This window comes from Canis lupus, chromosome 31, assembly GCF_011100685.1.
Source record: "Canis lupus familiaris isolate Mischka breed German Shepherd chromosome 31, alternate assembly UU_Cfam_GSD_1.0, whole genome shotgun sequence".
Lineage (NCBI taxonomy): Eukaryota > Metazoa > Chordata > Mammalia > Carnivora > Canidae > Canis > Canis lupus.
The window spans coordinates 24,088,355-24,232,533 of NC_049252.1; positions in this window are offsets into that span (position 1 = coordinate 24,088,355).

The window sequence follows — 144,179 nt, forward strand, 5'->3', positions numbered from 1 at the left end:
ACCCATTCTATGCTATTAATTACCAAGTAAAGGTACATGTAATCATACAATACTCAGTGTGCTGTTGTATGGTTCTACTTTGATAAACATGGATTATGTTTAACAAAATTTCAAAGTTTTACTCATTATTTCATTGCCCTACCTCAATTTTCCCCCATTGAATTGAAAGTTTCTCAAATAAGGTTTGCAGACCTTATATTTGGAGAAGGGACTGCTGTATTATTTTCAGCTAAACTCACCAAGTCCCATTTGGCCGCATACAGAAGATATTACGGGAACAGATAATTTCACTATAAAGGTTTTTCTAAACTACTATTGTTAAAATATGTTGAATCCTCCCCAGAACACAATTAAATCTTCACTTTTATTGAGAATTATGCATTAAGGAAAAGTGATAAAACATGTGTGAGAATACAAAATAATCGACGACATAAGCATAATAGTATAAATTCTTCAAACTCAGAATACATTCTACTTTTGAGCTCCTGGGTTGGAAAAAAAAAAAAAAGAGCCTGTTTCTACAACATGCATTACCTCTTGGACAAATAGAAATTAAAAAATTCTATGTGCCAAAGATTCAAGTTGTCACTCCTGAATCACAATGCCCAGTGCACTTAAAAGAAAGAAGGAACCTAAATTCTGGCATTACACACCCATCGTATCTAAGCCATATACAGTAGTAATCTTCCCAGTGCCAGAAAAGCCCAATGTGACATGAAATCAATCAACACCAAGATGACTTTGTCCACTCAAAACTTCTCATTTATTCCATAGCTGACACTGTAATCTTTTTTTTTAAAGATTTTATTTATTTATTTTTGTGGGGGAAGAGGGAGAGAGAGAAAAAAAAGAGCAGGGGGAGGAGCAGAGGAGGAATGAGACTCTCCACTGAGCCATGCAGGACTTGATCTCCCTGAGATCATGGGCTGAGCCAAAGGCAGACGCTTAACCAACTGAGCCACCTAGGTGCCCTGACACTGTCATCTTTAAAGCAGTTTTTCCTCCTCTGTGTTGCTAGCTGAACAAAATTCTGTACTAAAGTATCTTATTTTTTGACTCTCATTTAGATTGTTGAATGAAGATAAAATGTAGTGATTTATTCCTTCAGTAGTAACAGTAATTAATTAACATTAATATTATTAACAATTTATCATTGTCCATTTCAAAATATGCTTACATGTTCATTGTGTGTCTTCTTCAATGACTAGATCCACTAGACCCCGAGCAAGAAACCATTGGATAGATTGGATAGTTTCAGGTGAGTGGAAAGCTCTTTCCACTCCCAGATCCAAAGGGAGAAGAGTAGAACAAGGTTCCCAGAATCCAGAAAGGGTGATTGTAGAACAAGCTATCTGCCAGGGGACTCCAGTAGAGGGAGAAGCCAGTCTGTGGTGACCAGACTAAACATGGCACCTTCACTTTTCTGTCTCCCTCTGATCTCTGCCTGTGCCCAGCACGCTGTCCCACTGCAACGAAGAAGCAGGAAGACAGGAAACTTTCTGACCCAATTCATGGTGGTCAGCTTCAAGGCTAAAGCGGGGGTTGGGGGGAGTGGTGGGAGGGGTAAAGCATGGATTTGTAGCAGTAAAGGGAAGTTATCTAGTGCAAAACTCCACAAGGAGAGAGACGTGTTTATCTTATTGGCTGTTGATCCTAGAGCTTTGTCAATACCTGGCTGTATTCATTTCCTAGGGATCTGTAACAAATTACCAAAAAGGCCGGGGGGGGCGGGGGGGGCTTAAAACAACTGAAACTTTCTCACACAGTTCTTAAGACTAGGGAGTCTGAAATCAACGTGTTGGCAGGGCCATGTGCTCCCTGAAGCTTCTGAGAAAGAATACTTCCTTGCTTCTTCCTAGCTTGGTGGCTGCTTGTGTTCCTTGGCTTGTGGCAGTGTAACTCCAATCTCTGTCTTTGTCATCACATAGAGTTCTCCTCTTTGTGTGTGTCTGTATCCAAATTTCCCTCTTCTTATAAGGACACCAGACAAAATGGATTAGAGGCCCAGTGTACTCCAATATGACCTCCTATAAACTTAGATAATTATGCCTGCAACAACCTGATTTCCAAATAAGGTCACATTCTGAGGTGCTGGGAGTTAGGACTTTAACACAGCTTTTTTGCGGGGACACAACTCAACCCATGCCACTAGATATCAAAAAGTCTGCTGAATAAATGGCATATTATACCATACAACATACAATAAGCAATTTACTTAGCAGACCTTTATTTTCAAATATTGTGCTGAAATATGAAGGTAGAGGTGTATTTACGTAGCATATTGTCTCCTCTATGGAGCCCAGACTCTAATAGAGGAAATTCATACGTGAGAAATTAAGCAGGCAAAGTACTTCTTGGGGCAGACAGAGACCCAGCAAGGCAGATTTTCAATGCTGGGGAACTCTTGCATCAGAATCAAGTCCTAATTATAGTTATTAGGGCTCATCGGGTTAGATTTTCAGGTTCTGAGAAGACTAGCAAGGGCATAGATCTATTTGTTCTCTCAGAAAATTTTCTGACAGCACATTAGCAGTGGAGAAAAGAAAAATGAGAATAACTCAGTTAGAAGCAGTGAAATAATAATAACAATAATAATTTGATTACCACTACAGAGTTCACAGAGTTATCTCCTTGGGACAAGTCAACAGTGCTGAGGAAGAAACGAGGTGTTAGCCCATTTCACATGCAAGGAAATTTAGGGGAGAAATCTTATGACTTGCTCCAGATTACACAAACAAAGGGGGGAACAATCAAGACTTAAATCCAAGATTTTCCTTCTACACATTTACTGCATCTCCAAGTACAATAGTCCCCCACTTACCTGCAATTTAGTTTTCCGCAGTTTCAGTTACTTATGGTCAACCTCAGTCTAGCAGCAGATGATCCCCCTTCTGCCATCCCATCAAAAGGTCCATAGTAGCCTAAGACTTTGTCACAAATGCTTGTGTCATTCACTTTGTCTCATTACGTGGGCATTTATCATCTCACATCATCACAAGAAGTTTGAGGGAGTGCCTGGATGGTTCAGTCAGTTAAGTGTCTGACTCTTAATTTCAGCTCAGGTTGTAATCTCGGGGTTGTGAGATCAAGCCCTATGTTCAGCTTATGCTCAGCGTGGAGTCAGCTTAGGATTCTCTCTCCCCCTACCTCTGTCCCTCTCCCCATGTTCTTACTCTGTCTCTCTGTAAAATAAATGAGCAAATACTAAAAAAAGAAATACTAAAAAAAGGGCAATAAGGTATTTTGAGTATGCATGAGAGAAGCCACATTCACATAACTTTTATTACAGTATACTGTTTTAATTTTGATATTTCATTATTAATTATTATTGTTAATCCTTAATGAATTAAGTTTTATCATAGGAATTAGGGCATAGGAAAAAACCTAGTGTATACAGAGTTTGGTACTATCCACAGTTTCAGGCATTGACTGGGGGTTTTGAATACATGGACTGTGGATAAGGGGAAACTAAGAAACTTAGATAAAAGGGACAGAAGTAAAAAGGGCCTAGTTTAGGAGCATTGGAAACAAGATCAGAGTAGGACCAAGGGAAACCAGCTAGTCTATGACAAAAAGGTATTTGAATCACAACAAAAAGTTGTGTCTCCAAGGTTAAAGAACTGGCTGAGTCTATAGCAAGAGCTATGTGACGGTAGCCGTAGCAGTAAATGAGAACAGTTGTTTACAAGCATATAGGAGGTCAAGAGAGTAAGCACATCCTGGGCATTGAAAAGGTAGATTTTCTAAAATAAGAGCAAAGTTCCCTTTCCTTGAAAATTTTCCTAGACAGTTGTCAATCCTCCCTTGGCAGTGGGGGTGCAATGAGACAGATTCTGATGGCTCACACTCCACTGAGAAGGCTTCATGGTGTTTATGTTAGGTGAAAGGATTTGGTTTTCCTTTTAGGCAAGAGTACGCAGGACACACTGTCACGCCCAACAGTGAAATGTAAAACGTGCACCAAGTCCACTTCGAGGAAAGCTGTGAGCGAGCAAAGCTTCACAATCTTGTCACTTGGTCTCCAGCGCCTCATCTATGCAACGCAAGCATGGAATTCCATGACTTTCCAGCACCCTAACTTGGCTCCCATTTCCTCTGCTTTTCTTCCCATGACACGCACAAACGCACAAACACTTGCACCACTTGCCCATCAACCATAACTTACATACTAAACGTAGAAATGAAGTTGGATGAGTGTTTAACTCTTTTTCTTTTTCTTTTTACATTATATGAATGTAAACATCTGTGGGCATAAGTCTTAGCTTTCAGGATTTTTCTTCACTGATAGAAAGATCCCAACGTTGGCATAGAAAACTGAGCTTAGGGGATCCCTGGGTGGCTCAGCAGTTTAGCACCTGCCTTCCACACAGGGCATGATCTTGGAGTCCCGGGATCAAGTCCCACACCAGGCTCCCTACATGGAGCCTGCTTCTCTCTCTCTCTCTCTCTCTCTCTCTTTGTCTCTCATGAATAAATGAATAAAATCTTAAAAAAAAAAGAAAATGGAACTTATTACTTGGAAAGCCAAGATAAGAATGAATGATGAATTTTTAAAAATGGGTATTTGCCTCAGCAGCTTGTCATCTAAAGTGTCACACTGAGAAAGGTAGAGAAGAGAATCTGCAAGAGAAGGTGTGGGTCTGTGAAATCTTTGCTTCACCTTTTTGCAACCGAGACATTGTCCTTTCAAACTAACAAAAATAAATAAATATTTGAAGAAAAGAAAAAGTAATGCAAGACCCATTTTAGGGATTACTAACTGAAACAGATTTCTTTACTTTTTTTTTAAATTTATCTTCCTTTCCTCTTGCTGAGGTGCCTCTAAGTAGTCCTTGAAGATACAGTCAAAGGACGTTAATGCTGCAAAGGACCCAGAAATCATCCAGCGGTCCACTGGTTACAAAATATTGTTCCCAAAGAACACGTTGTTTTAAATCAGTAAAAATCTAATAGAAAGCATGGCTTTGTCCTAGTTGAAGTCCACTTGGGTTGCTTTGCTCTCTCAACCCCTATCTGTAGTGGTGCATGAGGGAATTCCAGATACACCCCCAGAGCACTGGCCCGCAACAGTACCTCCCTGTTCCAAATGGAAGGACACAAGGCTGATGGATGAAAGGCTCCACCATTGCTAAGGTGGTACACAGCAGACAAACATTTCTCCCTTGCTTTATCGTCTCCTAAATTTGTCTTCTCATCTTTAACTCATTTTCTAGGTCTGCAGAATGACTTCCCGGAGGCTGAACACTGATTTCCTTTTCTTTCATTTCAAGAAATCAAAACACCTGGTTGTGCAACAAGGCTCTTTTGAAACTGGCATGTAATCACAGAATATCTCATTATGGTCCACGTACTGATAGTATCAGTTTTATGTGAACTGTTACATGGCAATTAAATTTCTCAGATTACTGCTTTTTTTATAAAGTTCTCTCGTGTGCGTCAATGGCAAGGGATCCGTTTTCCGAAACCTGTCTTATTTCCTTAGTGAGTCAGTCTCTCAGAGCTTATATTGCAGTCATTGTTTGTATTATAAATGTAATTAATCCCTAAAGTAGGAAGAACAACTACATATAGCCTCTATGAAATTCCTAGCCTCAAAAGTCATTTGAAATAGCTTGCTTTCCTAAGTATTGCTTAATATTACCTAACTGTGACTCGCACTTTACAAAAATATAGAACACATGGGAGAAGCCTATGGCAACAGTGGAACTTGGGAAAATATGTGTATTGGAAGGAAAAAAATATAATGCTGGTGGGCAACAAAGAGAATAATCTTGGAAGAAAAAAGAAGCATATAAGGGGTTTGGTGCATTGTGCTTTTCCAAACGTATGGCTTCATTTAGCAAACTTGGGATGGTCTTTAATTTTTCCATTATTATTACTTGTGTGTCAGCAGGCGTAGCTTGGCCTTCTCCTTCACAAGCCTGATGCTGAGTCAATGCTTAGTGTCCAAACCACACATAAACTATTTTTCCCTTAGAAAGTACTCATCTGATGACTTAATAAAAGCATTTTAAGGGTTGGAAAGAAAGAAAAGTGTTTGCCTTATTCTTTTAGATTTAAGGCTGATGAAGATTTCTAGAAAATATGTATGTCAGCAAAATTCAAAAGGAAGAGAGTCTGGGGATAAAATATCCCTACCTCTATGTTACTTCTACCAATCCCATTCTGACTGAATACCACCTCTGGCCAGAGTGCTATAGCCCAATGCAGAAAAGAAATCATGACGGGAAGCATGGCACAGGTAACCAATTCTTACAGGGCACTGCCTGCCAACTTCTGGGTGAGTTTCCGCCCCTTCTACTCTGCATTTACCAAATTATCCTGAGGTCAGGATAGTTGATTACTGACTCTAGTCAACTCATCCAATTCTAGTAAAAACACAGCAAGGAAGAGTGAAACTGTAGCTTTGAAGCCATGAGTAATAACACTTACACCGCCAGTAATAATAACAATATTGCTTTGGGGGCATTTACTATATTTCAACCACTAAGCTAAGGACTATGTACATGGTTTCCCTTATTCTTACAACAGCCTTTTTTTTTTTATTTTTGATTTGCGGATGAGGAAAAGGAAGCTTAGGAAAGGTGGGTAATTCACTCAAATTCGCAGAGTTGTCCCACATGGAGCCAATATTAGGAGTCTGTTTTCCCTCCACTTCTGAATTCCAACACTCTTCTCATGATCAGTACACAAAGACACCACCATCTTTGAAGAGAAAAGTTGGACCGAGTGATCCATAAATTCTGGGTGAACTCTCTCAAGTTCTCTCAAGTTCTCTCAATGAACTCTCTTGCATTTCATACCAAAAATTGTCTCCCAGATGTCTACTAGCAGAGAAATAGCACATCATCTCCCACCATCCTTGGGAATCCAGTCATCAACAGCAATTTTCTCAATCTTATTTCTCAATGCACCCTTTTCATAGGTATCCCTTTCTCCAAGTGAACTGAGTCTCTTCTCCAAGTGAGCACTTTATAAGGATTTATCAGCTCCCTGACTTTGTATTCAGTGTTTGGTTTTGCTTGTTCTCGCTATTGTCTTCCTTTGTGCACCTATATCCATCAAACTCCAAGCTAAACTATAATTGCCAGACTATATGCTAATTTCTTTTTTTATATATGCTAATTTCTCCACAAAGCTTTTCCATCAGATGACATCTGCTTTGTGCACAATCTCCAATCGCCAAACATACACATCCATGTTCTAGACTTCTTCTTCCCTATAGACCACATGCAGGGGCCATACATTTAAAAGGATCAAAATTGTTTAACACCTCCATGTGACTACTGGGAGGTGGTTTATTTTCCTCTCAACCCCCATCCCTACCTCCACATTAATTTAAGTCCAATATAGCCAATAAGGTCATAGTGAACTACTCATTTGCAATAGTTTCTAAAAGATTTTTTTAAATGTAACCCATCACTTATGGACAGTATGTAATTGTGAATCTTTAAACAAACGACGAGCAATCAATTTCAGGAAAAAGTACTGTTAGAAAATAATTCTGTTCCCAAATTCTGAAAAAATAACACAACCAAAGATACATGCATATAATTATTTTGGTGGCATGTTACAGCCATAAATCTAGTACTTCTGGTACTTTACACCCTTTGAGATTACATTTCAACAAATTTCTTTAGCAGGAACTTTACAACCAGTAGTCAGAGCTCATCTCAACACCATTGATCTAGATTCAAAAAATATTTATCACAGTAATAATAGCAACAATAATGACGATGTAGAAAAGAGATTTTGTGTTATATAAACTTCAATCAAATATGCATAAAGCCTGTCATATGCCATTAAACATAAAAATGTATCAGGAAACTTCAGATGGCAGGTGCAGAAATTAAAGATTAAGGAGGGATCCCTGGGTGGCGCAGCGGTTTGGCGCCTGCCTTTGGCCCAGGGCGCGATCCTGGAGACCTGGGATCGAATCCCACGTCGGGCTCCCGGTGCATGGAGCCTGCTTCTCCCTCTGCCTGTGTCTCTGCGCCTCTCTCTCTCTCTGATGACTATCATAAATAAATAAAAATTTAAAAAAAAATAAAATAAAAAATAAAGATTAAGGAGATAAGGGTGCTCCAAGATAGATGTACATGTACAAGAGGAAGAAAGCTGTGGAAAGGGATCAGTGAGTCCGGGCCCAAGAATCAGAAAGCATGAATTCCATGTCCTAGAGGTGGGTTCCTTGGGTCTCAGCATTCTCAACGGTTGAACCTCAATGGTCTCAGTCAGGCTGGAAAACTTCAAAATATCACCTAGATTTTCCTTTCCTTTAGAAAAGAATCAAAAATGTAGAGCTGCATTTTCTCTGTAGTGAGACCAATTTGGACAGCTTGCCCTCTCAAGTTTTATGAAGAGTTGTACTTTCTTTTCTTTTAATCTGGATATCTTTATATAAATTACTTTTAGTTTAAGGGATTGGCCAATAGAGATTCTTAGAGTTATCTAAATTATAAAAATGCAACCTCTGCTCTTGTGAGTGTGGCAGCATGGTGACAGGGACAGCTCTGGGGTGAGCTCGGCTACAGCTCCTGGCCACTCCAGGGGCTAAGCTAATGCCATCTCAAGGTACCTCATACTATGAGAAGGTCTGAACAAAAGCCTTGAGTTCATAGTCCAATTCTTCCACCTTTTCTAAAGGTCTCATAGATCCCTAGATAAAATAAAGAGAACATATCAGCTGAGGATTTAAATGGGATAATGTATACAAAGAACTTTGTCATTCAAATCCATTGACTCATTTTCATACTAATGAACTATTATTAGAACTAAATAACTTTTATTAGAAAAATAAAGCTCTTGGAAATGTTAGTGTTTCCATTTTCAATAAATGCATGGGTTAGACTTGTCTTATTTCATTTTATTACATGCCCCCTTGCGGAGCATGTAATATATTTTCAGTGTTTAATATATTTTCAGTATTTAATAAACACATTTAGTTTAGGGTTTTTCTTTATAAGATGGACACATTAAAGTTGAATTTCTTTGAAAGGTTAGTCTACGGTATATTGTTTTGAGGCATAACTTTACCATTTGTTAAATTGTAGTTTTACATGATTTGTTTCTAAACTCTCAAACTCAGATGTACATTTCCCTTAATATGTATAACTATTAACTGTAAAACAGAAAGAATTTGATGTCTAAATTCAGGGATAACTGATGTCTTTAGCCCTGCTGACCACGCTGAGGATGACTAAAAGTCATAGATGACATCACAAAACCCTATCAGAAGACAAAAAGTGACAGGGTGGGAGTGCAAGCTTAGAAAATAAAGAAGAGCAGGTGTTAAGAATGATGGTAAGAAGTCAAGTGAAGAAAGGCAATTTAGGGGACATGGAGATTCCATGTTCAGGAAGACACAGTCATGGGACCATTCTTCATAGAACATATCGTGATTGGATTTACACTTCAAAATGAGAAACATCAATCACAGTATGGCTTTCAAACATTTTAACCTAGAGAGGAAAACACAAACAAAAAAAAATGCAGTATAAGAAATGCATTTTTCAAATGAATGCAATAAACTGAAGACACCTCCAACCTAAGCGTTTACATGGCCTAGGGCCAGGACTAACTGGCTCCTGGCCTTGGTCAGCTGTGTGTGGTTTTGCAGTTGCCTTAAGAATTCTCCATTGGTGAGCCAGGCCACTGGTAACTAATTCCAAAGGTATGATATAGTAATTTGAAAAAAATGCCTGACTCTTCACATTGCTAATCTTTGATTAACCCTGAGCCTAAATTGTAAATCCCACTTACTAGAGCTGGGTTAATAAAAAATATCTTGGCTTATTAGGAAAAATAATAAAGAAGTTTCTCTGTGTCACTCAAACTATAGAATACTTAGTTCTTTGTAAATTTCATGTAAAAGTACCATGAAACAGTCCAAATAAATAAATAAATAAATAAATAAATAAATAAATAAACTTACTCAGATACAAGGAGTAAAACACATTGCAGGAAGATTAGGGGGTAGGCCAATGATTCTCAACATTCGTAACAATTTAGAATCACCCAGGGAGTTTGAAACAAAACTGATCTGTGGGTCTCTACCTTTAATCCAATTATACCAAACATTGGACTAGAGCACCAGTGTTCTTTCAGCTCCTCAAGTGGTGGTAATTTGCAACCTGGGTGGAGAATCACCAGCCTCTCTATCTGCTTATGAGAAGGCAGGAGGCTGATTGAAGAAACTTTTCCATATATGGGCATTCAAGCTTGAATTATACAAGGTGCTACTTGTATGGTTTGAGGCTAGTGAATCAGACTCTCCCTGCTTACTTTTCCTTAACCTTTAAACAAAGAATAAATATCTTTCCTAGGAGATCTCTCTGGGATTGTTTGAGGATCAGAAATCATAAAGGGTTGGCAAGGGATGATCAGGCATTTGGCCTCCCATTCTTGTGAATGCTTCCTTTCTCACTCTGCTCTTCATCTGATAGAAGCCTTCATGATGTAAATTATTTCTTCCCAGCAAATATCGCTCTCTTTATGAAAAGGAAAAAGTGCTTATTAATTTCTAAGGATACTGTGAAATAGGTACTTGCAAATTTCTTCATTCCACAGACAAATTTTAATACATTTATTAGTAATATTCTAAAATATTACTAATATTATTCTAATATTATTTTAGAATTCTAAAATTCTAAAACTATGTCTTGGATTATCCAAGTACTGTATCCATCTTCTATACAGTAGAAGACTTACTCTTAAAATAGTAACCCTCACATGAGAATAAACCTCTCATAACCAAGTTTATTCTTTCATATAAAGCACCACTTGGGAAGTCAGAAAATTTCCTAATAATTTCACACAATTCCCAATCCCTTCAATATTTTTTTCTTTTCTTCATGCATGTCAATTTGACAAAAGATCAACTGGAATGTCAAATATTTTTTAAAATATCTAGAACTGCCAGATAGAAGTATGATGAAGAAAATTCTGCAAACTAGTTAAGAGTGGGCACTGCGGATGTGTAGGCGTGAGCTACGGACCTTGGTGGACATAATAACTGATAACTCCATCTGAGAATAATGCAAACCCAGAGTCGCTGCATCAATTCTATACTGCTTATCAACTCTGCTTCTGACACAACCACCATTCTGCACTATTTGTCTCATTCAGGGTTTGTTTTGGGAGATGATCTTCATGCAGCCAAACCATTCGGAGGCACACACGTGCCATGTGGATCATAATTTCACTACCAATTGCCATTGTTGAAACCAGATGCTAGGCACCCATAGAATCATCTATAGTGAAACTTTTTAATTGTTGAATGTAGTATGCAGTAGTAAGCTTTGTTCTTCCAGTAGAGGCAAGAAAAGTCTTTCCTAGACTGTGACACTTGTTGTGGGGAGAGTATGGCAGAGGAATGGGTAAGGGCTTGCTGATTGCAAATATTTTGCCATTTTAGTTCCCTCCTCTCCTTTTTAAGATACATGAATTTTCAGTTTTTCCAGTATCTGTATCTCTAAAGAGATTAGGTGTGATAGGTATTCTGCTCAACTAACAAACTTAACTTCATACTAACCAGAACACACAAAACCAATTGAGATTTGTAGAGGATCCAAAAATTAAGTGTTTGCTATTCATTCATTCATTCATTCATTCCCTTTGTGCATTTATTTAGTCATTAAATAAGCAATTCTTAAGTTTCTATTATGTACCAGACAATATGTGAGGTACTAGAGGTGAAGAGATAAATAAGACATAATTACTACCTATAAGAATTTACAGTCTAGAACCCCAGCCCTATTGACGTTGGGGACAGATCACAGTTGTAGAGAACTGTCGTGCACAAGGTAAGATCTTGGGTTGTGACTGTCCCCAGGCACTGCCGGTTGTCCTTTGAGGACCAAGTCACTTCCCGTTGAGGACTACTGGTTTAGAAGGAGGAAACAGACATTAAAAAAATGCAAAAAATTATACTGTGCAATGATGGAAAATACATAAGGTAAAATGGAGGCAAAGAGGAAAGGAAGTATTGGGAAATGCTCTGAGCAGAAAAAGGATCAGGAGTGTGATCATGGACCTTCCTTCAGACTAGATATGGTTGCTACTTCTACTGTAAAAGTGCCATAATCTGGGGAGGGAGGTCTTGTGTGAGGTGTTCTCATCTTAGAACCCCAAATGAGGCCTCATTTCACTTCTTATCCTTCCCACCTCCCCTGGATTGAAAGGGAAAGTTTTAAAATATCCATTTCAGCTTGTTTTCTCCTAGATGAACTACTCTAATGTCACACCTTTTCCTTACCTAGAGTCCAGTAAGCTTATCAGACTTTTCAGATTATTTCAAGGATGGTTAAGCAGAAGAAAACCCTGAGATAACACTCTAGAGGTTCCCTCTGCTTCTATGTGGTGGGATGATGGCTCAAAAGTCATTGTGTGCCATGCAGAGGTTTCCAAAAGTAGACAATTAATTAAAACTGTTGATCCTGGAGTGGCAGCCATTATAACATGTGGCTGAAGCTTATGTCTGCAAAGCATGTTAAAAGCCAAGACAATGTTAGGTCCACAGGAACGACCATGAGGGCCAGGAGGCTCATGGAGGAACAGGAAACAGGGAAGAAATCAAATGACAACCAAAAAATTACCTAGAAAAAAGATGAAGTACCGTTAAAAGCATGTGAGAATTCTTTACTGAGTAGGACCTCGTATTCCTTACCCATCTGCATTTTGGTGTGAAGACTTTCTACTCCACTGCACAGTGAGTGCAAGATTGGAAATACGAGGTTCTGCAGAAGCACTTCAAAGTAGTTTAAACAGGTCTGGGTACTCAGGGAAGACTCAGATGAAAACAGGCTTTTGAACAGACTGGAGAACGAATAGGAAACAGCTATTAAAGAGAGGCAGGGTGGTAGGATGCAGGAGAGGGGAGGAATGTTCTGGAGACACACTTGAGAGGCCCCTGATGTGAGGGAGAGTCGAGTGAGTTTGGAAACTGAAATATACACATACAGTGTTTCTAAAATGAGGAAAGACCGTAATCAATATTTATTCAGGATGTATTACATTCCAGGCACTATGCTAAATTATTTACCAACATAATTTTGTTCAATTTTCATAACAAGTGAATAATGTAGGAAGTTACACTTCCTCCCCTCATTTAGCTGTTGTTACCATCATCATCATCACCATCATCATCATCATCATCATTATCAGATTTGTGTTTTAGAAAGTGTACAGGTACAAGGATTGAGCAAATGGATTAAGAAGCAATTATGAAGCTCACTACCAGCACACACTGGGACAAATCAAAGCTCCATACATGTCATTAATACTTAGAATTGAAAGGAAAGGATGATTTGTAAGTCACTTCAATGATAGAATTGAAAAAAACAACTGGCTCAGTGGGTTAAGCATCTGCCTTTGGCTGAGTTCATGATCCCAGGGTCTTGAGATCAAGCCCCACATGGGGCTCCCTGCTTCTCCCTCTCTCTCTCTGCTACTCTCTTTATCTCTCTTTTTCAAATAAATAAAAATCTTTTTTAAAAAAGATTAATACAACCAACTAAAGTTGGTTATTTAAGGTTCAGAGAAAGAAGAGTTGAACATAGAGTCAAAGCTTTCACCATGGAGAACAAGTAGCAAATTGGCACCAAGAGATGGGTCAACAGGATGCGGAAGTGGGGTTGGGGAAGCAAGCATGTGGAAAGGGTACATGGTGAGATAAGGAGCCAAGATTTTTGGGGCCAGCAGGGCCCTGAATTGAGGGACTGGAGTTTTGAAATGAAAGATGTCCAAGCACTCAAATTTTTTTTTTTCAAAATCCAATGTTTTATTTTAAACAGGATAAATAGAAAATTTTGAAATCAATAGGGGTAGGCTGAATTTTCAAATACAAAAGGCACTTAGACAACTGGCAACTTTTTTTTAATAATAAATTTATTTTTTATTGGTGTTCAATTTGCCAACATACAGAATAACACCCAGTGCTCATCCCGTCAAGTGCCCCCCTCAGTGCCTGTCACCCATTCCCCCCCACCCCCCACCCACCTCCCCTTCCACCACCCCTAGTTCGTTTCCCAGAGTTAGAAGTCTTCATGTTGTTTGCCTTTCTGATATTTCCTACCCATTTCTTCTCCCTTCCCTTCTATTCCCTTTCACCCAAATTTAAATGACTTTCAGAAATTGTAGACCACTAGGTGACTGTTGGAATGCCAAGAATGAATACGATGCCAAAGACGGAAGGAAGCAAATTCTAAGAGTTACTGAAGTTGTAGCAGAAAGAAGACCCAAAGCACACATCTGTAAATCCACTCCATCTTGCTTTCTGCTTAAGCATTAACAATTCCAAGACCAAAATCAATATGGCTTTTGCTGATTTTTGCTCCTAAGGGACCGACCGGGAGAGCGACTGGGATCTGAGCACCATGTCTTTTCTATGACCTTCCCTAATATAAGCATTTCTAAGCTTTGCTCTCTCTCTCCTTACCCTTCAGAGACCCCATATGCTCATATTATTCATATTATCCTGTGGTCATGCCCATGGACCCAACTTTCACCTATTTCTCAGAGTAGGTGTCAAGCCAGTTGCAGGCTTGGGGAGGGAGGAGTGTGTGGTTCATTGTTAGAGAAAATGCAATAGTGACTTCCCACTAAAGGAGACTGGGCTTTACAGCTTGATAGCATTAACTGATTTCAACTGGATGTGTTAAAATGTGCCACCCCTACTCAGTCCCAAAAAGAACCTAAATATTTACATGTTGAAAGGAATACAGCAAATGTCTCAAATGTTTTGCCTTTTCATTACCTGTCTTTGGCTCATTAAATTCTGTCCATTTGTAATTACCCCCCTCCCAATCTGCAACTGTCAAAACCCTTTTCAATATGTAGCCCCAGGAACCCCTTTAGGAAGCTGTCCCTGCTCTGTCTTTGAGGGAATGACTTGTCAAGCTCTCTGTGCCTCCTGAACACTTTGTATCTCTGTTAAAGCATGCATTGTGTTCCCCACATTTTAGTGGTGTGTGTGTGTGTGTGTGTGCGTGCGCGTGTGCACACGCGTGAATGAATGTGACTATATTTGGGAGTTAAAGAAACAGACACACGGTCATGTAAGTAACAGCAGTTACAAGATTTCCATGAATCCCTCCTCCCAACCCTACCACTTCATACTGAAAGTAATACTTTCAACAGGAAAATCTCCCCCAACATTTGCAAATAGCAGCTGTGTAATTAGCCTTCAGTTGTATTTCCTCATTGATGATGCCGTTCTCCTTTCCACACAGTGCAAGACATTGTCATAAATGGACATTTGTATAATGGATTGAAGGAGCATATAATCTAAACATCTGGATTCTTCCACATATGGCTCATTAGCTGTTGCTGCAAAAGCCAATATGAACTCCATGTTGATGCAATTAAATGTGACTGGAAAAATACATGCTTCTCACATTTTTAGTTCTACATAGGTATAGAGTTGGCAAACAATTCGATGTAGTCACAGGAATTTTAAAAAGAAAGCTTTCTACAGCCATGTCTGTTAACCATCATTGTGCTGCTTCCTGGAAGCAAGGGGAAAATGAGTAGTCCCGGGCGGCCGGCCACTCCACTACATTGCCATAGTGAGAGAATATCTAATAATAAATAAATACAGTCAAGGATCAGAATTTCTTGTCTGCTGTTCATGATGGTAAAAATATGCTTCAAATTTAAATTGTCCAGAAATGAGTGAAAAGAGGGTTTTTATCCAACATTTCTTAATTTGCAAGAACACAAAACAGGTGATTACTAATAATACATACACTCTCTCTCATCGCTGTCATGTAAAAGTGGCCTGAAAAGTGTGTGGCCCACACTGACTCAGAATGAGAACACAGCTCATTAGCTTCACAGCACTGGATGAGCCAGCTCAGTGTGAAATCTGAGAGAGACGCTTACTCTCTCTTCCAGGCCTGCAGACCCAATTTTGCCCTTCATGTGCTGAAGACAAAGTTATCCATGCCCAAGTCAGAGTGGCCTTTCTCTTTCAGGTTTCTGCAGGCACCAGAGCCTCAAAAAAGGGAGGGCATCTTCTTACTTTTTTTTTTTTCTTTTTTAATTATTACAAAGAGAGAAGGTGCACTTTCCCTTCCCTTTATTTGATCATCTACCACACAAAAAAACTACTGAGTTCTGTAATATCTGTATTCTCTCTTACTTGAAATCTCTCACCCTCATTCCAAAGTAAGTAAATACTAAACCAAAGGTGGTTTCCTAGATGCAGACACTGACGCTCGTGTACGCTTATTGGTACATCCTCTCAGGAATAACACATGTAATGGAGTGGTGGAAGCAGGATTTTGCAGAGGGAAAAGTTGAACTTCGGTTTAATTACACCAAACTTCAGCCTATCCCATAGAGAGCATGGGGAAATCTAAGTCTAGGATGGCCCTTCAGAGATGTCCCGAGCTGAGACAAGGGAAACAAGCATTTGAACTCCTAGATGACCAGGAATTGAATGCTGACTTCGCCAAGCAAGAAAGCATAACCTTAAGTGAAGGAATGTCCTTCCACCATGGGCAATTCCCAGATTAGGTGGTAGCTTGGAGCCATGAGTAGTCAACGTATTCAGGGTTGAAGAAGGAGTGCCTTGGATCTGCAGGGGTCATCTGGATGGAATATAATAGTATCCACTACTGTGCACCCTAATTTAAGATGTTTGTATCTACTTGCTTCTGATAATAAGTTCTCACCATCTAAGAACATCTTCCTTAGGATCCTAAGTGGTCTCATTTTCCAATGAAACCCATACAAAGAAGGTTAGTACACTGAACTACAGTCCTCTCAGTTAAGCACTCTCACTAGTCTCAAGGCTATAATAGACATCAATTCTAAATTTTCCTCACCCTCAGCTTTGTACATCTGTTGTCTGGGTTGCTTACCTGTTGTGAGAAACCCAACTCTCATCTCTGAGGGGATCTAAGCCCCTGTCCACCATGAAATTCTTGGGTCACAGATGCTGCACTTGCCTGTTACCTATCACAACCAAGCATTGAACTCCCAAGAGACACACCAGTGGATCAGTGGTGCCAAACTACCCCCACTGTGAAACAGCAACCCTTCAATCACTTGATAATCAGGGTCAACTACCCTGACACCTTCTCTCCTTACCTGCTTTCCTGTTGACATTGTAAACCCAAAATGACCAGGCAGTGGAAAGAGTTTAAAGTTCAATATCATTTTCACTATGTCCTCTGGTGAAAGCACCATCTTTCTGAGAACGAGGACCTCTAAGCCCATAGAGCCTAAAATCGAAGGGAAAGGAAGCTAAAATTCAAGTGGATCACAGGAGTGATGGTATACTTGGCTTCTCCCTTCCCTGATTTCTAGACCCTTTTTTTCAACCTACTAGAAAAATAACTTCATATTATTGTCACTGATTTAGGTTAAGTAATATATCCTGGTGTGCCATCGCACACCACCCTAGCAGATGTTGACACCAAGTTGACATATAAGTTGCATCAAAAAAACTATCCCACCTCACCTCCAGGCTTAGAACTTCTGGCTAATATAACCATTCCAATTATATATTTGAGGAACCAGGGAAATGACCACTGTATGAAAATGAGGAAGCAGCCCACCTGCTATGAGCCTGACCTGAGCTATCATTCCATTTATTACTTGTTCCCCCCAAACCAGTGGAATACGATTATGCTCTAGTCCCTAAGTATTGGTGTCAGCTCAGATCCCATGTTCACTCATTCTTGAAATGTCTGCATATTCCTCTTTCTCCAGGGTATATTACCCAAATAATATTTATATTTCCCTGCGGTGAAGGACTTGTGAAATCATTACCATATAAACTTAGCAGGTGGTAGTATCTTTCTTCCTGACGGCCATAAGAACTCCAAAAATTACCACAAATGAAATGTAATACAGGTAAAAAACTACTTAAAATGGAAGCAACAATAATAAAATAAATCATGTATACATTTGTCGTGAGATCAGGAGAGTTCAATTACATATCTATGCACCTACACTTATCTCTAACTATATAGCTGGTTACTATAAATATACATATATTGATATATAGCATTTCCTGACAATAGACAGTGCAACTTGGTTTTTTGTGAATGAGATAATAAAATATTCTCCCTATCTGTGCAGGGGTAACATCAGTATGACTATTTTGTGGCAACCAAACACTCCTGTCCCAGACAGCAGGCATATGTCCCATGGCAAGTGCCATACCACACATACTCCCCACACAATTCTTTATTTTTTTTTAAATTTTTTTATTGGAGTTCAATTTGCCAGCATATAGCATAACACCCAGTGCTCATCCCGCCAAGTGCCCCCCTCAGTGCCCATCACCCAGTCACCCCAACCCCCCGCCCACCTCCCTTCCACTTCCCCTTGTTCATTTCCCAGAGTTAGGGTCTCTCATGTTCTGTCTCCCTCACTGATATTTTCATTCATTTTCTCTCCTTTCCCTTTATTCCCTTTCACTAATTTTTATATTCTCCAAATGAATGAGACCATATAATGTTTGTCCTTTTCCAATTGACTTATTTCACTCAGCACAATACCTTACTGGTCCCTCCATGTCGAAGCAAATAGTGGGTATTTGTCATTTCTAATGGCTGAAGAATATTCCATTGTATACATAAACCACATCTTCTTTATCCATTCATCTTTCGATGGACACCGAGGCTCCTTCCACAGTTTGGCTATTGTGGCCATTGCTGCTAGAAACATCGGGGTGCAGGTGTCCGGGCGTTTCACTGCATCTGTATCTTTGGGGTAAATCCCAGGCAGTGCAATTGCTGGGTCGTAGGGCAGGTCTATTTTTAACTCTTTGAGGAACCTCCACACAGTTTTCCCGAGTGGCTGCACCAGTTCACATTCCCACCAACAGTGCAAAAGGGTTCCCCTTCCTCCACATCTTCTCCAACTTTTGTTGTTTCCTGTCTTGCTAATTTTCCCCATTCTCACTGGTGTGAGGTGGGATCTCATTGTGGTTTTTGATCCTGAAAACCTCCCCACACAATTCTTTTGAAAAGCTTCTGGGAGACAGTATTCCACGGTTTTCTAAAATTTCTACATGCCCTGCTCTTTCATCCAAATTGTATTTTCGGGGGATCCTTGGATGGCTCAGCGGTGCCTTCCGCCCAGGGCATGGTCCTGGAGACCCAGGATCGAGTCCCGCATCGGGCTCCTTGTGTGGAGCCTGCTTCTCTCTCTTTCTGCCTGTGTCTCTTCCTCTCTCTCTCTCTCTCTCTCTCTCTCTTTCTGTCTCTCATGAATAAATAAATAAAATATTTTTTAAAAATTGTATTTTCAAGGATGTTTGGGCAGTGGGCAACCTGGGAAGATAGAAATAGTATTTGCCCCTGGAGCCAAGGGTAGGTTTGCCTTAGAAGATAAAGATAATGTTTCCCTCCAAAGTAAAGGACATGTTTGCTTGCTGTCCAGATTAGTAAAGATAACACCTCTCCAGAGCAAAGGGCAGGCATCTTCCCATTATAAAAGGTTGGAGTTCTCTAAGTTCAGAGTTTACTGCCTGTAATGCAGCCCAGTACATAAGTATATATGCACCTGGCCCTATGAATTGGGCCTGAAGAACCAGCATCAAAATGCAGATCTTCTAGCTACTGCTATTGCTGTGAGTGATAAACTGCCCTTCATCTCGGACCCAGGGATCTTGTCTTTTCCACCAGCATCCAAAAATCTGTGGCAGGCTAATATGTTAGTTTGTAAGTAGAGTAAAACTCTCCCCACCTTCACACTTCTAGACATTCTTCAAGTGGCTAACCAAAGGATTTATTCTAAACAAGCAGTGAGAGTGTTATAAATACAACCCTAGGAAGTATTGTGGAGATAGATAGTGACAATCATCCACATACCAGTGTTCCAGTCAGAAAGGGGAGGTAGTGAACTATGAAGGCATTACCTTTCTCAAGTCTTATAACCACTTTTTGATGGGACCAGGAGCTAAATGATAGCGAGCTGCTCCAACAGATGGGGCTCAAACCAACAGGGCTGCAGATAAACCCTATGAAATGCATCTTAGAACTAAGAGAAAACACTGATCTCTTGTCTCTTACCCTTCACTGATTCAAGATGATACCATGGAATTAACTCTCCTGAATGTCCAGGGTGCACACGTGTGAGCACCAAGTGAGTTCCCACAGCAACAACCAGGAATCCTTGCAGCAGGAAGCAAGAGGTGTCCATGCAGACCCAAGGAGAGATGCTATCAGATCCCATCTGCACAAGGCTGGTGAAAACCAAGTGCTCTGGGGCAGTGTCTGTGCCAGTAGATGGGGCTGCAAGATTTTGGAGTGACATCCAAGAGTTATGAAAGATGTGCCTCCTCTGCACACATTTTTTTTTTTTTGTAAAGATGGTAACTTCTCTATTTCTGATCTAAAGCCAGTCACCTTGAATCCTAACCATACTTCTCACCCATTAGAGAGATACTATCACTCTGCTTTTTTGCACAGCCATTTCTGAAATCAGAGAGCCTGTATAATATGAGTGGAGAGGATAGATTCTGGAGTTAGATTTCTTCTGCAGTGAGTAGCTCTGCTGTAACTTGAACAAGTTTCTTAACCTCTCGATGCTTCTGTTTCCTCACCTATGTTAGGAAAATAATAACCGATGTCTACTCAAAGTTGTTTTAAAAATTAAATATAGCAATAGTTGCAACTCGTTCAGAAAAGTGTTTATTTAGCACATAGAGGCCAGGTATGTTGTGTATCACCTATTAAATATAACTTCATCATTTTGATATTTTTAGCTTAAAGTTAAGTTTAATTACAGATTAACAATTTCAATAAAATATATAGTTAAATTTGCTTGCATTGGGATCTAAATTGATGGATGGAGTCTAATGAATCTGGGCCATATGTGGTTCCCAATTTATGTATAAATTTGTAAAAAATAGAAGAGAAAATCAATCCCCCCATATGAACTTATTGGAGGTAGTGGCCTGCATTACTCATCTATAAATTCCTTAGAACTAAGGATGTTTCATTTTCTCCATGCTCACAAAAGTCCACCCCATGCTGCATATGCACCCAGGTTTCAGGGTGTTCCGTGTACGTGTTGGTTTTTTGGTTACTTGATTGCTCCATGATCTCTCTCAATTCTCACATGAATTGAGAGTCACATGACTCTCACACAGTGTGCTAATCTTAAGCAATAGGATGTTCAAATTTGTCTCAACACTATTATTTCAACTCTTTGACCAATAATACCCATCCTTCAGGGCTCATATTCTCCTGCCACTGGAAAGCCTTCCTGGAGTTCCTCAACTCTGAGCAAAGTTCCCTTCCTTTGTGCCCCCATAGTGCTTCATACTTATCTAGCACAGCACCTACCATCCAGTGGTGTAATGACCTGTCATCATCCGTTTCTCTCACTAGAATAAATTCCACAGTTATTATTTTATTTCCATCATTTAGTACAGTGCCTGGCATGTATAAACCTGTAAGAAATGTTAGTAGAATCAACAAAGGAAAGAATGATTGTACGTATAAGTAGATGCATGAATGAACAAAAGACAGTAGCTGAGTTACACACAGCGAATGAGCTCTGAGTGTTCCCTAGATTCATTTCAGAGTCTGATCCAAGGATACAAGCTTGATTGGTGCAGTGAGTGGAATCTCATTTCAGTATCACCAAAGAGAAAAGTCACCAACACATCACTGATGTAAAGTCAACTAACTCTAACCCTTAATTATTTCAACAATCGCTTTTCACTAGAATATGATTAAAATCCCAGATGGTTTCTCATTGTGAATTATGAACACAGATAAGTGGATAATATTTTTAAAGTGAATTAAAAAAATTTAGGTCCTCCAACTTCCTTCTGAGTACTCTGCTCCTTGAGCCCGATGGCCTTCTCCTGAGTGTTCCTTTCTTCAGAAGAATCTCTTTACCAGCTTCTGTGGTTCTGGAGCTGGCTCACAAGCCTACGAGAGATGAAGGATTAGAAGTCTCAAGGCAGTGTCTCCCAAAATATCACCTTTGGACCAGCTACATCGCAATCACCAGGATCTGCAACCACAATTTAGGATATTAAACCAGATTATCTCTGGCTGGGGCTCTGGTAGGTCATCTTAACCACCACCGCTACCCATGAATACTATGAACTCTCAATATTGAGATCCACAAGCTTGACTGCTTTCAGTATTTCCACGTATTGTAAAGAAAATAACCTTCAAACTTCAGTAATGAATATCTCTTTATATATCTGAACTGAAGATCCTTGCCACCCCATAAGAATGAGTGACTCACATCATCATCTATGTAGCACATTTGCACTTTAAGATCAAGCAAGTCCATGGGACCATATGGAATTGAGATCACACCAACTTAGGGGGTTATTGACTCTGGCATCTGACATCAGTTTAAACCTGAAGCCAGAATTTATGAGCTGTTTAGAGATATGTTTTTAACTTCTAGGAACTGAATGTTCTTGTAGTAGCACACTCAGTTGGAAGTCTATAGAACCTTAATAGATTCCCTGGCCTGTGCTGTGGATATGCATGATTACCTAAAATGCTGGAGAACATAAGAGAAATATTAATGATTCTGAAGAACTTGTCAAACTTGAAGGATCTGGCTGTAGGTTGCACTTGAGTAGCATCCAGAATTAATAAATTGGCGAACAATGCCCTATGCACAGAAGTACTAAATAAATATAGTAAACATACAATATTTATTTAATAAGAAAATTTCTAAGTAACCTCAGAACAGTTTTCTTCACAAGCCATTATTTTTCCTATGAAGGCAATTTCTTTACTAGCAAGAGCAGTATTTATTTCTTGATCTGGGTAATTTTCATACTATAGTGAAATTCCTCTCACAGAATACTGGGTATGATAATTGAGAATATTGCCTTGTTCTGAATAGTGTATTAGCTTCTACTGTAACCAAACAAGGTGGTGATATTCTCCAAATATAATCCTTTAACTAGAAGTTGGTTCTCACTTTAGGGAAATGTAAATTCTTTTTTCATGATGAGAACAGACAGCCAATTCCTTCTTTTCTGATAAATAGTGACACTAAGATGCCAGAGAGAAAGAATATCCCACCCAAAAGACATTTGATATCTTCCCATCTCCTGATGCTTCCAAAGGGCTCCATCCCAAGTGAGCTGATGTGACAGTCTGTTAAGACTGAGTAAATGCACTGTTGCCATTACTTATTACACATATTCTCAAAACGACTAAAAGGATGAGAGGTTAATTTAGTCTATCTAGGCACAACCATATGGACATTCTTTCAAAAGAATATGTTATAGTAATTAAAATCAGTATATCTTTAGAAATAATAGAATATCAAGTATCATATATTTCAGAGATCCATGTATTAATACAAAATATACCTCTGTTCTTTCAAGATAGAGTTTAATTAAGCAATAACAAGAAGAAAGAAAACCTAAGTTTAAGTTATATTCTGTTGAAAGAAATGCTGGCCTTTGGGATTTTAGATTCATTCTGTTTTATCCAGTAAAGATTTATTAATTATTTACTTATGCCTAACACCACATTAAATATCATTAATTCAAAGAATAATAACACAATATTGTCTTTGCTCCACATGAATTCAAACTTTACAGGGAGAAATAAACACAATACTTGTAACACAGTGTGTGTTAATTGTTGAAATATAGGAATGACTTTTTACGTAACGACTTGGAGTTCTCAGAAAGATGCAATTTGAGCTTGGTCTGGGAGAATGAGAGTGAAGGGGAAGGAATATTCACATCAGGGAAGTTGCAAGTGCAAAGTCAGGAGCAAGCAAGCAAACGGGATGTATTCAGATGCTGGCTGGAAGGACCATAGCTACAGCTCAGAAGTGATAAAGAAAAGTGTCAGGAAAGAAGGCTGTAAAGGTATTTTATGGTCATCTTGTGAAAGACTAAGGAACCATGAAAAAGTCACCCACGACCCTTCAGAAAATAAAATTATTTTTCAACAGACTATTTTCTAAACCAATTATTTACAATTTCTCAACAAAAGTGGGCAGTATGAAACTTTCCACCAAAATAGGAAATATTTTTTGAAAAATAATACAATCTTATGACCACATATCCACGTGAAGCTTAAAATTCCATTCTACAGAATCATAAACACTGCTTTTTGAAGTTACAGGCAGCTCTAATAGTTCATAATTATAAGGGAACTAAACAGAAAAAACAAAGTAGGTCAGCAATGTAGGGCACTAATCATCCGATGCTATTCAGTCTTTTTGAGGATTCTGGAGACTAATTCTTCCAATATGTGAAATGAGAAGATTGGCTTCTTTCTAATCTTAGGGCAAAAGTAAAATAAAAATAAATTCAAATTTTTGGAGCTAAAAATGGTATCTAATTATTGGACCATTTCAGCAGGCGTGGACAGTCTTTTGTGCTCTGTCCTTCATATCAAAGAGCAATTCAGTCCCGTATTCACAGATATTCTAGAAAGAAAATTAATCTTATAATAAAGTAGATAAACAGGGTATGCTTTGCCCGCATCTTTGCCTGTCCTTTCGTCTATGCTAATTTAAGGCACTATCATACTGCAAAGGATATTCTATAGAAGCTTCTGCCAATTGACTGATGGGCAACATTTTTGCTTTGGAAAAGGAAACTGTCTTGAAGTAAAGATATTGGATTCAAGAAAAGTGAGATTTTGAATCTTCACCTTCCAAAACTGGTTCTCATTGACCCTTTTACTTTTGTGACTACGTGTTCCCAGAATGCCTACCATTTTTAATTATCTTGATTACCACTACCATATGGTGCGCTAGTCTTAAGCAATAGATATTCACATTTTTAGAACATTGTATTCAAATGCAAAAAAAAATTAATTGCAGCATAGCATGAAAAATGAAATGAAGTATATGTTCTTGGATAATTCTTAGAGGATTCAAATCAACTCTCTATATTTTTTTTTCTTGGCTATAAATGGACAGTCATGATCATAGTATGTTATGTGCTAAAGCTGTTATTTTGGTGAGGAAATAAATTACAGAGATCTTTTAAAGGTTTTGCTTTAAATTTCCTAATTGTATTTGTTTTATCCATCTACTTTGTTATGGTACTAGAAAGCCTAAGATCTTATCTGAAATCTGTATTAATGCCCATCTCTGCCTTACTAACCCCATTTTAAGAATCCATCATTGTGAATTAGTTATATCTAAGACTGAAATTATTTTTCCAAGAGTATCACAATATTTAAAACTTTAGCTTATGATTTATGATGTCCTTAAATATCCAGCATTTAACACAAGAATTTTCTGGCTTAATTTACCATTTGGTAATTTTATTAGCTCATATTATACTAACCATTCCACTGAAAATAACTAGAAAAGATGTATAAAGTATTAGAGATATATAGATATATATAAATATATTATAAATATGCATAAATACATACATATATAAATATTTGAAGGTCTATTAAGACAGACAAATTGAGGTTTGAGAATCTAAGAAAAGGGAAGGACAAGAAGTTGAACCCAACACTCTTGTTATTGTACCCTCCAGTACACACACGCCAGATCGTAAGTAAAGCCAAAAGACTAAGAAGCCAAACTTTCTTTTTGCATCCCAGATATAAATGAAATCACACAGCATTTTTCTTTCCCTGTTTGACTTATTGCACTTAGCATAATACTCTAAAGGTCCACCTATGCTGTCACAAGTGGCAAGATTTCCTTCTTTGTATGGTTGAATAATATTCCATTATATATAATTTACATATATATGATATATATAATTTTATATATATGTCGTTTTCTTTATCCATGCATCCATTGATGGATATTTACATTGTCTCCATGTCTTGGCAATTGTAAGTAATGCTACAATGAACATGTGAGTACATACATAGTTTCAGGATAGTGATTTTATCTCCTTTCAGTATAAACCCAAAGTGGGATTGCTGGATTTTATGACAGTTCCATTTTTAATTTCTTGAGGGACCTCCATACTATTTTTCATAGTGGCCGTACCAATCCACATGCTTACCTATAGTGCACAAGGCTTCCCTTTCTCTACATTCTTGCTTAGTGATGTTGAGCATTTTGTCATGTACCTGTTGGTCAGGTATTCTTTGGAAAAATGTCGACTCAAGTTCTTTGCCTACTTTAATCAGATTATTTTTATTAACCAGTGAGTTATATGAGTTCTTTATATATTTCAGATATTAACCCTTACCTGATATTTTCTAAAATATTTTCTCCCATGGAAATAATTGCCTCATTTTATTGTTTTGTTTGATCTGCATAAGCTTTTTAGTTTGATATAGTGCCACCTGATATATTTGTTTCTGTTCCTGATGCTTTTGGTGTCATATTCAAAAATCATCACCAAGACCAATGTCAAGTAGTTTTCCCCTATTTTTCTTTTTTTTTTTTTTTTAAGATTTTATTTATTTATTCATGATAGTCACACAGAGAGAGACAGAGAGGCAGAGACACAGGCAGAGGGAGAAGCAGGCTCCATGCTGGGAGCCCGACGTGGGATTCGATCCCGAGTCTCCAGGACCGCGCCCCGGGCCAAAGGCAGGCGCCAAACCGCTGCGCCACCCAGGGATCCCTCCCCTATTTTTCTTCTAGTAGTTTCACAGTTACAAGTCTTACATTTAAGTCTTTAATCAACTTCAAGTTAATTTTTGTGGGTAGTGAAAGATAGGGGCCAAATTTCATTCTTTTGTATTTGAATACTCAGGTTTCCCATCAGCATTTATTGAAAAGACTTTTTTTCTCCGTTGAGTATTCTTGGCTCCCTTGTCAAAATTAGTTGACCATATTTGTATGGATTTACTTCTGGGATCTTGATTCTATTCTGTTGGTCTATGTGTCTGTATTTATGCCAGTACCATACTGTTTGATTACTATAGTTTACTACTATATACAGTTGGGAATCCGGAAGTGTGAAGCCTCTACTTTTGCTCTTTTTCCCCATGGTTGCTTTGGCTACTCTGGATTTTTTATGATTTCATATAAATTTTAGCATTGTTATTTCTGTTTCTGTGAAAAATGCCATTGGAATTTTGAAAGATATTGCATTGAATCTATAGATGGCCTTGGGTAGTATAGAAGTTTGAATATTAGTTCTTCTGATCAATGAATATGGTTATCTCCCCATTTATTTGCATATTCTTTAATTTCTTTCATCAGTGTCTATGGCTTTAAATGTGTAGGTCTTTTATCTACTTGGTTAAATGTATTCCTAAGTATTTCACTATTGTTGATATTATTGTAAATAAGATTGCTTTATTTATTTCTTTCAGATGTTTCATTGTTAGTATATAGAAATGCAAGCGATTTTTGTATATTGATCTCATATCCTGCAACTTTATTGAATTTATTTACTAAGTCTAACAGTTGTTTGGTGGAGTCTTTGTGTTTTCTATATGTAGTATTATGTCATTTGCAAGCAAAGACAATTTTACTTCTTTTTCCATTTGGATGTCTATTACTTCTTTTTCTTATCTAATTGCTCTGACTAGGACTTCCAACTCAATGTTAAATAGGAGTGGTAAGAGTGGGCATCCTTGGCTTATCCCTGATTTTAGAAGAAAAGCTTTTAGTTTTTCTATGTATGATGTTAGCTGTGGGTTTGTCATTTATGGCCTTTATTATATTGAGGTATGTTTTTCTTTCTATATCCAATTTGTTGAGAGCTTTTGTCATGAAAGGGTGTTGAATTTAGTCAAATGCTTTTTCTGTATCAATCAGGAGGATCATATGATTTTTATTACTTATTCTATTAATGTGGTATATTGTGCTTATTGATTTCCATGTGTTAAGCCATTCTTGTATCACAAGGAAAAAACTTGCTTGATCATGTGTATGATTCTTTTAATATGCTGTTGAATTTGGTTTGCTAGAATTTTGTTGAGAATTTTTGCATCTATCTTCATCAGGGATGTTGAACTGCCATTTTCTTTTCTTGTATTTCCTTTACCTGGCTTTGGTATCAGGGTAATGCTAGTCTTGTAAAATGAGTTTGGAGGTGTTTCCTCCTCTTCAATTTTTTGGAATAGTTTGAGAAATACTGACATGAATTCTTCTTTAAGTTTAGGTTGGAAAAAAAATGCGTAGACATTTCCTAGTTAAAAAATATCAAATAACAGTGTCTTTGATTTTTATGATAAAGTGTTCTAATAACATATGTAAAGAGGAAACTGCTCTCTATCAGTCCTTAAGAAGCCAAGTGAAGATACGAAGACAAGAGAGTTGACAAAATTTCTTGGGAAAGTGAAGGAGTTGTGATCAATAAACTTTCTATCATCCACACTTTAAAGTAAAACTGTGTATTACTGATGCTTTAAGGAATATAGTTCAATGTCTCCAATGCAGTGGTGACCATTAAACTCCTGTTTCATCTGAACTTCTTACCACCTCATATTGTATCTTCTGTTAAATTGCCTCTGTAGTGATCTGAAAAATATTATTTAGTGTTTTAAAATTTTGTATATGTAGTAAAATATCATAGTTTATTTTTTAAAATTTCTGCATATTTATTACCTCATTTCTATGACAAGACTTAACTATAGATCTACTGTAGGGTTCTAGTTATTTGGACTGATGAAAATTAATGTTGAGGTTGGAGAGAAGAGATTTTTTTTAAATAGAGTCCTGCTAAACTGATAAAGCAAAGAGGGAATAGGAAGGGAAGAAAGAGAAGGAATAAATAGAGAAAAGAGAATGTCCATTTCTAAAAATTCAAAAATTGTATGTATCAACAGTCATTGGGGCTTAAATATGGAGCTCTAGAGTAATAATCTTAGAGTGCCATGAACACAGTGAGAAGGCATGACAGAAGAAGAGAGATATACAGGGTGAGGAGATAGGTAAAGGATGCATGGTCTGTAAGTTTCTGTTGCTTGGAAGAAGTCACAGGACAGCAGGAGATAAACTGAGGTGGCAGAAAAAGATCTAATTTTTCCACTCTGAGAGGATGAGTAATAATGAGTTGCCCTCACTTTGCCAAGTCATCAAGGCAAACTCAGATACTAATTTCTTAATCAAGTCTCCCTTGATGTTCAGATTAAGGATTTTTGCTCTTCACTTTCCCTTCAGTACTCTCTTCTCCACCTAGTTTTATAAATATGGTAGCTCTGAATCTCAGTGTACAGACCCAACCCATTTTTAACTTTAATTCTTTTAAACTTTAAACCCAGTATCTTTTTAAACTATAGATCGAATTAAATCTGCTCCAGAGTCCCTAATCCACAGATGATGATAAGAAAGTAAATCCCAAACAGTCCTAGAGCCCCTACTGTGTCAAGGCAGGTCCAGAATCAAGGGTGTTAATTGGATTTCTAAATGGAAAAAGAAGTCTTTCACCATCTGTCCATCATGGCATGATTAACATTTTTTTTATTTCTACCCAGGGGTGATTTAGTGGCTCTCATATTCCAGGTGCTGGTTGAGACGCAGCCTCTAGGGTATGCTACCTAAGGGCAACACCAACCAGAAGGACATGGGTCCGTGCTCTCTCTGGAAACCTCTACTTATTCCCGATTTTCTTTTTGATTCTTAACCATTCTCCCTTTCTTCTACCCCAAAGTGATTCTCAAAGGTCTCTCCACTTCTCTATCCCTCCCTATTCTCCTTCTCTCAGGATAGTCTCTTAGATGGACTTTGGCTTTTACATAATATGCAACTCCTCTTGGCACAAAGAAAACTATCTACCTGAAATGGAAAAAAAATAAAAAAGGAAAAAGCAATTGAGTACTTTAGCTTTTTAAAAGTCTAATATAGGGGTGCCTGGGTGGCTCAATCAGTTAGGCATCTGACTTAGGCTCAGGTCATGATCTCAGGGTCCTGGGGTCAAGCCCCAAGTCAGGCTCTGTGCTGAGCAGGGAGTTTGCTTGTCCCTCTGCTCTTCCCCTACTCATGTTCCCTCGCTCTCTTTTTTCTCTCTCTCTCAAATAAATAAATAAAATCTTTTTAAAATTCTTAAAACTTAAAAAATAAAAGCCTGATCTATTCTCTCATCAAACAACCATTCCTCCTCCCACAAAGAAAATTTACTACCCATCTAGAGTTCATCCAGAACAAGATGGAACCAAGTCTCTATTCTGAGTTAAGAATGTAACCCAGAACTCAAAGTCTGGATAGGTTTTATTTGTCCTAATGTTTCCAAATACTGAGTAGGTAAGTTTGGGTATTAGGCATTAGGGTATTAGGTATTAGGTATTTTCTGCCTCCAAAAAGTATTATCTCCCCTTGGAGAAATTCTTTCCAAACCCACTAGCTACATTCCAACCAGAGGAATTATTTAGTTATTAATTCAATAAATATTTATTGAATGCCTACTATGTGATAGGCACTACTCTAAGCACTGAGAATAAGACAGTGATCAAAAGAAACAAAACTCCCTGCCTTCCTGGAGTTTACATATCACATAAGGATAAGTTCTAAGGAGGAAAATTAATTAAAAAGAGAATGTCCTTAAACTATCATCTGGAAGGGGCTGGGAGTAGAATGGAGAGGAGGGAAGTGAAAAGTTTTTAAATTGTGTGACCATAAAATGTCTCAGTACTATAGGTCAGAAGTATCTGTGATGTTTTGCTTAATTACATAGAACGTAGAAAGTGGAAGATGTGGGTGAACAACCCTATGAGGTTTAAAAGTAGACAGGTATTGAGTCAGTTTGAACAAGGGGTGGGCCATTCCTCTACCTGACTCCAATTTTGGTCATAATTCTTTATCACTAAGTCAAGACTTTTTCTTGTACCAAGAAAATTTTTGTATCAAGAAATGGAAAGGGAATGATGTGCTCACTAGCATAAAAGACATTGGCTGGCTAGCCATACTGATCCCTGCAACACATGTCACTCACCAAGTCAGACACCCAGGGTCTAGCTCCAGTCATCCCATCTTGGCTCTCCAAAGCAAGCAGAGGAAAAGTTACCATCAAGCTGAGGTTCCTCTGGGACCAGAGCAACCCCACTGTCCAATCACCTTCTTGTTTCCTGAGACACTCAATATTTTGTTTCTATGATACTGTCTCTGGTTAGACTTTGTGGCTGCCATCTTCCAGCAAATATAAGTCATAACTTTTTAATACTTTTCCTTTGAAACTAGGCAAGATTCTATCTAAGCACGTTATGGAGTCTGGTCTTTGCTGAGACAACATATCCCCACATGTGCTCCAGACTGTCAAAGACATTGTGATGGTTAACTTCATGTGTCAAGTTGGCTGGGCCATGGTACTCAGATATGTGGCCAAACATCATTATTTTGGTTGTGTTTTGGGGGATGAGATTAACATCAAATTTGTAGACTTTGATTAAAACAGATTGTTCTCCATAATGTGAGTGGGCTTCATCCAATTAGTTGAAGTCATGACTAGAATAATAAGTGACCTCCTCTGAGCAAGAAGGAATTCTGTAACTCTTCCCTGGGTCTCCAGGCTGCCAACCCATTCTGCAGATTTTGGACTGCCCAACCCTCCATAATCATGTGAACCAATTTCTTAAATCTCTCTCTCCCTCTCCCACCTTCTCCCCCACCCTCTCTCCCTCCCTCCTCTTCCTTTCTTTCTCCTTCCCTCCATCCTACTGGTTCTGGTTCTCTGTAGAACCCTGACTAATATACAGAGATGATGCCTATTTCAGGGTGTCTGATCCAGGTAGATTTTGTGATTAGCTATGGAATAATTTTCCCCAAATCCTGCAAAGTAGCAATTTAGGGTTTTCATAACTGTGATAATCCCCATTTGTTACAACACAAAATAATCCCCATTTGTTCTGGGGCAGGGTTGGCGGGGGGAGTCAAAGAAACATCTGTTTCTAGCTCTCTGGCCTAAGGGGGTAAGCAACCAATTCTACTTCTTTCATTCTTTTATCAGCTTCAATAGTACTCAATAAATTATTCTACCACATAAAAACATGTGTTTTTTTCTTTACCACTTAAGTGTAAACTCCTCAAGGGCATGCACCATATGCTGCATATACCATCACTGTAGCACTGACATACCTATGATGATAAATCACACACAGCAGAAGCTCCATAAATAGTTGTTGCAGAAAGGAAAATTGACCAAACTCTGCACTGAGACACTAAATGGGAAAAGCTGACCTAATTTAACCCCAAGAACTAACCCAAGCATGCAGGTGTATGTGGTTTAATTTTGCATACCTTCTCTGAAAAATTACTTACCAAGCAAAACTTCACACATTGCGGTTATAAGGATGAATTTTTTCACTGGCTCCAGTTCACATGGTTTAAATAGCATTTCTTCTTGCTATGAACTTTATTTTTATTTGAAACTCCATGAATGTGAAACCATTTGAATCAAACCAGATGCAAGCACCCAAAACGTCCTGCTAGTTCCTTTCAGCCTCTTTTCCTTATGAAACAGAATTTCACTTCACTTCAAGTAAACCCTCATCTAGGGGTGCCTTTTCTTCTGATAGTCTTTCAAATGCTTCCACCCTTACTAGCTGTTTTTGGGGGAAATCAAATATTCTTTTAAAATGTTTTACCTTTATTTCTTAAAGACAAGATTTTTTTCCTTGGCAATTGTAAAATAATACAAAAATACATGAGTATGCACATTACATGTATGTGTATTGTTTGCATACTTAGCTCACCCACATACACCCAATATCCTCTTAGGTCACTGTAGTTTATATGGACCTATAATAATAGGCCAGTTCAGGAATGATGTCTGCCTTAACATTAACAGAAACGTGAGGACAAAGTTTTCCATTTTCACATACACTGTGTTTGGGTATGTAAGCTTCCAATGTGGTTGGCATATGAGAGGCGCGTAATACTTGTTCCAGATTCAACTTGGAGCCCCGACCTAGCCTAAGCATTAATTGTCTTTTTACTTTTACAGTGTAAGATTCAAATCTAGAAAACAAATGGATTATTTGCAACTCTAGTTTAGCCTTGTTAACTATTCCCATTTTTCTTTCAAACTCTATTTTGGAAATCCTGTTTCTAATGTCGGTGACCTTGCCATGAGTGTCCAGATGCTGGACTAGTGACAAAAAAAAATGTCATTTTTCATCCCAGCACCAAAGGCAATGACCTCTATCAGAGTAAGGCCTGCAAGATTCATTTTAGAAGCACCCACGTTTCAAACATACATCCTTATACAAAAACAACAACTGAAGGATGAAAAGATCTCTGTATCGCATCCACTTAAGGGAAATCCTTTATTTAAAAACGTAAATGTAACATAGAAAATAATGGTATACATCAACATATGGGCACATAGAAGAAAATAGTATTTTTCTTTTAGATCCAGGATGGGAAATCACATAAAAACAATGAAATGCAATCCCTGCGCCCATTTTGCTTTTCTGAGCCACTGTTGCAGCTCAGGGAGGAGGAGAGAGAAGTAGAGGTTGCTGCCAGCTGAGATAGCAGCGCTGCAGGGTCCACAGAGTGACTGGCTAGGTACCACTGACAGTTCTGCTGTAGTATTCAGAATGTAGACTTTCACTACAGAACTACTGATCACATATATTCAATGTCTACCACATGTGAGGTGCTTTGAAAGCCTTAATGATCCTCTCACCCATCCTTTTTTAACCAGGTGTCATTGCACTCATTGTTTAAATGAGGAAATGGAAGTTAAGCAGAAACAAGTAGGTTGCCCCCCAAGTCACAGAAGTAGTAAATGACAGGTCAGGATTTAAATTTTAGAACTGGCCTACTTGAAAGACTATGCTGTTTCTACTACTACGTCCTGGAAGAGCACCCAGACTTTTCTTTTCAATAGTTCTTTTCTGGTACCCCTTTCTTGGTGATTCCAGATCTATACATTTCCTATCCCATTCTATCCCATTCTAAATTAAAGACCCTTAATTTCTCATGTGCTAGTTAATGATCAAAGCAAACTGAGCTAGTTAATGATCAAAGCAAATAGAGCAAACTTTATTTAAGGACAAGAATAACTAAAGAGGAAAAAAAGGTCTTACACTTTTTTTTTAAGTGGGAAGTAGGTTTCTGATATGGCTTGAATAGTGACTCCCAAAGAAAAACATGTTGAAATCCTAACCCCCAGTACGTAAGAATGTGTCCCTATTTGGAAATAGGGTCTATATTGAGATAATCAAGTTAAAATGGGGTGTCCTCATAAAAAGGAAAAACTGAACACAGAGACAGATAGACATAGAGGTAAGACAACATAAAGCACACAGGGAGAAGAAGGCCAGGTGACCGGGTTGATGACTCTACAAGTCAAGAAACACCAAGTTACTAAAAATGCATCAGAATCCATGGAAGGATTCCCCCACAGGCTTCAGAAGAGCACGGCGCTTGATTTTGAACTTCTAATCTCTAGACCTGTGAGACACTAGTTTTCTGTTGTTTTAACCACCCGGGTTATGGTACTTTGTTATGGCAGCCCTGGGAAGCTAGTACAGCTGCCAAGGAACGAAAATAAAGAACAATGAACCCTTGCTACTCCCGGTATGATCCTGGGATCATCAGCCTCTGCACCACCTGAGAACACTGTGGGGCTCAGACAGGACCTACTGACTGAGAACCTGCTTTTCACCAACCTCTCCAGGTGACTCACACACACATTCAGCTTTGAGAAGCGCTACTCTGCAGAAACAGGATTGCAAATTGGATAGACAATACAGCTTGTTTTGTAGCTCAGAAAAAAAGGAATAGATAAAAGCACTGTGATAGGATACTTCTAAACTGCTGCTTCGGGAAGAATGAAGCTCAGGAGGCCACCAGAAGAAGGAGAAATGTGTGTGGCTAGGCAGAAAGTGACTGCCTTTACCAGCAACAACTAAAAATATACCTAAGAAATATGCAGGAATCTGGGATGACCAAGACAGAGAAAATAGAAGGAGACCCAGGATGACCTTGGGAAGGAAAAACCTAAAGTGGGCTCAAAACCAGAGGAAATCTAAGAGCCAAGCCTGGGTGACAAAGGACAGAAGCAGGAGTGCATGTGCAGGCCCTGGGGAAAGGAAATACTTCTTCCTCTTGTTCCTAAAACACCAGGGAACTCAGGAGAAGATTGGGACACCCAGAACTCTTGGTGATCACATGCCTGTCACAAAGTTCTTTCATTGATTCCTATAAAGTAAATTTTGTCTTCTGAATTAGGACTTTTTCCCCAAAAGTACTGAGTGAAGAGTGCTTACCGAGGGGAAGCCTTGGACTGTCCAGGCAGCTCTTGCCCAGGTGCTGGGTCAAGGCTGAAGCTAGACTGGCTCCCTCCAAAGTACACAGGACAGACTAAAGTTGGACCCCATTGGTCGCTGACTTGTGGGCACTTGTTCAACACACACAGGAAGATGAGTGACATAAAATAAGGGAGAAAAGATAGATCCCAGCTGAGATGTGGAATGAGGGATGAAAATGCAAAAGAGTGTGTTCCAGATGGCAAAAGTGACAGGGAAGAAACTTCTCAATCTGAGGCTCAGCTTAGGAGAGCTCTGGAAAAGAAAAAACTGGAACTAAGTGCCCAGAGACTGAAGACAGGTTGTTGAAGGGCTGACCTGAACATCTGCTTTGTTCTAGGCAGGTCTACATCCTATCTAATGACAAAATTCTAATCAGCACAGTAAATGGTCCACACAGTTTCCAGTTGAGGGCTATAGATTCTTTCTCCTTTCCTTCTCCCATTCATGGACACCACATGCCAAAAATCAATATTAAAAAATCAATATAATACAGTAACAAAACAAAACCTGAATCTTGGCCTGGAAATAACCAAAATCTTCAGGCTTTCTCCAAATTCCTAATTTTAAATCTCTCAAACAATAGAATAAACCATCGAATCACACAGGAATTTTTAACTCTGGCAAAATCAATTTATCTGCTCATTTTTAACTTTGCAACTTTGCAGCAATTAAAATATCCACTTGAGATGAAAAATTTTAAAAGACACTCCAAGAGAAAATTTGTGACCCCAAGGTAACCTGTTTTATAGATTATTGTGATTGCTGAAAATAGTTGTCTACAATTATTGCATATGAGTTTACTTGGGATTCTTATTTGGGGGATTAACTGGGTGAGGGGGCCAAGAAAATCTGTTTGACTGTTAAGATGGACATTCTAAATAGCCCACTTTGAGGACAAATGAGATTGGCATATCAACACTTAATAACTATAACACAAACTGCAAAAAACTGAAAGGCAGAAAAGAAAAACCCTCTGGAAATGCTATCTTCCACCCCCCCTCCAGCCTCCCCCCCAAACACACAGCCAAGATGCCTCTCGTTTTTTTAATACAGGAAACATTTGTGGGACAAATGTAGATGAGGAAGGATTGTATCATGCTCCCAAGTCAGCTAAGTTTGAAATAAATCAGAAGTTAAGATACCCTTGTCCTGATACTCTTGAACTGTTTCTTCCTCTTTGTTGGTCATTTTTTTCAAGGCCCAGTTTAAAAACTCCAGCTTTCCATGACCTCTCCCTCCTCTGGATTTCACTTCGATTTGTCTGAACGGATGGATGGTCTGTTTCCTTTCACTGATATGCATTTTAATGCATATGCATACATGTTTTGGAGAAAAGAAGATGAGTGTCTTCAGACATGGGGTTTGGAATCTTGACATTAAAACTAGACAATCAGTAGCACATAATGTTATTAGGTGAAACGGTCTGACTCAAATAGTACCAGAGGGCTGAAGATCAAATGATGCATTTTCGGTAGAAATACTGCAGCTGAAATGGTCTACCAGCATCACCATGTCCCATCTTCATGCAGCCAGGCTCGTAAGCCATCTGCTCCACCATGAGGAGCTCCTTGGACTCAAAAGGGGTCTCAGGAGGGTGACTGGGCTTTCACAAATGTTTTATTATCAAGAGATTGATCACTGTGCACATGTATGCACCACTGCTGAGCTTTCCCAGGGAAGCCCAGAAGGATTCCCAGGACTGAAGAAACTTTTCTCAAAGGCAAAAATGAACCCATTATGTCATAAAAAGAGCTTCCAAACTGCAATCCTTGTCTTGGCTAAATGCTTCTATGTCACTGTGGGCTGGTGACTTAACACTATTCTCATTGCACGCTCTCCAGACAATCGGAATGAAGAAGGGAAAATTGTGTGCAGCAAAATCATATAATGCATTTGCTTCATATAGACATGGGCACGGGGTTATGAGCAGACATCTCGCTCTGAGTGGGCCCTGAGGGCAGCCTGGATCACACGTCCCTCCATTATAATGTGCAGCACACCATCACTGCTAAGCCAGTTTTCTCTCTCTCTCTCCCTCTCCTTTCCCCTTCTCTCCCTCTCTTTCTGTCTCTCTCCTGCCTGCCTTTCCTCCCTCTCTTTGAAGCAAATTACACATGTAACACTTTCACAAATGTTAAAAACAGAGCTGTGCGTTTTATGATTGTTTTGGCATTGCTTCATACCACCAGTCAGCCATTCCTCCTCTTCAAACTTGATGAAATCACAATGATTCATAAGCTTTGGTTAGAATGGTTGTGTGATACACTCTTGAAGGAGCAAAAAGCCTATTATGTTACCCAAATAAGTGGGTTTAAAAAAGAAAAAGAATAGCTGCACCTTTAACTAAATTGAATGTGACAGAGATGCATACAAGATTTTAGTCATATTTGACACAATTAAAATTAAGCCAGCATAAATGCATTGAGCTTTGGAAGTAACTGGCTCTCTGTTCCTGGCAAAGACTTGGGATCATGATCTGTCATGAATGTTTTGGATAAGAGGTGAGACTCTAGCCCATGCGTCTTCAAATTCTGTGAAGTCAGGATTCTAACACAGAGGGTAAAATGACTAGAAAGAAAATGAATGAGAGATGATGAATCTGGGGTAAAATAATTTAATTTTAAGGAGTCAGATCAAAATAAAATGCATTTTAGATGATCAAAAGAAGAGGAATGTTGACCAGAGTCTATTGCCCAAGTAAAGCCAAGAGTTACATTCTGAGTAGTAAAAGAAAACTTAGGAGGTGTCTAATTCAATCTCTTCGTTGTGCATATAAGAAAATCAAGTAAGAAAAACACAATGACCACTATCTGATTATAAGAACCGAAAAAAAAAATAAAAATAAAAATAAATTTTTAAAAAGCAAGAACCAAGATGGCACCCAAAGAATGTCACTCCCAGCTCAGTTTTCTCTCCACCATATGAAGGAAGATCCACACACGTTAAAGAAACTCTTCAAAAAGTAGAGATAGATGGCATCATTATGGAAATTCAGTGGTCATTGGGTTTCATTTGTCGAAGTTGCTTCTTATATTTAATGACTGATGACCTAAAACTAATATACTTATCAGGTTAAGTTCATGTTTTCAGGGCATATATTTCAACTCTGTTATCTACAGAAGATTCTTTTTTTTTAGAAATGGAAATTTCCATACCATGTACATATCAGGTTGGAACACCATTTTTTGTCAATCACTGCAAAGTGAGACGGAAACAACACATTTCCACTTCGTTAAGAGGGTGCCACCAACATAAGGGCTCACAATTCTAGCCTTTTTCTAACACATTAACCCAAAACTGATTTTCCATTCCAGTTTCCCCCCCTTGATTATTCATTACTTGGCACAAAAGAAACATGCAACCTTTCTTCTCTGCCCTGAGAATATCTTTGATCAGGGAACACAGTGTATCATACAAAATATCACATTGACTACAATCTAACTGGAAACCATGTGGTCCTGACATTTGCTGCTGTCCCTTCTTCTCTTTGTTAGTACCATATCCAAAATTTACAATCTGCTGGAGAATATTTAGAGTCCGCAGATTTGCTCCAGGGACGCTCTGGTGTCAAGAAGCCTCCTTGGAGATATAATTCTAGAATTCTCACAAAACTAAACTTTTCATCTTTGGGAAGCTTGTCAACACTTGATCTGTGGATATCTAGGCAACCATGAGATGAAACATGAGACTGGTCATAGGGCAGCAGGAAAAACATGATAAGAACGTAAGAATCACTATAATAAATCAGACCCATGATGATTTGCCTATACACCACTCTCCCTATGGTACTAATAAGAACAAGAACTGTGAATAAGGAAAGGAGTTTAGTTCATACTCTGGAGACTTGGCCTTTTCATTTCTCTTTTCATTTCATATCTGGGCCCCTCCCAGATCTGTCCCCCTATATCCCTGGCCATGCACAGAAGTATTTCTTACCACACCTGCAGTCCCTTTCCCCAATAGGCATCATATCTCCTTGTTAGGAGAAAAGCATTCACTTAAGACTTCTTCTGAAAATGCAAGTGACTTGTAGCCAGCCTTAACATGCTCACCTTCCCAGGGGCATTTTACATCTCCAGAGAGGAACTTGTTGATCCATAGGAATGAATTTCTAATGCTGGGATTTGGGCTGAAATGTCTAGGCAGTCAAAAGTCTGCTCAGCACTTTGGAAATTATACTAGGTGGATTTTCTCCATGAGCAGAGACTCAACTCTAGGATGGAGCTAGAATGATGGAAATCATATAAATTTAGGTGCAGGACATTGGGGTGCTGACTTGGGTATCCCAAAGTGAGAGTCAAGCAAACTGCTTCATTTCTTCTCCTCCATGTATTCATCCATGAAATAGGTTTCACGAAACATACCTCAGAGCCCTTTTGTGGTGATCATGTGGCTAACATGTATGTGAAAGCAATTTATAAACACTAGTCACCTTAATTATCAAAATTTATCACTGCTCATTGATGTCAATTACAGAAAGACATTCTGGTGATGCTAGCTTTTTAAAGGATTCTTCTAAAGTTGGCAAATTTTGTAAAAAAAGAATCCAGCTAGTAAATTATTTTGGCTTTACAGGTCATACAGTGACTTCAACTTTGAAACTCTGCTGTTGTAAGGAGAAAGCAGTCAGAGAGGATCTGTAAACAGACGGACAGGGTCAGGCTTGGCTTGCAGGTTGGAGTTTGCCATTCTCTATTCTAAAAACAAAGTACCAAAATAGGGATATGTGGAGACCAAAATAAGGATATAGGAGAACAAACAACATACTTGAGAGTACCTTATTCCCTTGACTTTCATCTGAGCTACCACAAAAACTACTTACCTAAGAAGCAGCTTATAAAGCCAACAGTAGAAATGCTGTACATTCCAAATAAGTGCAATGTATTCTCTGTCCCACGGTCCCACACATTTGTGAGCAGGCTCAGCTGTCACCAAACTGCCACTGGTAGCCCTGCTGGAAGAGGTGCTTGCTTGTCAACTCTCCTACTTTCTCTCTCAAGTTGAGTGATCAGAGATGAGGCTCTGATGAAGGAAAGAAGAGCTCATGGCACATGATTCCTGGTGCAAAGACTTCCAGACTGTGGCTCTCCTACTTTGGAGGGACTCAGTCCCCGTATCACCTCCTGTGTCCCAGCCCTGCCTACTCATCATTTGTAGGTGTTTTGGCTGTCCTTTCAGTTAACTGATGATTCCACCCTCCCACCTCTCGCTCTAGACTCACCACTGTCGAACTTTTGTCATTGTCTTTCTCTAAACAGCAGGGGCAAGATCCACCAGGAAACATGAAGGAGCAGGAAAATTATAATCCAAGTTATTTTTAGGTCACACCACTCTGGAATAGGTAGTGTCAAATCAGTGTGTCTACTTAAGAAATTCTTCCACAACTGCACACTTATGGTCAGGGTGTCTCACACCTTCTGGACTCCTCCTTGATCCTCCCAAATATTGGTTCCTGGCATCACCTGTCACCATGTTCTTGGAGGAAAACACACAAACAAAAAGCAAATTTAAAAATCTCTCCATTTCTACATGTTACAGTATTTTATTTTATTTTATTTTATTATTTTATTTTATTTTATTTTATTTTATTTTATTTTATTTTATATATATGATAGAGTCCACTCATGTTCACACATACTGTGTGCATGAATGGAGGCAGTACAGAGGGAGAGGGAGAAGCAGACTCCTCACTGACCAGGGATCCTGATATGGAGCTCAATCCCAGGATCCAAAGATCATGACCTGTGCCAAAGGCAGATGTTTGACTGAGCCACCCAGGTGCCCCAACATGGGTTACAGTCTTTAAAAGTCCACAGTGCAGAGTTAACCTTGTACACATCTCCCTAAGACTCCAGTGATAGGGCACTTTTCTTCCATTCAGTTGGTCTATGTAAGAATCTGGTGGCCATGGCCAGGCATCGGGATGGGAGGGAGTCCAGACAGGCCCAGATGATAAATGTAAAAGCGGAAATCTTTGCTCTGTGACTTCTGTCCCCAGCAATATTGATGATCAGGCTTGTAACTCTTCTACCTCCTGACGTAATCTTTCTCAAAGATTTCATTGCTTCTCAGTCCTGAGTCTCTCCAGAGTCCATCCTTCCTCTCCAAACCCACTGCAGCTACACAGGCTTATTATCCATAACCTAGAATATGCTTCTTTTAACCCATCTCTCTCTTGCCTACCAGTTTTCCCTCATTTCATGTGCCCTCTCTCATTAGAGTGGGGTTTTTTTTGCCTAAAACACTAACCTGTCCCTTCTTTGACAGGTGTGTGAGCTGGTGAACATCATAACCAGAACAAGCGGAGGACTAGTCACAGTGCATTTTCCTGGGTTTCACTCTTGGAATCATAATCCCTGCAGGGGTGGGGCCTAGATATATGCATTCCTCCATTTCTTAACCCCCTTCCTCCCCCACCCACCAATTCTCTTGTATACTAAGTGGTCCAGGATACCACTGGCTTAAAGGGCCAGATGCAATCTCCAAAGATGATCTGCACCTCTTGTTTCATGTTCCAAGAAGTCAAACTGATCCACTCACTGATTTTCCTACCCTCTTAGATCTGATGGTCATCAGGGCAGTTGAATGTTTCCTTCTGGAAGCATAAACTTGGACTCGCAGGAGTGCTGTTTGATCTTTTGAAGGAGGAGTTTTCTCTCCCACAAGCCTACGCACAGCTCCTCACCCCCATACTTTCACACAGCTTCCCATATGTGGGTGAAAGATGGCCAGCTGTGGAAGGACATGGAACCTGAGTCATGAGCCGCGTCCTTCCAGCTGCACTCTATTGGCATTCAGTGGGAAGGCTGGTGGCAGGAGGGGTGACTTCATCAAAACACTGCATTCACTATATCACAAGCTCCTCTGAGGGCAGAGGCAAGGTCTGTTTCCCTGAGAACTAGGATAATGACTGGCTCACTAAACATTTGCTGAATTAATTAATAATGGAAGGAAGCAATCAATCCATAAGCAAACGAATGTGTAAATAGCCCAGACTAAGCAAAAGAGTGTACTAAATATCTTGAAAGGCATTTTTGTTATGCACAGGCATGATTTTTGATGGAGTAATTCAACACATCTGCTTGCTGGTTTCCTCTTTGGGAATGAGATTCTGGATAAGATTGAGTATACGAAGTAGTATAAATTATACTCTCCTTCTGTGATTATTCCCTCTGTGATTTCACTATTAACCAAAGCCAATAAATAGTAACCTTCTAATTTATTCATTATTCCTACTGTTGAAATTATGACAAGGCTCCAACATAACAGCTTCCCTCTATCATCATTTTGGACAAGCCGAACATTCTTTAGAAGCATTTGGGTGTGTGGGTGTGGGCCTGTGGTGCGTGGTGTGGGGGGAGAATCATAGAGGCCTGGAAAAAGTAATACTTTGAAACTCAAAAAGCCAATTGCACCTATTTCAGCAAATTGGAAATTGATGGTGTGTAACTCTGAAGGGCCTAGCAGTAGCTATTATTTCCATCCAGGCTATTATTAACTGGTAATATTTTCTCTAGTAAACATTCAATTACCATAGCAACAGGAGGCATGTCATATGGACACAAGGGCTCCCTGGCTTCGCCAGAGTAATGGATGGTGTTTCAAATGAATTTCAGAAAATGCAAAGAGACTTGCCAAAAAAAATATTTTTGAAATACTAAACTCAAGGCTTTTTTTGAGACAAAGGAAAGAAGAGAACTCTGATAAAGTGGAAACTTCACAAACCCCACTTCTGTTATAATGTGCCCAGGGCCTTCTGATCAGGCCCAGAAGTGTCTTTTTCCTATCTGAGCCAAACCCTCCACTATGCTTTGGATGCTATTCCATTCCCCCTTCTCATATACTTATCTACAATGTCAAGTATTTTTTCTAAATACTCTGGCTTCAATCTTTCTCCCCACCATATCTCCCCATCAGTATCTTCTTAAAATTCACTTATATTGGCATGCAGTGTGCATGCCAAACATAACAAATTAAGAGTACAGCTCAATAAACTTAGGTGAACATACCTAAGTACCCACTATATAGTCAAGAAATAGAATGTGATGGTGCCTGGAAAGCATCCCTAAACTCTAGTCCCCTCATCCTAAAGGAAACCACTATAAGTTATTTCTCCTTGTGTTCAAAATTTGTATAAATTGACTCTCATATTATGTTTTCCTTACTGTCTAGCTTCATCCAACTCAAACTTAGAGTCAATAGAATCATCCACATTGTTGCATGCAATAAAAGTGCATTCATTTCATTGTTGTGGTCATATCCTAAGGCTGCTATAACCACAAACTAGGTGGCTTAACAGCAATCTATCATCTCACAATTTTGGAGGCTAAAAGTCTAAGATCAAGGTGTTAGTGAAGTCAATATCCTATGAGAGAGAATCTGTTCTGGGCCTCTCTCCTAACTTCTGGTGGTTTGCTGGCAATCTCCGGCACTCCCAGTCTTGGAAGTAGATGTATCATTCTGTTCTCTGCCTACAAGTTCACATGGTGTTCCCCTGGTTTGTGTCTCTCTTCACAAGGCATTCTTTCTATAAGAATACCAGGGATTTTAGGTTAAGGGCCCAACCTGCTCCAATATGACTTCTTCTTAATTGATTACATCTGCAATGACCATATTTCCAAATAAGGTCACATTCTGAGATTCTGGGGTTTAGGACTCTAACATGAGAATTTGTGGGGGAACAAGATTAAAACCATAACAAGTGTTATAAAATATTCCATTGTATAAATGTACCACAATTTATTTTATTCATTCTACTGTGGGTAGATATTTGGTAATTTCCAATTGGGGTTATGCTATCCTGGGACCAGGCTTGATCCTTGACAAAAGAGTAAAGAGCATGAAGTTTGTCTTTGATGTTGCTTCTTGCCCATTCTTGGCTTTCTGCTATACATTTTCCTCCCTCCTCAATGTCTTTTTTTCTCTGGCTGGTTTTATCCTGCCCCAGCTGCTTTACAATTTAATAACAATAAGATTTGCTGATTTGGTCTTTGGAAGTTACTCTTCTTCCCAAGCTTCTCTTAGTGGGAGATTCCAGAAGACCAGGGAGTATTGAAATTTAATGGAATGAATCTCTAGACTTGAAATCCAGGATGTGGGAAACTTTTGGAGGAAGCTTGGTATGCATTTTCCTCAAATCAAACTGGAAAATGAATGAGGACTTTCATTATACAATATGATCCAGATATAGCATGTTAACAGATACCATGGGATAAAATAATAATAGATGCATCAGCTATTGCCACAATAATGAAAAAAAAATCCACCTCAAGTATCAGTACCTTAGGACAACAATAATTTATTGTCATGGGTCTGAGTGTCTACAGTTTGCCTGAGCCAGGCTGGACTCTTGATTCAAGCTACAGGGTAGATTCTAGTCTGCTGGCACATGTGTTTGTTCTGAGGTCTGACTTTCAGGTGCAAGAAAGCCAAGGTTAGTGTACAAACACATTTCAGGCCTCTGCTCATCTCACATCATTGCAACACCTAATTGACTACAATAAATAACATAACCAAGTAAACGTAAGTAGGGCAGAGGTACACTGCTCCCTGGAGATGAGGAAAGTAAATATTTGCTGAATAACGAGAGGATGTACCACAAAAAGGATGAGAAGTCTCTATAGCCAGATGGCATGTGGATAGAGATAGAAAAGAGCTGAAATTATTTGTCTCTGACCTGATGATTTTCTCAAATCAACTAAGGATTTCTAGGCTGAACATCTTTCCTTTAATGAGTTGACAAGATATAATGGTGGTTGTATTCGTTTGCTAGGGCTGCCATAAATACCACAGACTGGGTGGCTTACACAACAAAATTTATTGTCTCACAATTTTGGAGGGTAGAAGTTCAAAATCAAAATGTCAACAGGGTTGGTGTCTTCTAAGGCCTTGCTCTTTGGCTTGCAGATGACTGTCTTCCCTGCTGTGTCTTCACATGGCCTTCCTGCATCTGTCAAAATTTCATCTTCTTATAAGGATACCAGTCATATTAGATTAGGGCCCATCATTAGGGACCTAATTTAATTACCTCTTTAAATATAGTTAGAATCTAAGGTACTAGGGGTTAGGGTTTCAACATATGAACTTTGGGAGGATGCAATTCTGCCTATAACCATGAGCTTTGGGAGGACGTAATTCTACCTATAACCATGACCTGAGGATAGGGCTCAAGAACCAAAGACAGATGGGTTTGAAACATGCATCTATAATTCTCCACGCTACCAGTCTTTCCATGTCTATACTTGGAGATCATAATCTCTCCTCAGCAGATCGCCTTGCCATTGCTTTCGGGAGTCAGTGAGGTAAATGCATATAAAATGCTATCACAGTGTCTGGCACAGCATTCACAGTGCTATGACACTGTGACATTTACTGTTGCTATTATTTTTACACTAAAAATATTTTAATAAGGCACATTCTAAGCCAGGTACTTCACAGAACATATAGTCAGTTTCTAAAGTAAGGTAATATAAAAATCACTTTGCAGTTTAACTTATATAACCTTGTGTGTCAATCATACTTAATTTTTTAAAAAAATCACTTTGCAGTATCAATGAAAACAATATATTTTATTTTGTAGGCCAACAGCAAGCCCTAATTACTCTTATACCTTTTTATAACAACCTTCCCTTTTGAGGACAAAAAAAAAAAAAACCCGCTTCCTTAGTCTTTTCCTGCAAAGGTCTTCTGGGCTAGGTGTGTACATCATTAGGTTGAATTTTCAGCTGAAGAAACTGGGAATTTGAAAGTGTAGTGATTTAACTGTCAACACAGAGTTAACAGAAGAATATCTACTCCTAGAATCCAGTCTTCTCCTACAAGCTTGGCTCACAGATCTACCCTGAACAGCCTTCACTCCTTTCTTTGCTTTGATGATCATATACAGTTTGATTGGAAACTTACACTATAATTTCACAGTGATTACATGCCCCTGAAGATCATTTTGTAAGTAAATGTTTTGAAACCAAACATAATCATTGTTATATGACCATAACCCTTTTTCTTATGCCATATTCTCTACCAAGAATTTAACCAAGCTAAAGTTCCATTCAAGAGTCCCAGAAGCTGGCTCTAGGCTCCGCTCTACATTCTGGAACTCTAATTTGATCAAGCTCTATGGAGATGACTTACTGTTTTCTGGCTTCTAGAATAACCTCTACCCTTTCCACTCAGGCATCTATACAAAGAAAGATGCCACAGGGATCTCTACACAAGCATTCTCAAACATAACATGCTAAGATGAATCAGAACAGAAAGGCCTTGCATAATGGGATGTTCAAATTGGAACATCCTGTCCAGAAGTTCTAAAATATGCTCCTCATATTCAGACATACTAAAAGTTCTCCTTTTTTTTTTTTTTTTTTTTTTTGAAACTTCCAAATTGCTTTACTCTATAGTCTCCAGGAACATCTCCAGGTACAAGAATCCTCTGCTCTAGGTTAGTGGCTCAGAGCTACCTCTACCTACTAACGGTAGAGGGCAGTCATAATTGTGGTCTTCCTTAGTTTTCTATTGACAAATAATGCAATAAACTGCAAACAAAACACATAATAGTGACCCTTGTTCCAGGTGATCTATATTTCCTGTATTTTCAAATCTGCCTGAACTTTTTATAGACGGTGATTTAAATTTAGATTATGCCCATTTTTAGAACTAACAAGTGAATAAACAATTCTTCACCCACCAGACTATCCTGCTTGCTTATAAGTCCCAGAGTAAAAGGCAAAAAGAAGCATCTTGACAGTCACATCTGCCTTTGGCATTTGATGATAAAGTATATTTATCAGCTACCATTTTTCCAGAGTCACAAGATAAAATGTGACATTCTTTTTCAGATAATACAAAAAGAGCTTACAGTGTAAATTGCTTCAATCTCTGTCACTTATTTCTCAGAATCCTGTCTCACTCTTCTGTGGTCATGTGGTAAAACTCATCTGGAACACATAATGTTTATATTGACTTGCCTTTTTATTCCATTTTCACTTTCTGGTGTAAAAGCAAAGCTTTTCTGGGCTCGATAATGTTTTTTGCTCTTTTCATGGCAATGGTTTTTAGAAACAGAAATGATAGCAGTTTCCATATACACATTCCCAATAAACTTGTCATCAAAAAGTTCTCAAAGAGCTCACATTAATCACTTTTAGTCATTTCTTCCATGCAAATGAGGAGGCCTTGAAATAATTTGAGCTGTGCTTGCAGTAGATTCAGTGGCAAAATCTAAAATAATATTGTATCTCTTTTCAAAGAATTAAAGATGCCCCCTCCATGATTTCTGAGTATTGGTAACATGAGGGGATCAGACTTTCCAGAAGACAACAGGAAAAGGAGAAAACATCATCATTTGAAGCATAAAACAAAGAAAAAACAAGCACTGTCTTTAGAATAGACTCAGGAAAAGATATAATTTAAAAGATTTAACACTTGATCTTGTGCTCATTTGAATCTGGTTCCTATTGTCCTGACCAGTGAACTCTTGAAATCAAGAGATAATAAACAATGAGGAGAATTGAAATTAGAAGTGAAATCCTCACATGTGTGTGGACGCCTTTCTCTGTGTGTGTTTTCTTCAAATGGGCAAACCAGCTTGTGCTTTCTTTCATCTGAAACCTGCTTTGGCACGGATTGGCCCTTACAGAATTCCGGATGAACTACTTAGGTGGGATTTCTGGATGGGTTGCTAGAAATGTGATCCCAATCTGCCCCCTGATTTCCTGTGTAACCTAGAGACCTTAATCTCTGTACCCTGTTTCCTCATCAGTAACTTTATTCAAATGAGGGAGGGTAAGGGAGTCAAACAGAGGTCAAGAGGGCAAAAGGGGAAATACGGAGCATAGCTTTAAGGATAGTAATGCAGATTGCCTGAATATCTCATCAAGTCTGAATGGGCCACACAGTTTTGCTGGGGAGAATTCACTATTAAAGGCAAGAAAGAGAAGAGACTTTATAGGTACACCTTGTCCATGTATCCTCAAATCATTATAGATCTTTAAACTTGGGCTCTAAATAGGATACAGAATGAAGAGAGAGTGATATGCATTTCTACATACCCATGACCCTCTCTCCCACATAGTAAGCAGAGGAACAAGAGTGAGAAGGTTATTTAAACCAGTTTACTTTCTTACCATGACTATGAAACAGCTGTTTTCAATCCCAATCATACATCAGAATCTTGTCTAGATCTTCTGAAAAAATATAAATACCTGGGATCCACACAAACTACTGAGTGAGAATTTCTGAGATATTCAATCTCCACAGGTAATTCTGATAAGCAGACAAAATTAGAAAATATGTAGGCCTAAATTAGAATTCTGATTCTTTTTTTCTAAGATTTTATTTATTTATTCATGAGAGACACAAAGACATAGGCAGAGAGAGAACAGTCTCCCCACAGTGAGCCCAATGTGGGACTTGACCCCAGACCCCGGGATCACCCCCTGAGCCGAAGGCAGATGCTCAACCACTGAGCCACCCAGGCGTCCCATGGATTCTGATTCTTTTGGAACTTATGAAGAACATTCGGACCATTGACTACTATTTTTCCCTTATTCATTTTGAAAATATTAAGCAGACACAGTCTGAATTAAACACTTGAGCTTGTGTTGAGTGTTTATAATAAGTACTTTCTTGCATAACATTGTCTAAAAAGCGTTATTCTGTATTTTAAATGTATACAACCTTCTACAGAGTGGATCAGTAGAGTGTTAGCCCTTGAAAACATCTTCCTCTGGCTCAAGGTTTCTAACCCAGGGCACTATTGAGTTGGATAATTCTTTGTTGTAAAGGGCTGTCCTATGCATGTTAGGATGTTCAGAGGCATCCCTGGCCTCTACTTACTGGATGCCAGTAGCATGCCTCTCCTCCCAATTTTGACAACCAAAAATGTCTTCAGTCATTGCCAAGTGTCCTCTAGAGGGCAGAATCAGCCCCAGTGGAGAATCACTGCTTTGTCTGAAAGGAGGAAACATACAACTGAATTATATTAAGTATTTCTCTCTCATGAAGCTTTCTTTGACTTTTGACTCCATGATCACTGAGAGGACCTTCCTGATGAACTGTTCTAGCATCAGTGGGAGCAAGCTTTCTCCCACTACTTTGATGTTGCCACCTCTACTCTACAATCCCTGCTGTCTCTTCAAGGTCATTACTGATTACTAATCACTGCTCCATTCTACCATCTCTAGAGCAGTAACAGAGCTTTTGCAAAACCTCTTCTCCTTCCACGGCCTCTTCTGTTAAAGCCATCCCCTCCAAGTCAGGTCCATCTGAAGGCTCTAGACGTCAGGCATCGCTGTGACCTTGGCACAGTGGTGCAATGGACTCCCTCCAAAAAAGTGTAAATTCTCTTCCCTCTAAGGCATAATAATATTTTTATATTTCATTATTTGTTCTCATAGTTTTTCATTTCCTTTACCATTTTCTTCCCTCAATCATTGAAGTAACAGTGAGGGCTTTCTTTATGCAATCCTGGACAGATACTGGCCTGGAACAAAGTTACTTGAAGTGCTGGATAAATTTGGTAAATTTGGAGCAGAAGCAAATGTCATGAAAGCCAAAATGATACATAAGTCCATCCTGGGACTCAATTTATTTCCAGGAAATAAGAAGGAAAATGGGAAAGAAAGAATCTTGAATTGATGAGTTTAAGTACTAAATTGATAAATGTAACAAATATACATAAATGTATATAATGTACATAAATATAATAACTTAATGCAGAGTGATTATATTAACTTCAATGGTTATAGTTAAGCTTAGGCATAGAGAAGTTATTTTTAAAATTACATTACTAGGGGGTGTCTGGTTGGCTCAGTCAGTTAAGGCTCTGACTTGATTTTGGCTCAGGTTATGATCTCAGGGTCATGAGATCAAGCCCAACATCGAGCTCCATGATGGCATGGAGCCTGCTTAAGAATCTCTCTCTCCCTTTCTTTCTGTCCCTACCCCCTCAAGAATTTTTTCAAAATAAAATCAATAAAATAAAACAAAATTGAATTTCTGCAGGTGAGAATTTGTAATGGTTTAACGATAACCCCCTATACCACTTTTCATCATTAACAAAAGCTTCCAAACACCCCAGGTGATCTATGATCTTCCCACTTCTGCTTAAACCAACCGTATTTCCATTTTCCCTTCACTGGATAAGCAAACTCAATTCTATGACAACTTTTTTTTTTTTTTTTTAGTTTTTTTTTTTTTTTGTCCCCAAGATTGGTAATACTATGTGAAACCTTTGAGTTCACAAAGTGATTTTTTTGTACATTATTTCTTGCACATTATTTTGTGCATTACCTCCATCTTACAAATAAAAATCAAGCGATGCTGTGTGTGTGTGTGTGTGTCTGTCTGTCTGTCTCAAGTAAGTAGTCTTTAAAAAAAGAATTAGGCAAATAAAAATGAAGTAACTTGCTCAAAGTTAGTAAATGACAACTCTCAGACATGAAGATCTGCTGATTCTGAGCATAGTGTACCATACTGAACAACATAGGCTGGTAACTTAATATCCCATAGCGTCCTTCACTTGACAGGAAATAGTTTTATGAGTGTCTTAGATTATGAGACAAAGCGGAGGACTACCTTTTGATGTTTGTTAAACACATTGTTTGGTACATAACAATATTCCAAAGGGCACAGATAGGAGTTAGACCCTTCTGATGTTATGAGAACATTGTGGTTAGCTTCTCAACAATCCATTTCATTGTACAGAGGCACCACTACCTCTTGTCAGAGCCTTGATTTGAGATCCTTTAAATTCTGTAATTTTTTTCTACTGCAAATATCTTGGATAAGCCTGAACATGTACAGAAAACCTGTGTCCTGGAATAGGAACTGATTTATCTTAGAGCCCAAGTACTAACTGTCCAAGTCTCCTTCACCTCTTCCTCTAAAGGTCAGTACATAATAGAATTGTTGCCACTCATGATCAGCAGCATGTTCAATTTTATATTCCATTCTAATTAATATGGTGAACACATATCATTCATTTTCCTGTCCCCACCCTTTCCAAGGACCTATAAAAAGGGAGGGGACAGGTGGGGCTTTCCCTTTCTAATCAAATTTCCTGGAGTTTTCTCTTGTTTCAACTGTGAATAGTCTACTAATAAGCAATTAATATTCCAAAATTATCATCTCTTCACGGAAATTTCCATCCAAATCCTTTCTGATAAATAGAAATCATTTTCCAAATGTGTTCAGGGGAAGCAGGAACATCCTCAACTACTAGTCCCTAATACAGGAATATTTGGTCATTGCTTCTTATAATCTTGATAGGAGAATTTTCAACCAATATAAATGGTAACTACTTAATATAAGCTATGAGTAAGAAAGTTCTGGGACAAAATACGATTACTGTTGCATTGTATTAACTGGATATTATTCTCACTCCTTCCACTGCTATTCATGGAAACTTAAGCATAGGATAATTATGTTAAATACAACTCTTAGGAAAAGAAATCTCTAAATAAAATTCTCAGTAAGCTGGGAGAAAGGAAAGGAGAAGAGTCAGAGGATGTGGAAATATAGAAAGCTCATAATTATCATCTGTCTCATTAGAAAAATGAAATCATTATAGCTATAGATCTGGCTTCCTTAAGCTCTGGAGGCCTGGCAGGAAGACCTAAATCTGCAGTTTCTCTCCAATGACTATGTAAATATAGTAGGAATTGTCATTTCTGTAAAAGCTCTTTGAGATTTTATAAGACAGTCTCTACTGTTCTTAGGTAATCCCAGCTTGTTTCACGGCTACACAAGCAGAGGCTTCTTCCTCTGCCTCCCCCATCAAGTCTGCCTGACTGACACCTCTGCTCAAATGGTTCAGAAGTATCAAATCCATATGTCTAAACTGAAGCAATTCTTCAGTAACCTAAGCAAAATGAAACATGCATCTGTGATTCCTAAATATGATTCTGTGTCTATTGAAAAAATATGTTTAGCAAGTGAATACAAAAACAGAATATGCTACTTAAAATAACTAAATGAATCACATGACAAGAAGAACATGGATACCTTAATGAATATTCTAATGCTTGCTTGCTTCTTTGATTTTCCTAAATATGTGGGTCATTATTAAGTAAAAAAAAATGATATTAAGTACCTTATTATGTGTTATGATTTTGCCATTCTCTCCCCAAATTCCCATGTCTTTCTTCCTTCTCCCCATCTGTTTTTGCTTTCCTTTTATCATTTACTTTATTTACTTTATTATTCAGAATTTTTAAGGCTCAAATAATTTAACAGAAATCATCAGCTGTCTACAAACAGGGTGGCTATTTGGTCGTTTTCCACTATGGATGTTTTTAATATGACTGATTGTTTTCGATTACTTACTATGTGAGAATTTCATGGATTCACTTCTGGATACAGGAGATAAAAGAACATTTAATTCATAACTTTTAAATTAACCAGTGTAGTAAAAAACAAAACACATACAAAAACCAAGTTGCTTTCCTTGAATGAATCCTACCTGAATAAAACAATGAAGGAAAAATAAAAATAAAATTTAACAGTAGTCTAATTTTAAATCAATGAATGTTGAAATAATATATACCGTGGATATATTTTAAGGCCTTATGTAGTTTTAATTGTTCTTGTTCTGTGGTTATGCCTAAAACTATATGATTTTCTTCAAAGTATATCAAGTATTGTGAATGCTTTGGTTAAGATGTGTCAATTTAATAGTAAAATGACAAATATAACAAAAAACGATATGATCAGCTATCTTCTTTATTATCAAAATAAGTATGAATTCCATATAAAATAATCAAAATAATCAATATGTCAGAAGGTAGGCATTATTTCAAGTGGGCTCATTTTGCCACCTGGTTTATGATTACTGTTTCTAATCCAACAATTCATAGAGATAATATCTACTTTAAACAGTTCTGTAATGTTGCAAATGGTCTTTATTTATTAACTCCCTCCCATCCATATTAGTAATTACATGAAATTATCATTTAGCACTATTAATGTTTAAGTCTCAAGCTAAGCACTCAATTAGAATGAGACCTCTGATTCTTGAATCAACTCTTTTCATACATTCTATTTTTAGAACAAGTTATGTAGTCTGTGGTGTGTCCAATAGGGTGAACGTGATGAAATATATAAAACCTTACAAGTAAAAATGAGGCCCATTAGTCAAATTGTGCTTTTAATCTATAAAGGCATTACATCATGAGTCATTTAGAGGAAAGGGTAGAGTTTCCTCCTGAATTCATTACAGCATGAAAAGTAACATTTAGAAGGGAGAGTTTACAAAAATGAAATTGTACCTCTCAGGTAAAAGTATTTTTCCCATGAGAAAGTACACCTTCTATTTAAAAAGAGACCAATAGTATTCTTTCTCTATTTCATCATGTATAATGATGAAAATGACTGGAAATTCATGAGCTCACTAGTAAAACTCTAGGATTCTTGATGCAAAAAAAAAAAAAAAAAAAAAGATGCAGTGCAAATCAAGGCTATACAAAAATATAGCAAGGATGGATTATTTTATTTAAGGAAATAGTATGTGTAGATTTTTAAACTTAACTCTAGAAACTTTTTTAGGAATATAAAAATCCAGTCAAAACATACTTCCTGAAGAACACTGGATAAATAAAACTAATGATTTGTCTCACATTCTTATGATTTACTAACAATATCCAGGGGTTCTAGCAGTTTATATACTTGATTCAACATTGAGACTCCCAAAAATCAAAATTTTAATGTAATTTTCTGTGACCTCAAAGTTTTGTCCAAGGTAAACCATTCCTTTCTTACAATTAATTTTTTTAAAGATGCCACAAACAGATCATAATATAAAAAGCTAGTGTAAATGTTCTTTTCTCTTCCAACCAAAATATCTTTATTCCTCAGTTTTCTCATTGTAAATGTAGACTTACAAATAGGTAACTACTTCACAAGGTTATTGTGAGGATAAATTGAAATAATGTTTTTGAAAGTATTAAAATTAAAAAAAAAAAAAAAAAAAAAAAAAAAATGAAAGTATTAAAATTATGAGCTGTATCCACATCATATAGTGAATAGTTGAGGGAATTTGACAGTATTTACCCTGGAGAACAGACAACTTAGATTGGATGGAATAGATGTCACCAAATACTTCAAGAATTGATCTGTAGAAGCAGGATTAGAACTACTACCTGAATTACCTCAAACACACACAGACACACACAGACACACACACACACACACACACACAGTAGAATCAACAGGTAGAAATAACAGAGAAATAGATTTGGGCTCTATAAAAAGGAAGACATTTCTAATAGAACTTTAAGAAGTATGAGTTTCCCTACACTAGAGACATTCAAATGTAAAATAGAAGACATTATTATAGGAGCTGAGGAGAAAATTCATGTATCAGGCAGCAGGGCTATATGAACCTTACAGTCACTTCCAGAGTTTAGAAATGTGTAAAGTACAATAATGTTGTATTGTTATTTTCAATATTCTTTGCAGAAGTGTCAAAGCCACCTGAAGCATGGCCTTCACAAAGCTGTAAAGTACTTTCACCTGGCAACATTTTCTACCTTCATCATCTCCTCATTAAGGAGAAAGTAAGCAAGTAGAAGTAGCAGGAGTGCCAGGAGGAGCACACTGGGAAATAGTGCCAAGAAGAAAGCATGTAATGGATGGAAGAAAGAACTGGGAAGAGAGGCATAGGGAGGGTTGAGAACCTACCTAATGATATTGCTTTTCCCCAGGACTAGTTCTGTGACTGCACAAAATAAAGAAATAAATAGATCATTTACATGGCTGGGTTTAATCAAATTGATAAAATCCATGAGGTTAAGTTCTTTTTATTTAGTTATGAATAGATAAAACTTTGGTCCAAAAAATTGTTTTAATTAAGTGATCATTTACACGATTTGTTATAATTGTTAAGAATAAAAGTAGTAATCACATATTATATCACACACAGTCTACTTAATGCAGGCCCTAACCCTTTCTTCTCCTCAATATCAGTGTTCTGTGTTGTTCTTGTTTTTCCATGAATTACCCAAATAATTTCCGCAAAGTTCTATATCTTTGCCTTTCTGGAAACACCCTGGGTGTGCTTGTGAACACAATGCTAACACTCAGAAAGTGTTCTAAAGAACTTTGGCAACATCTAGCATTTTGCATGGGAGGCCTGGAACTGCCTCTTAGACCAAATTTAGTATCAAATTCAAAGCATACTCGACATTAAATCAAAAGGACATAAATGTTTATTCAATGAACATATTGAGGTATCTTGAGCTAGGAGTTGGAGCTGCAAAAATAAACATCAACAAAAAGATGCTGTGATCCAACAGGTCCATTATAATCTTTCCAACTCTTACCTCAAAATATATATGTTTGCACATCCAGTAGCCTCAGATGAATTCAAGTACTTTATGTAAAGAAATTTTACAAATAAACATTAGTTCTAAACACCTTTAAGTAGATTATCATACTGGGATGCCTGGGTGGCTCAGTCGGTTAAGCATCCAAATCTTGATCTCAGAGTCAGGATCTCAGGGTTTTGAGATCACATCCCATGTCAGGCTCCCCACTGGGTGTGGAAACTGCTTAAGATTCTCTCCCTTTCCCTCTGCCTCTTCTCCATCTCCTCTCTAAAAAAATAAATAAATAAAAAATAAAGAAGTAGATTCTCATATTGACTGATGAATTTGAGTGTAGAGCAAATACTAGTTCTATAAAGTTTTTTATATGTAAAGGCATATATATATAATCCACTAAAAGGAACTGATTTCAATTATTATTTCTTAAATTAGCTTTTAATTATTAATAGTTGAAAAACCAAGTTTAGGTAAATACAGCAATATTTACCTTTACCTTTTAGATAATCTGTAGCTTTTCTAAAAAGCTTAACATCATTAGTTTTCAATCATCTCACCAGAAATGAGAACTCTGGTGAAATAAAGATTCTGAAGTGTTCAAGAAGTCATCCTATTATAAAAACAGCAATGTTTTACTTCTCAATTTCTTTTCTTTTTAGCCACCAGAGCCCATTAAAATAATTATTCAGCTTACAGATCATTTCAACAGAAAGCAAAGGCTTAGAAAATCAAACATATTTGGCTAGAAATCATAAAAAAACAGGATGTTCAAGCTAAAATGTTGAAATATAATAGAACTGTCATTTGTGTTTTATTCAAATCAGAAACTCTTTAATTTGCAGCAACTTAAATAGAGTCCATATTAGGCAGATTTAAAAATTCACCTCTTTCACGGTAGGTCAAAATAATGGAAATCCAGAATGTCTGAAGTTGGCTGAGACACAACAGCAGGAAAGAAAACCCTGTACAATATTCTTCATTTCCCTTGTTTCAACTTCTTCCTCTATCCATGAATCTTGATTCTCTTGGGATAGGGAAGAAGAAGGAAGAGTGAGGTGGGAGGTGGGGTAGGCAGAATTTTTGAACAAGAAAATGAAGCTCTGGGGCAGCCCCGTGGCTCAGCGGTTTAGCGCCGCCTTAGGCCCAGGGCATGACCCTGGAGACTCGTGATGGAGTCCCATGTCAGGCCCCCTGCATGGAGCCTGCTTCTCCCTCTGCCTGTGTCTCTGCCTCTCTCTGTCTCTCATGAATAAATAAATAAAATTTTTTAAAAAAGAAAGAAAGTTCTGGAAGGAGATGAAAATGCCACTCAAGGAAGATGGGCATCCCGGGTGGCTCAGTGGCTCAGTGGCTCAGTGCCGCCTTCAGCCCAGGTTGTGATCCTGGAGACTCAGGATCAAGTCCCACGTCGGGTTCCTGCATGGAGCCTGCTTGTGTCTTTGCCTCTCTCTCTCTCTCTCTCTCTCTCTCTCATGAATAAATAAAATGAAATCTTAAAAAAAAAAAAAAAAGGAAGATCCCATCTCAAAGCAAGATCAAGCCTCAGGCTTCCATTTTATGAGACATTTTTTTCAACATGTTTTAAGTATGTGTTTATTGAGGTACTTTTGGAATAAAAAATGAACTCAATGGTGAAAAATTATAGAGGAAGACAACACTGTAAGAGACTCCTAATTCTGGGAAACAAAGAGTTGCAGAAGGGGAGATGGGTGGGGGATAGGGTAATTCGGTGGTGGGCATTAAGGAAGGTACACAATGAGATGAATACTGGGTGCTATACTATATGTTGGCAAATTGAATTTACGTAAAATAAAAATAAATTTAAAAAAGGTTGCTTCAAGATAAAGTTAGTATCACAACCATATCAAAATCTGCATTAAATGTGTTTCTATTCAATTATTGCTGGAATCAGGTAAAGAAAGTTCTTCATTGTGTAATTACTGATAAACTTACTGCTGGTGAACTGTTGAAAGATGCTATATTAAAAAATGCAATCTGTGAAATTAAAAAAAAATTGAACTCAAAAGGAACTTCTGTGCACCCCAAATCAACCTGAATTCGATTCCATCTCAATGCTTATGGTGTGAAGCCTGGCACACATGCGCACGCACGTGCACACACACACACACACACACACACACACACAGAGTACTATGGTGCTCAGATTTAGACCACTTCACTTATATGACCCTAAAATACAGATTTCCAGGCCTCTTGGGTGAGGCCCAGAAATCTGTATTACAGCAGCACACCAGTTGATCCTGAAACTGGCAATTGGGGGACTATTAGTAGGAGACTCGTAGACATCACTCAAGAAGATTCTTAAACTACCTTGCTCAGAATGTAACTGTCACAAACTATTTACAAAGGCCAAGAGCAGAGTACTTCCCTCTGTGTTCCCATTCACTCTCTCTGTGGGCAGCCTCTTCTAGGAACTGAGTCATTCCCATTTGTGATGCCCCAGGGCCTGACACAGTCCTTGGCATAAGTATACAGGATTCACGTTTTATTCAAAGCTCACCAATCTATGACTCTCATTGTTTCTCCTTTTCCTTCATTTTCATGTTCATCCTTATTTCTCTCCACTTCCTTCTTATACCAGTACCCTACCTAAGATATGCATTTCTTCAAAAGCATGACCTACTGCCATGACGTCTTTTCGAGATAAACTTATGCTTCCATTTCGATGTGGAAGCACATAGAAATATCAACATTTAGAGATCAAAAGAACTAAGGGATACTCTTTCAGTTCAGAGCCAAAAACTGATAGGCAGGAAATTGATTGCTCTATTCATTATTTATGATCTGCCCAATCCCATTAAATTTTCAATCTGGTTTTTGCTAAAGGATAAAATCCCCAACCCCTATGTTGACCTGAAACCATGAATTTGCTGGTACACTGATCGCTTGAATCAGAATCACCTGGCACTCTGCTTAAATATACAAATCCCTGAACTTACCCCAGGCCTGTCCAGTCAGAAGCCTTTAGAGGGCAGTGGCATGGGTATTTTCCTTTTTTTTTTTGTGAGCTCTCAAATGATTCTCAATGCCCTAGGCAGTTTGAAACCACCATTCTTAAAACAGCTGAGCCAAATTCTAACTACTTTGAGTTAAAGTTTTGTCCACCCTTTTCACAAAAAGGCCTTTATACATTCGTTCAATTTTCATTAAGGGCCTGGCTCAGACATCTAGATTCAACAAGAAAATTAGCCTGAGTTCAAATATGCCAAGTATCTTTAACTTCCTATAGGAAAGTAAATGTTTAATCAAGAAAATAATATATTCTGTAGACCGCAGAATTTGAAGTGGTTTATTAATTAACTGCAAATTTCTAATTGCAAAAGCGATGTTAAATGTTTCATTTGAATCCATCATCATGAATATCAATGGCTCCATAGGAAAGGTTATAAAATTAGTACGGTCATAAAGAATGAATGGTTTATCTGAATCAATAATGATATAGAAACCATTTGGAAGCATAATTTCTGTTATCCCTAAGAGTATGACCATTTTCATGGATGATATAGCTACGTAGTTACACAGGAACCCGCTCTCAGAAGGGACCTAGCACTTGGTTTAATGCCTTGCTGTTGCCATCTTGAAATTTTTAATAATTCAATCTTCAGACCTGGATTTTGTAAGTTTAATGTGATGAGGCAATGAAGCACATGTGAGAGCAGAGGATGTATAATACACTGAGAGGCAGCCAGGACATGCATTGGCATAGGTCCATTCGTGGGTGGAAGTGCGCAGCATGGAGCATTTGGCTTGGCCAATCATTGTGCATACATGGAGTCATCCTGGGCACCTCAGCGCCTTCAGGGCAGCCACAGTGAGAACAGGCTCCAGTCTGGCATTGACAGTGACAGCGGCAACAGCAGGAACAACAGCAGTGACACCACTGGCCACCTCCCAGGAGGAGGGGAGGGACCTCCCATGGGAAAGGACCCTCGGTGGGAGACCAGCTGGCCCGACAATTCCTGGAGCTTATCCCTGCAGCATCTGCACAAATATTAACTCTCTGGCCTAAACACAGGGACAGGAACTTCCAGTACACAAGTAATAAACTTTGTCAGTAAATTATTACAGAGTAAAAGTGTACACATGGACCCTGCAATAAGACATATCAGGGAGCTATTAGAATTCTTCAAAGAGCTTAGGTTCTGAAACTGGTTACAAAATTGCAAGGCAAATATCCACAGGCTTGGGAATATGAATTAAATGTAAAGATTACCACATCTGATGGTAAAGAAGTATTATCACTATTCTATTTGGACACAAAAATACTTATTTTGCTTTTGCAAGTTTAAGTTGTTGCACATTTATCAATACCACCCCTTTATATTTTATTAGTAACAAAATATTTTAAAGGAAAACTTTATATTTTACTCTAACTGCATTTTTTTTAGTTTATTTTTTGAACAAGGAGCCCTGCATTTTCATTTTGCATCACGTTCCACAAATTATATAGCAGTCCCTGCCTGAGAGGAACAGGACTTTCAGGCCATTTACAATTGAGAGGACTAAACTCCACGAGAGGTAAATGGCTTGGCAGTGTTCAAAGCTAGCGCAGGAGAGCCAGTTCCTAGGCTTAGAATTTGAGAAAGTAGAGCCTTGAGCCCATCAAGAACCCCTCCAGTTATGAGAAGGGAAGATTGTGATGAGCTCCTTGGAACTAGTTACCCTGGTCACAGGGAACCAGAGGAGCAGCCACGGTTCACAGTCTCCAGCCAGAGCATAGAGAACTAAAGAAAAGGCCTGTTCTGTGTGCCTGACAACCAATAGCAAGATGAGTTGAAGGACTTAGCAGAAACTACTATATCTTATTCTCGGTGAAAATGCACTTCTTCGTCACTATCTGTGGCACCACCTAAAATCCCTGTTTTATAAACCAGACTTGTTTTGTATACTAGCACTTCCCAAATTGTAAGGTGCATACTAAGTCACCTGGGATCTTGTCAAAATGCAGCTTCTGGGGAATCCCTGGGTGGCTCAGTGGTTAAGCGCCTGCCTTTGGCCCAGGACATGATCCCCAGGATCACATCCCACATCAGGCTCCCTGTATGGAGCCTGCTTGTGTCTCTGCTTCTCTCGTTCTCTCTCTCTCTCTCTCTCTCTCTCTTTCTGTGTGTGTCTCTCATAAATAAAATCTCTAAAAAAAAAAAAAAAAAAAACTTCAGGTTATATATATAAAAAAAAAAAATGCAGCTTCTGATTTAGGACATCTGGCAGGATCCCAGGAGTTTGCATTTTTAAGGAACAGCCATGGGCTGTTTCTGCTGCAGTTGATCCAGCCATCACATTTTTAGAAAGATTATATTATAGAGACCAATGTACCATAGAGCAGTACAGAGGTGGTAGTGTGCAAGTACTTTCTATAGGGCTAGGCCAGTAGTCAAAATACTGACCTAAGGGTAGGTCCCCCCCATCCACAGTTTTGCTTTCCATTATTTCAGGTACCTGCTGGTTGCAACCACAGTCCAAAGCAGATGACCTTCTTTCTGACATGTCATCAGGGGGTAGTCTAATGCTATGTCACAATGCCTGTGCCATTCCCCTCACTTCATCTCATCACATAAGCATCTTATCATCTCACATCATGGCAAGAAGAAGGGTGAGTACAACAAAAATAAGATATTTTGAAAGAGAAAGAGACCACAGCCATATAACTTTCATTAAAATATGTTCTTATAGGTGTTCTATCTTTTTATTAGTTTTTGTTGCTAATCTCTTACTGTGCTTAATTCATAAATTAAACCTTATCATAGATATGTGTATATAAGAAAAGACATAGCATACATAGGGTTCATTCACCCCCTGTCCTGGGATTTCAGGCATCCACAGGGATCTTGGGATGTATCCTGCATGGATAAGAGGGGACCACTGAACTTCATACAAACTAATAAACAGCCATTGGATGAGTGTGCACTCTCCTCAGTAATCCAGCTCCTCTCCAGACCTCCCCAGAACCCAGTAGCAATTGGCTGATGCTCCTGGGGGGCTTGAGAGTAACTTTAGAACTGCATCCAGGCTTCATCCTAATTGGGAGGTGAGAGGTTGACCAGATGTCCAATGTTTTGAATGTCACCCTGGGAAAGGGTGTGCTGTGGATACATGTTGAATGACTCTGTGGAAGAGGCTTAAGACTTGCTGCAGTTTAAGCCCCTGTTTATCTTGAACTCGTCTTTCCCTGGACTTATTCAGTCACTGGTCCTTTTTTAGCCAACACTGATCTAGTTCACTCCTCTTGTTTCGCTAAGGAGAAAGTTAGCATATCACTGGGGTGATATGCCCAGTCAGATAGCTGAAGAGAAGCCAAAGCAGGACCAGAAATCAGGTCTCACTCCCATAATGTCATGCCCATTTGAATCGTTCTAAAAGATTGTTTAGTTTGACTGTCATAGGTAGAGTGGTGACAAGCTGTGAAGTTTATATTATGAATTGGCTAAACTATTTGAATCAGTATTGCTTTAAAGAGATACCACTATTTCTTTGACTTCCAACTCTCAGCTTTGAAACATGTTTTTATCAGGGCTATAGGGGCATTTTATGAAAATTTTACTGCATCTAAAATCTTTAGGTCATACTGTCCAGAAACCTTCACTACAGATGTAGAATTGAGCTAAAGTGACTTACTTAACATCATATGGCTACTTGGTAACAAATCCAAGACCAGAAATACAGACCTCTTCACCCTCACCATGGTGCACGTTCTTCTCAAGCACAACTACATTCGTTTTTGTTCAAAGGAAGCATCTGTGTGAATGACCAGTCTAGTGCCACCCAAGCTGCTGTGGAACCAGGTCCCTTACTACAAGTTTACTTCTCCCCAGGACAAGGTGTCAATGACCACGACTAAGAAGCTGGAGGGAAGCCCTGCAGTGGTGGTGCACTACAGGCTTGAGGAAACTGCCCTCTGCTGGGATACAGAGGCTCCTCCTTGAACTGTGCCTTTTATAGGGAAACTGAACCATCAAGTTCCCTAAGGTTCTGTGAGGTATAAAGAGGGCATGCCAGAGATACTGGTAGATTGAAGCAAAATGTTTTGCCATATGCTTCGTAGGAAATTCTTTTCCAGCTACAGTCATATTCGCTTTTACAAGGGCATGTGCAGTTGTAACCCACTCAGCATCCGGCTTCTCTAGCATTTCCCTAGGGCATATCTGTTACTGGGCTAGATGCTCTCCAGTGAGAAATCTGGGAGCTACATTCTCAGCCTCTCATCCACCCCAAAACCAAGAGGACACAGTGGTTACCTTTGTGCTCTACCAGATAGGGTTACGGAAGCAATTAGAAAGGTGCCTGTGATTCAGTTTAAGGCCAACATAATTGCTACCACCTCATCACTGAAGGGCTTTACAGAGGAAATAAGCACCATCAGGTTGCAAGGCTGATTTTCCTGTCCAATCCTAAAAAGGAACTGCCCTCAATAAATCATCTTCCTAATGGAAATGACAGAATTATTCTCCCAGGAGGGCTAAACCCGGAGGACAGCACAAACCACACGTTCCTCTCAAGGGCAATAGGAAGGAAATGCAGAGCCATGGCTGCCTGGGAGGATCTAAGGCTTCCTAGGGGACTTGTTCCATCCCTCTCCCTCTGACGTCACTCTTAACGCCTTCCACAGTCCTTGTCCAAACATAGAGAGTCTCTCTCAGTAAGCACACTGTATGCTTTTTTAAAAACTACCTCTGCTGTTAATCACAAGGGGGAAAAATCATCATATGCCTTAAATAAAAAGTTGTAAAATCAGAGTAAGATACCCTTTTATTAATAATACCAACAAAATAAACTGCTTTGAGGGGAAATTTCAACTGGGGTAATGGTAACTTTCGGAGAAGACTGTGTATGATTATCTTCCCTTATGTGTGCTTTTCATAATTATTGAGTTGTCTGTGCTTTAAAAGTGATTCTAAGCTTTAAAAATTAAACTAAATTAAATTAAATTGATTCTAAGGTACTTGTTATTTAAATTCATTTATTCTATCATGTGTAGCCTAAAATAAGCATTGGAATGCATGCTAATATCATTAGCTACTTGTTAAAGTAGAGCATAAATATATGGATAACATAATGGGATTTTAAAATCCGAACTAATAATTCACAGACATTCACATTCTTTAATTGCATTACTTTTATCAAGAATTTGTAATGAGCTTTGTATAAGGCATTTGGCAAAGAAAATTCAGCTCATTCTTTTTGAAATGAATTTGTTAGAACTCAAGGCTTCTTTTCCAATCAAAACTTAGGAAATGCCACTCCCAAACTGACTGAGCAGCCAGGCTTTTGATTTCTGAGAAATTCTTACCCAGGTCACTAGGGAATGAAAAGGTCAGCTTGAGGAAGTTTCTGGAACAAGAAGAATCTCAATGAAATTGGCTGGAATTTTTTGAGTAGTGAAAAAATATCCCTTGAATAAAGTAAGGTATATGGGAGGTAAGGTCACAGCTTTATCAAATTCAACCTAGGCATTTATTCAGATCCTCTGAAGCTTTTTCCCAAATTTTTATTTGTTGCATTTTTTAGCATGAAAGCTAAGTGATCTGGGGCAGTGGACCAAAAATCATAGGGGGGGGGATTTGTTGGTTTTTGTTGTTGTTGTTATACAACTAATTAATAAATTAGGGGAAATAGTTTTGGGTTTTTTTTACCATCCATTCTGAATGGCCTGCTTTGAGGGGGGATGAATCTCAATTTATTATAAGGCATGCCCTTTCTGCATTCTTAGCACTTTTTCCCAATGGCTGCTGTGATGAATGTTATGAAGCATTTGACTAGAACAGTTGTCCAGGCATGATCCAAGCAATCCTAGGGGTTTCCAAGACCCTTACAGTGAGTCTGCAATTTCCTCCCAATTTCATCTAGAGATTTAGGTGAAGCCAAAGTTTCTTTATGTTTCAACCAGAAAACATTGAAATAGATTAAACGAGGCAGAAGAGAGAATTTATGTTCTCTTGTTAGACATTTAAAAAACTTGCAAAAACGTGTAAACCGACATTATCACATCTTTTTTGTTTTAAAAAAAATATTGTTTTCAAAAAATAAAAATAATAAAAAATAAAATAAAAATTAAAAAATAAATAAATATTGTTTTCATGGAAACGTCATTAATGTAAAAAAATCATTATTGATGACTTTGGTTTGTTAGTGGCATTGTAATATAGTCATAAATATTTTTTAATTTCTCAATTTTAATTTTTAATTATACACATTGATAGCCATGACTAACCCAAACGAAACCTTTTTGGGATCTTCAATAACTTTTAAGAATATAAAGAGGTCCTGATACCTGAGATCAAAAAGTTTGAGAACTGCTGAGCTAGAGAAAATGAAGGACCGCAGGGAAGAAAGCCATGCTAGCCCAGCTGTTGCCACCCCAGATTTCCCACCCCTGGCAGGCCTGCCATTTGACCACAAAGACATGAATAAATCCAGCCAAGACCAGATTTGTCTGGCATAGATGAAAATAACCACCTAGCAAAACTATAAACTTCTGAGAAATAACAAATAGTCTTTGTTTTAAGCCACTAAGTTTTGAGATAGTTCACTGTTCAGCATTATTTTGGCAATACATAACTTATTGGCACTTCCTCTAAGACCCCCCCAGAGAATTTATTATGTATTTACAATGAATCCTACACTTTTATGTTTCACTGTACCTTGTCTTACATTGTGAATTGAAAGACTATAGTATATCCTTATACCATAAACTAAACTACTTGAAGGAATATGGTATATCTTAGCTTTTCTTTTTTGGCTCAGTATATACTTAATTAGTCCATGAACCAATTTGGAACCTGAAATTTCTAGACAAATAAGTCTTCTTCAAAGTTGTTTCTTCCTTAACTACCACTCCTTCCCCCCCACCCTAATGTAAAGAGAACTTCCTTCTTAAGGAATCAGTATATCCCATGTTTCTTTCTCCAAGGCTCAACTTCAATGAGCCCCAAAACTCAATGAGCATGGAGAACTTAAACCATATAACTGCATCTTGATCTTCCAGAAGAAAGCATTTCCAATTTAATGGCTTTCACATTCCTATCACTGAAATTCTAGAACTCTATAATCTGCTTTCTCCATCATTTTTGTTATTACTGTTATTTTGGAAACCTTTCAAAAGAGAAGTGAGTCACTTTGCCTGAAAAGAGATTGGACCCTGCTCCGTTGTGGTAGCCTCACAAAGCTGCCTCTCCAGGACACTCGCTAAATGCCCGGTCATCTTTGCTACCTGTTCCCTGAAACCTTGTGCTGTGAAGAGCCCATATAAAAGATGTGAAACTTTCTTCCAGACCCTCATATTTCCTTTTCTGCTTCTCTTTCTACCTTCTGGTCACTTCTCTCCTCAACCCCCTAAGAACTCAAGGCTTTAATGCTTTTTCCAAATAACAAAAGCCCCACAATATGAGAACTATACTCTCTTCAAAATTCTCCTCATTCCAAAAGTAACTTGCTTTTTTTTTTTACCACTAGCTGAGTTCTTACCAAAGTCACCATCATTACCAAAGTGCCCTTTATCTCACCTTGATGTTTGGTAGAAGAAGCCTACTAAAATAATTAATGTGAATACGTGTTTACTTAATAAATTAACTTGAATAAGCATAGAGGGGACACTTGTTAATAAAATTATACCAACAGCAATGATACTATTTTTGGCAGAGTCTGTTATCTGTTCACCAAAATATGTTCTGCTCTCCTTCCTGAGTATATGGACTCTTCTGCATTGAGGGTTACTTGGAAACTGCACATTGAGGAACTGATATTTGTCAGGTTCCCTGAATGACTGTGGCAGAAGTTCCTTGCTAACCTGTGAACTGTTACATGCACCACACAGAAATTTTAATTTTGTTTAAATTACAAAAATATTGGCACTTACTTATTGTATCAGCAAGTGTTACCCTAAGTAATGTACTATCCTTTATCTATAATGTGATTTAGCCTTTTCATGGCACTTTTTATCCATTCATTCACAAACAGAGGTTACAATTATTTTCTATAAGATAAAGTATCTGTCAGACAGTAAATATTTTAGGCATTGTGAGCTAAATGAGCTATGTTGTGACCATTCAATTATGTCATTGTAGCATGAAATAAACCACAGAAAGTATGTAAAACAAATAGGCATGGCTGTGTTCCAATAAAATTTTATTTACAAAAAGAAGTAGGATGCATATGGCCCATGGATATACTTTGCCATCTCTTTTAATAGATGAGAGGTAAGCAAACATCAAGCAACAACCCTTCAAAAAAAAAAAAAAAAAACCTAGAAATATATCTTCCTGGTGTTTGGTTGGGGTCACTCCTGTAGGTGCACTCAACAGGGTGCTTAATTAAGACTGGAACTTCTATAGTTGCTTCACTCTCATATATGGTGTCTCATTCATTGTGACTGAAACGTCTGAGGGCTCACTGAGCCCGAAGTTTCTTTACATGGTGTTGGGTTCAAAGAAGTCAGCAAAGGAAGCTGCAGTTCTTAAGACCTTAAAACATGTAAACTGAAAAATGGTGTCCTAAGGGCATTAACAGAGGTTTCTGCAAGGTAGAGGGTAGGGAGCAAAGAGGGGGAAGAGTGAGAGAGGGAAGAGTGAGAAAGAAAGAATGGTGGGGGCTTCATACTGGAAATGACATGTCAGCAATGCCATGAGTGCAGCTGAAGAGTAAAGTACAGTGTGATCAAATTTTTATTTTGGGGATCCCTGGGTGGCGCAGCGGTTTAGCGCCTGCCTTTGGCCCAGGGTGCGATCCTGGAGACCTGGGATCGAGTCCCACGTCGGGCTCCCGGTGCATGGAGCCTGCTTCTCCCTCTGCCTATGTCTCTGCCTCTCTCTCTCTCTCTCTCTGTGACTATCATAAATAAATTTAAAAAAAAAATTTATTTTGGAAAAATCATCAGTACAGATAAAAAGAGATTGGAAATTAACAAGGGGGGAAAGCAACTGGTGAGCAGTTTGAAGACTTCTGAAATTGTCCAGGCAAGAGGATTCAGCTAAGACAATGGAAGTGGAAATGAAGACAGGAGGAGGAAATCAAGATATATTTAAGACACAGAAACTAATTAGATCCAGGAGGTAAGGAAAAGTGTAGTAGAGTAGGAGAAAGCCCACATATCCATTTGGCAAAAGGACTGTGCCACCAAACAAAAAGTAGAAGGAGCCAAGGATTGGCAAGGATCAGCAGTGGTAACAGAGAATTATTGGGTTTCTGTTGCCTCTTTTTGTAGACAGCTACAAAAAACAATAGAATAATCCAATAACAGGTACTAAACCAAAGACATACCTTAATAATTCTCAGCATGTAACATAGGAATAAATGAGCTAAACCAAGATGAGTCTAATGAGAGAAGACACTCAAAGAGAAAACCCTGGTCAACAACCACTACATGAAAAAGATGATTGATAAGCAGTTAAAACATGAACAAACCTGGAAACAAACAGAAAGATGACAGGGAAAGCAAACAAAGGAATGAGAAGAAAAAGTTTCCAGATGAGTATTCTTACTAGATTTGGAGGTTCAAAGATCATTGGTGAGCTGTCCCAGTAAAGGTTCAGCAGAGAAGGAAATCTACTTAGACTAAATGATAAGAAGGGAGGAAAGTCTGTGTTGATAATCACCTCTAAGAACTCAATCATGACGCAAAGAGAAGAAAAAGAAGTTAGAAATAGTTCAACATGTAGGAAGCGTTCACCATAATAGTGTAGAGACCTGACGCTGAGAAGGAGCTATTGCAGAGGTTATGATAGAAAATAGAGGAAGGAGTGTTATTTCGTGAAGCAAAGTCTATAAGGAGATAGGATGGGAGAGAAAAAAGAGAAGGGATAGAAAATTTAAACAGAAGAACACCTCATCCTCCCATGAAGAGTGTACTGGTTGTGGAGGCTAAGGGTTTATGCCCTATCTCATCGATGAAGAAGTACTTGAGGTCATCTGCATAGAGGAGTGTGAACTGTGAACTCCCATGTGGCACAGATGACTTGCTCAAAGACTGTAAGAACAGACTTGACTAACTGGAGCCTAGCTTCCACCTTCACTAAGCCATGACCCTCAAGGTAACCCCAGCCCCCATGCTGAATCTTTCCTCGAGAAAACACCGTGCTGCCACACCACAAAATATACTTTGTCCTACCCCATCTTGCCATACCATTTTCAGTAATTCTTCACCTACCATCTTCAGTGATTTTTCCACTTCCTAATTCCTGCCCCCCCACCCCCACCACCTTCTTCACTTCCCAATAGTCCTCTGTTGTTTCCTCTCTGTTCTCCTTCTAAAACTTTTCCATCTCTACTGGAATCTCTGTGCCTACTGCAGGAGTCTGAATACAATCAGTTTTGCGATCTATAACAAATGGCAGACTTTGTTCTTTAACAAGGTTATATGGGAATAATTGGGGGAGAAACTGGAGAAAGGCTCCATAGTCCCCAACAATTATTTCACTAGACAATGCTCTATGTCCCCTCCCATAAGGGAATTGTGTCTGAAAGCATCAAGTCCATGTTTGGACTTGATGATTGTATCAATTACCTATTGCTGCATAACAAATGATCCCAAAATTTAGTGGCTTCAAGGAACAGCAAGCTTTATAGGTTTTATAGAGTTTTACATAGTTTTCATAATTGTGTGAATTGCTTGGGCTCAGCCAGGTGATTTCTTTGCATCTCATGATATTGCAGTGCATTCTACAGGATGCTGGATTGGACCTGAAACTCTTAGATCACTTTATTCCTGATTATCTGGTGACTTATTTGGTGTGACTAAAATTCTGGGGGTTGATGAAGCTCAAGCTTCTTTACATAGAGCTCGATCCCAAAAGGTCAATAATCTCCTTAAAACCCAAGTCTATGGGCCACCTGAGTGGCTTAGCCAGTTAAGCATCTGACTCTTGATTTCAACTGGGGTCATGTTCTCAGGGTCAGGAGATGGAACCCCGGATTGGGCTCCATACTTAGCATGGAGTCTGATTGAGATTCTCCCTCTGTCCCTCCCTCTGCTCTCTCTCTCTCTAAATAAAGAGAATATTTTCCAAAAAAAATTATAAAGTATTAGCCCAGATTCAGTAGAAAGGAGAATAGTTTCCCTTTCTTGAAGATACAGTGGCATATAACCACAGACTTGAGGAGAATTGGCAGCCATATTTGCAGACATCCTATTATAGCAGTTCATATCTTCTCCACATATAAAACCTTCTTACCCCTTCACCCAATACCTCTAAGACCTCTCTGTGTCTTGGTTGCCAAGTATCAACTGAGTGCTCATGGAGGAATCCTACACTCAGATAAGAAAAAAAATAAATAAATAAATAAAGGAGGGGTTGATCTAAGTTGGGAGTTTGTGTAAGGTTTCTGCAGGGTGGATGGCAACAAAGAGCAAGATGGCTGGGGGGAACTTTGAAATACCCATGAGAGAACAGGGAGAGTGTCCAAGATGAGTTGTAAAGGCTGTGAAGAGAAGAAAGATCTGATGGACTTTTACATTTACCCCATTTGATGAAATAAATAATCTCTTAAGTGGGGAAATATTTGGGAAAGGGCCCCCTTCCATATCACCTTCAATTAAATCAGTGGGCCTTGGTCTAATCCAAAAGGAGTTTCCAGTAGTCATTTCCTACAAACTCTTGCTTGAAAAAAAATTTTAAGATGAAGCTCAACACATATCTTTCAAAGAAGCAACAGTACAAACACCAGTAATTGTTTCAGATGCTTGTTTTGCATTTCACAACTATTTAGGGAATATGATTATGGTTTCTAGCAATTTTTGTTCCATTGGATTACAAAAGTCACTGTTTGATAAAAGCAAATGAACTGACACACATTTGATATATATTATTTAAGGACAATGTAAGTGAGCAGGTTTTTCATATAAATGCACAATTCATAAAGGAATAAAAGTAAAGGAAAACTGGTTTGAGATGGTCTCATTACATGATTTCCAAAGCAAGCTAGGTCTCTAAGGCTGAGAGATTCAGTTGGAGGGAAAAGGAAGAAAATGAGGGACTTATTGGCAGACTCCAAAAAAGAAACACTATATTTTCTTCCTTTTCATAACACTGTAACATAATGTAAAAGAGAAATAGATCAGAAAAAGAATGAACTCACAGGAACATGCAAGGAAAACCATGGGGAATTTTTTTACCAATATATGTCAATAGCTTTTTGTTGCACTTTACATCCTTTTCTTTCCCCTCCCATGACAGAATTCTCCTACCCAGAACAGTAGAAGACCTTTCCTAATGTCACAAGACTTGACTAGATTCTTCTCAAACCAAAGAAGAGACATTAAAAGTTGACAGGATAAACAGAAAAGGGATAAATATAGGAGAGAGAAATAATAAGTATATAAATAAAAATAATTCCTTTTCCAGTATATTTATTTTTTCTTCTACTGTCTTTGTTAAAGAATCCTTTAAGGGCAGCCCAGGTGGCTCAGTGGTTCAGCATCACCTTCAGCCCAGGGTCTGATCCTGGAGTCCTGGGATCGAGTCCCACCTCAGGCTCCCTGCGTGGAACCTGCTTCTCCCTCTGCCTCTCTCTATCTCTCTCTCATGAATAAATAAATAAAACCTTTTTTTAAAAAAAAAAAAAAGAGAGAGAAACTTTTTAAAAGAATTTCCATTCCTCTGAATCTAGCTTTTTATTCTTGAGTCAAACCATATAGAAAGATAACTCAGGTATGAGGTCACACCTAGAGGGCACCAAATGATACTACCAACACTATCACAGATGGATGACCCCCCAAAAATTTTAGAAAATTCATTTGTCAGTTCTTTTTGTCCTCATGTATGCCCCACGAGGAATGTGGAAACCCAACTGGATTATAGAAACAACTGCCAGATTTAAAACCCAAATGGAAAAGTTCTTCTCTATACAACTGTTCATCCACTGGACATACTTTTATGTTCATTTGTTTGGTTTTATTTTTAACTTTTAGAAGTTTAATTGATCAGAAACCAATTTTTTTTAAAAGATTTTATTTATTTATTCATGAGAGACACAGAGAGAGGCAGAGAGGCAGAGACACAGGCAGAGGGAGAAGCAGGCTCCATGCAGGGAGCCTGATGTGGGACTCGATCCCGGACACCAGGACCACACCCTGGGCCGAAGGCAGGCACTAAACCACTGAGCCATCCAGGGATCCCCCAAGAAACCAATTTTTAATTGAATTTTGTTTTATAATTACACAAACTACTTACATAATGCCAAAATTCTATCTACAATATGAGATGTAGTCATCTGAAGAAGCCTAATTTCTTTCTCCTCCAATCTCCAATGTCACTTTTTAAAATTTTATGATTTATGCTTTATTTTAAATAAAAGTAGATATACATATGCATGATATACTTGTACCTCCCAAAGTATTAGATAAACAGCAGTACAGTATACTACAAACTTGGTTTCATCTCACTTTTTCCACCTAATAATATATCCAGATAATAGCTCCACAGTAGTATATAAAGATCATGTAGAAAAATTTCTTTGATTTTCCTAAGAAAAACCTATATTAATATCTTTATATAATTCCATTGGGGGATCCCTGGGTGGCACACCAGTTTAGTGCCTGCTTTTGGCCCAGGGCAGTGGAGTGGAGTCCTGGGATCGAGTCCCATATCAGGCTCCCTGCATGGAGCCTGCTTCTCCCCCTGCCTCTCTCTCTCTCTCTCTCTCTTTTTCTCTGTCTCTCATGAATAAAAAAATATAATATTTTTTAAAAATTCCATTGGTTTCCATTTTTGGTCCTTATCAATTGATTTCTACTATGAGCAATACAAATATATACAAATATAATATAATACATACAATCCATGTGTACTTTGCTGATGAATTTCCCACTGCAAACAAAATTGAAATTAACCAGTGTATTCCTTTTCCCTCTTTTCCCTCTACCTCACCATTGTTTGAAGTATTATCTTTTGCTTTCAGTTATTAATGATAAGGTGAATAAATTGTATTCTATATTTTGTATGGTTTCCCCATGCTGCCTCTATTTTTTATATCTGTGTTGTATATGTACATTACCAGAGGATGTAGCTATTACACATATTTTCTTTTGCCATAATTTAGTCTAAATTCCATAACTCAGTAAACATTTTAAAGTCACAACTAATTTTTTTTCAATACCTCTTCAGTCATTCTGTTGTCTAAAAATTGTTCTTCAGTAAATTCCTTAGGAAGGGCTCGTGAGAACAATAAATTCTGAGTTCTCACATGCTCATAGCAATTTGTCTATAACCTTTTTAGTTGAAAGGCAGTTTGGCCAAATATGAAGACCTCAGCTCATATTTTTTCTTAAACATCATAATTATGTAATTCCACTACCTTCTGGCATAAAGCATTGACACAAGCAAATCAGATGATAATCTGATGTATCTGTATTATTAATTCCTTTTTTAGAATTTATCTTGATTTGGTAAATCTGGGTTGATTTTATCTGCATCAGTGTTTTTAATGCTGTGTAACAAATTACCACAAAGATAGCAGTTTAAGACAATACAAACTTATTTTTGCTTGGTATTCCCGGGTCAGGAGTCTACACTCTAGCAGGATCCTCTGTTCAGGGTCTCACTAGGGGTAAATCAAGAAGTCATCAGGGGCTATGACCCCTTCAAAGTTTGTGGTCTTCTTTCAAGCCTTCTGGTTATTGGCAAAATTCAGTTCCATACAGCTAAAGGATTGAGATCTCTACCATTTTGCTGGCTTTCACTGGGGAGACGCTCTCATCAACAAGAAACCATTCACCATTCCCTACCATTTCTGGTGGTCTCCCCAGCATGGAAGTTTGTTCTTTCAAGGTTGAGAAAATAGCCCTATTCTAAAAGGCACTATAAACATGTGTTTTTCTGGAACATTTTTTAGAAGTCACCCTTTCTATGTTGCACCTATTAAATTATACATTTACCCTATGTTTAATTTTTAAAAGAATTTGTGAAAAATATGCAGTATAAAATATAAGGTGAAGAAATTGAGGCAAAAAGAAAAAAAGTATGAAGGGAATATTGGTCATTAGCCAGGATTCTCTTTGAACTTATACTAGAAAGAGATTTGTTTTAAAGATTCAGCTCACAAAATTATGGAAACTGAAAAGTCCAAGCTCTGCAAGATAGGTCAGCAGTCTAGTAATGCAAAATGATATAAGGTTGCAGTTCAAGTCCGAAAGCCAAGAAGAATTTCTTCTTGTTTGGGGAAGTCTTGTCTTTCTTCTTAGTAATGCCTTCAACTGATTGAATGAGGCCCACCCACATTAAAGAAGGCAATCTGCTTTTCTCAAAGTTCCCCAACTTATATATTAATTTCATCCAAAAACACCTTCACAGAAGCATATAGAATAATGTTTGACCACATATCTGGGCACTATGGTCTAGCCAGGCTAACACATAAAATTAACCACCACAAGTGCCCCCAACTGCATAATATGGAATCTTATTTATATAGCTGGTCTATAATTATACTCTCAGTTTCCTAGTTAACAAAGCAAAGAATAAAACAGTCATTCCTTCAGAAAAACGTTTTTCTAGTTGAGACACCTAAGAAAACTCATTGGCCCTCACGGAGAGGGCACTATGTGATGCAGTAGCAGCCTCCCAGTCAGCTTCCCTAAACAAACCCGGTAGTATAATTCCACAGCTAACACCCAGCCAGGCAAATGAGCAAGCCATCAGATGATTCGAGTACCCAGTCTGGAATGAGAATTGAAGGTGAGAGTTGGTCCAGTTGATGCCAAGTGGAACAGAAACATTTGTCTTCACAAGTCTCACCTAAATTGAAGAAACGTTCATAAAATAAATGTTATTGTTTTAAGCTACTAAATTTTGGAATGATCTGTAATACAGCAATAGATATCAGAATAGAAGGATGCCCAGAGACTCCCTACTTATTAACATAAGAGTACTTTATAGGAATCTCCCAAATCTATTGACCTGACGACTTGGATCTTAGTGCCATGCACAAGTGTATGTGTGTAGCTGACTATTTAGGCAAGTTTCCCAACAATACAAAGAAAGGACAGATAAAATAACCAAGAATACTATCAAAAGCCATAAAGGGAATTTAAGAACCTAACCTTGAAGGTGTCCAAAACTCTAAGCTGGACACTTCTTTTATTATTATTTTTTATTTAAATTCAACTTAATTAATTCAGAGGTAGAATTTAGTGATTCATCAGTTGCATATAACACCTGGTGCGCATTACTTCAAGTGCCCTCCTTAATGACACTCCTCTTTCAAAAACAATGTCATGGAACTTCTGATGAGCAACCTAGATCAGGACTAGGGCTGGCCAAACCATCTTTATGTGAAATGGGATGCCACTGCAAATTAACAAGCCAGTGGATTTTGAAATAGAGAGTTTAGCCTTTAATTTATTTTGGCCAGAGTGCTTTTCAACAGAAGTGTAAATCAAGTTTAAGAAATTGGCTCCTAAAAGACATGAAGCTACAGATTAGTTGCAATTAGTTCATTTAAGGTTCATTCTTAAGTTCAAAATAATAAGATGGACTCTGGGGCTTAGGGCAAACAGAATGTCTATATTTTTAATATGAATATTTAGCTAAAAGCCCACTATGTTTGTGATAAGTCTTTCATGAGGCTAGAGATGATACAGAGAGTGGAAGAGAGAATGAATAAACTTAGGAACATGGGCTTGTAGTTTGATGTGATGTATGAATTTGCAGGTATGAGAATTGAAAGTGAAGGTTATAAGTGAATAGATATGAGTGAATAAAAACTTTGAAAATAAAGAATAAGCCTTAAAGAGAATGGAATATGGAAAATCCTTCAACTTCATTTCTTTGCAACACCTTTCCCAAAACTACATGCTTTCATGACCCTGACCTATTTTTTTTCTCCAATTCACCATTCTGTCCCCAAATGCCCTAACTTTGCCACTCTAGGATCTTTTCCTGTAATATCCTCAGGGGAGTGTTTTGAAATGGAAAATATATCAAGTCATGCAGTCCTAGATTTGGAGGTCACATCTGCCTCTAGCTAATTGTTGAGTCTTTTGTTATTTATGACCATCAGTTTCAAGACTTGTTAAATAAGGATAAAATATGCACCCGTATAGTGGTTATATGGTTCATGAAGATAGTAGTCATGTAACATTTACCACAATATCAGAGGATAACATGTAAGACAAGTTCAGTAAAGGATAATTTCCCCAGAACCCCTAATTCCTTACTCAGTGACTCCTATTATGCTGTGCAATCCCGATGCAGTGTCATCTCCTACACAGAGTGAAGGCCCCCAACCAAGTTTAATTTCTTTCTTCTGGCAGTCCCAGCACCTTAACTACACCATAGTGTCTTAATTCTATTACATGCCTGTATATCCCTTGTAGATTTGGGACTTTATTAATTCCTTGTGTGTTTTGTACCTTCATGATGATAAGTCTAGAAATTTTTGTTTTGTAATAAAGGCACTTATAAACATGACATTTATAAAAATTAGTATGTGCCATTTGAAGGAAGTCAAATGTGGATTAGTCAGTATTTGGAAATGTTTTCGTCTGTGTTATAGAGGCCATCTCTCTTCATCTGGCTTCCACTTGCCTAACTGTCAGCCTTATTTGATTTATGGAGATTCCTTCCTTTTCTTTATGACCTTGACTCTCCTGCTTCCTCAAGTCAGACCTTTTTTTGGTAAACCTATACTGAAATAGGATCGATTGATATTATACTCTTGAAATGTGCGCTAAAGAGGCAATACTAATTGCAAAAAATGGAAAAACCACAGTTGTACATGTTTACTTTTAGGAATGCATTTTTCTCCTAGGGAAGATGTTATGTTTTAAAAGAGATTAAATTGTGATCTCTTTACCTTGATCTACATATTAAACTGCTAGGTTTCTAGGAATAGTGAGTATAATGTAGCTAATGTCTGTTGAGTGTTTAATATGGCAAAAGCACCAAACTAATAGTTTTTTATGTGTCACCTCATTTTTATCACCCTGGCAAACTTAAAAGAAAAATAATATTATTATGTTGATTTCACAGATTAGGAAGCCAAATTAATATTAGACTAATTTGAACTTTATCATCCTTGTTTATATACTTTATAAAATGTATATACAGACTCATATATTGGCAGAAATAGCCCCCACCTAGCACTTATATTTTTATTTGTATCTTTTTCTAGTACTTGGGTAAGTGTATCAAAGATGGTTCTGGCCATTATTAAAGTGGATTTAGTTATTTGACTCTCTTCTCTCATCTTAGAATTCATATGAATGGGAAAACAGATAAATACATTTTATTAGAAAATTGGGAGCAGAGACAGAAAAAGTCAAGGACAGATCAGAAATGGATACTTCCTACTACAAGCACTAAAGGGGGAGGGATGGGAAGAGTCAGAACTACAGGAATACATATAACTTCACAGGCAGATGAAACATTCAAAGGAAAATAGAAGCCATCCTGCTAGTCATATTTATGTGCCTTTACCAAAGCTGTAGAAGTCTAAGACCTACAGTAAACCATTATTGGATTTACTCCACTGACTTCGATGTAGAAAGCAGAAAACCAACCTGAGGTAGCCTTTTCAAATACTTATATTTACCATAGGCTTATCCCACTATATTAAAGAATTCTTCAAAATAAAATAACTTAATCTTTGTAGACCAAATATTCCTATTGATACACATCTCAACCCAACATCCATATTCCATTAAGGTAGAGGTAAAGGCACCTAGGTGGGTACCTAACATGGTGCACTGGTCTCTGAGGCGTAAAGACTTGAGGTCATTTTGCAATCCATCAAATGTGATTGATTCTATCTTCCTGGAACCTTCCAAGGCCATCACTGTGGATTGGATCCAATGGGAAATGTCTCATTAGGGCAAATTCCAAAACCTTTCCTTCCAGATAGAGAAAAGCAGAGGGAGAGCACACTGTGCTACCGTGGAATGAATTGCCATGGAGAAATAAAAGGCAAATGTTCTTAAACTTCCAGTCTGTGATTAGTTCCTCTAGGAATGTTGCTGTCCATACCCTTGATAAGACTGCCTGTCGCAGGCAGCCCCAATGGCTCAGCGGTTTAGCTCTGCCTTCGGCCGGGGGTGTGATCCTGGAGACTCTGGATCCAGTCCCACTTTGGGTTCCCTCCATGGAGCCTGATTCTCCCTCTACCTGTGTCTCTGCCTCTCTCTCTCTCTATCTCTATCTCTCATGAATAAATTAAAAAAAAAAAAAAACCACTGTCGCAAATTAAAAATACCAATATCGTTCTAGATGTGATTAGTATATATGCTGGTTTAACTAACCCACCAAAACTCGCTGTAGGCTTTGTAGCTATGCAAATTAGGCATCCCAAATGTTTCGATGCTGATAGGTTCAGTGGTATTGATTAGTGTTGTGGCAAGCTCTAGACTTAGAATTGTAATTCCTGTATTCAGACACTCTACAATTTTTGCCATGAAAAGCACTATGATGTAGTAAAAGACATCATCTTTGAGATACTTCCTAAATTCAAATATAGCCCCTCATATTTATAAAACAACAAAATAATTAACTTCTTTGCACCTTATTTTCCACACATTTAAACTAAGAGTAGTAATATTATTTTTGAGAATTAGAGATAAATTCTATACAATGCATAATGCACATGGTGGGCACACAATAAAAAATTGTTGATATTACTAAAATAGGAAAAATATAATAGAGAAAATCAAAACTCAAATGTTTGGTTTGAAATAATTAACAACATTTCTAAACCCCCCCAAAGGATGAATCTTTTAAAAAGAAAGAAAGATGGAAAAGAAGGAAGGAAGGGAAGAAAGACACATTAACCAATTGCCAATATTAGAAATGAATGTAGGGACATTGCTACATCGTATATATATATATGTATATAGCTACATGCATGTATGTATATATATATATATATGATGTACATTGTTACATCATATATATATATATATGTATGTAGCACACATTTTTAAAAGATTTATTTATTTTAGAGAGAGAGAAAGAGCACAGTGGGTAGGGGCAGAGGAAGGGAGAGAGAGAATCCCAAGCAGATTCCAATGCTGAGCAGCAAGCCAGAAGGTGGGCTCAATCTCTTAACTCTGAGATCATGACCTGTGCTGAAACCAAGAGTCGGACACTTAACTGACTGTGCCACCCAGGTGCCCCTTAAATAAATTTATGTTCAAAATAATTCAGTATATTCAACAACCGAGATACAATAGTCAAATTCCATGAAGAGCACAGATTCCCAAAACCAACAAAAAAAAAAGAAATTCTTTTTTGATTTTTTATTGGCATATAATGAATATATAATGCTTAGTTTCAGGTGTACAACATATTGACTCAGCTATTCTACACATTACTCACTCTCAACATAAGTGTCATCTGTCTTTAAAAAAAGTTTTTTATCTTTACTTTTCATCTCTGTAATTTATTTTTCCTAATTTTTTATTTCAGTATAGTTGACACACAATGTTACATTAGTTTCAGGTATACAACATAGTAATTCAACTTCTTTATGTTATGCTATACTCATCACAAGTGTAGATACCATCTGTCACCATACAGCACTATTACAATATCACCGACCATATTCCTTAGGAAATCATCAATAAAACAAAAGGCAACCTACTGGATGTGAGAAGATACTTGCAAAATATATATCCAAAAAGGGGTTAATATCCAAACTAGATAAAGAATTTATACAACTCAACACCAAAGCATCAAACAGTCCAATTGAAAAATGGGGAGGAAAATTAAATAGACATTTTCTCAAGAAGTTATATAAATGGCCAACAGACACATGAAGAGATGCTCGACATCTCTCATCATCAAGGAAATGCAAATCAAAAACCACCCTATCACCTTATACCTATTAGAATGGCTAAAATAAAAAAGAGAAGACATAACAAGTATTGATGAGAATATGGAGAAAAAGGAAGCTTTGTGCACTGTTGATAGGGATGTAAATTGGTATACTGTGGAAAACAGTATGGAGGTTCCTCAAAAAATTAAAAATAGAAATAGAAATATCATATGATCCAATAATTCCACTACTGGGTATTTACCCAAAGAAATAAAAAACATTCATTCAAAAAGATATGTGTACCCATATATTTACTGTAGCACTATTTACAATAGCCAAGATATGGAAGCAACTTAAGTGTCCATCAATAGAGGAATGGATAAGGATATATATATATATATATATATATATATATATATATAGCTGAGTGAAATAAGTCAGATTGACAAAGACAAATAACATATGATTTTACTCATGTGTGGTAGCTAAAAAACAAAATAAATGAATAAACAAGCAAACAAAAAGCAGGATCAGATCTATAAATACAGAAAATAAACCGATGGTTGTCAGAGGGAAGGTGAATAGGGAGTGTGCAAAATGAGTGAAAAGGAGTGGAAGATAAAGTTTTCCAGTTACAGAATAAATAGGTCAAGAAAGAATCTTAACAACACTAAAAAACTTAAAGCATAATTTAGATTTTTCCCACAAAGCCACAAAGAAAGCTTTAGAGCAAGATTATTTCACTGATTAATTCTATCAAATATTTACTATAAGTATTATGTAAACTCTTTTAGAATATAAAAGATGAGAGAATACTTCCCAATTGATGCTATGAGGTCAACATAGTCCTAATACTAAAAGCTAATGAGGACATTACAAGAAAAAAAAAAGTTACATAACAATAGCCCTCACATAAATGCAAGTATTCCTATAAAAATATTAGCAAAAAAAAAGTCAAATCTAGCAATATATAAAGGAATAATTCTCATGACCAAATATTCAAGACTGACCTTATGTTTATAAACCAGGCAATATGATTGATTAACAGAATAGAGGAGAAAAGTAATATAAATATCTAAATACACATAAAAAATGTTTTTGACAAAATTTAACATTAATACATGATTTTTTAAAAATCTCTTAATAAACTAGAACTACAAAGGAACCAAATCTTATGAAAGGCATCTGCAAAAACTTGCAGTTACCATAGTGCTTAATGGTGAAATGTTAAACACTTTCAAGATCAAAGATATCAACTTTTACTACTTTTTTTAAGATTTATTTATTTATTTATTAAAAATGTAAGTTAAAAAAAGATTATTTATTTATTCATGAAAGACACAGAGAGAGAGAAAGAGGCAGAGACACAGGCAGAGGGAGAAGCAGGCTCCATGCAGGGAGCCCAACGTGGGACTTGATCCCAGGACTCCAGGATCAGGCCCTAGGCCAAAGGCAGGCGCTAAACTGCTGAGCCACCCAGGGATCCCCAACTTTTGCTACTTTTATTTAATATTGTCCACAAGGTCCTAACCAATGAAATAAGATTGTAAAAATGCAGTAAGATCATTAAGATTGGAAAGAAGGAAATAAAGATGTATTTAGAGACTGGATGATTCTATATAGAGCAAATCCTAAGGAATATTATTGATATTCAGAATGCCCCTAATGTCAAAGTCATTCTATGCTAAAGGATGAGAGAAATATCCACTTATTGTCAGTACACTTTGTCAATTACCATATTTATCAGCAAATTCCACGTTGCACTTGACCATTATCTCCTGGTAGAAGAGAAGTATTGATTCGTAAATGAAATCTATGTATACTGAGTACCTACCATCAAAACTGGTCTCTGCCCTTCAAGGAGCTATTAGCCTTATGAAATCCAAAACTTAATATGTCTTGAATTACATTTACATTTTGCAAGTAAATTCACAGTTAATTAGTATTGCATGATAGTTCTACTACCCATAAGCCACAATTTACTGGCCAGCCTTCACTTTAAACACATAGATCAATTTTTCCCATGGCCATTTACTAGCCAGTTGGGATAATAAGTAAGTTTAAGAGGTGATCCTTCTTGGGTAGGGCAGGGTCCTAGAGAACCTATTGCCAAACAAAAGATAAACTACCATTCAGATTCTCTTTAGAATATCCTTCTAGAAAATAGATTTCATATGGCTCTTTTATTATTCCTCTGGAAACAGACTGAGACAGGGATTTGTGTACAAGTGGTTAATTAAGGAGGGTCCTTGGGAATACCTGAGAGGAAGTGGAGGCAGCATAATGCAGCAGAGGGAGTAGTTGTGGTTGCAACTGTGGCTCTCACAATGCCTCAGGGAACCTAAAGCTGATCATCCCTCTAATGATGGTCCAAACTGAGGCCTCCACCCTTCACATCAATCAGACACTGGATGTGAGTTGTCCCACTTCTAAGGTGTATAACTATAACCAGGGGCAAGGTTGTTTCTTTTAAAAGGGCAATGCTTGTGGGGACTCAGCTATGAACTGTCTGCAGGAGAATAAGTGCCAGGGAGAACACTGGCAGTTTATGAGAGCATCCTTCACACCCTGTGATAAATTGCAGTAAGATCCTGAAACAAAAAGAACTCGTGTGCTTTTACTGAGAGCTGCAGGGAAGTGGGGTTTGGGGGAACTGCATTCACACTGAAGCCAGTGAATGGAGAGTAGAACTAGAGTCTTTCTCCAGTAGAGATGGAGTCAACAGAAGGTGGTTTTGTCACCTGCTCCTAAAGAGAAGCAGTCATGGAAACAGTTTAGGTCCAAGAAGGAACCATGAGGCCAAGAAGTTGGAAAGTGGATGCTTGCAGAGCTCCCATACACGTGACAGACAAGCAATGGCTTGAGGCATTAAACAGAGTACTGTTTCTGCACTCCCATTTATGGCTCACCACCCTTTATAGATTGACAGGTCATAGAAAAGCCAGAGATTCTGGTGATGAGGCTGCAGCCACTACAAGAGGTGTTGTCAGAAATTACTATAAACTAGTAACAGTGGTCCTTTCAGCAAGCAGAACCAGGGAGGTGGAACATAAATTTTCATGGGGTACCTGGGTTAAACCAGTCGTTTTACCAGTCGGTTAAACATCCAACCGGATTTCAGCTCAGATCATGATCTCAGGGTTGTGAGATGGAGCTCTGTGTCGGGCTCCATGCTGGGTGTGGAGCCTGCTTAAGATTCCCTCTCTTCCTCTCCTACTGTCCTTCCAGTCCTTCTCTTTCTCTCTCTCTCTCAAAAAAAAAAAAAAAAAAAAAGATATATTCCACTTCTTTCTTCTTATAATATTATGGGTAGTAAAATTACAAGTGATTTTTACTTCTTTCTGTATGTTTTTACTGTATTTTTAAAATATAGTAATTGAATTAATATCAGAGTCAGCAAAATATGACATGACAAAGGGGAGAGGAATCATTTTCACTTTAACTGCCACTCTACCATACAAGATACTCTTCTGAGCTCAACTAGTATTTGGGCCATGATACTTTCTTACTTGCTTTCTTTCTATTTATTTTTATTATTATATTTAGTACTATTTATATTATTATAATATATAAATGGAATATAGAGCATAGTATATTTTATATTTATATATTTTATATAGAATATATTTTATCATTATAGTATATAATTACTTTATATATTATTATAGTTATTTTTCATTATTCATTATTCTATTTTATTACTGCATACTATTCAGACACTTTGCTTTGATCTATAAAACTCTCGTAGGTTTTAATACTTTATTTCCCAAAACATATGCATTCTGGGTGAGTTAGATTAATAAGTGAGTTTCTCTAGGGATGAGGTTTTAGTTTGGGAGAATTTGAAAAGTTGCTTTGTCTCATATGGACAGAAATTTACTCCAGGAAAAAAAAAGAAAAGAAAAGAAAGGAAAATGTTGCAAGACATGCCTTTGGCAATGACCTTTTTATGTGCTGAGTAGCCACTGGGTTATCTAAAGCCCTATTGGGTGAGCCGGAATACTTGGAAATGTTCAGATAAGTCAGGGTCAGTGTGACCCTTCATGTACTCAATCTTTGGGAAGATTGCTAGCTTAAAATGTCCAGGAATGTTTTGAAGAAAACTAGGCAAGTGTTGTAAACAACAAAAGAAATCATTATTATTCCAAAACTGAAATTAGACTAACCGTTTGAAAAAATCATTTACTGCTCCAGAAATTTGCAAAAGGAAATGATGGTAGCTTAGATTTATGATGGTTTTATCAGGAAATTAAAAGGCTTTACACATGATCATTATTTTTGAACATGCTAATAATTTTTAATAAAATTTCTCCATACTGTTTATAGGGTACTAATTTTTTCCTTTAATGAAACTCTGTTGTTAAAAGCACCCAGAATAGTATTAATGATTGATTTAAAAAAAAAAAAAAAAGCAGAGGTCTTTTTGTCAAAAGAACAAAATTTAATTCTGCGTGGCCATGGAAGTAGGCAAGATGAAGCATACAAAATGATAAAAGCTAAGAAGGTAGAAAATTAAGAGTAGGCTTCCTGGAGCAGGGTAAATTCAGTTGATTTTTGAGGAAGTGATTAAATATGGGGAAGGGACTAGGGAGATATAGAAGAAACTCAGAAGATTTAAAGGCATTTATCTCAGTAAAAGAGAAATAAATTATGCTGTGTAGTGTATAAAAGCATGGTGTTGAAGCCCGGTGCATGTGAATTTCCAGCCCACCTTCCCACTCACTACGCATATAACATCCGAACATATTCTCTCTAGCTTCAGTTAATGTTGCTGGAAGCGAGGGGTTAAAAGATTCCCTTGCTCATAGAACTGACGTGTATAATAAATGAGATAAAAATGAAAGACAACAAGCTACTATTTATTGTTGTTACACAAACATAATAAATGGTAATTTTTATTATAATTAAAAGTAAAAAGTCTAAACAGGATGTTGCTTTTCACTTCTCTAATATTTTTTTTATTAAGCCTCCATTTAATATATAACACATCATATATAAAATATATGTTTTCCCCAAGGGAAATCTTAACATTTTACTGCTCTTTTAACCTTCCTTTTGTTTTTTCCTATTTCCAAAACAAAACATCGGATTCTTCTCCCTAAAGATGATGAAACTCTGATAAGATAAATCAGGAAAAATTCAGCGCCAGTTGCCAGCCTAATGTATTTTTCAGTTTCTAAGAGAAAAACTAATGGAAATACTTGTTTCTGGTCAAGCTTTGGCTCCCAAGGCTGAGATGGGGCCAGTAAGATTCCCTGTGCATGGTCTTCAGCCATAGCTCCTCCAACTGTGCCCTCCCCCCAAAAAAGGTGCGTTTATGTTGGCTGATGCACCCATATGTTTACAGTAGAGGAATGAATATTTATTGAATACTCACTGTATGCCAGGCACAGATGATAAAAATTACATATATGAGTAAACCACAGTTCCTGTTTTCTGAGGGACACATGGCCCAAGTTTTGGACAGGAATATATTTTTATCATGCTCCATCAACAAGCTATTTTGACTATATATTGTATACATGGCTTGATTCTACTCAACATGAATGTCAAATGGTAATACAACTATAGCTTCTTCATTAATAAGACTAAAAAGCAGCATGTATATTTTATGAAATTTAAGATCAAATTCCTAGTTTTAATGTTAACACTAGCCATCTGAAATATTAATGAACAATTCAAAATCCCCATTGAATAACATGGGTAAGTGAATTCATGGAAAATCATAACTGTAGAATAAGTTAAAAATGTTACCAAAAACTATCTTCATGATCTATATAGTTTCAGAGGGGAGTGATTTCCAATGTTTGACATGTAAAACTTGTGTTATCCAAACTACTCCTTATTCCATAAAAAAGAAAAAATAATAATCTTTATGTAAAGTAACATCAAAACTACGTATATCACAAAAGATTATAACAAATGCCACTAAGGAATATGGATATTAAAATTCTAAATAAAATATTTATAAATGGAGTCTTGCAATAAAACTTTTAAATATAGTTTATCACATTTACATATCAAAGGAGAAAAAGTGTATGGACTCCTAATAGGTACCCAAAACTTAATATGTAATATTTGCTTTACACACTGAATTATCTTTTAGACTTAGAATAAGAATAGATGAATATTTAATGTGAAAAAATAAAATAAAATAAGCAAAATAAAAAAAATAAGCAAAAGTTGTGTCAAATGGTGAAATTAAAAGCATTCCTATTAAATTCAATAGCAGGCAAGGACACCCATAATTTCCGTGGTTATTTAACATTTTTCTGTAAGTACCAGTCGGTGAAATACAATCTAAATACAAATGATATGTAAAAATATTAAAGAGAAGAAAACACCAGTGCAATTATAACAGATGGTATAATTACATAACTAGAAGCCACAGTTGGAAACCCATGAAAAATAGTAAGCTTGGAAAGGTCACAGATTGCAGTAAGATGGAGTAGCCCAGTCTCTTGAAATTTAGTGAATATAGACCATTCTAGGTTCTATTTCAGTTCAAAGGCCTCCTCAAGATTTCTTTTTAATTTCCAAGATAACATGTTTTCACCATCACATTTGGTGCTGGGCTACTATTTTGGCATGTGCTATCTCTTTTCTTACAATATCATTTTGCTTGAGTTAGAAAATCATATTACAGGGCTCCTGGGTGGCTCTGTCAGTTAAGTGTCCAACTTTTGATTTTGGCTCAGGTCATGGGTCATGGGATGGAGTCTGGTGTCGGGTTCTGCACTCATTGGGGAGTCGACCTGAGATTCTCATTCTCTCCTCCCTTTCCCTCTGCTTGAACTCTCTATCTCTCAATAAACAAACAAACAAACAAACAAATAAATAAATCTTTAAAAAATGAAAAGGAAAGTCAAGATTTAGAAGTTTTAAGAATAGTCTTAATACAAGTCCTTTCTCAGATATACGTATTCTGAATATTATGCCCAACTATGGCTTGTCCTTTCATTTTCTTAACATAGTCTTTTACAAATAGAGTTCTAATTTTTACAAAATCTAACATAATTTTCTTCTTCTATAGTTTCCTCCTTCCTACACCTTATTTAAGAAACTTTTATTTAACCTGTGATTGTGAAGATATCCTCTGCTCTCTTTTAGAAGTTCTGTAGGTTTAGCTTTTACTTTTGAGTTTATAATCCATCCCAGATTAATTTTTGTGACCCGTTACCATTAGATGCTGAGATTTAATATCCAGAATCTCCTTTATTTGCCCTCAAAAGTTCAGAAACCCTACTACAGTATTGAGTAGGGTAACTTCCCTTAATTTGAAGTAAAATTCACATACAATCATATTGAAAAGCAGAGGCAAGCATGATTATAGTTACCTAATATCGAAACAATCCAAGGTCAGGATCTTCTTAACCTTAGACCCTGTTCACTTGCTCATATACTATTACTTATACTGGGAACTTTGTCTTCCCATCTTCTTCTCTATTCTATTTTAGACAGTTCTTCCTTTTCTCTTTTTTTCCAAAGAAAAATAATTCAAAACATACCATGTTTTTTTTTTTTTCATACCATGTTTTATGAGGAACATAATGTAAAATCACTTTCAGAAAGATGTGTTTTTGATGGGGGTTCTCTCATGGAGTGTCAGATTTGTAATTAGCATTCTGGGTAAGTAGAAAACCCTTGTTTCACTCCTCTGACAACTTTTTAGTTCCAAAACTTGAAAGTCGTCCCAACTCTTCCTTTTTCCTCAACCACACACTTGAGGTTGCCAAGTAAAATACAGGTCATCCAGTTACATTTGAATTTCAGTTAGACAATGAATAATTTTTTAGTACATGCCCCAATGATTGCACAGAGGATACTTATACCTTATCTGAAATTCAAATGTAACTGAATGTCCTGGATTTTTATTTTCTAAATCTGGCAACCCCACCTGCATCTAATTCATCACCAAACCATTTAAATCCTGCTTCCACAATATTTCCTGAATTCAGTCTGTTTCTCCTTTTTTTTTAAAGATTTATTTATTCATTTGCACAGGGGGCAGGCAGAGGGAGAGAGCATCTCAAGCAGACTACATAGGGCTCAATCTTAGGATGCTAAGATCACAACCTGGGCCAAAACCAAGAATCGGAAACTTAGCCGACTGCACAACCCATGCACTCCAAGTCCATTTCTTTCTATCTCTACTCTTGAAAAAGCAGATAGAAAACCACGTTTATACCCAGGTTGTTTTAAAGACCTCCTAACTGGCTTCAAATGTCTAGCCCAAATGCTCTTCATTCTCTGGTAGAGTCATAATGATTCTTTTAAACACAAACCTGCTGATGACATATCCCTTTGATTGTTCCCATTGCTTTTCAGATAAATTATAAAATACTGAACTTGGCCATCATTGCTACATCTTAACTGTCCAGTTCATCTCTAAGTAATCAGGATCGAGCACTCTCCACACATTCCAGCCATTTTGGAAAACTTTCAGTCTCTTGACAAAGCTAAACTCTGCCCTTTGGTTCATATATTTACACATGAATTTTCTTCTATCTAGAGGATTCTGGGATGCCTGGGTGGCTCAGCGGTTGAGCATCTGCCTTTGGCTCAGGGCATAATCCTGGAGTTTCAGGATGGAATCCCACATCGGGCTCCCTGCATGGAGCCTGCTTTTCCCTCTGCCTTTGTCTCTGCCCCTCTCTCCTGTGTCTCTCATGACTAAATAAATAAAATCTTTAAAAAAAAAATAGCAGATTCTTCCAGCCCATAAGCTTCACTAGCTGTTTCAACTGGATTGCAGTTGGTTTGCCATCATATATGTGCTTTTCCTTCCCCGTGTTCAGCTCTGATTCAATTCTCCACGCTAATGTTGCCATGTCTCTGATTCATCCTGTTGGGAAGGAGTCAATCTCACCCTCTGGTTGTGGGGATGGCTGAACAAACACTCGACACTGGATAGATGAGACTGACAGTAGTATCAGTCACATAAACTGACAGCGTGGGGGTAGAGAATATCTCACAGGCCACATAGCACCAGAGTGAACAGAGCTGGCCGAGAATCCCCTACATGTGAGGATTAGCAGGAACTGTGCCTAGTCCCCTAGATAAGTCAAGCTGTTTGGCTAAGTGTCCTTATCCATGGCTGTAGAGTAGGAAAGAGACTTACAGCAAATTTCAAGGCAGCACCTGATATTGGGCCTTAATTTTAGGCCTTACATGTTATAACTAATGAGTTTATTAGTTCATGTATGTATGACAGTTCATGCCTCCTTCTGGAATGGCACCTAAAAAGTTTAGATTTACTTCTCACCAGATTCAGAAATGCAATTAAACATGCTGCCAGGAAAACTATCCAAGAGTTGGAGATGGGAAAAATGAGATTAGTGGGTGTCCTCCAGGGGTTTTCTGCTGCTACTGAACTATGTACTTTTGATGCTATTTCTAATGATCAGGCTATATTTTAAAACTCTTTAGGGATGGAATTCAAATTGTAGAAAATTGATTAAATGTAAATAATTCTTATCTAGGTCAATGCAAATAAATTTCATTGGCAGAAATATTAGATGATGCTAAACATCCATCATTACACTTTATTCCTATGGGAAATAAATCAGTTTGCACCATCTATTAGCCAATTCATGGGGTGCCTGGGTGGCTCAGTTGGTTAAACAACCAGGTCTTGATTTTATCTCAGGTCATGATCTCTGAGTTGTGGGATCAAGCCCCGTGTTGGGCTCTAGGTTCAATTCAGAATCTGCTTGAGATTCTCTCTCTTCCTCTTCCCCTGCCCCTCCTCTTACCACTCCCCTCACCCCTGCTCACTCTAAATAAATAAATAAATAAAATCTTTAGCAAAGACTTTAATTGAAATGAAAAATTTCATTTCAACGTTCTTTTTTTTTAAGATTTTATTTATTTATTCATGAGAGATGCAGAGAGAGAGAGGCAGAGACATAGGCAGAGGGAGAAGCACACTCCATGCAGGGAGCCTGATGTGGGACTCGATCCTGGACCTTGGGATCACACCTTGAGCCAAGGGCAGACGTTCAACCACTGAGCCACCCAGGCATCCCATCAACATCCCTGATTGTGTATAAGTGCATATGTAGAAATGCATATATGCATGCATATATATCTATAATATACAAATTTATATATTCTTCATATTCTCATTTGAACAAGCTTGAATATCTTACTGGTTTTCTCATTAAATAAGGAGTTTAATATCATCTTTGATACATGTTTACATTTTCATAAGAGTCATGATTTCACGTTTTGAAAATTATACTTTAGCAATAAAGATAATCATGATTTAAAAATTTTAAAGCCTATCTTAGAGAAGGAAATACAAATATACTCAAATGTAAATGTTGTCTTACATGAGGTGTTAAAACTTCAATCTTATTTGGGTTTTTTTATAATAGGCTTTTATTAAATTTGCAAATTTTATTAAATTTGTAAATTTGAAGTGATAAATATTTAAGCTAAGTAGACATACTACAATCCAAATAAAATGGGAGAGAAAAACATGTGTCAGTTAAGAAAGGGTGGGGATTTTTTTTTTTATTCAAAATTATGCATATTTGCTAATCCACATTAGCAGTAAGGGCATTGGCTCAGGCTCAATTCTTTGCTCAGTAATATTCAAGAACATTACCAGCAGGGAGTGCAGAAGGCCCTATATTTGCTTTTCTTCACAAAGTTTGGCTGCTCACTCAGGTAACTAAACTCTTTGAGAAGCTTTATCCCAAAGCTCTCCTTATCCTGAGCATACCTTAGGTCATGACTGAAAATGTCGTGTCATTTTGACTGACAAAGCATAAAAGAAGCTTGGTAGCAAGTCTTCTTATACAAACAGTTGCTAGATCACAATTCTGAATCTCTGAGACAGCACTAAGAAACCTGACTGCAAGCAAAAACTGAGATTTTATTGCCAAAAATGAACATCATCAATTTCAGAATATAGTTTATATGTGAATGAGCATTTACCACTTTGGGCACTTTTTTTTAATTGTCATTTATTTATTTTGAAAGAGAGAGCACCCAGGTGTCAGGGGAGGGCAGAGGCAGAGGGAGCAGGCTCCCTGCTCATCCTCACTGAGCAAGAGCCTGAGGTGGGGCTGGATTCCAGGACCCGAGCCCAAGGCAGATGATTAACTGACTGAGTCCCCCAGGCATCCCAGACTTTGGGTACTTCTTATGTAGATAGTGAGAAGCAGTGGCTGCAGGAAATAGGTTGGCAGAGAAGTTCGTTGCAGAGAAAGAAGCAATCAATTCTCTTAGTTATGACAAATGTTGAGAAGGAAGACCCTGGACAGGTACTCCCCATACCTTCCCTTGGCCTCATTCCCATCATGATAAGACCCAGTGGATTATACTTTTCCACCTCAGGGCAGTGAGCTGTTCAGTGTGGCACCCGCAAGGTCAGGCAGTTCAGAAAAAGAATGTGACCTGGACAAAGAGCTAGGATGGGCTGGGCAGAGCACCCCAACAAGTTACTTGCTGAATCCTGTTTAGCTTCCCACCCCGCTCCGCACCCATTTTAACAAAAATGACAGCATTCCCTGGCTTCTGGTGCACCATCCCAGTCATTTGTGCCAAGTCCAACTGGCTTTGCTACAATGAGAAACCTCGAATGAATTAAAGAAAGCCTGAACATGCAAAATGAGAATGCTTGCCCTGTTGCTTTTTTTTTTTTTTTTTTTTTTAATTTATCTATGATAGTCACAGAGAGAGAGAGAGAGAGAGAGCGAGGCAGAGACACAGGCAGAGGGAGAAGCAGGCTCCATGCACCGGGAGCCCGACGTGGGACCCGATCCCGGGTCTCCAGGATCGCGCCCTGGGCCAAAGGCAGGCGCCAAAACGCTGCGCCACCCAGGGATCCTGCCCTGTTGCTTATAAAGACAATGAAAGAAGTCCCTGAAACTCACCACAAATTCTGCCCCCGCTAGAAACCCCCTCCAACTCAACAGTCAACAATTTTATGCCCTCAATAGCTACAAGCATTTCTTGCTGTTGCCCTGTCATCCTGTTTTATGCACTTACTGCTTCTGTTGTTATTCACAAGCTTGTGTGTGTGTGTTCCTTCTTCAACTAAAAAGTCAACTCAAAGAGAAGGCTTGGGAAACCAAGGGCTCTGCCTTTTGTATTTACTATTGCCTTGATCAGGATCCTTAAGTATGTGAGGCTTTAATAATGATGACCTACACACACTCTAATCCCCAGTGTGCTCTGGAACCAATGAATCTTATTACATTAACTTCAGAAAAGGAACAAGGAGTAAATAGTTTGCCCTTCAATACCAAAAACAAAGAATTCGTTATACTAGCAAAATTAAAAGAAAAAATTGAACTGAGTGATTTTAGTAAATGCTTAAATGCAAAAGAGCTTCATAGAAGTTTGCAGTGGCTAATACATTAAGAAAAAAAGCAATAATAATGCCTTAAAGTCATCATTTACAATGCTGCTAAAGGTTAGAGAATATATTTCTGAAATATGTAAACTACATTGCTTTGTTTTTCTGCTTTCCCTTATAATATTACAGTCAGCAGCATATTATCCAGATTCATTAAAAAGGACTTACAACCACTGAGGTTTCTCCCACAGTTAGAGATTAGTTTATTGCTGAGTATAATAGAAATTTGAATAGCAAAGGATTGAACTATTGGGTTTTCTGTTTGGGGACCACTCAGTTCATGTAGTTAAAACTGAAGCTGACACTTTAAATGAATTTATTAGTCTCACTTCATTCCAGGACCAGACAGTAGTCCAGCTCACACACATGGACGCCCTGGGAGTTATATAACTCAGCCCAGAAGGGACAGATTAATATTACTTCTCTTTCTCAAATGGTGAGCTCTCCAAAGCCAGTTCCTTGATTTGATGTCATGTAGCTTGGAATTGAAACTTCCAGTTATACCACTTGGGAATCAAGTATGTTTTACCAGTAAAATGCCATTCAGCAAATTGTACATTATGGCCTTCAGGGTGAGACTTTTATAGGAAAGGAGACTCTGCAGAGGATCCACCTGGTTACTTAGTCCTAGAGTTAAATATTTAAAGAAAAATAAAGCCTTCCTAGAGGGCTAAGAAAATCAGGCTAACAAAATTAAATAATAAAGAATAAATTGAGAAGGATTAAGAAGAAATACTACAATCAGTAGCTTTTTCTATACAAAATGCTATTTTTCATTTATTTCAAGATACACAAGTAATGACATTTTATAATCACTAGCAGCTAGGCTATTGTCATAATGTAGTTACCTTTATCTGCATATGAACCAGCTTGGTTATTTTTCCTGGTGGTATAAATATCAGCAAGTAAACCATTTGAGGAAGAAATACGGATCCTGGTTGTTATCTGAAAACCTTCCTTTGATATTAACTCATAAGATCTAAAAGGGTACCAGCATCAAAGTTTAAAGAATGGGTATCATTGAAAGAAAATTAAAGAGATGATAGAAAAAAATTCTTGGTGGCACAGGTGATGATATTGTTGGAAAAACACTAACATCAATGACTCAAATCAGTCAAAAGTTATTTCTGAGGAGTTGTTATCTAAATGTGAAAGCATTTTAAGAATACATTTGTTTGGACATATCCTTTTTATCAATGTTCAAGAATAATATGGGACAAAAGTAAATTTCTAAATATAAAAGAGCTATTTTAATGACTATAAAGTGAAAATTCTAGGTGATGAGAGTTAGTTCCATTGGCAAGGTTTGTTAGTGGTACATAAAATGATGAATCATCTTCCAATTGATGGTGTCTTTGTTCAAATCACATATAAACTTTAGGTTATTGGACACAAGAGCAAGACTCAAGCCAGAAGTCCCATCAGGAATTCTTCTTTCCTTCTATTCATCCAAAGCTTGCAGCCTGAGCATAAGGCCTTTCTGTCCTCTGTTGGCCCCTGTGTGAGACAGTCTGAGAACATTGAAAGAATTGCAGAAGAAAACTGACCCCCAAAATATGGCTTCAAAACAAACATTTCAATAAAGTAGTATCCCCAACACATCACCTCAGTTTTTGTACAAATCAGAATGCCTGAGAGTATCTCCATTAAATCATTTCAGAGAACACTTCTATCCTTTTACCACAATTGGTAATCTTGTTGAGAAAACAATGTTTAGCACCCAGTCATTTTTTTTCCAAATTGTACAGCACTGCATGTCTCTGATGATATTCCTTTATCATTAGGTTGTACCATTTTATAAAGTATTCTCAAACTACTACTATTTTATGCCTGATAGCTGAAAACATCTACACCATGAAGCTTACTGTTAAGCTTTACTATTAATAGGACTTTACTATTAAGAATAAAAACATCTGCCCAGGAATATCAAAGTTGCAAAGGCACTTCATTTACCATTCCAGGATCTTCATGAAAGACCCATCAAATCCTCAGTAGAAAGAATCAAAAGACAATTTACAGCCCAAAACTCTTTGAAACCATTATCTGAAAATTCTTCCTGTGCACACCAGTCCTAAGCAATTATATTATGATCCTTACCTAATGAAAACCAAGTCTCTGCACTGAAAGACCTGTTATAAATCAGATTTCCAAAATCTCATGAATATCCCAACTTTGCCCTCTCCCATCTAAGACACTAGTTAAGATTCTCTCAGTGAAAAGATAGTCCTCCTTTTATCACAATAAAAATAAATTCTGCTTTGACTTATCAACTGTTTTGGTGATATTTTGATGAAGCTAGAATTCAACATAGTACATTATTTTGTATTAATTCCCAGCAAAATTAGGAGACAGAAACTTGAATACAAGTTGTAAAGATTTTGCTTTCTGTAGCAAACTCATACCAGTAATAGTAGAACCAGTACTTACTAATAAAATGAACACAAAACTTCTGCTTTGAAACTTTTGCATACAATTGAGGAAGATAGAGAATTTAATGAATTCATGATGTATAAAGCAAGTTGAGGAATTTGTTTCCAGTAATATTTTGACTAAAGGTTTCAAAATCCTCCTGAAATATATCTCAAAAAAAAAAAAAAAAAAAAAAGCCAGGGGGAAAAAAAAACTTTTGAAATTAGTAGAAGACCATATAAAGAAGTAAGAGGGGTCACATTACATTGAAGTGAAAACACCATTTCAGCAATGGGAACTCCAAGAGCACCATCAGAGACCTGTGGGCTAGTGGTCAAAGGGCATGGATGGATGGAGAAGAGAGAGTACTAGGACTAAGCCTCGGATCTAGGCAGAAGAAGGAAGCCCACTGAAGAAACAACATACATACAGGTGGGCCTGAAGGAGAGCCACACCCTGAGAAAAAGAATGAAATAGAAGAAAACTGCATAACAGAGATAGAAAAGAAAAGAAATCATCTGCCATCTACCAACTAAGCCATCTACCATATCAGTAACACCATGTACTATACAAAAGGCCCAAAGTGAGAATTTCAGTTAAAAGTGAACACTAGTTAATAATAGTCATGAATATTTGGTAGAATCAAGAGCAACTCCATTCTAGGTCAAAACACCTGTACTCAAGCTTCACAGGACTCCCAGAGGTGGTTGCAAGTATATGTTCACATTTTCTTTAAAAAAATCAGAAGTAGAGATGCCTGGGTGGCTCAGCAGCTGAGTGTCTGTCTGGCTCAGGGTGTGATCCCAGGGTTCCAGAATCGAGTTCCACATCCGGCTCCTGTGAGGAGCCTGCTTCTCCCTCTGCCTATGTCTCTGCCTCTCTCTGTGTCTCTCATGAATAAATAAATAAAACCTTAAAAAAATCAGAAGTAATCTAAAGAAACAAAACATCTTCAGTGAAAATCAGCTGAAACACCAAACCAAACCAATAAAGACTTGAAATATGAGATAAAGAACATAGAGTAAGTATGTGTAAGGAAATCAGAGCGAATCAGACCAAAACTATAAAAAATCACCAAGCAGCTTGGAAAATATATAACTTTTAGAAATGAAAATTATGATAAAATTTAAAACAATATATAAAACAATATAAAGCAGAAGAATAGAAAGCTAAAAGAAAATTAGTGAGTTCTATGATAAATCTGAAAAATATATATATATGGGAAATATGAGGTTAAAAAACATGGAAGAAAACTCTACTAGATATACTACTATTTTTAAAACCATAAGTTCTGAACACAGTATTATATCATCTCTTTCAGTTAATAAAAAACGATATCTACATTGCCAATAGCACCTAATATTGTAAAGCCAGTGGTGGGTGATAAGTGTGATCTTTTTAATTTTTACCTCGCTGTCCTACATGAATTTTCTACTCCTATAGATGTTATCTTGTAAAGGCAATTCTGGGTCAGTTTTAAATTTTTTAATGATATACTGGGAATATTTCCAAATAGTAGAACTATTTCTACTTTTTTAGCTTTATACATTCTTAGAAGTTCCCCAGGTTTCTTGGAATATTTCATTTAAAATTCCAGGGAGCCAAGTCACATATTCAGACATGAGTTTTCACAATTAAGGAATAAGCAAAACTATACTAGAATTAAAAAGCTTAAGGATTATTGAGTTCTTAAGTGTTTCCATTTGTAGAAAAAGATAAAGTCATCTTAAATTGGTAGCCTGATTAATCTTGGTTGGATGGCATAAACAAACATTTGTCCTTCATGTAAAACTACCCATCCTTTAGAGCACACCCTTCTGTTATCTGAATCTAATTCATAGGAAGCTCTTGACCTTATTGTTGCCTTTGGTAGGTCACTGATGGCAATGTAAATAACTTTTACCTTTAGGTATACAAAACAAAACAAAACAAAACAAGACCTAGTTTTGTAAACTCCATTCTGTATTTCTGATCCATAAATACCTCTGCTATTTTACTTCTTTGAACTTGTAAATTCTGCCTCAATCTCTCAAGATAATGAGTTAAATAAAAGTCTTTAACATGTGTTCCTTTTATCTGTATGAAAATCAGGATTTTAACTTTTATAGAATGTTTTCAATAGCCTGTGCTACCAACTGATGATGAAGAGAAACAAATGTTTTCTCTGGGCATGCCCATTAAACATTGAAAGCCTGGATTATGGCCTCCTTACACAAATGAAAGTATAACTTATCTGAATCTTGTTTTGCGTCTTCTATAAAATAGGAATAACATTTCCCCTGAAAGTTCTTATATTGAGTAAATAAGATACAATTAGTTCAATAAGAGAATTGAATGAGGCAGATGTTGGAAAAGCATTGCTTGAGGTGAAGAGCTTATTCTGGCAAAATGACTCATGATGGACCTCAAAACAGTTTCAGGATGGGAGGTAGGCTATATCATATCAGAAAGACAAACTTTGTGGCTAGACAGAGCTTGGAGCGAAGTAATTTTAGTCCTACCTCCAGAGAGACAAAAAGAGACAGAGACTGAGTTCAATTTTGTGGCCAGTGATTTGATCAATTATCCCTATATAATGGACACAAAAGCTGGGTTGAGCTTCCTAGTTAGTGATGCTCGTGTGCCAGGATGATGGCATACCCTGAGGACATGAAAGCTTTACATTTGGGACTTTCCCAAACTTTGCCCTATGCATCTCTTCATTTGGTCCTGATTTGTATCCCTTATAACAAAACTGTGGCCATAATATAGTGCTTTCCTGAGTTCTGTGAACCCCAGATTTGTACCTATTTGTCAAAAGTGTGGGTGGTATGAGGACCCCCACAGCTTGCAGCTAGTCAATAAAGTGAGGACAATCTGTGCAGAAATCATTTACCTTTAACTTGTAAAATCTGCCCTAATTCCAGGTAGTTAGTATCAGAATTGCACTGCACTTAACCTTTCTATGGGTCTCAATTTCCCCATTTGTAAAGTGAAAATAATGATGTTATTCAACACTCATATGGTTGTCAGGAGGATCAAATGTGTTAACATTTATAAAGCATGTAAAATGATGCTTGGCACCTGGTAAGCATTACACAGGGGTTTGTTAAAATGATAACAATAATGATAATTTCAATGTCCTCTCTACTATTAACACTTTATCATTCTATGTCTCTTGGCTGAATTATTAAAGTATTTACCATTGCATTAGCCCTAGAAGCCCCAGACATAAATTAGAAAATGTTCTTTAATGTTATACTAGAAGTGTGTCTTAAGAATCATGTTTGTTTGTTTGTTTGTTTTAAGATTTTATTTATTTATTCATGAGAGGCCCAGAGAGAGAAAGAGGCAGAGACACAGGGGGGAGAAGCAGGCCCCACGCGGGAAGCCCAATGTGGGACTCGATCCCGGGTACCCAGGATCACACCCCTGGCTGCAGGCGGCGCTAAACCGCTGCGCCACCGGAGCTGCCCAAGAATCATGTTTTTAAGCATACTTGATATTTTATTACTTAAATACACTTTCCAAACATGTGAACCAAATCATGGAAATTACTATTTTTTTCCAAATGGTTTCATGAAGTCAATTCTGACCCTCTTGAGTATTTCTTCCAACTAATTTTCAAAAGACAAATTGCAAACGTATTTTGGGCTCTACCTGTACATTTGAATTGACTTATCATAGAATATTACATGCAGAACGTAAGGAAAGTCCTTTTTGCAGTGAGAATATGTAAAATAAATCTGTTCATATGCCTTATCCTTCCAGGCTCATGTAAATGTAACCGTTGGGGGAAAGGGATGGTGAGGGGAGTGAGGAAAATGGATGAAGATGGCTCAAAGGGTGTAAACTGCCAATTATAAGATGAATAAATTCTGGGGATGCAACAGAATGGTGACCATAGTTAACAATACTGTATTGTATTTTTGAAAGTTGCTACAAAAGTAGATCTTGAACAAGTTCTTATCACAAAAAAAAAAAAAAATATTTGAACCTGTGTGAGGTGATAGATGTAATAACCAAGCTTTTCGTGGTAATCACTTTGCAATATATACATATATCAAATGATTACACTCTACAAGTTAAGCCTACACAATGTCAAATGTCAATTATATCTCAATAAATCTGGAAAAAAATAAGTGAGGGAGAAAGCTAATGCACAAACTATAAAAACATTGATATGGTCTAAAAATCTGTTCTTTTATGTACAGGTATCTGCCTTATATGACTTAAAACAATTACTATGGTAGAAGTAATGTCTATAGCTTGAACAAATATTTAGGGGGAAAAAAAGCTTAACACATACTCAAAATATTAAAAGATAACTAAAGTGACATTTTTAACTTATAGAAAGAACACTGGAATCTGACAAATGTAAGTTTCCTAATGTGCTTCTGCTTCCCACCCGTGTGACCTTGTTGCTTAAACCTAAGTTGTTTAATCTCTCTGAGCCTCACTGTCTGCATTTGCAAAATGAGAGTTTTTAAGGGAATGTAATAATATATAGACTTACCAAAATTTTGAGGGACCTCCTTCTGTATAAATGACAATATAGTTCCATAAAGTTCCCTCTGGTCACCCTAGTTGGAATTAATTGCTCCCTGTTCTTCAATCTCCTTAATAATTTGTTTGCACTTATTTTACTCTGCCACATAATATTTGTTACATTTATTTTTCTCCCAATAATGCAGGAGTTCATGTGTGTTCACTTTTCTGCCAATAACATATAGATAATATTTATTAACTATGTACTAAAAGTCAGGGTCTAAGTACCTTACTTGCACTGTGAAGACTTCACATCATCAACACTATGAGGTAGATTATCCTCAGTATCACTCTTGTTTTGGAGATGAGCACACCAAAACTCAGAGAGGTTAAGTCATTTCCCTAAGTCCAATGTCTATTTAGAACATGAGCTAAGATCCAAACCTAGGCTCCATGATTCCATGCCTCCTAGTCTGCTTAACAAGCCTGATGCTTCTCATGTAAGATATACTCACAAAAACAGGTTGTATTAAATTGACTTATTATTATCTTTCTCTAATCCTTATAATAATTATTATATACTGGTATGGTAGATTAATAAATATGATAGATCAATTGATTTTTTAAAAATCTACTACTGGTATAAAATTATTGTGTGAAATTACTACTGCAAATTGCTAGAATAATCATTTGGTAACGGGCAGCCTACAAAATAGATTTACTACACATTTAAACTCTTCTTTCTTTCTGACATGGGCTATTTACCCTGTCCCTTCATAAGCTCCCAATTGTCATTACTAATTGGAGTGACTAGACCCATTTCTTAATAATTTAGTGCTACCCCCATTAAATGACATTTCCAACTATCCATGAATGCCAATGTTGGATTTTTTCCACTTAAAAACAAACAAACAAACAAAAAAAAAAAAAGCAAAAAACACTTTATTTGCAGTCCAGCATCTCTATACCTACTATATAATGGGTATTCCAGAAATCCAAAATTCAGACTATCCTGAAATTCTTCTAAGTCCAAATAGATAAATAAATTGTCCAAGTTTTGTTAACTATTCAAGTCCCCAAGAAGTGACCCATTTGCTTGTCAAAATTAGAAATGGTCCACTTTGGTGTTCTCTGCATGTAGGATATACAAAGGATAAGGAAATGATGTTGCAAGACCACTTCCATGCCAGCCCCAGCCATAGCTGGCAGAAAGATCAGGACTTTTAAATGCAATAATGTTCTTTCTCTCTCCCCAGTGGACATCTGAGACTAATATAAGCTCTTGAATAATGAAAAGCTCACAGATTTCAAAACACAACCTCCTAGATCTTTGAAAGTTGGACTTATGAATTATGTGGCAAATAAAATTCTCACATTGTAAAAAAACACTCTACTTTCTTGAAGCAATATTTAGGCAAGGTGAACAAAATGTAAGAAAAAAGCTGATTTTATGCACATTAAGGCCCCTCAAACTCCATTGCTTCATTCTCAGGGAAACTTTGACCCTCATATGACAAGCCCTACCGAAGGAGTAACCCTAGGGAGTTCTTTACATATAGATGGCTTTGTTAGGTAACATCCACACACCTTTTCTGTGACCCAACACACCTGCATGGGCCAAGGTAGGAGGACTGACGACTATCTCAAGGCTTGCCATCCCACCCAGTAGGTGATCAGAGCTAAACAAAAGTTCTGCTCAACCAGGAATGATAATCAACTTCTCTGTATTTTTTTTTCCTTTGGGGGAGAATTCAAACCAGAAATGCAAGAGGAAAATGAGTCAATAGGCAGAAGGTGCCAAAGTTGAAAAATATACAAAGAATGAGCAGCATAGATGCCATGATACAATAGAAACCATGGGCAAAGAAATAAAGAACTAAAGGAGAAAAAATTTCAGAGTATGGGAGATAAATGTTATTTGGTAGCAACAAAAATGGTGGAGAGAGAGAATCAAGAACTTTGGAAGAAAATCAAGTTCCTGTTGCTGAAATAACAAGGTACTCTGTCGATTAGAGACACCACATTAGACACCTCCATTTCTTGGACTAGAGTAGTCCACAAGAACAGGCTCTACAGCTGCTCCTGGCATCTCTCAAACCTGGCCGTGAAGCTAATTCCTGCTTATTGATTTCCATGTAGCTCCTTATAGGGAAAAAAAAAAAATGACTTGAGATAACCTGAAAGAAGTATCTTGCCACCAAAAGAAATGAAAATTTTCTGCCTAATTGGCATATAAAGCCAATTTCTTCTATGATGACACAAATGCCAATTTTTTCTGACTAAAGAAAAAAATGTTCAATAATTGCAATTTTAAAACTTGAGAAAATGAAATAACTATTTTATGATGCTTTTTTCTCACTTAACTTTATTTTGAAAAATTTCAAAACTTTGCGGAAAATAATAGGCTTGTCCAATGGACAGCATATATGTCTCACCTAGGTTCACCAATTGTTAAAAATCTGCCAAACTGAAAAGGAAGTTATAAACAATATGACATTTAAACTCTAAATAATTTAGCAAATGTCTTTTATAGATAAGGACATCCTTCTACCTGTACATAAGGTCATTATTACATCTAAGAGCAGTAAGTAATGTTATACATGTAATATCTTACATAAACATGTATAACACATATAATATGCTAACAGACTTACATAGGGATTGACCTGGTTTGAAAAGTCCATTGGTGTGAATATTCAACATCCAGTGATTAAGTAGGTGAGATATTAAAATAATCAGATTTTAATATTAAATTCCTAAAACTCATAATAAATTATTTGCCCAAAAAGCTAAAGGCTCAACATATTATCCCCTGGTATCATATATTCCTACTTAAAAATTGTAATGCTCATAAATATAAAGAGAAGTCCTCTCCAAAAGTACCTATCCAGCATTCAATATATATTTGGAGTAAATCTATAATGGTGAGAAAGTGTTGCATACCTCATCTGAATTGAATAGTTAATACTTTTGGCTGTAATTAAATAGAAGAGTTTAAAAATTTTAGTACAAATTATACTACATAATTTTCAATGAAGATTTAAAAAACATCAAAATTTGTATTAAAATATTATTTCTCAGGCATGGAAAAACCACCTTACTCATATCCCTATAATTAGAAATATTGGCTCTAAACACCAAAGCCTGATCTTTTGAAAGTCATGACCACAGTAACCATCTCTAGTCAATTTTTGCATGTAGACATCAATACGACCACTCCAGAAATGCAGAAACCAAAAACTCTGCTGTGATCCTCATAATATGTCTTGTCATTGATATTCTCCTACAAGCCTGTATCTTTTATATGACTATATAAAGCAAGTGTCTCAGATTTTAAGAACATTCATTAAGTGATTAAAAACATGTCAAATATTGATCATTGTAAATAGAACATTCATATGGTATAATTTGATAAAGCCATTAATTACACAAATATTTCTCAAACCATTCTGGGGGATAGAAACAAATAAGAATTACTCTATAGCTTTATTAACCTCATGATCTGCAAAGTAAAACATGAGTAAGCTACTATTACCTATCTATTAGAATGGCAAATATCCAGAACACTAGGAGCAAGGATATAGAGAAACAGGAACTCCATGGATGAAATGACATATTAACTGGGTTTAGTGAAAGTGAGCTTAATTTTGAAAGGCAAAGATGTCAAAATGTGGCATGAATGGAGGGGCAACAACTAGAAAGTAAAAGTCAGTTTTATATGTGAAGACATCATATAATCCTGCTGGAGGAAAATGAGGAATGCTATATATATAGCAACATTTCGGGGAACCATATTCTAAAATGTACAGAGCAGACTTTTGATACATTTGGGGGGATGGGATGAATTTGGAAAGGTTTAAAGTGAATAGCTAATTTCAATTAACTTCAAACCATTATGTATATTCATCCAGTGAAATTATTTCCTAGCCTAAAGGGAAATAATGCTAACTGAGCACTTATTTATCTTAAATATGTTCCAAATACTATTCATATGTCATTAACCATTACCTACCAACAACCATTTAAGAGATCACTATCTCTATCTCTATTTAGGAGACACTATCACTATCTTTATTTAAAGATGAATCCTAGGCTGAAATTATAAATGCTATCCAAAAACAAGGCCAAAAAAAATGAGGATAGATGAAGCGGAAGAGTAAATCAGTGATATAGAAGATAAAATTATGGAAAATAATGAACCAAATAGAAGACAGAAAGAAAGATAATGAACCACAAAGGTAGACTTAGGGAACTCAGTGACTTATTAAGATGTAAAAACATTTGTATCATAGAAGTCCCAGAAGATGAAGAGAGAAAAAAGGCCAGGTTTATTTGAACAAATTATAACTGAAAACTTTCCTAATTTGGGGAAGGACACAAACATAAAAATATAAGAAGCACAGAGAAATCTCATTAAATCCAACAAAAGCCAGCCATCACCAAGGCATTTCATAATTTCACAAAATACACAGATGAGGAAAGAATCCTGAAAACAGCAAGGGAAAAACGTCCTTAACCTACAAGGGAAGACAGATCGGTTTGCAGCAGATCCATCCACAGAAACTTGGTAGGCCAGAAAAAAAGTAGTGGGAATATTCAACATGATGAATGGGAAAAATATGCAGCCAAAAATTCTTTATCCAGCAAGTTTGTCATTCAGAATAGAAGGAGAGATAAAGAGCTTCCCAAACAAACAAAAACTAAGGGAGTTTGTGATCACTAAACCAGCCCTGCAAGAAATTTTAAGGGGGACTCTTCAAATGGAGGAAAAAAGACCAAAAGTTACAAGCACTAGAAAGGATCAGAAAGTATCACCCAAAACACCAACTCTACAGGTAACACAATGGCACTAAATTCATATCTTTGAATGATCATTCTGAATGTAAATGGACTAAATGCTCCAATCAAAAGCATAGGGTTTCAGAATGGGTTTAAAAAAAAGATTCATCTATATATTGCCTATTTTCAGACCACAACTTTCATAGAACTTGAAGTCAAACACAAGAAAAAAATTGGAAAGACTTCAAATGCATGGAGGTTAAAGAATATCCTACTAAAGAATGAATGAGTTGGGGTGGGTTGAGCATCAAACTCTTTATTTTGGCTCAGGTCATGATCACAGGGTCCTGGGATCCAGCCCCATGTCAAGCTTCATGCTCAGTGCAGAGTCTGCTTGTCCCTCTTCCTCCCCTCACTTGTGCTCACTCTCTCTCTTTCTCTAAAATAGATAAATAAAATGTTTTTTTTTTTAAAGAATGAATGTGACAACCAGGAAATAAAAAAATAAAAAAAATACACCAAAGCAAATGAAAATGAAAATATGACAGTCCAAAACCTTGGTGATGCAGCAAAGCAGTCCTAAGAGAGAAGTATATAGCAATACAAGTCTATCTCAAGAAGCAAGAAAAGTCTCAGATATACAACTTAACCTAAAGCCAGCCAAAGAAAAGGGAAATAAAGATTAGGGCAGAAATAAACATAAACAATATAGAAAAAAACAACAAAAGACCAGATTAACAAAATAGGATCTTGTTCTTCAAAAGAATTATAAAAATTGATAAACCCCTAGCCAGACTTGTCAAAAAGAAAGAGAAAGGGCTCAAATAGACAAAATCATGAATGAAAGAGGAGAGATCATAACCAATACCACACAAATATAATTGTAAGAGAATATTCTGAAAAAATTATATGCCAGCATATTGGGTGATCTCAAAGAAAGGGATAAATTCTAAGAAACATATAAACTACCAAAACTAAAACAGGAAGAAATAGAAAATCTGAACAAACCCATAACCAGCAAAGAAATTGAATCTAATCAAAAATCTCCCAACAAACAAAAGTCCAGCACCAGACGGCTTCCCACAGGAATTCTATCAAACATTTAAAGAAATGTTAACATCTATTCTTCTCAAACTATTCCAAAAAATAGAAATGGAAGGAAACTTTCAAACTCATTCTATGAAGCCAGCATTACCTTGATTTCAAAACCAGACAATATCCCTGATGAACATGAATGCAAAAATTCTCAATAAAACACTAAAAAATCAAATTCAACAGTACATTATAAGAATTATTCATATCTGCAAATAGATCAACACAATATACCACATTAATAAAAGAAAGTATAAGAACCATATGATCCTGTCAATAAATGCAGAAAAAGCATTTGACAAAATACAGCATCCTTTCTTGATAAAAACCCACAACAAAGTAAGGATAGAACATACTTCAACATCATAAAGGCCATTTTGAAAGAGACACAGCTAAAATCATCCTCAATGGGGAAAAAAATGAGAGCATTTTTCCTATGGTCAGGAACAAAACAAGAATGTCCACTCTCACCGTTACTATTTAACATAGTACTGGAAGTCTTAGCCTCAGCAATCAGGCAACAAAAAGAAATAAAAGGCTTTCAAATTGGCAAAGAAGTCAAACTTTCACAATCTGCTAACATGACACTGTAGAAAACCCAAAAGACTCCACCAAATCTGCTAAAACTAATACATGAATTCAGCAAAGTTGCCGGATATAATCAATGTGCAAAAATCTACTGCATTTCTATAACCAAGCAAGAGAAAAAGAAATCAAGGAATCAATCCCATTTGCAATTGTACCAAAAACAATAATATATTTAGGAATAAAACTAATTAAAGAGTAAAAGATCTGTACTCTGAAAACTATAGAACATTTATGAAAGAAATTGAACAGGACAAAGAAATGGAAAAGCATTCCATGCTCATGGATTGGAACAAAAACATTGTTAAAATGCCTATGCTATCCAAAGCAATCTACACATTTAATACAATCCCTATCAAAATACCACCAGCATTTTCCAGAGATAGAACAAACGATCCTAAAATTTATGGGAAATCATAAAGACCCTGAATAGCCAAAGCAATTCTGAAAAAGAAAATGAAATCACAATTCTGGATTTCAAGCTATATTACAAAGCTGTAGTCTTCCAGACAGTATGGTACTGGCACAAAAATAAGACACATAGATCAATGGAACAGAAAAGAGAACCCAGAATTGGACCCAACTATACAGTCAAATAATCTTCCACAAAGCAGGAAAGAATATCCAACAGAAAAAAGTCTCTTCAATGAATGGCATTAGGAAAACTGGAGAGCAACATGCAGAAGAATGAAACTGGGCCACTTTCTTACACCGTACAGAAAAATAAAATAAAAAATGGATGAAAGACCTAAATGTGAGATAGGAAACCATCAAAATCTTAGAGGAGAACATAGGCAGCAAATTCTTTGACCCTGACTGTAGCAACTTTTTTTTTTTTTTTTTTTTTTTTTGGAGAGAGAGAGTGAGCAAGCAAGAGAGAGACCACAAGTCAGGGGAGAGGGAGAAGGAGAAGCAGACCCCCTGATGATTTGGCAGCCCAGTGTGAGCCCTATCCCAGCACTCTGGAAACATGACCTGAGCTGAAAGCAGATGCTCAACTGACTGAGCCACTCAGGTGCCCCTATAGCAACTTCTTATTAGATATGTCACTAGAAGCAAGAGAAATAAAAGCAAAAATGAACTATTGGGACTTCATCAGGATAAAAAGCTTCTGCACAGTGAAGGATAGAATCAACAAAATGAAACACACACACACACAGAATAGGAGAAGATATTTGCAAATGACATATCTGAGAAACACTTAGTATCCAAAATCTATAAAGACTTGTCAAACTCAACACCCAAAAATCAAATAACCCAGTTAAGAAATGGACAGAAGACATGAATAGATACTTTTCCAAAGAAAAAGTTAGATGGCTAACAGACATATGAAAAGATGCTCAACATCACTCGTAATCATGGAAATACAAATCAAAACTACAAGGAGATATCATCTTATATCAGTCAGAATGGCTAATATTAACAACAGAAGAAACAAGTGTTGGCCAGGATGCAGAGAAAAGGGAACCCCCTTGCATTTTTGGTGGGAATGTAAACTGGTGCAGCCACTCTGGAGAACAGTTTGGAGATTCTTTAAAAGGTTAAAAATAGAACTACCACACAATCCAGCAATTGTACTCCTAGGTATTTACCTAAAGCACACAAAATACAGATTTTTTTTTAAGATTTTATTTATTTATTCATAGAGACAGAGAGAGAGAGAGAGAGAGAGGCAGAGACACAGGCAGAGGGAGAAGCAGGCTCCATGTAGGGAGCCCCATGTGGGACTGGATCCTAGTTCTCCAGGATCACACCCCGGGCTGCAGGTGGCACTAAACCGCTGCCCCAAAATACAGATTTAAAGAGGTACATGTACCTCAATGTTTATGGCAGCATTATCAACAATAGTCAAACTGCACAGAGAGCTCAAATGTCCATTAACTGATGAATGGATAAAGAAAATGTGGGGGGTGTGTGTGTGTGTGATGCAATATTACTCAGCCATCAAAAAGAATGAACTCTTGTCATTTGCAATGATGTAGTGGAGCTAGAGTATATTATGCTAAGTGAAATAAGTTAGAGGAAGGCAAAAAACTATATGATCTCACCCATACATGGAACATAAGAAAGAAAACAGATGAACACATGGAAGGAGGAAAACAAAAAAGAAAAGAAGGAAACAAGCCATAAGAGACTCTTAATAAGAGAGAACCAACTGAGGGCTGATGGAAGAAGGTGGGTGGGGGATGGGCTAGATGGGTGACGGGCACTAAAGAGGGCACTTGATGTGATGAGAATATTGAATATTGTATGCAAGTGATGAATCACTGAATTCTACTCTAGAATATTGCAATGTATGTTAACTAACTAAAATTTAACTTAAAAAAATAATGAGGCCCAGAGAGGCTATGTAATTTGACCAAGGGAACATAGCTAGCAACTTTGCAGGAACTGAAAACCAGAAAGTTTTAAAATAATGAGACATCACTATACACCTATCAAAATACCTAAAATCCAAAAAACTAAGAATACCAATTGCTGACAAATATATAAAGCAGCAGGAATATACATTCGCTGCTGGTATGAATGAAAAATGGTACAACCACTTTGGAAGAGTGTTTGGACATTTCTTACAAAGCCAAATACAGTCTTACCATATGGTCCAGCAATCCTGCTTCTAGATATTTATCTAATTGCTGTGAAAAGTTTGTCCACACAAAAATCTGCTCATAAATATTTACAGCAACTTTACTTATAATTGCTAACGATTGGAAACAACCAAGATGTATTGAAGTAGGTGAATGGATAAGCAAACTGAAGTATATCCATACAGTAGAATACTGTTCATTGATTTTTTTTTAAAAAAAGGGAGTAAGACATCAAGCCACACAAAAACATCTTAAATACATATTACTAATTGAAAGGCACCAGTTTGAAAAACCATGCTATATATGTCTATTTATGGGAGCTTCTGGAAAAAGCAGAATTTTAGACTTGGTAAAGAGATCAGTAATTGCCAGGCTGCTGGGGAAGGAGAAGAGTTTAACAGGTGAAGTAACGGGGGATGTTTTGAGGCAGCAAAACAATTCTGTATGATTTGTTATGATGGATATATGACAGCATGTAGTTACAAAAACCCAGGACTATATAGCACAGAGGGGATTTTAACGTACGCAAGTGTTTAAAAACTAGGAGGTCAAGGGATCCCACAATGTGACAAACCAACCTAACTGTATTACAAATGCATGAAATAACCTCACTGAAGGGGATGGTAAAGTAAGGTACCGACCTCAGTATTCTGGAAATGAATGAAGGCTGTAAGTGAGACTTTTTGGGAAAGTAGGTATGCAAGGGTATGGTACTCTTCGTTGGTAAAGTTGTTTCCCGCAGGGGTACGGGATTAAAAAATCTGAAACAACTCTGCATGCATACTGAAACTAAGCAATTAAGAAATGAGTAGTGGCGAGTGGGAGCCAAATTTCTCAGAGTTGGCATGAACCTTACAGACCAGCAAGGTGGGGAAGGTTTTCACGATCCCTGTGGTATATCAGATTGGAGTTGGTGCCATTAGTATGAACCCATGCTCAGCCCAATATAAAGGTGGATACATATAACATCAATATCTATAGATATGTACAGATACATGGATTAGTACACACACTTAAAATTTCCTTCTCTGACAGCTGGGAGGATCTAGAAGCAACGGTACCTTCCACCTCAGCTCCTGATAATCGTAGTGCTTCCCTGCTTTTCATTTTTCTTCCCTAGCACTTGTCACCTTATGCTATTCTCTCTTTGTGAAACACATGTTTCTAATGACCCTTCCTCTTGGAGGATGTAAGTCCTGAGGAACAGGAAGATTTTCTATTCACTGCTATTTCCCTGGCTCCAAGAATTGAAGCTGGCTCACACTAATTACAGATAATGTATTTGTTGACTGAGTGAATGTTTGAAAAGCAATGGAGAGTGTATCATGGCTAATCGGTCCATAATCAGTAGGTTAATCATGAAAGCCAGCCATTACCTATCAGGAAGCAAGAAGTGTTAGAGATTGCTTCTCAACAGAACACTATGCTTCTAGTGAAACTTTCAGTGTTCCAATCTTGTATTCTCATCAAATCATGGCTTGTTCAAGTCCAATATTTCCTCTTTGTGGAAAGAATTTTTGCTTCTCAAACAAGAAAAAAAAGTTTTCTTGATATTCCTTTAAGTACAAAGGAAAAAGAATATTTTGGATGTTTTTCTTCCTAGAAAATAAGGCTTTATTATTCGTCTTTGGTAACTTAAATGTATGGGCTATATCTTGTTAAAATCATTTTTTTTGTTGTTCAGATGTACATATATTTGTTGAACACCTACAACATACTTATTTAATTATCAAGTAGTAAGTGCCTAGTATGTGCCAAGTGATGTCCTAAATAGCTCAATAAAACTGACAAATTTATCTTATGTACTTCAATTTTCATTATAATAAAAATTGAAACTAAAACAGTACCCTGTAATAAGCATCTCCCCACTTCTCCCTCCTTCAAGCCCCTGGGAGGGCTACCATTCTACTCCCTACTACTCTGAATCTATTTTAGAGTCCTCAAATTATGGACTGAATGTTTGTGTCTCCCCAATCTTCATATATTGAACCCTACTCTCTGATGTGATGGTATGAGAAGGAGGGGCCTCTGGGACATAATTAGAATTTGATGAGGTCCTGAAGGCAGAACCGTCTTGAATGGGATCAGTGCCTCAGTATGAGAGGATACAGTGAGAAGAAGTCAGTGGTCTACAAGCCCAAAGAGGATTTTCACCCACACCCAACCATGGTAACACTCTGATCTTCAATTTCCAGCTTCCAAGCTGGAGGAAATAAATCTGTGTTGTTTATAAGCCACCTTAACTATGGCAATTTGTTATAGCAGCTCAAACAGACTAAGACACACAAATAAGTGTGATATTGCAGAAACGTTTCAGCTATGCAAGATGAATAAGTTCTGGAGCTCTATTGTGATTCTGAAAGTCAATGTGACTATAGTTCACAATACCATATTGCATATCTGAAATTTGCTAAGGGGATGGATCTTCTGTGTTCTCATCACAAAAGGGAAGGGAGAGGGGAGGGGAAAGGAGGGACAGGAAGGGAAGGGGAAGAAAAAGGATGAGTTTGTGAGGTGACAGATGTGTTAAATAGCTTGACTGTGGTGATTATTTCCCAATGGTTAGGATATATCAAAATGTTACATTGGACACCTTAAATTTTTACTTATCAGTCAAATTTGTCAATTATGTATTAATGCTCCCACGCTAAGCTTGTACTATGAAATAAGAAATTACAGCTACAGCTTGAGAAGGGCATAATAATTAGGAGCTGGACTCCTCAGGAATGAAAGATCCCTTGTACTGTGTCTGTGAGTTCCACCTCCCAACACTGGTGCCTATTTTCTTCCAATGGTTCTCACTTGACACATTCTTTGGAGAACTGCTCTCAGGGGTTCCCAGAATCCGTTTGCCTGCAGACATCCCGGACAGCAGCAAGTGCTGGGGTGTTTTCAACCCCTTGAGGCATCCCTTAGCCAGTGACTGCCAGCTAGGGGCAAGAGAGTCCCCCTACCAAATCAGGGGATTCCCTCAATGTCCTCCACAATTGACTAGTTTCATCTCTATCCCTGCCTTGCTTCCCCTGCCCTCTGACAGATTTCTCCTGGGAACACTTCCCTAATAAATCATCTGCCACCAATACTTACCTCAAAGTCCACTTATGGGAAGCCCACTCACTTCCAGGCATACCTCTCCAGACCCTCTTTTCTTACTCTACAATAACAGGGAATTCATAGGTAAACTCTTAGTGACACAGCAATGACAATATTGCTTCCCTGCTGCCCAGCAGGCGACCTATAGAATTTCTTCGAAAATATTTTTTACTGAGAAAACATATACGTGTGTTTGTATGTTTTAAGTTGCAAGGGGAAAATTAAACAAAATCTTTCAATGCTCTGGAATATTAATTGTTCTTATAGAGAAGTGATTCCTTTTCGTATTTCCTTCTTCATATTTACATGACTCCCCAGCCCCAGGGAAGCTTTCTTTTCTCACTTTTTTGTCCTCTGAATGAGCTCATAATGTCATGATATCACTCTCACCAGGGTGTTTAGTTACAGCAGCTCAGTTTGAGCCTGCACTTGCAAAAAATGTACTTTCTCTCTTGGCTCAAAGATGGGGTGACGGCAGCATCATCTTCACAGCAGGGCCTCAAGTTCCACCTGATTCACTCCAAGATGTGCATCTACCCAGAGGACGGTGGTGAGCCATGCAGGCAGCCTGTCTGAGCTCGCCAACAGAGCAAGCCCTATTCCCTCACTCAGTCTGGGCAGGCCAACTGTCATAGTGAGAGATGAATACAGCTCTTAATTATTAAAGGATTCTATGGCTAAGGGGGCATGCAAGCCATACTGATCCAATCCCCCCCCTTTCCAGTGAAGAAATTGAAGCTGCTCAAGGTAGTAGGAAATTTTGGTGTCGGGTCTGAGATTAGAACCAGGGTGTCTATACTCCCATCTCCCTGTTTCATACAGGACTAGATTTTGTCTCTTTCACTCGAAAAAGGCCCCTTTAAGTTCTGCCTGTGACAGGAGTGGTTTTTACCACTCCCTATATGGGAAAGACAGATGGAGATCTTCCAGATGAGTCACAGCTTTGGCTTTTCATTCAGTGAATGTCTACAGTGGGTGAAGTTAGACATGTCCATTTTATACTGCGTTGACCAGCAAATGACCTCGTGTGCAACATGCTCAGCAATGAGGGGGAGAGAGGAAGGCACTGCTACTTAGAGTTATAAAATGGAAACTCCTTAATTCTAATGCATTAAAGTTATATGGCCAATTGCATTCCTTTTGACCTTCACTAACAAGTGTTATATTTTTTCTTTACTATTGAATATTTCAGTAAAAAATAAATTTATAAATAGTAGATGATTTTAATGATTCTCTTTATTTCAACTTCTAGTACTTTCATGATTTAAGCAACTACTTTTATTAGTAACAAAAACACTTGTTAGGAGTTTCAAAATAACTATTAAATATTTCTTTATTTTTCATTTAAATGAATTGAGATGAAAATGAAATATGAGGTTTTTTCTTTTTTTTTATAATAAATTTATTTTTTATTGGTGTTCAATTTACCAACATACAGAATAACACCCAGTGCTCATCCCATCAAGTGCCCCCCTCAGTGCCCGTCACCCATTCACCGCCACCCCCCCGCCCTCCTCCCCTTCCACCACCCCTAGTTCGTTTCCCAGAGTTAGGAGTCTTTATGTTCTGTCTCCCTTTCTGATATTTCCCGCACATTTCTTCTCCCTTCCCTTATATTCCCTTTCACTATTATTTATATTCCCCAAATGAATGAGAACATACACTGTTTTGTCCTTCTCTGATTGACTTACTTCACTCGGCATAATACCCTCCAGTTCCATCCACGTTGAAGCAAATGGTGGGTATTTGTCGTTTCTAATGGCTGAGAAATATGAGTTTTAAGTTTCAGCATAACTTTACACAGAAACAGAGCTCAGGAAAGGAAATAAACTGCATTCATTTCTAGTGACTTTTATTAACAGAAGTTGTCATTTACAAAGCACAGGGTGGTAAATTTTCTATGTCAACTTGATTGAGCCATGGGATGCCCAGATATTTGCTCAAATATTATTTCTGGGTGTTTCTCTGAGGGTGTTTTAGATGAGTTTAACCCTTGAATTGATAGACTGAGTAAACTGCTTTCTCTAATGTGGGTGGATCCTGTCCAAACATTCGAAGGCCTGAGTAGAGCCAAAAGGATGCCACTTCTTCAGATAAAGAAGAATTCCTCCTGTCTGCCTGCCTTGAACCAGTGTATCAGTTTTTTCTTGCTGTCAGACCCAAACTGACACATCAGCTCTGTCTGGGTCTCAAGTTTGCCAGCATTCAGATGAACTACACCATGAGCTCTCCTGGGTCTCCAGCTTGTAGATGACACATAAATATATTCTATATATTTTATTATATTTCTATACATATAATCTACTATTGTTTCTCTCTAATGAGAATCCTAATGAAAGCACCTACGATGTGCCAGCCATTATTGTTAATTTCACAACAAAGCAATGGGATCCATATTATTCTCTCCATCTTTCATATGAGAAAACAGAGCTTGTAAGTTTTAATAACGTAATCTAAGACTGTACAGTAAAGAATATTTCCAGGATTGAAACTCAGGATTGTCTGCTGTCAAAGTCTAAATTCTACATACCATCCTACCTCCTCAAAGTCCCATACCACTTTCTTTCTAGCTTTGCACAGATCTCAAAATGCCTTTGTCCTCCTAGCTTGGTAGTACAGTTGAGTGTCAGAGTTGAAGCCTTTTTTGAAGTATTGGGACCAGGACTCAGGACTGTTGCTCTTGATCACGAATTTTTCTTGTACAAGTCTATGTGCCAATGTTTTAAGTGAAAAAGACTGTACTAAGTCTGTATTGCTGATAGGATATGTCCTTGAACACTGCCTTCACTATGACTTTGGGCATGGACGATGCAAAATTTATCCACAAGTCAATGCACTTATGTCAACAAAAGCACATCCAGGCCCTGGTCTGCTCTGGCTCACGGCTATTCAGTACCTCCACAGAGCCAAGACAGGATTTCCATTTGGGAACCAGGAGCTTTGCAAAGGAACTACATTGGCGTGTGGTAAAGTCCTGGAAGTTTTGTCAGAGCCAAGACTCACTGGGCTCAATTTTACACAGATACTGATGCTGAGTTTCAAATACAGTGGAAGCATTAGATGGACAGATTGTTTTGCTGTGTAGTGGTTTCATTCCGGGGAACTCTCTTTGAAGTCGAGGAGATGGATGCCTGCAACAGATACAGAGTGCAGAGTGCAATCAAGAATGGCACTCATGTGTCACTCTCGAATACTTTCAACTTGGCTATTTTTAAGTCAAATGTCTTCAAATATGTCAAAGACACTTGTTCTAATTAAGAATAAAGGCCATGGTAAGTTGGGATTTTTTTTTTTTAACTAGGCCAATTTTTTAGCTCTTTAAACACAATTGAATGCATCTGGAAGCTTTTGTTCGATTATGAAAACCACATTTTTCCATCCTCATGAATGGCCAATCCAAATTCCCCATGTTTAAATATTTTAACACATATATTTATGCTAATAGATAGTCTATATATATGTATCAATGTGCGTTAATGTGTATGCTTATGTGTATATATATATATATACATATATATATGTACATATGTTTATAACAATACCAAGTATGAGAAATGTTCATTTCAAGGCCAGTTTTACATGGTAAGTCCTAAATACTTTATTAGTAAGTATCCCAACTAGGATGTTTCTATTTTAATGCCAAAATAAAGAGGAAATAAAATTATGATTAATTATATTCCACTATAGGTATTTACAGTATTTTGAACAAAGACTTAATTCTATAAATTCCCATCTTGACCTATTAGTGACTTTTCAAGTATAATAAATTATCTTTGACCAAATTGGCTAAAGCAAAATCTCAAGGAAACATATACACATACACACTCACACTACTTGTTTCAGGATAAGAAAAAAGAAATTGGTTATCACCTTTGAAAGGAGTATTGGAAGTGCCAACTGGAACATCCAAAAATTGACAAATATAGAAGGTAAACTTAGACCTGTAAGAGATATACAAGAGATGGCATTATAACATGGTTAGCCACTCAAACCAAAAACTGAGAACTCATTTTAACCAGGACTTTTAAGGATGGGAAAAACCTGTGGGAGTCAAGGACAAAGGTGATGATGTTATAAAGGGAGATATAGAGATTGGAAAAGTATGGAAGAAAATTTTCTCACTAGAATTCAGTGTCCTGAGAAACATATGTCAATGAGCAGGATGAGGCCAGCCTATGAAGTATTTAGTTCAAAAGCATTCAGATTGGACTGGGGACTGAGATACAGTTAATTTTTGGTATAAATATGGTACATGATATGGTGTAGATGACATTTCAGGACAACTAATATCATCATAGAGGACAAAAAGAGACTAGCTAGAAGGTTTTCTGACACCCAAGACTATGTTAGGTTTACCTAATGCATGTCAATGTAGTGCTCTGCTTTTTTCATTACATTTATTATGCTTAAACTTCTTCTATGTCTATCTTTGTCATTAGACTGTAAATTTCATGGAGGTGGGAACTATTTCTGTCTTATCATAGTAACCATTGTACCATTTAGCATACTGTCTGGCACATAGTAGTTGCCCAATATATAGCTTGAATAACTGAACGTATAAATTAATGAAGCTATCAACTGAATATAGACCCATGAAATAATGAAGACTTGAACTACAATTATAGATATGAAACAAAGAAAGATACTATAAACATTGAATATTTGTTTGAGAAAGAGAGAGAGATTGTGGGGTAAAGGGAGGAAGGGAGGACAAAGAGAGAAAGAAACCCAAGCAGACTCCATGCCAGGCACAGAGCCCCTGTGCAGGGCTCAGTCCCACAACCCTAAGATCATGACCTCAGCAGAAACTAAGAGTCTGATGCCTAAGTGACTGTGTCACCCAAGAGCCCTTCTTCTTCCAATTTTAAATAGCCAAAATATGCTGATACCAATAACAAAATCCAAGAATTGAATACAGCACCTGTTTAAAGGATATAATAAATTCAATCATGGCCAGGTTGGATTTGAAAATAAGGCAGGATATTGAAATGTAAATGTCTAATATTCAGTAAAACATATGGAAAAATCATGAGAAGCTTTCAAGTGAAAACCAGATCAGTTTAATAATGTGCTCATTCTCTGATTATTAAAAACTCACTTTAAGGGAGGAATCAACTACATTAGCCAATCCATATATTCAAGTAAACTAAAAATCCCTATGACTTCAATCCTAATATGGTACTTTTTTTAAGTACAAGAAATTGAGTTAGGAATGATAGCAATGTCGTTAAATCCAAGCTGCTGTGCTACCACACTGATAAAGCCTGCTGGGCAGTATCTACATTTCATTGGAAAACATAATTGTAAAATTATACTTTCTTCAGAGAGAAAGATATGCTTGACTTTCCTCCAGGCATCAAGTACAGTGTAGTATGTTCTTCACAGTGGGAACATTTTCATGAAAAACTACCAAAAAAATACTTGTCTCTTGCACATATGTATTATGAGGCTCTTTTGAGGAAATGTGTGTTAATGGTAATAAAATTCATATCTCTCTCTTTCTCTATTTCTTTCTCTATTTTTTTTTTCTCTCCAAGAACTGAATCTAGAATCATGGTGCTAGGTCCATAATCTTCTAAGCAAGTCATGTAATTGAAAAAAATGAATCATGTACAATTTAGAAAATCAAAACAATTTAAGATGTCTAGTCCTATTTATAAACTATGAACACATACATCCTTTAAACTATATTCATATTCTTACAATCTGACTTTTTAATATTTCTATCAGAGTACTTTTAATTTTTTTCAACTTTTGGTGAAGGAGTAAATTTTTGGTTAGAATTGCTGCTTATAATTCACTTTTCTGGTTTTTGCACACAGAAAAAAACATATTGAAATTTGCCCATCAAACATTTTGCAATTTAGCAAAACCTTAAAATAAAAAGTTTTCCAGAAGTTTTCAGTGAAAAATATGATCAAATGGCTTAGTGAAAGCCAAGATTTTGACTTGAGACTTCACCATTTTCTTGGGTTCTGAGGCTATTAAGAAAAACATGATAGGCAATTTGTAAAACTAAATGACATATTTTTTGGAAGAAAATGTCCTTAGATAAATTAGATTACAGTGACATTTCACTGAAACATGAACCACTAGAATATGGAATTTAATGAATGACATCTGACTTCAATTCCATCCAAGAAGTTTGTTATCGGAAGTAGCTCAAGTGCCTCCACATGGTGCATGGCACAGTCTTACCTAGAGAATTAGCTAATACAGCAGCCTCTGATGACAGCACACAAATAGTTCTCTCTCTCTCTTTTTTTTTTTAAATCAAGATATAATTGACACATAACATTCTATTAGTTTCAGGTGAACAACATAATGATTCAATATTTGTATATTTCATGAACTGCTCAATCCTATAAGTCTAAATTCCATAAGTTAAAATTCCATCAAATGTGGTTCTTCTTTGAGTTTTGAAAATGCTTTTGGACAATGAGTGACACATTTCAATCTGGCAAGCATTGCTTTCTGAGTGAAGTCTTTCCAATCCTATATGGAATTCCATTTTGGAGCACAAGGTAAGCATTCTTTTCTAAATCTTTCCTAACCATCAGTATTTCTCAGGAATGCCCAGTTCAAAATGTCTCTTGGGGCAAACTGAGTGGCTCAGTCAGTTAGGCATCTGCCTTCAGCTCATGATCTCAGTGTCCTGGGTTGGAGTCCCACGTCGGGCTCTCTGCTCAGTGGGGAGTCTGCTTCTCCCTCTCAGTCTCCCTATGTGCTCTCCCTCTCTCTCTCAAATACATAAATAAAATCTATTTTTAAAAAGTCTCTTCTTGTACACAGGGACAGACTTTGTTAAGTGTGGAGTAGGCATGACCTAACAGGATGAGATTCAAGGGTAATAAAGGATCTCCTACATCTTCATTCAAAACTATACAATTTCTGCTTAAATTCCTGCACAGAGTGATTACATTTAGGTGATTCTTAGAAAAATCTGTAGTTCATAATCCCAAATGAAGCAGGAAGATGCTGGGAGGGAAAAGGGGATGAAAAACACATTCTTCAGTATTTTACTAGAGCTATCTTCCTCTCCTCACTCCTCCCCTCTCGTGTATTTCTCCTCCTTTTCTTTCTTCCCCTACTCCATTCTCCTTCCTTCTCCTCCTCCTCTTCTCCTTCTCTCTTTCTCTCTCTCTCTCTCTCTCTCTCTCTCTCTCCCTCCCTCTCTCTCTCTCTCTCTCTCTGTCCCTCAAACAATGAGAGTAAAATGCAGGACCAGAAAAGGGGAATGTCGAGCTCTTGGGACCATGAGCACTCCAACATCAGCACCAAAGAGTCAGCAGAAGAATGGACTGAGCTCTAGAACTCTGCTCATTTCAATAAATATCTGTGCCCCCCCCTCCAAAAAAAAGTACAGGAATTGTATTTGCTTTGTGATTATTTCAAAACCAGGAGCAGGAGCACTTTAATTGCTCCCTTGCTTGAACTTGGTACTGGAAGACCCAGAGTGAAGTAACTAGAATTATAACTCATCTAATATGGGATCTCATATTCATCTCCCTTCTGTAAGGTTGGGATTTTTTTCACTAATACCTTATAATTAAGTTTAAATGAAAGGGTTTATCAATATTTTGGGGCTTCTTATATTTTTAATAGTATATGTTCTCTAGGAACTAAAGCAATAATCTCCAAAGCAGGGCCCACAAATAACAGAGGATATGAAGTATAAGATATTGAGACATGAGGACATGTAAGAAGGTATGTTGACTTTTATATCAAAAAGGAAAAATTAATTTCAACTAATATTTAAAATACAAATAATGACATTTCACTAGACCCACATATCAGATGCCACTTATCATGTTAAATACATGAAATCTCCAGAAGGGCATTTCATCATAACAAGCAAACAGGAGTTGGCAGTGTAACCTTCACTCATGTGATCACTTTCAAATTATGATCAAATGGATCAATTTTGAAACAGTTGTTCTAATCCTCACAAAGTGGGAACATAGCTTTAAAAGATTCTTGGGGATTGGAGACAGTACTAATAATACAAGTAACTAGGAAATGGCAGCGCTAACTCCTACTTTGGGACAAGCTGTTTTACAATCACATAGTGAAATGAAAAAAACAATGGCAATTTTCATCAGATATGACAAGAAGCCCTGCAATTGAAACTATTTTAATTTTTTATCAAATTTTTTGTTTTAATTCCAGTATAGTTAAAATACAGTGTTATATTAGTTTCAGGTGTACAACATACTGATTTGACAATTCTATACATCATTAATAAGTGCTCATCATAAGTATATTCTTTATCCCCTTCACCTATTTCACCCGTCTCTCCACCCACCTCCCCTCTGATATGCTTTAATTTAAATGAGTGCCCTCAGTTAAAGTTATTATTTTTTTTAACAAGAACACTTTTTACTTGAAGCACATTTCAGAACACATTGTTCTAAAATATGTAAAATATACATTTTCCTCAAGTACACACAGAAGAACCTCCTGGTTAAATCACATAAAAAAAAGACACAACAAATATTACAAATTTAAGGAGACTGAAATCATACCAAGTATATTTTCCAACCACAATGGTACAAAACTAGAGATTAACAATAAAAACACACTGGAAAATCTACATTGTAAATTTTAAATATTTAATACATAAATATTAAACACACAGTACTGCACAAATAATGGGCCAAATAAGAAATCAAATGGCAAATCAAGGTATGTTTCAAAACAAAAGAAAACACAATATTCTAAAACCTATGGGAATCAGCAAAAGTAGATGTTACAGTGAAATTTATGCTATAACTTCTTGTATTAAGAAAAGACTTTCAAATAAACAATTTAACATTACAAGAAACTAGAAAAAGAATAACTTAGCTGAAATTTAGTAGAGGAAGGAAATAACAAAGAAAAATCAGAAATAAATAAAATAGAGACCAGAATAAATAATACATAACACTGAAAGTAATGACTATTTTTTCCAAAAAAAAATAAACAAAACTGGCAATGGCAATGTCTTAACTATGTTAACTAAGAAAAAAAAGAGATTCAAAAACCAAAATGAGAAATGGAAGAGAAAACAATACAACAGATAAGCACAAAAGTACGTAGTATGCTAACAGATTACTTATAAATGATTACCTACTAAGAAATCAGATAACTTAGGGGGGAAAATAAAAACAGATAATTCCTAAAAACACACTAGTTACCGTGATTGAATTATGAATCTTAAATCTAAGAAATAGAAAATCTTACATCAGTAACAAGAATGAAAGTTGAATTAGGAATCAAAAGTCTCCCAGAACAGAAACCCCCAAGACCATATGGTTTCATTGGTGGATTCTACCAAACATTTAAAAGAATAATAAATGACAGTCTTTATCAAAATCTTACAAATGATGGAATAGAGAGAAATTATTCAAAATCATTCCATAAAGCTAGTACCACCCTGTTACCAAAGCAGGATAAAAACAACACAAGAACAAAAGTCTAATTTGTCCAATTTAAGTAGTCCTACTCCAACCTTCTTTTGACATCCATTTGTCTCTCTGCCCCCTCATGCTCAATCTGCAAGTGTTTTTAAGTCTAAAATGAATCTCTTCTAGGCAACATATAGTTGGATCTTGTTTTTTTAACATATTCTGACACTCTATGTCTTTTGATTGGACTCATGATTGATAGATATATATGTATGTATTTGTTGCCCATTTTATTACTTGTTTTGTCATTGTTACTGGAAATTTCCTCTGATCATTTCTTGTCTTTGTTTGCTTTTGGTCTCCCTTTGCACTCAAAAAGTCCCCTTTAATATTTCTTGCAGGGCTGGTGTAGAGGTCACGAACTCCTTTAGTTTTTGCTTGTCTGGGAAACTCTTTATCTCCTTCTATTCTGAATGATAGCCTTGCTGGATAGAGTATTCTTGGCCACAGATTTTTCCCATTCAGCACTTTAAATGTACTATGCCACTCCTTTCTGGCTTGCCAAGGTTCATTGAGAAATCTTCAGTTAGCCTTATGGGTTGTCCCTTGAAAGTTAAGGACTTCATTTGTCTTTCTGCTCTTAAGATTTTTCCCTTTATAACTATATTTTGCAAATTTAATTACAATATGTCTTGGTGTTGGGACGCCTGGGTAGCTCAGCAGTTAAGCATCTGCCTTGGGCCCAGGGCATGATCCCAGAGTCCTGGGATCGAGTCCCACATGGGGCTCCCTGCATGGAGCCTGCTTCTCCCTCTGCCTATGTCTCTGCCTCTCTCTCTCTCTCTCTCTCTCTTCTCTCATGAATAAATTAAATTAAATTAAATTATTAAATTAAAAAAAAAAAAACAGTATGTCTTGGTGTTGGCCTGCTTTTGTTCTCAGTGCTTCCTAGATTGTGAAGGTCTATTTCCTTTCCCAGATTAGAGAAGTTTTCTGCTATTATTTCTTGAAATAAATTTTTGCCCCCTTTCCTCTCTTCCTCTTCTGGGACTCCTGTAATATGAGTATGTTGGTACATTTGATGGAATCACTGAGTTCCCTAAGTCTATTCTCAGGTAACATAATTCTTTCTTTCTTTTGTTCAGCTTCATTATTTGCCATTATTTTGCCTTCTAGGTCACAAATTTGTTCTTCTGCTTCTTCCAGCCTGATATTCATTGCATCAAACCTGTTTTGATTCTTCTTTATTGCATTCTTCATCTCTAATTGATTCTTTCTGAACTCTTTTATCTCTGTGGTAAAGGTCTCCCTGATGTCTTCTATTCTTTTCTCAAGCCCAGTGAGTATTCTTATGATTGTTGCTTTAAATTCTCCATCAGGCAAATTACTCATACCTGTTTTGCCTAGATCTCTGGCTGTGGCCTTATTTTGTTCTTTCATTTGGGAGAAATTCCTCCATCTTGGCATTTTGTATAAGTCTTTATCTTCTTCTGTTTGTTAGAAAATCCAATTAGGTCTCCTGTTCCTGAAAGTAATGGCCTCCTGAAGAAAGGTCATGTAGTACCCAAGGCCTGTTGCCTCAGGGAGTATTTTGTGCGCTGTGTGCACTATGCTATTGTGTTGTGGCTGCTCCATTCTTTAGGCCAGTTGTCTGCAAAGGCTCTTCTTGCCTGACATATGCAGTCCTGGCCTAAATGTCGCTTGTTTTTACTAGGTATACCCAAGTCTGCCTGTAAAATGAGACCTGACACAAAATCCACCAAAACTGAGGCCCTGTAGAACTTTCTGGTTGGAGATAAGGTGTGGGCAGGGGCTTATGCTGGCTTTACGGGGAGTGGTCTGCCATACTATCTTAGCCAAGCTCACTAACCATTAAAACTCTAGGTTTTGGGCAGCCCACGTGGCTCAGCAGTTTAGTGCCGCCTTAGGCCGAGAGCATAATCCTGGAGACCCCGGATCAAGTCCCACTTTGGGTTCCCTGCACAGAGCCTGCTTCTCCCTCTGCCTGTGTCTCTGCCTTTCTGTGTGTGTGTGTGTGTGTGTGTGTGTGTGTGTGTGTCATTAATAAATAAATAAAATCATTTAAAAAATAAAATAAATAAAACTCCAGGCTTTAAGTCTCACTGGTTGCAAGGACTCATGTAATTCAGCCCCTCTTGTTTTCCAAGCCAATGGCTTTGAGGAAATATTCTTGGGCATTCCCCTATATGCTTCTCTCTCTCTCTCCCTCTCTCTCTCTCTCTCTCTCTCTCTCTTCTTCCTCATGACCATGGCTCCCTCCCCTCCATAGCACCCAGATCCATTTCTCCCCTAAACTATGTCTGTGCACCTCTTACTTTCTTCAGTGTGGCCTCTTCTCTCTCTTTAGTTGTGAAGTTTGTTCTGTCAGTCTTCAGGTCAATTTCTGGAATATTTAGGATGACTTGATAGTTATCTAGTTGTGTTAATGAGATCAAATGAGCCTAGAGTCCACCTACTCTGCCACCATCTTTGATCTCCAATCCTTATAACTATTTTTATAAGTCATTTGAGATAAGGATAGACATTCATCAGTTTCTGGGATGAACCTTGCCTTAAATATATTCACTAAAGATAATAAGGGTACCACCACAATTAGCAAGACATTTTAAAATGTTGTTGACCTCACCTCATCCAGTTGAGTATTATTTTATATAAAATAAAGCTCTCCTTTCATGTTTTAGATTTGAGAAGAAATTGTGTTTTTTGTATAAAAAGTTATTTTATAATAATAGATTTGTAATAAACTGTAGAGGTTTTTGAATTCTATCACCTACTAAATTATCTCTAAAACTTCCATGGTACATACTCATGAATTTTTTAAAGATTTTATTTATTTGAGAGACAGAGAAAGAGAATGTGCACATGAGTGGGGAGGAGAGGCAGAGGGAGAGGAAGAAGTCGACTCCCCGCTGAGCAGGAAGTCTGATATGGGGCTGGATCCTGGGACTCCAGGATCATGACCTGAACCAAAGGCAGACACTCAATTGCCTGAGCCACCCAGGCACCCTGCCATGCATTTTTTTTTAATTTTTATTTATTTATGATAGTCACAGAGAGAGAGAGAGAGAGGCAGAGACATAGGCAGAGGGAGAAGCAGGCTCCATGCACCGGGAGCCCGACGTAGGATTCGATCCCGGGTCTCCAGGATCGCGCCCCAGGCCAAAGGCAGGCGCCAAACCACTGCCACCCAGGGATCCCCTGCCATGCATTTTTTACATGAAAATTTGCTGTATTTCTTCTTTGTGGGACAGCTCAAAATTATCAGATAATTCTTTTAACAAGTTGATTACTGTGTTCTTAAAACTTCTTTTTCTATTTCCCAGTCATTCAAATATTTTCTAGGTTGACTATTACCAGTTCCTCCTATAACCTGGTTTCTTATTTTTTGGTGTTTTTTTACACACTTCTCTGGATAGATTTCACTTTGCCCCTCTCTCACTCTAAGAACTCACAATATCCTTAGATGATATCTAACCAGTGTAGCAGGGAGTACAATAATTTTCTTTCTTTCTCATATATTCTATAAACATTAAATATGAAATTAATAGGTTCCAAGCACTTGTCAGACTTTGGAGGTACAGTGAAAAAAGGATGGATAAACTCCCGCTCTCATAGAGCTTAGATTCCAGCGAGGTTGCCACAATTAGCTAGCAATAAATAAAGAAAAAACAGACAAGAAATATGACATGGATGTAAAAGCCAGATAGAGAAGTACAATAAGGAGATAGGGAAGAAAGTGGCTAATTTGAAATGATTCATTCAGAATAGCCTTACTAAGGAAGATTAGACTTATGCTAATATTGGGGGAAAGAACCTGCCAGGGATAGACACAGCTTGTGCAAAGGCCCTGAGGAACCAGTTTAACATTAAAGAACCAAAGCAAGTTGAGCAGGGCTAAGTGAAGGGAAGAAGAGAGAACAGTAAGAAATAAAGTTGGAAAAGCAAACAGGACAAATAATGAAGGATCTTGTAAGAATATGTGATTTTGTGCTGATTTTATACTGAAGACCCTTAAGTATGTCAAATAATACCAGATCCTTCACTTCCTCCAATTCACATTCCAAACTATTTACTTCTGTATCTTAATCATCCAATCATTTATGTAAGTTCTAAGATATGCCATCTCTAGTTACAGTATTTTCCTCTTCTCTACATAGCATTTGACCATTGCCACATGGAGGCAGGCAAAAGTTATTCCTTCATGATCCAGAGAATCTGCTGATTCTAGACAACCTAGAAGCCGATCACATGACATTGTTTTATTCAATGCCTGGACAAAATAATATTTCTAAATGTCTTCAGTTAAAATTATAGGCACTTCTTGGAAATGGCAAAATAAAAACTTAACCAGTATCTAATAATTCTGTTATTAGGAATTCTTGAGTGTCTTAGTTACAAAAAGAATAACAGAAAAAATAAAACCAAGTGGTATCAAAATTAGGATAGGAATTTAAATTTTATGGTATGAGTGGTGCAATGAGCATATTAAAATGAGTTTTGCTTGAAATGTCACTTGAGAATTTCAAATCCCTCATAAGTCTCTCTCAGCCATCTCACTTTTAAAAATAAAATGTTCAAGTTTTCACGACTTGCAATCCTATAGCCACAAAAACAAAAATGTTTTTTGTTTGAACTTCTCACAAAAGGAACTTACTGGCCTATTCTCTTGTAATTACTGAGAACTTATTCCTTGATTAATGACTTATATGTTGACACATAATTTCATAGTCTGTTTTATGCTTCTAAATCATTTTCTACTATAGATAAAAGATTTGTGTCCAAACAACTTAGAATCTTATTTTGAACTGATTATTAGAACAAAGCTGGGTTCACTGGTTAAATATTGGTGAATCACAGATAAACCTCCCTTAACTGTATATTTTGGACTGATCTCCTTTTTCCCCAAAATCATTATGCAAACTGATATTGTTGGGGGAAAAAAACAGTTTTTAATCTGTCAGTGGTGCTATAAACACTGTCCCATAACTAATCCTTGCACTTACATGAGAACACTTGCCCTCAAGAAAGTACTTTTACTTTTAGATCATACATTGACACATATCTCACTGAAGACTGGTGAACATTTTTAACACTAACTCATATAACTAGTTTTAGACTTCAGTTCTTAAACTTTCTGACCTTAAATTTATATATAATCATAAGCTAACTTTTTGATGAATTTGCACTGGTTGTTATTGTGTCTCCAAAAAAAATTCATATAAAGTTGTAACCCCCAGTACCTCTGAATGTGACAGTATTTAATATTTAGTGACATTACAGAAGTGATTAAGTTAAAGTCATTAAGATGGGCCCTAATCCACTATGACTGATGTCTTTATAAGAAGAGGAAATTTGGACGTAGACACATACAGAGGGAAGATTATGCAAAGACATGGGGAGAAGATGGTCATCTACAAGCCAAGGAGGCTAGGTCTGGAACAGATCCTTCTCTAACAGATAAGGAACCAACCCTGAAAACACCTTAATTTCAGACTTCTAGCCTTCAGTACATACAGTGAGAAAATGCATTTCTATTGTTTAAGCCACCCAGTCTGTGATGCCTTATTATAGCAGCCAGGAGAATTAACACACTGGTTTCAGATAAGAATTAAAGCTCATATAATTTTATGTCTTATGAAAGTCATTTTCTGGCAACATATCTTTAGAGCACATAAAGTAAATACCATAAGGTTGCATAAAGAAATTGAAATAACGAATCAAAGCTAAGGCAAATTTCCAACCATTCTATATACCGAATTCACTTTCACCAAATCACATGACATTGTAACAGATACTTAGGCCATATTCATTTTACCTCACATTGGTATTTTTCCCAAAGAGACTAACATAGACTAATAAAAAAAAAAAAAAATTCTTAGTCTTTCTTACCCATTGGCTACCATTAAAATATTCATTTTATCCCTCCTCTCCTTTATTACACCTTCTCTGCAGTCCTTTAAAACACTGCATGGACAGACTATCTTCATTACAAAAGGGCTGAATAGAACTATTGATTCGGTGCTTTCCTTTATTTTCCATTGTCAACAATAATTAATGTTCTTATTACAGTAATATGGTTTAAATTCTGGTTTGGGTTGCTAAGGACTAAGGATAACACGAAATCAATAGAACATTAAAGAACTATGTTCCAACAAACCATAATCTGAGATAAACACCATATGACTCAGTAAATCTAAGGAAATGTCTTAAAATTCTAATGCCAACTTGCAGTGCCAAGCAAATGCTAGCAGTTTCAGAGTCATGAGCAATGAAAAACAAGAAGTCTGTGAAACTCAGAAAAAGTATCTTATCAGTAAACTGTTTTAATTTATGTTTGTTAACAGCATAACTAAAATTTATGATCCTCCTTCCAAAAGGAAACAACAAAAAAATGTTTATTTTTAGGCTTTGTGAAAACTAAAGTACAGACATATTAGGATTTTATCCAGGAAAAAGTTTATGCTAACATAAACTACAGGAATTTTGAATGCCATGATGAAGGAGCCCCTTTTGTCCATCAAAATGTCCCATCACTTTCAAGATAGCATAAAATTTCCTATGTGACACAATTCTAAATCAAACACTTCTCTCTATAAAACATAAGAAGTCACATTCTCCCATTTCTATCTAAAATAAAGGATAAGAGAGCAAGGACAAAAACAGAGATGTGGAGACTGTTGACATCCAAGAGAAATACAATCTAACGAGAGGAAGGTGGCTGCAATGGTTTCCCAGCAGTGACCAAACTCATGGTCACAGGTCTGGTGCCAGTGCCATTACCATTCCAAGTTAGCTAATAGTCTATTTGTTATCAGTCTACCAACAAGTTAAGGAGAGGATTTTCACTATTTGAGATCTATGGACTCCAGACAGGACTCTGGAAAAAGCTGAGCAGACTATCAAGTCCCTGGCTATTGAGCTAGAGGCTATTGGGCTAGAGGCTGGAAGAGAGCCCAGTGAGGACTAACAACACTAACCAGGAACCCAGGGCAGAAAGTTAGACATGCCAACTGAACAAACAAGGTGCCATACGGGCTGTCTGCACCTGGGGCCCTCAGATTGACCCATGAGTCAGTGTGACTACACGAAGGACCCAGCAGCCAGCTATAGACCACACACTGTGGTTGGTCTGGGCTTCTCCTATATTAAGCAGAATAAACCCATAGATGCAAGGGTTCAGCTTAACTGGGGAGAGAATCCACTTCTGTTTAGTCAGTGGATAGAGTTTGTATTTACCATATTTTAGTTCATTATTAAAAAGGCCCTTAGTTTTTTACAAATCCACTTGCTAAGTCATTCACTTAATTTACTGAAATCAGCTGAAAAAGAATGACATCACCACTGAGCTCTGACTAGACATCAGTAGAAAATGGTAAGAGAAGTTTGATTGGAAAACAAAACTGGTAAGTTCTTTTGCAGAGCTATCTTGTTTCAAGAATAAGGTTTATTTCAGGAAAAGAATTATTTAAAAAGTTGGCAATTCTGAAAGAGAGTGGCTCTTAGCAGATACTTGTGGAACTCATATTAAAACAAGCCCAGCAATAAAAACACACTTTTTGAAAAATTTTTGAAAATATTATTAACATGTAGAAACCCTACATTTATTCCAGTCCAATTCACTTGTTTTGCTTAAGAGAAAACTGAAGTTCAAAGAGATTTTTTTCTATGACCTTATTTGTCAAATATAATTATGCCATGATTTTTAAATTTTTAGAAAACTGAATATATCACATAAACTTTATTTTTTAAGATTTATTTATTTATTTGATATAGAGCATAGCATGAGTTGGGGGTAGGACAGAGGGAGAGGGAGAATGAAAGAAGCAGACAGAGCCTGCCAGTGGGGAGTGAGGGGGTGTGGGTCTTGACCTCACAACCCTGAGATCATGACCTGAGCTGATATCAAGAATTGGTGACTTAAACAGCTGAATCACCAGGCACCCCTAAAAATAACACATAAACTTTAAAATGCTATACAAATATAAGGTATTGTTATTGTTACTACTTATAATTAGAAATAAACCTGTAAATAGCTTGAGGGTTGTCAAATTGAAAGAGCAACATGCAAAAGCAATTAAAATATTTCCACTTCCAGGCAAAATAGAATAATAGGAACCAATTTACCCTCTCACCTGACACCACTAAAAACAGAAAAAATATGTGAAACACAGTTTTTGAGAACTGGATATCAGGCAATGGGAGATGAGAGATGAGAAACAATTGCCCAGATTGCTGCCTTGAGAGATTTTTCTAGATTGTGGCACAGCAAGCCAAACCATATGCAAAGACCAGCAGACTCCCTGGGTTGAGGACACAGCTACGAGTCTAGGAAGACTAAAATAGCTAGTTCACAGGACAAGGTACTAGAGGCAATTAACAGTATTTAGATATTATGGATGCAAAAAATAATACAGTTAAATCCATATCAATAGAAACCATCTAATGTAAAACACAGAGAAAGGAATGCCCAGGGGGCCTGGGTGGCACAGTTGGTTGAACATCCAACTCTTGATTTGGGCTCAGGTGGTGATCTAAGGGTTGTGAGATCAAGCCCTGCATGGGGCTCCACACTCAGTGTAGAGTCTTCTTGAGGTTCTCCCTTCCCTCTCCCTCTGCCTCTCCTGCTTCTGCTTTCTGTCTCTAAACTAAAAAATAAATAAATACATCTTCAGAAAAAAAGGAATCCTAAAAAAAACTAAAAATGAACAATGAGCATCAGTGACCTTCAAGCAGCCTAACATATGTGAGATTTGACCACTAATGGTAAAGAAAGGAGAGGAAAGAAAAAATATGTATACAGTGAATGGCCATTTTTTTTTCCAAATTTGATACAATTTATAAGCTGACAAATGCTAAACAAACCTCAACCACAAGAAACATAAAGAAAACTACACCAAGACATATCATAATCACATTATTCAATACCAGAGATACACAAAAAAGGAACAAATATTATATACAGAAGAACCAGAATAAGAATGATGGCAGATTTCTCTTCAGAAGTTAAAAGAGTGAAGTGAATCACCTTCACAGTATTGAAAGGAAAAAATGTCAACCTACAATTCTATACCTATCAAAAATATCTTTCAAAATGATAGCTAAATGAAGATTTATTAAGATATACAAAAGCTTATGTAATTCCTCACCAGCAGACTCACACTAAAAAATATGTTAAGAGAAGTTCTTCAGGTATATAGAAAATGATGCCAGTTGGACATATGGATTTGCAGAGAATTAAGTACCAGAAATGTAACTACAAGGGTAAATATATCCATTGAACATATACTTTAAAAGCAACGGTCCAAAAGGCATTTAAATATAAAAAGCTGAATTAATTTGTCAGTATCAAATCTGCACTAAGAGAAATGTTAAAAAGTATATTCTTCAAGCTGCAGGGGGAAAAAAGTCATCAGACAGAAACTCAACTCTACAAGAATTGAAAACCACTAGAAATGGTAAATAAGTGTGTAAATACAAAAACATTTTTGTTGTTGTTCCTATAGTTTCCTTAAAAATACAACTGCTCATTTAAAACAAAAACAGCATTCAAAGGTAGACTTTTTATTTTAGAAGTAAAAGGTACCACAAAATGGTACAAAGGATGATAGGAATAGACATTCTATTGTAAGGTAATTGCATTGAGAAGTGGTGTTAATTAGGATCCATGAAGTGTGAGGTAGTCTAACACTGATTCTAAATAAACTTTGTTAAATTTTAGGCTAGAAGCAACTACTAATCTAATAAAAAGAAATACAGCTAAGAAGCCAACAGAACAAATAAAATAGATACTAAAAAAATATTTGGTAATTCACTGTTAGGAAAATAGTAAGGAAGCCACCAACTGGAAGCAAATATTTGTGATATTCATATTCAAACAAAGGGTTATATCATAATAAAAGAACTCTTGCAACTTAATAATAATAAACAATTCAATAAATAAATGGGCAAAAGATTTGAACAAACAAACGAAGAAATACAAATGGCCAACAAGCATGTGAAAGGTGCTCAAGATCACTAGTTATCAGGGAAAAACAGCAGTGGTAGTTGACCTGATGGCTATGTGAACTAGCTTGAATGTGATGATTACTTCACAATATATATGTATATTAAATTGTACACTTTAATTATATACATTTCTTCATTGTCAGATCTCAATTTTTAAATTTTTAAAAATATTTTATTTATTTATTCATGAGAGACACAGAGAGAGAGAGACAAGAGGCAGAAACACACAGGCAGAGGGAGAAGCAGGCTCCATGCAGGGAGCCCATGTGGGACTCGATGCCGGAACTCCAGGATCACACCCTGGGCTGAAGGCAGGCACTAAACCGCTGAGGCACCCAGGGATCCCCAGATCTCAATTTTTTAAATAAGCACTGTGATATACTGCTTCAAACCCACTCATAAGCCTAATATATGACCCAAAAATTCTGCTGCTAGGCACTTAATCAATGAAAATATATAACTCATAGAAACACTTGTATATGAATGTCAATAGGAGCCTTATTCATAACGACTAGAAACTACAAACAATCCACATGTACATTACCAGGAGAATGAATAAGCCAATTGTGGCATCTTCATTTAATAAAAAACTGCTCAACGAGAAAAAGAAGCCAACTCCCTAGATATGCAGCAATACAAATCAGTCTCAGTAACATTACGATGGACAAAAGAAGCCAAGCACGAAAGAACACATACTGTATGATTCTATTTATATGAGATTCTAAAATAGGCAAAATTTATCTCTAATGACAGAAATCTAAGCAGCAGTTGCCTGGGGCTGGGGATGCAGGTGATTGACATTACAGGTGATTACAAGGCAAGAGGGAAATTTCCAGGGCATTGGAAATGTTACGTATTTTGATTAGGATGGTGGTTATGCAAGTGAATACATTTGTCAAAACTCACTGAACTGTACATTAAATGTGTGCATTTTATGACATGTAAATTATACTTTCATAAAGTTGATTTTAAAGAAAATTAAAATGTGCTCTGAATATCACATTTTTAGTAATGATTCTTATTCACCCTCCTACAATAACTATCATTTTTCCTTTCCAAGTGTCCATATCCTGATGGATAGAATGACGCATTTGCAATCAATATTTGTAAGCTCCCTTCCATTTAAAGTTTTTGAGCAGTTTCAAATGCTAAAGGTAACTTAAGTCAAGCACAATTCAGAAACTTCCTGTACCTGGTGTTATCTCGGTACCTATACATATATTAGCATGTATGGAAAAACACATCTGCATAGACATGTACACATATATACATGCATACCTATATAAAGAGTATTCTTTATTAAAAAAAAAAAGCTATCTTCCTTTTTCTGTGACATGCTAACTTAATAGTATTTATATTTAAAAATACCCAGAAAATAGGTTTTCTATTTCATGGTTGCAAGGTGATTTCTAGTTAATTTCTGCAATCCCCAAGAATCAAGAGTTGCTTTTGCTGCTGTATTATTATAAACAAGGCCAATTTTGGTTTCTTTGGTATTCTTGAGTCCAGATGGGATCATAGTTTCTGCAGAACAGTCTTCTTGCATACTCCTGCTGCTCAGAACAAGTGAGCATCATCTATCTTATGTCAGATTGATCTTTTTCCCTTTGTATTTTGATGCCAAATATGCCTGCCACCATCACTAGCCATCATTCTCTTAACATTTATTATCCATAAGACATCAGCATGAAATAAATCCTACGACATTAAAGCAGTGATTTCTGAACTTGCCTGTTCATAAGCAACCACTGCATTCTCCCCACAAGAGACCTAGTAAGTGAAAATCACCAGAAAGAAGGCCTGGGGGCCTATATTCTTCAAGTACAGCCCTCCCTCAGCCCATGCCACACACAATGACTTTCAAGATGAGGCTTGTCTGTGAAACTCTGGCCTATTGTGAAAAACCATAGAATTTACCTCAGAGTCCCGGCAGTTCGCTTCTCAGAAAGATTTGACTCATTTAATGTGTTCAGATTTGGATTATCACTTTCTTTAAAGTCTCACTGGAAATTAGAGGGGAGAAGGTAGGTGGTAAATTATAACCAGACAGTCAGATTCTGGGGCCAAGAATGAAGTCACTGTGGTGTTGTCCATTACTGCCAAGTAATCACCTCTTCGTCAGGCAGATATTTAAACCTGGGTCCTGAAAATCAAAATAAATCATGGCATTTCTTATCCAAAATACCCAGAATGTGAATTTCCAAAGCAAGAGTCTCAATGGAAGCAAATGTGCTTGTGGACATTGGGTATGTATCTGTTAGCCAAATATTTGAGCTATGCAGAGCAGCCATGAGAGTCAACTGTAGGCGGGGTGACAGGTCCAGAAGACGGCTCATTTAAAACATCATTTTTAAAACCTACATTCTTAAAGCCTTAAAGACAACTCTCACGTCCGATCCAGGTATGACCATAGCTGTCATCTCTAATTTAAGAAGCAGGTGATAATCTCATTTTCCAGTCCTCCTGTAATTTGTAAGATAAAAGGTTGTTTATCTTTCCATAAATCAATGACCTACCAACATTCAGGTTTCCTCAGGAGTCTAGAAGGCATATAGTGAGCAGATAAACAAGATTGGAGGTCAAAGGACAAACTTGGTGCACTAGTCCCCTGAGAATCAATACACCCTAGTCTCTTCAAAATCCCCTGTTCTCATTTTCCAAGTCAATTTACCAGGGACTTAGGAAACAGGAAGTCACTAGAAAGTGATGATTCTCTCCAAAGTAAATATATGTGCCATTCTGACCAACGTCAGAGGGGTCAGAGTGCAGAAGGAGATTTAAATATTCTGAAATTGACAACAATCCAAACTCCCCCTCTTCCTGGTTTACAGATGGACTGTTTCAGAGGGGCCAGCTGGTCAAATCCCAGGAAAACTTCAAAAACATCATACCAGGAAATGTAGACAATATCCAAAATATTATCTGTGAAGTCGGCTGAGGCTTTTTCATTATAAAAGTCCAGGAAAATCTTTAGTAAATAAATGTGTTAGTAACATTTTTTAAATATCTGAAACTCTTGAATTCTTCCTCCTTCTGTAACTGTTGGTCAGTTAGAATTCTCTAACTCAATAATTTCCAAACATTGCTAATTGCCAGATCTTTTTAAAAAATATATATTCCAAGCCTTGCCTTAATTCAGTAGCCTGGGATGAGATACAGGCATATGTGGAATAAAAACCCTCTTACCTGACAAAATTATAACTGGTATTTGATTTGGTTCAACACAAAAGTTACAGAAAGCAAAGAATCAGAAAAAAAAATATATATATATATATATATGTATATATATGGTATACTCACATTTCTAAGGCACAATAGTTTATGTGAAACTAAAACATATAAATATACCCATTTGACCCACTTTTGATGTGAAGACCTATTTTTTTTTTCACATTGGTCTACTGATTGAACCATAAACCCATCTTTACTGCATTTTTCATACCCACAATACAAGTATCTGATATTCAGCTTTAGTTCCTTTGAAATAGATCAAGGACTTGAAGGCATTTTTAAGGAAATCTGAACATAAGTCTTTAGATTTTTAAAATTTTTCCTATCACAGTTTCCTCATCTACATACAAAGATAAATCAGTATTACTTCTCTGCACTCATCAGTTTGCATTATTTATATTGTATCATTAGCAGGTTTAGGAACAAACACAGTGTATACATCAAGTACACTGGGCAGAAGTGCTGTTGAATACTAGAGAATGGGCTACAAGCCAGGAGTAGTCACCTTGCTGTGGGCACTGGTCAGTACGTCTTACTGGAACAGAGAGAAAGTTTTGTAAACCAAAGAGTGCATTGAATAAAGGCTCATTAACAGAATCTCTACGTTATTTCTTTAAGATCGCCACACACAGGTGATTCGGATGATGATCTAAGCCTGGGAAATATTACCCTTAAACCAGAGCTTTTCAGATTTGAATGTACATACAAATCCCCTGAGAGTCTTGTTAAAATGCAGAATCTGGTTCAGTTTCTCTGGAGGAGAGCCCAAGAATCTGAATTTCTAACAAGCTCCTAGCTTGTTAGCAATCTCAGTTGGGAAGCTCTAAATGTGAGCTTTAGTGTGTCACATGAAGTTCTTGATGAACAGCAGAAACTAGAGCTTCGGTGTGGCAGCAAAATTGTAGTTGAAAGTGGATATTCTTACACTCTAATTCTATAAAGCTTATTAAAAACATTAAAATCTTCTTTTAAACAGAACAGTTTGTTAATCCATCATTCTCAAACACAGTGTAAGATCTTTTGATTTTTTCCAACTCTTCTGGGGAGTACAGTTTCTGTTTTGTAGAAAGAAGTGTTAGGGTAAGTACCAGAATTCCCTTTCATTTTCTATTGATGTCAACATTACCAATTCTCCTTTAGTCCCCATAGTGAAATAAAAATCATACTATTTGCTCTTGTAAGTTCTGGTTTACAGGGAAGGAAATTACATTTATTAGAAAACTTCATCAAGATACCTCCTTCTAATTCTCTCTTCCAACACTTGCTGTACAGTTTGGGTTAAGCCAGTGAACAGTAGCTAACACAAAGCCAAAATCAGTGATTTCTTGGCAGTAAATATCTCCTTGGTGAATCATCCCAGGAAAGACAGCAGGGGAGTCTTACAGAGGGATAAGGAAGAAAAGAGAAAAGTAGAAGCAGCTCTAACAGGTTTTCTCTTGCTGAGAGTGGTTTATTTCAATTGTAAATGTATCACAAAAGAAAGCTCTAATCAGGGTCTCATTTCCTTCCATTGTTATGGCTCCTACCATCATGATTGACACTTGATTTGAGCCATCTTCGGCAGTTCTCAGCATTATTCCAACACCGACAACCAAACTCTCACAATGATATGCTCACATATGGGATGGGATTCTGGTGATGGATATTGCTATCAAAGAAGCTTTTGCTCCCCCTGGCCTGAGAAAAAGCAAGTGTGAACCTGAGTGCAGGGAGAGAGAGGCTGGTCTCTACAGAGGCTAGGACAGCGCAGCCCTTGATTGTCAAAAGTCCTCCTAACACAAGAGTATGTAACCTTGTGAGCAGCCCACAGGCCGGGGCACTCAATGCCACACCTTTCAAGGACAACATTCATTATCGAAAATCCACATGTGAGACGTTCAATTCTGACTTAGGTAGAAAATGTTCCTGGAGAAGCACAAAGCAATTCTCTTCAAAACCATGGCAAGCTTTGTATGGATTGGAAGAGACAGAACAAGAAGGCCACTGTGTGAGCTGCTGTTGGTTAAGTGGAGCATGACTGTCATGACCACATTCCCATGTGTTTTAAAAATATCCACACATGAGGGGCCCCTGGATGGCTCAGTGAGTGAGTGCCTGACTCTTGATTTGGGCCCCTGGATGGCTCAGTGAGTGAGTGCCTGACTCTTGATTTGGGCTCAGAGTCATGAGATGGAGCCCTACATTGTCAGGCACCATGCTCAGTGCGGAGTCTGTGGAGATTGTCTCTTCCTCTCTATCTGTCCCTCCCCACCTACCATCCCCTTCTCTCTCTCTCTCTCTCTCTCTCAAATAAATAAATAAATCTTTAAACAAATATACATCCACACATGAGAGCTTCAAGATTTTTTAAATTGAGAGAGGAAGATGCTACTTGCAATAGATTCTGCTACATATAATCAGTGGTCCAACTTGTAAAATTCTGCTTCATGGTAGCATGCAATACAAATTTCTTCATAATCTCTTAACTGTATCAGGAACATGGTTCTAATCTTTTAGAAGCTAGAGGCCCCTATTAAGACTATATTGGCCATCTGTGAATCACTTTTCCCAAGACACAAAAACAACCTTCTGCATACAACTTCCAGGATTCATAAGATCCCCTAAAGATTTTCTTTTATATGGCTACCAAGCTGCAAATTCCCATTCTAATATAATATGGGTATTCTCTGAGCCATTCTAAAGAAAAATGGTGTATGTACTAAACATTGTAAACTCTGGAAGCTCAGCAACTAAAAAAAAAAAAAAAAAGAAGAAGCAGCAGCTCAGCAACTCCTGTCCCACTCAGAAAACCATCTGCTGTCAGCCCCCCACCCCCACTCCAGGAAAACCTAGGGGGAGGTAACAGGAGTCACCTACTGTGAAGTTCTGATAGCCACCAGCTTCCTGCGCTGGGGCCAATGGAACAAGGCTTCAGTTATATAAGATTATTCATTTGGTGCCAACTACAGTACCCGTTTCATTGTTCAAGGTTTCCACATTCGGGAACTGCTCTCAATGACTGCCTGTGGCGTCACTGTCATTCTGAATCATGCAAATGAGAATGTCATATCCTCTGACTCAGAAGGCTTTATTTCATTGAAAATTATTTTAAGAACTGCAAGCAGAGTGTTGGTCTTTGCTTAGATCTGACTTCCCAAATAACATCACTTTTCCTTTTCTCACAGGGATCCAGCTGCTGCAGAGGGAACCTGGGAAGCAGGAGTTGGAGGGGATCCTGTGGATCTCAGCTTGAGAAATGCATGCCTTTGCAGGCAGCGAGGTGTTCCTCTGCAGAGAATCTGTGATCCACCATCCTTGCCAAATTTGGTGCAGCAGCAATTAGTACATTTCCATGTACGCACTTTTCTCCCTATTTTCCCCCAAGGAAAGGGCGAGTCAGGATATGCACGCATAGCATGCACGACTGAAATAGCCTTATTTAAGTAGCTCAGTAGCTATTAACTGAAGTTACTTGGCTCTGTCCATTGTGAGCACCAGTGACAATTCTGCACTGGTGAGACAGCATTCTCCTAAGCCAACCATCTTTGTACCCTTGTACTCTATGTTGAAACCCTATACAGGAAGCAGAATGGTCAGGAAAAAAGACATTAAAAACAGAATTGAGTCCTAATGGCTTAGTCATGTGACATACTAGCTGTGTGAACAAAGGCAATACACTGAACCTTTCTGAACCTCAATTTGCCCAGCTATAAAATGGGGTGATAATGTACCTATCTCAGGATTGTTATGAAGATTAAATTAATATGTATAGTATATGTAGAGTACCCAGATCAGTGTGTAGCGTACCTTAAATACTGTGCAAAGGTTAGCTATTATTATTGTTATGTAGGTTATCACTGAAACATTTCTGTAACTAAGACCAGAAGAAACATGTGGTGCTTCTAGTTTATAGGACAAAAGCCAGTACAGCATAGACTCTGGAGTCTGGTAGCTCATCACAGTGGAAAATGCTGGAGCAGGTCATAGTCAGCTGAGTTCAAAAATCATCCCTTCACTGAGTGATCTTGGAGTTCAGTGTCCACAACTATTAAGTAATAATAATAGATACTTCCTCCCAGGATCTTAATGGCACTTAAGGCACACAATGCAGGTAAAGAAGGCACTTAGCTCACAAGGAGTAGTGTGCAATTAATGTTAGCCATCATTATAACTAAAAATTAACAGAAGCCTACGCATTATGCAAACTATAGAGTATAGGCGGTGGATATCCATTCATTTAGAAACCATTGATATTGCACTTACTAATGCCAGGCGTGGTTCTTCACAATTTATAAGAAAAGAGCTCCCATATTCAGTCCTCCTTAACAACTCCAGGAGGTGCATGCTATTACCTCGCACGACTTTAAATATGAAGAAGCAGGCCACACCTTTGCCAAGTTGCAGACCCAGGATTCAATCCCCAGCTCCCAAGGCAATGCTCCTCCAGAGCTGCCCAGTGGAAATTTCCACAATAATTGAACTGGTCTATCCATGTCATCCAATACTGTGGCCACAGAACCCAGATGTGGTGAATGTGCTTGAGGAACAGAATTTTTATTTAATCTAATTTTAATTATTTTAAATTAATGTTAAATAGCCACATGTGGCCAGTGGTTACTCTATTGTATGCCGCAGTGTAGGCTACCATATTGCATTGCTTTACTAAAGGGCTAATTCCACTAAAACAAAACAAAACAAAATAAAACTAGTAAATACTCTGATCCAAACTGTTCTTGGCTCACATTTGTCTACACTGGTTGCAGCTCCTTCACTCAGGATTTTATTACAATTTTGTTTTTCTTTAAAAAGAAAAAGATTTTATTTATTTATTTATTCATGAGAAATGTGGAGACACATGCAGAGGAAGAAGTAGGCTCCATGCAGGAAGCCCATGTGGGATTCCATCAGAGGACTCCAGGATCATTCCCTGAGCCAAAGGCAGAGGTTCAACTGCTGAACCACCCATGCGTCCCTTCTTTTTTTTTTTTTTTTTTTTTAATGGCCTTTTTCTGATACAGTAAATGGAGACTTTGCCTCCAAAGTACTCCACTAATTATGGTTCATTGTTTGACTTTTTACCACTTGCTCTAAGAAGGAATTCTTGCTGTCCTTGTTCAATACCAGATACTATTCGTTAGCTATCAGTCCCATGTGGACAGTTTTCTGGACCTGCACATCCCATGTTTCTCTAGTTAGGACAGGAGTTCAAATTTGCTATCTTTTGCAGAACTAGCAACTTTCTGATTAGGGTCTGAACTGAAAATGAAGCCCTGTTGGAAAGAAAGAGACATCATAACACTTTTTATGTAATACCACAAACCCTGTCTCTCCTTTGACCCTTCAAACTATGCTTTTGCTTTATTTCTACTTTATAAAATTAATTTCCCAGAGCAGGGAAATCCCTGTCTGATTGCAAATGGCCAGTCCTCCCTTCCTCAGCCTACACCCCATTTCCCCATGACTGTTATTTGGCAAATGTGAGACAAGTTCAGAGATAACTCCAAAAAAAAAAAAAAAAAAAATCCAAAAACAAGCACATATCTCCTGAGTTAACTCTATTTTGCAATGGAGGAAACAATTTCACTTGTATCATGATAATCCACAAATTTTGCTGCTCAATCTCACTTTGGCTTCATCATGTTATTCATTATCTGTGCTCTATCCAAACAAGCACCATCCCATTTGTAAGCAGGATGAAGAGTAGGATCTCTGTCACTTTCACCCAAATCCTTAGCACAGAATCACTCACAATCAGTATTTTCAAAACATCATTTACAAAATAGCTACTGGAATAATTTTGCTTAGAAGCCACATGACAGAAACTCCACAAACTTGAACTCCTAAACAAACTTTTAAGATACAGCATAGTGATTACCCAGTGATTTCTAAAAGGGAAGTCAGTGGGAACTGTGGGCAGCACAGCCTCTGTCATAGTACTGTGGAGTCCATGGAGTAGCTCATGTGCAAATGTCTTGCTAAGTCATTTCCTCTCTTTGTTTTCAGAGGAGGATTTCCAAGCAGAATATTCATATCTTTTTCTGAATGTAGACTGACTCAACTTTGTCACAATTTTGTAGGCAAAATGGGTACACGTCATGTGGTTTATCTTGTTGATTTTTTAAATGACATTAGGGTGGTGATTTTGAAAGATTTTGATTTCTCTTGTTTTCATTGGATTCTCTTTTCTCTCCCACCTTCATTCCTATTCATGTACTCATAGGTTATCATTTGTGTGATTGGGGGAACACAATGAGTCAAAGGGATTAACAGATAATTTTGATATACAAATAGTTTTTCATTAATATAATAGAGGGCATTTCTCTTAGCTCTTAAAAGAAAGGAAAAAATACTTTTTAATTTAAAAAATGAAGTTCAGTGTGTTGCTCTCAAGAGACCTGAGAATCAGGAGATAATCTTTTTTAATCTGGCTGCCATAGATCTGTTCTCATGCCACACAAACGCTCCTCTGATTTAAGATAGGAAAAGACTTTCGGTCAAAATTGACCTTCACAGATCATAAATGTTGAAAGCTAACAAGTCTCCCTGCTGGGTGGGTTTGTATGGGTGCATAGAAGTGAACTTTAAAACTAATTTTAGAATTTGTCCAAAAAGCCAAACTAGGTGAACTCAGTTGTGAGTTGAGAATTATGAAAAAGAAAGACACAAGTCTGACCCCTAAGTCCTTCATTTTGGAGCATTTTAATGTGAGTATGATCATTTACAACTGCTGTGAATGGAAAAAAATTTCTGTATTCTTTTGCTTGCATCAATAAAGTCCATATCAACTAGGAAGCATCTCTTTGGGTAGGAGAGAAATAGAAATCAGAGAAATGGAGATGATGGTTTAAAATGGATGTTTATTACTAATCCCTAGAAGATTTTTTTTAAAAAAGTAGCCGCATGCTGTAAGTGCTATTTTCTGCTACATCTTATTCATTTTGCATTCCTGAAAACTGGAAAATGCATTTATTCCACCATCAGACAACCTGCCAGATAGAAGAAATACAAGAATAAGATACAAACTTCGCCCTTAAGAAGCTCATAGCCTAGCCTAGGGGGCTATTTTAAAGCCAAGCCTTAAGTGCAGGATAGGGATGTGATAGGGAGAACACAAAGAGAAGCATCCAAGCCATGAGGCTTCCTGGAGGAGGTGGAATCTGATCTGTGATTTGAAGGACAAGTAGGAGGTACGTATATAAAAAGGAGGTAGAAGAGAACAAAGAGGCAAGAAGGAGGAACATGGCACACAAGAAGAATTAAAGTATTTCATATTGCAAGGGGAAAACTATGAAGTGGAGATTTATGAGAGATAGGTAAACAGAGGTCAGAAAGAACTAAATCTTGAGCACCTTATTTACAGCAGGTGATAGAAAGCATTTTGTTATTTTAAGTAAAAAGGGAGGAAGGAAGGAAAGAAGGAAAGAAAGATCAATTTTTTTTTAATTTTGTCAAAAATAATTTTGTCAAGTTCTCTTGCTGCATCCATTAAGATGATCATGTGATTTTGTCATTCATTCTGTTAGTTTGCTGTATCACATTCATTGATTTGCACTTGTTGAACCATCCTCACACCTCAGTGAAAAATCCCACTTGTCATGGTGTATGTAATCTTTTTATTTGAATACCTGAATTCAGTTTGCTAGTATTTTATTGAAGATTTTTGTACCTATGTTCTTCAAGGATATTGGCCTATAATATTTTTTCTTGTAATGTCTTTTTCTGCCTTTGGAATCAGGGTAATGCTGGCCTCATAAATGAGTTTAGAAGTGATCCCTCCTCTTCAGTTTTTTGGAATAGTATGAGAAGAACTGATGTTCATTCTTCTTTAAATATTTGGTATAATTCACCAGTGAAGTCATCTAGTCCTGAGCTTTCCTTTGTTAGGAGGTATTTGATGATTGATTCAACCTCATTACTAGTTCCAGATCTGTAAAAATTTTCTATTTCTTCATGATTCTAATGGTGTATCAGTTAGCTTGTCCTGTATAACAAATTACCTCAAAACCTAGAGATTTAAAAAAATGACTGTGCAGCTCATAATCATGAGGGCAGGTCTTCTGGTAAAGGCAACTCAGCTGATTCTACTTGGCTCTCATGTCTTAGGGGTCAGCTGGTATGTTGGCTGGCAGCTGGATTACCTAGAATGACCTCACATGATGGTTGCAGCCTGCCACAGTTGCTAGTAGCAACAATATTTCCTTGCTTTTTACCTCTCCCCTCAAAGTCATATAATTAAAGGTTCATAAGTAGAATATAATTTCCAAAAATAAACCCATTTAGAAGTAATAAGGGAAGCTAGGGGGCTCTTGTCTGACCTGACTCAACAATACGTACGTGGTATACCAAAGAACCAAAACTTATCACCTCGGTGGAGAAAAATAATTTATTAATTTATTCAATAATATTTATTGAGCATCTACATGTGAGAGATGCTGTTTAAAGCACTGAGGAGCAGTGACTAATTCGACAAAGTCCTTTCTTCAAGTAGAATAGTCTAGTTGGAGAGGCAGAAATAAGCAAATACATAAACAGGAGAACTTCTGAGAGAAGTAATCTGAGGTATATAAACATGATGCTGGGATATGGGATATACGCCACAGGGAAAGAGTTTCCTTTGAAGTGGTTGGTCAGGAAAATCTCTCTGAGGAGATGATAATTGATCTGGGATCTAATCACAAGAAAGAGCTTGACATGCTAAACACTAGGGAGTACTATTCCATGCCTAGGGAACAGCAAATACAAAGGCTTAGAGGCAGTATGATTTTGAGGAAAGTAAAGAAGGAAATCAAAGAAGAGGAAACAGCTTGAGGGAGAGCAAAATGATAATAATAGTAATAGTAATAATACATTTTTAAATATGAAAGTATATGGCATTTTTGGAAACAAGGAATTCTGACATAGATGAACTATAAAATAGATGGGATGAAGCTAAAAAAAAAAAAACAAGTCAGGGAGGCTGGGAAGAACATTTGATAATCTAGCCTTTATTCTTTAGATAATGAGAAATAAAGGAATGTGTAGGAATGGATGGACATAGAGAATGGATTGAAGCATAAAGAGACTAGAGACGGGAGTCCAGATAAAAGGTACTGATTGCTCTGGTCCAGTTAATACAGAGAAGCAGAATTAACATAGCAGCATTGGTCATGGAAAGGAAAGAGAATTAAGAGACATTTCAGGGGTGGAAACATAATACATGTAGTGAGCAATCAGATATAAGAGTTCAGAGAGGGGAGGAGTCGGAAAACTTTATGATTCCAAATTGGGTGGGATGTGCTGAGGTGGAAAGGGAATCAATAGCCTATATATGGAGGAGCAATTCTGTGAGTTGCATTCAATTTAGGTGATATCTGGAGGGTCAGATATCAGAGGAGTAGTCAAGGAGAGCTGCTTGGCCAACTGTGGGGACCTGAGATCTGGTTTTGAGAAGAAAGGGGTAAAGATGCAGATTTGGAAGTCATAAGCATATAAATGAGTCAAGTCCGTGTGAGTGGATGAGGTGGCTCAGAAGAGGAAGGATGAGAAGAGGGCAGGGAAGATGAATAAAAGAGAATTTTATGAATGATCTCATTTAAGGTGTGAAAGGACAAAAAGGAGCCAGCAAAAGGTGATGCAGAGTGATAAGAGGAATATCCAAAGAGGGTATTACATCAGAATGGAGTCAAGAATGAAAGAAGGGAGATGAGAGAAGGGAGTCAAGAACGTCAAAAACACTGTCAAAAGGAGAGCTGACCATAGTTAGACTTGTATGGTTAAGATTCTGTGGATTGAGTAAATTCTATTCAGGAGGATAGTCCTGCATCATCGTTCAGGAAATAAATATAATTGTGCCAGTCAAAATGCATAGTTTTCTGCTATAATGAAACTTTGCCAACTGCCAAATACCAGTACTTTTAAACCCAATAAAGACCTATTTCACAGTTGGAGGTATTTCTTTCCCTCTCTCCTGCCCCCTGATTCCATGCAAATCATGGATAAAGAATGTAGCAATTTAATAAATCACTGTACTTGTGAACTTAGCTATAATGGGAATCTATCAGAGTGACTTAAATGAAAGAAAAGCTACAAAAAGTATTCTGCTTATGTTGAAAGGAGTTAAGACTTTTAGGAAGATAATGAAATAGTGCACTAAAAATAGGGTACTTTGAACAAAATTGTCCTCTGTATATAAAGTAGTATTATTTAGTATTTAACCATTGTCATTTAAATGGATGATCACCTATGAATTTTTAATTGAAAGTTGTGGTCTGACCCCAATCAAAATTAATACCTATCAAAACAATAGGCTTCATTTTTGTCTGCACTGAGTGATTACTAAATATACTATATCTTGCGTAGAGCATTATCATGAAGGTCAGACCATATTCTTTCAAACACATCATTTTCTTTGGACTCTTTCTCAACATCAATCAAATCAGAGGATCTCTGCTAATGTCATTACAGAGAAATAGAAAATTAAGTCTGCCATGTTATTAATGTGCCATTATTTTGTAAAAGAAAAAAATTTGTAATGAATTTAAAGAAAGGGGCAAGGGGGGAGGGAATGGGAAGAAAAACATATCACAATGTGAAAATCAAGTAAGACAACTTGTTCAAATTCCAGCAGTCCACAACATACCACATTATACCTGTCTCATAAATTTTCCTTTAGCTTGGGATAGAAAACTAAAGTACCACATTTGTTCAATTTAAGGTCTTTGAATTTAATTTGAATAACTGTTTCTGAGGTTGCTTCACTACATATTTTCCTATTAAGGTAAAGCTTATTATTATTTCAGGAATTATTCACACCATATTTTTGGTCCTCTAAGATCTTAAAATGCAAATAGTGTTTACTGATTTGATTAAAACTTTATTAAAACGAATGTTAAGTAATTATCATAGATCATGTTGCTTGTCTACCCAGAAACCATGCGCTCTATCAGAATCCTGATTGTATTCAGCCATTCACCCCATCCTCTTTAATGAGGATATCCTGATTAGCCTAAGTCAATTATGGACAT